This window comes from Symphalangus syndactylus, chromosome 18, assembly GCF_028878055.3.
Source record: "Symphalangus syndactylus isolate Jambi chromosome 18, NHGRI_mSymSyn1-v2.1_pri, whole genome shotgun sequence".
Lineage (NCBI taxonomy): Eukaryota > Metazoa > Chordata > Mammalia > Primates > Hylobatidae > Symphalangus > Symphalangus syndactylus.
The window spans coordinates 65,109,890-65,223,281 of record NC_072440.2 but is presented as its reverse complement, the minus strand read 5'-3'; the positions used below and the strand labels follow the sequence as shown (position 1 = coordinate 65,223,281).

The 113,392-nt window shown below is 52.2% G+C and overlaps 3 protein-coding genes across 9 annotated transcripts in view; all 3 read right to left on the bottom strand.

The window, feature by feature from the left end:
• Positions 1-34,850: 34,850 nt before the first annotated feature.
• On the bottom strand, positions 34,851-68,542 carry PPM1F (protein phosphatase, Mg2+/Mn2+ dependent 1F). 2 transcript variants are annotated; one of them, XM_055252342.2, is made up of 8 exons: positions 68,457-68,542; positions 61,598-61,863; positions 54,951-55,102; positions 49,142-49,344; positions 48,511-48,699; positions 46,282-46,425; positions 40,710-40,803; positions 34,851-38,928 (listed from the first exon to the last, which is right to left on the bottom strand). In XM_055252342.2, exons 2-8 carry the CDS (start codon positions 61,801-61,803, stop codon positions 38,567-38,569), a joined length of 1,350 nt encoding a protein of 449 aa, XP_055108317.1. In that variant the 5' UTR covers positions 61,804-61,863; positions 68,457-68,542; the 3' UTR covers positions 34,851-38,566. The 2 variants fall into 2 exon arrangements, with proteins under 2 accessions (XP_055108317.1, XP_063479657.1); XM_063623587.1 differs by lacking the exons at positions 61,598-61,863; positions 68,457-68,542 and having other exon boundaries at positions 54,907-54,993.
• A 4,134-nt stretch (positions 68,543-72,676) lies between these two features.
• On the bottom strand, positions 72,677-98,885 carry TOP3B (DNA topoisomerase III beta). Of its 6 annotated transcripts, none has more exons than XM_055252293.2 (19): positions 98,652-98,885; positions 91,946-92,151; positions 91,593-91,760; positions 90,311-90,442; positions 88,497-88,603; positions 87,759-87,833; positions 86,131-86,327; positions 84,562-84,718; positions 83,537-83,650; positions 80,907-80,997; positions 79,792-79,946; positions 79,554-79,659; positions 78,378-78,524; positions 78,060-78,233; positions 75,973-76,101; positions 75,240-75,389; positions 74,783-74,883; positions 74,148-74,349; positions 72,677-73,247 (listed from the first exon to the last, which is right to left on the bottom strand). In XM_055252293.2, exons 3-19 carry the CDS (start codon positions 91,660-91,662, stop codon positions 72,766-72,768), a joined length of 2,589 nt encoding a protein of 862 aa, XP_055108268.2. In that variant the 5' UTR covers positions 91,663-91,760; positions 91,946-92,151; positions 98,652-98,885; the 3' UTR covers positions 72,677-72,765. The 6 variants fall into 6 exon arrangements, with proteins under 6 accessions (XP_055108268.2, XP_063479613.1, XP_055108269.2 ...); XM_063623546.1 differs by having other exon boundaries at positions 73,104-73,945; positions 98,652-98,884; XM_063623543.1 differs by lacking the exon at positions 90,311-90,442.
• Positions 98,886-107,363: 8,478 nt separating this feature from the next.
• Positions 107,364-113,392, bottom strand: part of LOC129467677 (melanoma antigen preferentially expressed in tumors-like) — a 17,746-nt gene continuing 11,717 nt past the window's right edge. The window contains 4 exon segments of the mRNA XM_063622727.1: positions 107,364-107,512; positions 107,515-108,020; positions 110,397-111,020; positions 111,380-111,679. Of these exon segments, the coding sequence (XP_063478797.1) occupies positions 107,478-107,512; positions 107,515-108,020; positions 110,397-111,020; positions 111,380-111,679 (1,465 nt within the window). The 3' untranslated portion in view covers positions 107,364-107,477.

Genomic DNA, 113,392 nt, shown 5'->3' with positions numbered 1-113,392 from the left:
TTCCAGCTTCTTGGGAGGCTGAGGCAGGAGAATTGCTTGAATCCAGGAGGTGGAGGTTGCAGTGAGCCGAGATCGTACCACTGCACTCCAGTCTGGGCAATGGAGTGAGACTCCGTCTCGGGGGGATAAAAAAAGGTGGCTGGGCGAGGTGGCTCACACCTGTAATCCCAGCACTTTGGGAGGCTGAGGCGGGTGGATCACCTGAGGTCAGGAGTTCGAGACCAGCCTGGCCAACGTGGTAAAACCCTGTCTCTACTGAAAATACAAAAATTAGCCGAGCATGATGGCTGGCACCTGTAATCCTAGCTACTTGGGAGGCTAAGGCAGGAGAATCACTTGAACCCAGGAGGCATAGGTTGCAGTGAGCCGAGATTGCACCATTGCACTCCAGTCTGGGTGACAAGAACGAGACTCCATTTAAAAAAAAAAAAAAAGCTAAAAACTGGCTTTCTTCAGATTTCTCCTCTGCAACACTTAAAGACAAAGGAAAATAGAACAAGATTGCAAGATTGACAACACTTTGAAGGGGTAGATTTTGATCCTTCATAGATGATTTCATTCACTCCAGTGCCTTAATTCCTCCCAGATCTTTTTTTTTTTTTTTTTTTTTTTGGAAAATTGTATATAAAAGGAGACGGGGGCCAGGCGCGGTGGCCCACGCCTGTAATTCAGCACTTTGGCACTTTGGGAGGCCGAGGTGTGCAGATCACCTGAGGTCAGGAGTTTGAGATCAGCCTGGCCAACATGATGAAACCCTGTCTCTACTAAAAATACAGAAAAATTAATTGGGCGTGGTGGCTCATACCTGTAATCCCAGCTACTCGGGAGGCTGAGGCAGCAAAGTCTCTTGAACTCAGGAGGTGGAGGTTGCAGTGAGCAGAGATCGCACCACTGCACTCCAGCCTGAGTAACAGAGTGAGACTCCGTCTCAAAAAAAAAAAACAAAAAAAAAACAGAGACGGGGGTCTCACTTGTTGCCCAGGCTGGTTTTGAACTCCTGGCCTCAAATAATTCTCCTACTTCAGCCTGCCAAGTAACTGGGACTATTTTTTTGAGACAGAATCTCACTCTGTTGCCCAGGCTGGAGTGTGGTGGCATGATCTCGACTCACTGCAACCTCCACCTGCCAGGTTCAAGCAATTCTTCTGCCTCAGCCTCCCGAGTAGCTGGGATTACAGGCATGCACCACCACGCCCAGCTAATTTTTTTTTTGTATTTTTAGTAGAGGCAGGGTTTCACCATATTGGCCAGGCTGGTCTCAAACTCCTGACCTCATGATCTGCCCGCCTTGGCCTCCCAAGTGCTAAGAATACAGGTGTGAGCCACTGTGCCCCGCATCTCCCAGATCTTTATTGCTCAGAAGATCTCTCCTGAATTCCAGGTCAGCATGTCCACCTGCACACAGGACAACTCCATGTGACATCCCACAGGTGTTTCAGTGCCACAAATTTAAACTGCCATTGGTTAACTGCATGAGTTCTGTGCTGAGACTGTTTGAATCTTGGCTGCTCTGCTTACCAGCTGTGTGACCTTGTCCTCATTTTCCTCAGACTTAAACTGGGATCACAATAATGCCTACCTCACATAAGTCTGTTAGAGTACATAAGACAACATATGTGAAGAGCCTGACACGTATTATGTTATGTACCCACTAAATGTTATCTGTTACCTACCTCACCTAAACCTGTTGTTCATCTTGTATCTGTGGATAGCATCACCTTCACCCAGACACTTAAGTTGGAGATTTCACTATAATCTTTAACAACACATTTTACCTCAAGCCTTACCCTGTACCCCATCCAGTCAATTATGAACTATAAATTCTGTTTCTTTAATAGTTCAGAAATCTTTGCTACCTAAAGTGTGATCTCCAGGCCAGGTGTGGTAGCTCATGTGTGTAATCCCAGCACTTTGGGAGGCTGAGGCAGGAGGATTGTTTGAGCTCAGGAGTTTGAGACTGGGCAACATGGGGAGACCCCATCTCTACATAAAATTTTACAACTAGCCAGGTGTGGCCGGGCGTGGTGGCTCACATCTATAATCCCAGCACTTTGGGAGGCCGAGGTGGGGTGGATCACTTGAGGTCAGGAGTTCGGGACCAGCGTGGCCAACGTGTTGAAACCCTGCCTGTACTAAAAATACAAAAATTAGCTGGGCGTGGTGGTGCATGCCTGTAATTCCAGCTACTCAGGAGGCTGAGGCAGGAGAATCGCCTGAACCCAAGAGGCGGAGGTTGCAGTGAGCCAAGATCATGCCATTGCACCCCAGCCTGGGTGGCAAGAGCGAAACTCCGTCTCAAAAAAAAAAAAAAAATACAAATAAACCTGTAATCCCAGCACTTCGCGAGACCGAGACTGGCGGATCACGAGGTCAGGAGATCAAGACCATCCTGGCTAACACGGTGAAACCCCATCTCTACGAAAAATACAAAAAATTAGCCAGGTGTGGTGGCAGGCACCTGTAGTCCCAGCTACTAGGGAGGCTGAGGCAGGAGAATGGCGTGAACCTGGGAGGCAGAGCTTGCAGTGAGCCAAGATAGTGCCACTGCACTCCAGCCCGGGTGACAGAGTGAGACTCCTCAAAAAACAAAAAAACAAAAAAAAAAAAACAAATACAAAAATTAGCCAGGCATGGTGGCAGACCCCTGTAATCACAGCTACTTAGGAGGCTGAGGCACAAGAATTGATTGAACCCAGGAGGGGCAGAGGTTGCAGTGAGCCAAGATTGTGCCACTGCACTCCAGCTAGGCAACAGCAAAACTCCATCTCAAAAAAACAAACAAACAAAAATCTAGCCAGGTGTAGTGGCACTCACCAATGGTTCCAGCTACTCAGGAGGCTGAGATGGGAGGATCAACTTAGCTGGGAGGTTGAGGTTGCAATGAACCGTGATTGCACCACTGCATTCCAGCCTTGGTGACAGAGCAAGACATTGACAGACATCAAAAAAAAGTATGTCTCAAAAAACAAAAGTGGCCGGGCACGGTGGCTTATGCTTGTAATACCAGCACTTTGGGAGGCCGAGGCGGGCGGATCATGAGGTCAGGAGATCGAGACTATCCTGGCTAACACGGTGAAACCCCGTCTCTACTAAAAATACAAAAAAATTAGCCGGGCGTGGTGGCAGGTGCCTGTAGTCCCAGCTACTCGGAGAGGCTGAGGCAGAAGAATGGCGTGAACCCGGGAGGCGGAGCTTGCAGTGAGCCGAGATTGCACCACTGCACTCCAGCCTGGGCGACAGAGCAAGATTCTGTCTCAAAAAAAAAAAAAAAAAAAAAAAAAAAAAAACAATAAAAGTGGTATCCAGACCAGCAGCATCAGCATTATTCACAAGTTTGTTAGAAATGCAGCATCTCAGACCAAACCTGAATAAAATCAGGATTTTAATAAGATACCCAGGTGATTGATATGCATGTTAAACTTTGAAAAGCACTGTTTTTATTTATTTTACTTTTTTTTTGAGACGAAGTTCCGCTCTGTCACCCAAGCTGGAGTGCAGTGGCACAATCTCAACTCACTACAACCTTTGCTTCCCTGGTTCAAGCAATTCTCCTGCCTCAGCCTCCTGAGTAGCTAGGATTACAGGTGCCCGCCACCACACCCAGCTAATTTTTGTATTTTGGTAGAGACAGGGTTTTGCCATGTTGGCCAGGCTGATCTTGCACTCCTAACCTGAGGTGATCTGCCCACCTCGGCCTCCCAAAGTGCTGGGATTACAGGCATGAGCTACCGTGCCTGGCTGAGAAGCACTGTTTTAAATGTCACCACTTCATCCCCAGTGCCACTCTGCTGGTTCATGTGTTGTGTCAACTCTCAAACCAAGGCTACCACAATATCCTTAATTAAGTTTTCTGCTTTCACTGTGCCTCGATCCAACTGTTTCTTTCTCTCTCTCTCTTTTTTTTTTTTTTTTTTGAGACGGAGTCTCACTCTGTCGCCCAGGCTAGAGTGCAGTGGCGTGATCTTGGCTCACTACAAGCTCCGCTTCCCGGGTTCACGCCATTCTCCTGCCTCAGCCTCCTGAGTAGCTGGGACTACAGGCGCCCGCCACCACGCCCGGCTAATTTTTTGTATTTTTAGTAAAGACGGGGTTTCACTGTGTTAGCCAGGATGGTCTCCATCTCCTGACCTTGTGATCCGCCCGCCTTGGCCTCCCAAAGTGCTGGGATTACAGGCATGAACCACCGCGCCCGGCCATTTCTTTCTCCTAAACCCAGATCAATCTTTCCACAACAAATCTGACTGTCCCTCCTCCTCCTCCTCTTCTTTTTTTTTTTTTTTTAATTTTTTTAGGAGACAGGGTTTTGCTCTGTTGTCCGGGCTGAAGTGCAGTGTATATAATCATAGCTCACTGCAGCCTTGAACTCCTGGGCTGAAGCCATCCTGCTGCCATAGCCTCCCAAGTAGCCAGGACTACAGGCACGTGCCACCATGCCTGGCTAATTTTTAAATTTTTTTATAGAGACAAGATCTCACTGTGTTACCCAGGCTGGTTTCAAACTCCTAGCCTCAAATGATCCTCCCATTTTGGCCTCCCAAAGTTCTAGGCTTACAGGTATAAGCCACCATGACTGGCTGTCCCTCCCCTTCTTTTTTTTTTTTTTTTTTTTTTTTTGAGATGCAGTCTTGTTCTGTTGTCCAGGCTAGAGTGCAGGGGCACAATCTCGGCTCACTGCAACCTCTGCCTCCTAGGTTCAAGCAATTCTCCTACCTCAACCTCCCAAGTAGCTGGGACTTCAGGCGCATGCTGCCACGCTCAGCTAATTTTTTGTATTTTAGTAGAGACAGGTATTGTCCAGGCTGGTCTCGCACTCCTGAGCTCAGGCAATCCACCGCCTCAGCCTCCCAAAGTACTAGGATTACAGGCGTGAGCCACTGCACCCAGCCTGTCCCGCTCCTTCTTAAGCGGCTCCGCATCACACTCAGAGTGAGAGCTTTGCTGGCTACCTCTCCACCCTAATCTCCTCTTCTCTCCCTGACCCTTGCTTTCCACGCACCAGCCATGCTAATCTACCCTCAGTACTCTCGTGTCTTTTGGTTTTAGCATGTATCAGTCTCCCTCCCTGTAACATGTTGTCTCTCCACTATTCCAGCATTGGTGGACGTTTAAAACTACCACACTGTTACGGGATGATGCGTCTGACTGTTAATTTTCTCCAGAGAGTGCCTCTTGACTAGTTCCATGGGCACTAAGCAACCTTATGACTAGAGTTTGGGTTCACTTGTGGTTTTCTGATAGGGAAAGTTCCCTGACCATTTGGGTCCTATGGCAATGACTGTTCATTCTAAGATGGGGTTTAGTCTCATCGGTCTTTACTGAGTCAGGTTAGCATGAGCCAGGCCCAGAGGGAACAATCATCTAGCTCCACTGACAACAACAAGTTTCTGGAAACACAGTGGAGAACTAGCCTCTGGAACATGGTAAGACAGTAACTAAGCTACCATCTAAGCATAAGGCCGACTACCTGAATGTCTTTCTTACTGACTCAATACAGTAGCAATAATTCACAGATCTGCAGAATCTTAGAAAACAATGAACATTTACCCAGCATTGACTCCTCCTCCTGGTGGCAGCAACCTAGTTTGTTTGTTTGTTTGTCTGTTTGTTTTGAGACGGAGTCTTGTTCTTGTCATCCACGCTGGAGTGCAATGGCACAATCTTGGCTCACTGCAACCTCCGCCTCCCGGGTTCAAGTGATTCTCCAGCCTCAGCCTCCAGAGTAGGTGGGATTACAGGCACTCACCACCATGCCCAGCTAATTTTTGTATTTTTAGTAGAGATGGGGTTTCACCACATTGGCCAGGCTGGTCTAGAACTTCTGACCTCAGTTGATCCACCCACCTCGGCCTCCCAAAATGCTGGGATTACAGGCGTGAGCCACCATGCCCGGCCAACCCAGTTTTTATTTGGTGACCTGTCCCTTCTACACTCATGTAGTTTGAAGGGCTGGCCTCATCCCCAAGTTCAAGAGAACCATGTGACCCAGGGCTCCCTAATCAGAATCACAGACATTGGTTCAAAGGATGGGCATGTGACCTGATTCAAGCCAATGATATTCAGCTCAGACTTTTGCAGAAACTATTAGGAAAAAGGTGTTCCCTTTTTGCTGGGGTGGTGGGAAGTGAATGTGAGTCTGTGGCCAGACATGCCATGATGCAAGAAACACCCTCCGAGAGGAAGGCAGAGATGAAGACAGTTCCTTCGTGCTGCAGTTTGAGGCTGTATATAGCTAAGCCTGCACTTTAGGTTTCTGTCACTTAAAATCATAAGAGTTCTGACTAATGCACTACCCAATTAACTCATTTTTCTGCAGAAACTGCTCAGAACTGTGCAATAAATTGCTGAGACATGAATCAGAAACTCATGAATGATGAAATGAGAGAAAAGAACTGGCAATGAGCCTTGAAACTAGCTAAAGATAGATAACGGAATAAAAACACCACTCAGTAGAGACTGATACTGATAAGTTGAAATAATTACTGCTATGGTAACAAACAAAATGCAAAATAAAAAGTTGAGAATGAAGATTTTTAAAAATAGAGTTTTAAACCTGAGATTATGCAGTGGAAACCAGGGGAGAAGAAAGAGGGTAGAAAAGCCAGAGACTGTGTCTTCGTTTTATGTAACATGAGGATAAAAGTTATTTTAAAAAATATATAAGTTCATATAACTTTTCAGTGTAAAAAGCCTTATGTGTACCTTATAATTCATTACATGAGATGAAAGGAACAACGTAATTCATACAGCAAAAATCAAGAGTCTTAGAAAGTATACTAGATACTTTCCTCACATTTGTAAATTAAAAAAAGAAATGGCAAGAAATTATAAACAAGAATATCAAAACACCAGAAAATTAGAAAATTAGATGAGCAAAGGTTAGATTATGTATAACAAGCCAAATGTAAACAAGTAAAAATGTAAACTTCTAAAATTACTATTTAAAATATTAAAACTTCAGATCACATCAAAAAGCAAACTGAATATATACTGTTGTTTAAAAAGATATGCCTATTTATGTGTGTATATATATATATAGTGTGTATATGTATATATATAGTAGTATATATATATTAATAATATATATAATATAAAAAGGCTTTGTTACTGGGCATGGTGGCTCACACCTGTAATCCCAGTGCTTTGAGAGGCTGAGGTGGGAGGATTACTTGAGGCCAGGAGTTCAAGACCAGCCAGGTCAACATAGCAAGACTCTGTCTCTACAAAAATAAAAATTAAAAAATTAACTGAGTGTGGTGGTACACACTTGTAGTTCCAGCTACCCAGGAGGCTGAGGCAGGAGAATCCCTTAAGCTCAGGAGTTACAGGCGGCGGTAAGCTATGGTCACGTCACTGCACTCCAGCCTGGCCAACAGATCAAAATCCTGTCTCCAAAAAAAAAAAAAGGCATTGTGAAACTAAAGGCACCAGATAACATAACAACACAAAACAAGAAGCAGAGCCAGGTGTGGTGGCACATACCTATCGCCCCAGCTACTCAGGAGACAGAGGCTAGAGGATCACTTAAGACTATTAAGACTAGAAGTTTGAAGCTGTAGTGCCATATGATCATGCTTGTGAATACGCACTGCATTCCAGCCTGGGCAACATAGCAAGATCTTGTCTCTTAAAAAAAAAAAAAGTCTATAGGAACACAACTAATAGAAACACAGTTATAGGCCGGGCGCGGTGGCTCACGCTTGTAATCCCAGCACTTTGGGAGGCCGAGGCGGGCGGATCACGAGGTCAGGAGATCGAGACCACGGTGAAACCCCGTCTCTACTAAAAATACAAAAAATTAGCCGGGTGTGGTCGTGGGCGCCTGTAGTCCCAGCTACTCGGAGAGGCTGAGGCAGGAGAATGGCGTGAACCCGGGAGGCGGAGCTTGCAGTGAGCCGAGATTGCGCCACTGCACTCCAGCCTGGGTGACAGAGCGAGACTCCGTCTCAAAAAAAAAAAAAAAAAAAAAAAAAAAAGAAACACAGTTATAGGCTGGGCTCAGAGACTCACACCTGTAATCCCAATGCTTTGGGAGGCCAAAGCAGGAGGATTTCTTGAGGCCAGGAGTTACAGATCATCCTGGGCAATGTAGCAAAGCCCCTCTCTAAAAAAAAAAAGTTTTAAAAATTAGCCACGTGTGGTGGCATGCATCTGCGGTCCTATCTACTTGGGAGACTGACATGGAAGGATGGCTTGAGCTCAGGAGTTTGAGGCTGCAGTGAACTATAATTATAATAAAATATTATGATATACCATTATCAGACTGTGACGTATAAACAAAAATAAAGATGAGCTAAACAGCAGAATTAGTAAGGTATAAGGCCGGGCGCGGTGGCTCACGCTTGTAATCCCAGCACTTTGGGAGGCCGAGGCGGGTGGATCACGAGGTCAGGAGATCGAGACCACAGTGAAACCCCGTCTCTACCAAAAATACAAAAAATTAGCCGGGCGTGGTGGCGGGCGCCTGTAGTCCCAGCTACTCAGAGAGGCTGAGGCAGGAGAATGGCGTGAACCCGGGAGGTGGAGCTTGCAGTGAGCCGAGATTGCGCCACTGCACTCCAGCCTGGGCGACAGAGCAAGACTCCGTCTCAAAAAAAAAAAAAAAAAAAAAAAAAAAAAAGAATTAGTAAGGTATAAAAATTTACACTGTGTCCTCCACCTACATAAAATACATCACCACCACTCCCAGTATCTCTGGAACATTTACAACAATTTATCCTTTACTGGACCATAAGATTTGATTTTTGTTTTTTTTTTTTTGAGATGTAGTTTTGCTCTGTCACCCAGGCTGGAGTGCAGTGGCACGGTCTCAGCTCACTGCAACCTCCACCTCCCTGGTTCAAGCAATTCTCCTGCCTCAGCCTCCCAAGTAGCTGTGATCACAGGCGCCTGCTGTCACGCCTGGCTAAGTTTTGTATTTTTAGTAGAGACTGGGTTTCACCATGTTTGCCAGGCTGGTCTCGAACTCCAGCCCTCAGGTGATCTGCCCACCTCGGCCTCCCAAAGTGCTGGGATTACAGGCATGAGCTACCACACCTGGCCCACAAAATTTTTTAATAAATCCAAATAAGCAAAAATTGTTGAGGTCAAATCCTCTGATCACAGCACAGTTTAACAAATGAACAATCATACAAAGTTTAAAATTAACAAACATCCTACTAAGTGCTTTATTAGAACATTAGCAGACATTCTACTAAGATTTCAGTCAGATGGCCGGACGCAGTGGCTTACACCTGTAATCCCAGCACTTTGGGAGGCTGAGGAGGGCGGATCAACTGCAGTCAGGAGTTCGAGACCAGCCTGGCCAACATGGTAAAACCCTGTCTCTACTAAAAATACAAAAATTAGCTGGGCATGGTGGTGCATGCCTGTAATCCCAGCTACTTGGGAGGCTGAGCGAGGAGAATCACTGGAACCTGTGAGGCAGAGGTTGCAGTGAGCCAAAATCGCGTCATTGCACTCCAGCCTGGGCGACAAGAATGAGACTCCATTTAAAAAAAAAAAAAAAAGGTTTCAGTCTGGAAGCCAGGCGCAGTGGCTAACACCTATAATCCCGGCACTTTGGGAGGCTGAGGCAGGTGGATCACTTGAGGTCAGCAGTTCAAGACCAGCCTGGCCAACATGGTGAAACCCCATCTCTACTAAAAATACAAAAATTAGCCAGGCATGGTGGCAGGTGCCTGTAATCCCAGCTACTTGGAAGGCTGAGGCAGCAGAATCACTTGAGCCCAGGAGGCAAAGGTTGCAGTGAGCCGAGATTGGGCCGTTGCATTCCATCTTGGGCGAGTGAGACTCTGTCTCTCAAAAAAAAAAAAAAAAAAGGTTTCAACCAGAAAGGAAATAATACAGTAACAGGCCAGGAGCATGATGGCTAACACCTGCAATCTCAGCACTTTAGGAAGCAGAGGTGGGAAGATTGCCTGAGGCCAGGAGTTTGAGACCAGCCTGGGCAACATAGTGAGACCCTGTCTCTAAAAAAATTCAAAAAATAGGCTGGGCACGGTGACTCACGCCTGCAATCCCAGCACTTTGGGAGGCTGTGGTGGGCAGATCACGAGGTCAAGAGATTGAGACCATCCTGGCCAACATGGCGAAACCCCGTCTCTACTCTAAATACAAAAATTAGCTGGGCGTAGTGGCGGGTGCCTGTAGTCCCAGCTATTCGGGAGGCTGAGGCAGGAGAATTGCTTGAAGCCAGGAGGCGGAGGTTGCAGTGAGCTGAGATCATGCCACTGCACTCCAGCCTGGCAACAGAGAGAGACACTATCTCAATAAGAAAAAAAAAAGAAAAAATTTAAAAAAAATTAGCTGAGTGTGGTGGTGCATGCCTGTAGTCCCAGCTGCTCGGGAGGCTGAGGGTGGAGGATCTCTGGAGCCTGGGAGTTCCAAGTTACAGTGAGCTATGATTGAGGCTCACTGCAGCCTCAACCTCCTGGGCTCAAGCCATCCTCCTACCTCAGTCACCCAAGTAGCTGGGACTACAGGTGTGTGCCACCATGCCCAGCTCATTTTTTTATTGTTTGTAGAGACAAGGTCTTGCTATGTTGCCCAGGCTGGTCTCAAACTCCTAGGCTCAAGCAATCCTGCCTTGGTCTCCCAAAGTACTGGGATTATAGGTGTGAGTCACTGTTCCCAGCCGAGACCCTGTCTTATAAAAAGAAAAGAAAAGAAAAGAAAAAAAAATGCTGGGTGCAGTGGTTCACACCTGTAATCCCAGCACTTTGGGAGGCAGAGGCAGGCAGATCACCTGAGGTCAGGAGTTCGAGACTAGACTGGCCAACATGGTGAAACCCCATCCCTACTAAAAATACAAAAAATTAGCTGGGCGTGGTGGCGGGCACCTGTAATCCCAGCTACTTGGGAGGCTGAGGCAGGGAGAATCGCCTGAACCCGGGAGGCAGAGGTTGCAGTGAGCTGAGATCATGCCACTGCACTCCAGCCTGGGCAACAGAGCAAGACTTTAAAAAAAAAAAAAAAAGAAGAAGAAAGAAAGATAGAGAGAGAAAAAAGCAAAGAGGAAAAGAGAAGAGAAAAGAAAAAAAAGAAAAGAAAAGAGAGAGACTGGGCATGGTGGCTCACGCCAGTAACCACAGCACTTTGGGAGGCCGAGGTGGGCGGATCACAAGGTCAGGACATCAAGACCATCCTGGCTAATATGGTGAAACCTTGTCTCTACTTAAAATACAAAAACATTAGCCGGGCGTGGTGGCAGGTACCTGTAGTCCCAGCTACTTGGGAGGCTGAGGCAGGAGAATGGCATGAACCCAGGAGGCGGAGCGTGCAGTGAGCCGAGATTGTGCCACTGCACTCCAGCCTGGGTGACAGAGCAAGACTCCGTCTCAAAAGAGAGACAGAGAGGGAGGGGAGGGAGGGAGAGAGAGAGAGAGAGGGAAAAAAAAAAAGAGAGATGCAGTAACACTCTTTAGAAAATCATGAAAATAATACAACTACTACTACAAACTTGGAAGACAGTTTCTTTAATATTAGGCTGGGGTGGCCCCTGGCATTGATATTATATAACATTGCTTTGGCCCAAATAAGAGCAGCTGCCTTTTATCTCCTTTTCTGGGTTCCTCTTATCTGCCCGTTCCTTAAATTCTAGTGTGTCCTCCCCTTACCAGTTAGAATCTTTCAGCTGTAAGTCCAAAAAGCCCTAAGTCAAACACGGACAGGACCAGGGTGAGCTGAGTGAGGCACCTGGGGTGTACATTTAAGGAGATGCTCACTGTCAGGGTTGGCAAGTGTAGCATCAGCATCCGAGAGTGAGCACCTCCTTCAATATTCTGTCCTAGGTGCTCAACTAGGACATAACTTTGGTTCTGGCCAAACCCAGTTGGTACAAACAGTAAAGGCACATGCTTTCTCATCTAACACAGGTAGGGCTCTGACTCCTCTTCTCTGCTCTTTTTGAGGCACTGCCCTCCTCCCTGTGTTGGCATTATCCTCAAGCAAGCAGGGAGGTGGCTCTAGTGGATCCAGACAACACATGGCACCACACTATTCAAAGGCAGAAAGGGACAGTCCTTCTGGGAGCCTCCACCGGAGTAAGAAGCCCCCCAGCAGCAGCAGTCTTCCCCTCATACTTCACTGGCACCCCAGGTCGCATGCCCACCCTACCTAATCACCATTTCTACTTATAATATTTTCTATTTTTTTTTTTTTTTTGAGACGGAGTCCTGCACTGTCACCCAGGCTGGAGTGCAATGGCGTGATCTCGGCTCACTGCAACCTCTGCCTCCTGGGTTCAAGCAATTATCCTGCCTCAGCCTCCTGAGTAGCTGGGATTACAGGCGCCTGCCACCATGTCTGGCTAATTTTTGTACTTTTAGTAGAGTCAGGGTTTCACCATGTTGGCCAGGCTGTTCTCGAACTCCTGACCTCAGGTGATCCGCCTGCCTCAGCCTCCCAAGCATTGGGATTACAGGCGTGAGCCACCGTGCCCGGCCGAGAACTGTTTTTAATTTAAAAAAATGAATTAACTTACAGTAAAACTGACTTTTAAAATGTACATAGTAGTAGTTCTATTAGTCTTTTGGTTTTTGGTTTGTGTTTTTTTTTGAGGCAGAGTCTCACTCTGTTGCCCAGGCTGGAGTGCAGTGGCGTGATCATCGCTCACTTCAGCCTTGACGTCCTAGGCTCAAGGGATTCTCCCACCTCAGCCTCCCTAGTAGCTAGGACTACAGGCATGTAACACCAAGTCTGGCTAATTTTTGTATTTTTTTGTAGAGACCGGATTTCACCATGTTGCCCAGGCTGACCTCAAACTCCTGAGCTCAAGCGATCCACCTGCCTTGCCTTGGACTCCCAAAGTGCTGGGATTAAGTTCTGAGTCTTAACACATGTATAGAGTTAGTAACTATCCCTACAATAAAGCTATACAAGACTTCATCACCATCCCCCACCGAAAAAACTCCCTTGTGTTGTCCCTTTATAGTCATATTCTCCCCTACCCTGAAACCCTAGCAACCAACCCATTGGTCTGTTTGCTATCACTATAGTTTTGTCTTTTCAAGAATGTAATAATATATATATATATGGAATTATAAAGTGTCTTAGTTTGGGCTGCTGTCGCAAAATACTATACACTAGTGGCTGAGACAGCAAGCATTGATTTCTCATGGTTCTGGAGGCTGGGAAGTACAAGATCAAGGCACTGGATGATCTGGTATCTCTTAAGAGCCCACTTCCTGGCTTGCAGACAGCTGCCCTTTCACATATACTCACATGGTCAAGAGACAGCTGATCTCTCTTGTGTCTCCTCTTTAAGAGCACCACTCCTTTTCTTTTTTCTTTCTTTTTCTTTCTTTTTTCTTTTTTTGAGACAGAGTCTCACTCTGTCACCCAGGCTGGAGTGCAGTGGCACGATCTCGGCTGTGTAACCTCCACCTCCCAGGTTCAAGCAGTTCCCTTGCCTCAGCCTCCCGAGTAGCTGGGACTACAGGTGTGTGCCACCACATCCAGCTAATTTTTGTATTTTTTAGTAGAGACGGGGTTTCACCATGTTGGCCAGGATGGTCTTGATCTCCTGACCTCGTGATCTGCCCACCTCGGCCTCCCAAAGTGCTGGGATTACAGGCATGGACCACCACGCCGGGCCACACAATTTGTGAATCCATTCAGCAATGGAAGGACATTGGTTGTTTTCCAGTTTGGGGCGGTTATGAATAGAGCTGCTCTAAACATTTATGTATAGGTTTTTAAATGATCATAAGTTTCATTTCTCAAGAGTAAACACTCAGGAGTGAGATTGCTGGATGATATGGTAACTTTATTGAAATAAATAAATAAATAAAGGCCGGGCGCGGTGGCTCACGCCTGAAATCCCAGCACTTTGGGAGGCCAAGGAAGGTGGATCACGAGGTCAAGAGATCGAGACTATCCTGGCCAACATGGTGAAACCCGTCTCTATTAAAAATATAAAAATTAGCCAGGCGTAGTGGTGCACACCTGTAGTCTCAGCTACTTGGGAGGCTGAGGCAGAAGAATTGCTTGAACCCAGGAGGCGGAGGTTGCAGTGAGCCAAGATTGCACCACTGCACTCCAGCCTGGCAACAGAACGAAACTCTGTCTCAAAAAAAAAAAAAAAAAAAATTTACCCGCCTCGCCGACGCAGTGGCTAACCCCTGTAATCCCACCACTTTGGGAGGCTCAGGCAGGCAGATCACTTGAAGCCAAGAGTTCAAGACCAACCTGGCCAACATGGTGAAAAACCCCGTCTCTACTAAAACTACAAAAATTAGCCAGGCATGGTGACTAAGACAGGCCAGCCACGGTGGCTCACGCCTGTAATCCCAGCACTTTGGGAGGCTGAGGTGGGTGGATCACATGAGGTCAGGAGTTCGAGACCAGCCTGACCAACATGGTGAAACCCGTCTCTACTAAAAATACAAAAAATTAGCCAGGCATAGTTGCGGGTGCCTGTAATCCCAGCTACTTGGGTTTGCTGAGGCAGGATAATTGCTTGAACCCCGGAGGCAGAGGTTGCAGTGAGCAGAGATCACGCCATTGCACTCCAGCCTGGGTCACAGAGTGAGACTCTGTCTCAAAAAAAAAAAAAAAAAAAAAAAAAAAATTACCTGCCTGTTCATCAAACTTTCTCCTGGTTGATGCAAGTATTCTACTACATCACAGAATTCCAAAATATAGGTAGGTGGAAATGTAATTGCGGTAATGGCAAAAACCGCAATTACTTTCGCACCAACCTAATAGTTACTTCAGGCAGTTTCTGCCCCTCTAATTATTGTTTCCATGGGCAGAAAGATTCCCATAGATCCCTACTCTACCATGTTCCCTGATATCATCTTCTGTCCATTGATTTCTTTTACAAAGCTGCAAAGGCAATTCAATGGACCAGTCTTTTCAACATATAGTATTGGAACAATTGGATCTCCATAGGCAGAAAAATGATCCTCAATTTAAAGCCTCACATCTTATGCAAAAATTAACTCAAAATGGATCAGGGACCTATACGTAAAATGTAAAACTGTAAAACTTTCATACTAAGACATAGACTGGGCATGGTGGCACATGCCTGTAATCCTAGAACTCTGGGAGGCCAAGATTGGAGGATTGCTTGAGTCCAGGAGTTTAAGACCAGCCTGGGGAACACAGTGAGACCTCATTTCTACAAAATATACAAAAAGTAGCCAGGCATGGTGGTGTACACCTGTAGTCCCAGCTATTCAACAGACTGAGGGGGGAGGATTCCTTTGAACCCAGGAGGTCAAGGCTACAATGAGCCATGATTGTGCCACTGCACTCCAGCCTGGGTGATGGAGTGAGACCTTGTCTCAAAAAAAGAAAGAAAGAAAGAAAGAAAACATAGGAGATACCACTACACACACCTACTAGAATATCTAAAATAAAAAATATTGACAATGCCATAAGTGAGGAATATAAAATATACCATCACTCTGAAAAACAGTTTGGCAATTTTTTTTTGTTGTTGTTGTTGTTTTGAGACGGAGTTTCGCTCTTGTCATCCAAGCTCGAGTGCAATCGCACGATCTCGGCTCACTGCAACCTCCACCTCCCAGGTTCAAGTGATTCTCCTGCCTCAGCCTCCTGGGATTACAAGCAACTGCCACCATGCCCAGTTAATTTTTGTATTTTTAGTAGAGACGGGACTTCACCACGTTGGCCAGGCTGGTCTCCAACTCCTGACCTCATGATCCACCCACCTCAGCCTCCCAAAGTGCTGGGATTGCAGGCCTGAGCCACTGCACCCGGCCAAGTTTTTTGTTTTGTTTTGTTTTCAGACAGGAGTCTCGCTTTGTGGCCCAGGCTAGAGTGCAGTGGTGCGATTTTGGCTTACTGCAAGCTCCGCCTCCCAGGTTCACGCCATTCTTCTGCCTCAGCCTCCCAAGTAGCTGGGACTACAGGTGCCCGCCATCACGCCCGGCTAATTTTTTTGTGTTTTTAGTAGAGATGGGGTTTCACCATGTTAGCCAGGATGGTCTCGATCTCTTGACCTCATGATCCGCCTACCACAGCCTCCCAAAGTGCTGGGATTACAGGCCTGAGCCACCGCGCCCGGCAGAGGCAAGTAAATTTTGATTTTACTTTTTCACATAGCAGGGGCTGCCATCTCTTATCCCCCATCCCCATGACAGGCAGCTGTGGGGACTGCAGTTCCCCATTCCTGGTGCAGCTTGCTGGACCCGGGGTGAGCAATAAGGACCTTGTCTTCCAAAAGTCAGAGTTGTGGGTTCTGATTATTGATTGTTGTTTTTGATTGCTGAGAGGCCAGAACAGAAGTTGGCCATTGTTTCTATATCCACAGGCTGAAGCAACTTACCAAACATGAGGGGATTTAAAGAAACAGGACCCAGGTACTTTTTCCCTCTTGAGAGCCAGACATTGAAAGAAATCTCTCATCAGGTCACTGGCTGACCCCAGAGACAATGGAAGAAAAATTTCAGTGAAAACACACAAGGAATACTTGCTTTACACAAATAGCTTAGAAAAGTCACAAAAGGATGGTTCCAGCCATCAATAAGCAAAACCCAGCAATTCCTGAGGACTGAGAGAATTAAGACTGCAGAACTGCCATAACAGAAGGCTCAGAATGTCCAGTTCACAGTAAAAAAAACTACAGAATAGGCCGGGTGTGGTGGTCATGCCTGTAATCTCAGCACTTTGGGAGGCCAAGACGGGCAGATCACGAGGTCAGGAGATCGAGACCATTCTGGCTAACACTGTGAAACCTCATCTCTACTAAAAATACAAAAAAATTAGCCAGGCGTGGTGGCGGGCGCCTGTAGTCCCAGCTACTTGGGAGGCTGAGGCAGGAGAATGGCGTGAACGGTGAGGGGGTGGAGCTCGCAGTGAGCAGAGATCACACCATTGCACTCCAGCCTGGGCAACAGAGCAAGACTCCTTCTCAAAAAAAAACCAAGAACTACAGAATATACAAAGAAATATGAAAGTATGGCCCATTGAAAGGAAAAAAATAATTTGATGGAAACCATCCCTGAGAAAGCCTAGACATCAAAATTATTAGTGAAATACATTAAACCAATGGTCTTTAGTATGTTCAGTGAGCTAAAGGAAGACATGGAAAAGAACCAAAGTAAAAAAAATTGAACAAAATGAGAATATCAATAAAGAGATAGAAATTAGCAAAAGTAACCAAACAGAAATTGTGAAATGAAAAGTGTAAAAACTGAAGTGAAAAACTCACTGGAGAGATTTAACAGCAGATTTGAGCAGGCAGAAGAAAGAAACAGTGAATGTAAAGACATTTGAAATTATCTAATCAGAGGAACAGAAAGAAAAAAGAATTAAAAAGACTAAATAGGCCTAGGGAAATGTGGGGCATCATTAAATGGGTAAACGTATGCTTTATAAGCATCCCAGGAGGAGGAGAGACAGAGAAAAAGGGGCAGAAAAAATATTTTGGGGAAATAATGGCTAAAAACTTCCATAATTTGATGACAGACATGAAGATACACACCCAAGAAGCACAAAGATTTTCAAGCAGGCCATCTCAAGAGAAATCCACACTGAAACATTATGTTCAAATTGTGGAAACTGAAGGCCAAAGAGAGAATTTTGAAAGCAGCAAGAGAGAAGCAACTCATCATGTACAAGTGATCCTCAATAAAACGAACAGCTGATATCTTGTTAGAAGGCATGGAGGCCAGAAAGCAGGGAATGGCATAAAGTCCTGAAAAAAAAAATGTCAACCAATAATTCGATTTCCAGCAGAATTTTTTTTTTTTGAGATGGAATCTCGCCCTGTCACCCAGGCTGGAGTGCAGTGGCGCAATCGGCTCACTGCAAGCTCCGCCTCCTGGGTTTCCTCCATTCTCCTGCCTCAGCCTCCCAAGTAGCTGGGACTATAGGCGCCCACCACCAGGCCCGGCTAATTTTTTGTATTTTTGGTAGAGATGGGGTTTCACCGTGTTAGCCAGGATGGTCTTGATCTCCTGACCTTGCGATCTGCCTGCCTCAGCCTCCCAAAGTGCTGGGATTATAGGAGTGAGCCACTGCACCCGGCCCCAGCACAATTATTTTTAAGGAATGAGGGAGAAATTAAGATATTTCAAGATAAACAGAAGTTGAGGGAATTTATTACCAGTAGACCTGCCCTACAAGAAATGCTAATGGTAGTTCTTTGTGCTAAAATAAAAAGATGCTAGGCCTGGCGTGGTGGCTCACACCTGTAATCTCAGCACTTTGGGAGGCTGAGGCAGGTGGATCACTTGAGGTTAGAAGTTCAAGACCAGCCTGGCCAACACGGCAAAACCCTGTCTCTACTAAAAAAAAATACAAAAATTAGCCAGGTGTGGTGGCATGCGCCTGTAATAATCCCACTACTCAGGAGGCTGAGGCAAGAGAATCGCTTGAACCCCGGAGGTGGAGGTTGCAGTGAGCCAAGATTGTGCCACTGCACTACAACCTGGGAGACAGAGCTAGACTCTGTCTCAAAAAAAATAAATAAATAATAAATAAAAAATAACTGCTGGGCGCGGTGGCTCACGCTTGTAATCCCAGCACTTTGGGAGGCCGAGGCAGATCACAAGGTCAAGAGATGGAGACCATCCTGGCCAACACGGTGAAACCCCATCTCTACTAAAAAAATACAAAAAATTAGCCGGGCGTGATGGCGGGTGCCTGTAGTCCCAGCTACTTGGGAGGCTGAAGCAGGAGAATGGCGTGAACCCATGAGGCGGAGCTTGTAGTGAGCCAAGATCGTGCATCGTGCCACTGCACTCCAGCCTGGGTGACAGCGAGACTCTGTCTCAAAAAAAAAAAAAAAAAAAAAAAAAGAAAAAGAAAAAAAAAAGAAAAGAAATAAAAATAAATAAAAAGATGGTCAGGCGCAGTGGCTCACACCTTTAATCCCAGCACTTTGGGAGGCCGAGATGGGTGGATGATCTGGGGTCAGGAGTTTGAGACCAGCCTGGCCAACATGGTGAAACCCCATCTCTTACTAAAAATACGAAAAGTAGCCAGGCGTGGTAGTGCATGCCTGTAGTCCCAGCTACTTGGGAGGCTGAGGCAGGAGAATCACTTGAACCTGGGGGCTGGAGGTTGCAGTGAGCCGAGATCACACCACTGCACTCCAACCTGGGGGACAGAGTGAGACTCTGTCTCCAAATAAATAAATACATAAATATAAATAAAAAGATGCTAAATAGTTACTTGAAGACATAAGAAAAAAAGGACACTAGTAAAGTTAACTTCATATGCAAATACAAATGCCAATATTGGCCGGGCAAGGTGGCTCATGCCTGTAATCCCAGCACTTTGGGAGGCCGAGGCGGATCACGAGGTCAGGAGATCGAGACCATCCTGGCTAACGTGGTAAAACCCCGTCTCTACTAAAAATACAAAAAAGTAGCCAGGCGTCGTGGCAGGTGCCTGTAGTCCCAGCTACTCGGGAGGCTGAGGCAGGAGAATGGCATGAACCCGGGAGGCAGAGCTTGTAGTGAGCAGAGATCGCGCCACTGCACTCCAGGCTGGGCGACAGAGCGAGACTCTGTCTCTAAATAAATAAATAAATGCCAATATTACTGTACTTTTGGTTTGGTTTGTAACCTCTCTCTTTTTCTCATATGATTTAAAAGGTAAATGCAGGCCAGGCATGGTGTAATGCCAGCACTTTGGGAGGCCAAGGTGGGCAGACTGCTTGACCCCAGGAGTTTGAGACTAGTCTGGGCAACATGGTGAAACCTCGTCTCCGAAAAAAAAAAAAATTAGCCAAGTGTGGTGGCCCATGCCTATAGTCCCAGCTACACAGGGGGCTGAGGTGGGAGGTGGATTGCTTGACCCTGGGAGGCAGAGGTTGCAGGGAGCTGTGATCCCACCACTGCACACCAGCCTGGGTGACAGAACAAGACTTTGAGATGGAGTTTCGCTCTCGTTACCCAGGCTGGAGTGCAATGGTGCAATCTCAGCCCACTGCAACCTGAGACCTGTGTGTGGTGGGAGATTTTTTTTTTTTTTTTGAGACGGAGTCTCACTCTGTTGCTAGGCTGGAGTACAGTGGCGCGATCTCGGCTCACCACAACCTCCGACTCCCTGGTTCAAGCGATTCTCTTGCCTCAGCCTCCTGAGTAGCTGGGATTACAGGCATGTACCACCATGCCCAGCTAATTTTTGTATTTTTAGTAGAGATGGGGTTTCACCATGTTGGCCAGGATGGTCTCCATCTCCTGCCCTCGTGATCAACCCATCGCAGCCTCCCAAAGTGCTGGGATTACAGGCGTGAGCCACCGCGCCCGGCTGGGAGATTTTTTTTTTTCCTTTTCTTTTTTGAGACAGAGTCTTGCTCTTGTCACCCAGGCTGGAGTGCAGTGGTGCGATCTTGGCTCACTGCAACCTCTGCCTTCCGGGTTCAAGCGATTCTCCTGCCTCAGCCTACCAAGTAGCTGGGATTACAGGCAACTGCCACCACACCTGGCTAATTTTTGTGTTTTTAGTAGAGACGGTGTTTTACCATGTTGGCCAGACTGATCTCGAACTCCTAACCTCAAGTGATTCGCCCACCTCGGCCTCCCAAAGTGCTGAGATTACAGGCCTGAGCCACTGCCCCCAGCCATATTTTGCAATATTCTGTACCTCATCCACTCTCCACCCACCAGCCTTAGCCTCCCTAGGTCTGTAATCCTCCTGCTTGAATCAGCCTATCAGAATGATACTTACCAAGTTGTGCTTTCTCTATTTTCATCACCCCTCTCCATTCATGGGTTGGCACCGTCCTGTAAGGAAGAGCCTTCCCTTCTCTTCAATGAGCACAGACTCATGGACGCCTATATTATACAGTAGTTTGTAGTCTTTCTCTCTCTTTTTGTTTTTTGAGACAGCGTCTTGCTCTGTTGCAACCTCTATCTCCTAGGCTCAGGTGATTTTCGTGCCTCAGCCTCCTGAGTAACTGGGACTACAAGCACATGCCACCACACCCGTCTAATTTTTAAAAAAGTATTTCTTGTAGAGACAGGATCTCCCTATGTTGCCCAGGCTGGTCTTGAACTCCTGGCTCAAGCGATCCTCCTGTCTTGGCCTCCTAAAGTACTGGGAGCACAGGTGTGAGCCACTGCACCTGGCCATCTGGTCATTTTTATTTGGATGCTCCAATTGTCCCAGACTTGGTCAATGGGAGCCCCTTCAGGCTGGCTCCCACATCTTCATATACACACGTATGAAGAGTCCACACTGACCTCTCCAATGCCTCAGGACTCTTTTCAGCCTTTCCTCTTTCCATATTTGTAATTCTCATCTCCAGCAGTGAGAAACCTGGCTCCCATTATCCTCAATATATTTGCTTGATTTTTTATCCACACCAGCTGCCTCCTCGGCTTCCAGCCATGTTGCCATCTCCGAGGAAAGGGAAGGGGGAGGAAGAGAGGAGAGAAATGTGGAGGAAGAGGGTCCTTTTTTTTTTTTTTTGAGACAGTGTCTTGCTGTCTCACCCAGGCTGAAGTGCAGTGGTGCAATCTCGGCTCACTGCAACCTCCACCTCCTGGGTTCAAGCAATCTCCCTGCCTTAGCCTCCCTAGTAGCTGGGATTACAGGTGGCTGCCACCATGCCAGGTTAATTTTTTTTTTTTTGAGACAGAGTCTCACTCTGTCCCCCAGGCTGGAGGGCAGTGGTGCCATCTAGGCTCACTGCAAGCTCCATTTCCCAGGTTCACACCATTCTCCTGCCTCAGCCTCCCGAGTAGCTGGGACTACAGGCGCCCGCCACCACGCCCGGCTAATTTTTTGTACTTTTAGTAGAGACGGGGTTTCACCGTGTTAGCCAGGATGGTCTCGATCTCCTGACCTTGTGATCTGCCCGCCTTGGCCTCCCAAGGTGCTAGGATTACAGGCATGAGCCACAGCGCCCGGCCGCTAATTTTTGTATTTTTTAGTAGAGACAGGGTTTTGCCATGTTGGCCAGGCTGGTCTTGAACTCCTGACCTCAGGTGATCCGCCCACCTCGGCCTTCCAAAGTGCTGGGATTACAGGTTTGAGCCACCGTGCTGGGCGAGGAGCGTCTTAAACACTTAGCAACCCAGCCCTCCACTCTGTCCCCACTTATTCTGCCCTGACTGCTGCTCTCCTGGCCTCTCTGTGGCAAGTAGCTCTCAGCCTCTTCCTCAGCTCATTGTCTCCATCTGGTTTCCAAGAAGGTTTCTTTTCTTTCTACTTTACAATTTTTTTAACTACAAAAACATTTCATGCTCATTTTTACAAATTCAGTAATGCACATAAAGCGCATAAAGTAAGGCACATAAAGCACAGCATGAGCGCCCTCAGCCACCCTCTCCATGCCACCTCCAAGAGCCAACCAGACTTCTTCCCTGTGCACCCAAGAATGCCCCTATTGCTTGTGCCTAGGATTTGGAGGCTGCACTGAGCTAAGTGGGTGCTGCATTGCAGCCTGGGAAACAGAGAGAGATCCTGTCTCAAAAAAAAAAAAAAAAAAAAAATATGCACAAATGCTTACTTTATTTATTTATTTATTGAGACAGGGCCTCGCTCTGTCGCCCAGGCTGAAATGCAGTGGTGCGATTTTGGCTCACTGCAACCTCCGCCTCCCAGGTTCAAGTATTTCTCCCACCTCAGCCTCCCCAGCGGCTGGGACTACAGGCGTACGCCACCACGTCCAGCTAATTTTTGTATTTGTTGGTAAAAATGGGGTTTCACCATGTTGGCCAGGCTGGTCTCAAACTCCTGACCTCAGATGATCCACCTGTGATTATATAATCACCACCTGGGATTACAGGCATGAGCCTCCGCAACTGGCCCTCAAATACTTCTATAATGCTTTTTGTTTTGTTTTGAGTCACGGTCTTGTAATCATAGTTTACTGCAGCCTCAGCCTCCTGGGCTCACGTGATGCTCCTGCCTTGGCCTCCCAAAGTGCTGAGATTATGGGCAGTGAGCCACCACACCTGGCCTTATCCATGTGATTTTCAAGGGACATTGTCCAGGAGGCAGCTGGAGATGTGGTCCTCGCCCACCGAACGTCACTGGGGCTGGCAACCCCTGGCTCTTGCTTTATGAGGGTCACTCAGCAGCACAGTTGAAGTATCAAGTATCTCAGCAATGCCGTGTTAGGGCACTGGTGAGTTAGGAAAAAGGGAAGGAACATTGCAATTTCTAATCATTTGTCATGTTCGTGTCCCCGAGCTTATCACACACAGGTCTCAGATGCTCAACCTTGAAATACGATGTCGTGTAAATTGTATCTTAGTTAAAAAAAGAAAAAAAGTAGGGAAGAATATGTGGACCATCTCAGCCAGAGCTCTAGCTTGGTGGGATTTACCTTTTCTTCCTGTGACCCTCCCACCAGGCAGCTCTGTGGCCCATTGGTGGGGATTTATTGGGGGTTGCCCTGCCTTGTTGACAGAGAAAAGACCTGGGGCTCAGAGAGGCGTGACCCCCCAAGGTTGGGCCTGTGCAATGCACCTGAGAACTTCAGAGGTTAAGTGTGAGGACTAAACTCTGATTTTTTATCTTGCCCAAATTCCTGTCTAAGGGGTCTGGGGAGCCAAGCCCTACAAACCGTAAATTCTCATCAGAGGGGTTTTATTTAACCCTGTTGTATCATGACTTATTTCTAGCCTGACTCTGGCATAGGATTACGAGACAAGGAAGAAAATAAAAATATTTTACCCCAAAACATGTTTCTTTGCCATATTTTGAAATGGCCCTGCAAAGCTGTTCTTTGTGGTAGAAAATTTGCCTCTGTAAAGAATCTCTGTCCAGCGTGGTGGCTCACACCTGTAATCCCAGCACTTTGGGAGGCCGAGGCGAGTGGATCACCTGAGGTCGGGAATTCCAGACCTGCCTGACCAACATGGTGAAACCCCATCTCTACCAAAAATACAAAAATTAGACAGTCATGGTGGCGCATGCCTGTAATCCCAGCTACTCGGGAGGCTGAGGCAGGAGAATCGCTTGAACCCAGGAGGTAGAGGTTGCAGTGAGCTGAGATCGCACTATTGCACTCCAACCTGGGGAACAAGAGCGAAATTCTTTCTCAAAAACAAACAAACAAACAACAACAAAAAACTCTATTAATATAGCTAGATCTTTTTCTTCCAGACCCTCCCAATCCTAAAGAGATTAACTAAGAACTAAGATCTGAAGCTGGACGTGGTGGCTCACACCTGTAATCCCAACACTTTGGGAGGCTGAGGCGGGTGGATCACCTGAGGTCAGGAGTTTGAGACTAGCCTGGCCAACATGGTGAAACCCCGTCTCTACTTAAAATACAAAAAAATTAGCCGGGCGTGGTGGTACGCACCTGTAATCCCAGCTACTCGGGAGGCTGAGGCAGGAGAATCGCTTGAACAGGGGAGGCAGAGGTTGCAGTGAGCCGAGATCGTGCCACTGCACTCCAGTCTGGGGGACAACAGTGAGACTTCGTATCAAAAAATAAAAAAAAATAAAAAAAGAGATTAACTAAGATCTGAATAGGAAACATTTGTCATTTATTGTCTCTAAGGGCAGCCACTATAAGACTTCAAAAGAACTTTGGTCTCCACAATCTTTATCTTAACCTGAACATTCCCTTTCTATGAATCCCAGGTTTTTAGACAAACTCAACCAATTGTCAACCAGAAAATTTTTTAATTCGCCTATTGCCTGGAAGTGCCCCCCCCCACCCCCGCACCTTTGAGTTGTCTCACCTTTCTGGACCAAACCAATGTATTTCTTAAATGTATTTGATTGATATCTCATGCCTCTCTAAAATGTATGAAGCCAAGCTGCGCCCCGACCACCTTGGGCACATGTTCTCAGAACCTCCTGAGGGCTGTGTCACGGGCCAAGGTCACTCATATTTGGCTCACAATAAATCTCTTCAAATATTTTGCAGAGTTCAACTCTTTTCATCTACAAGTGGAAAGAACAGCCAGCACGTCTGCTTCTATTCGATGTCAGCATCCCCACCTGCAGTTGAGGGGAAGGTCCCTTGCCCAAGGTTGCCGAAGTTGGCAGAGCTGAGCTTTGAGCCAGGTCTTTCCTTTCTGCCCCTCTGCCTGCCCTGCCTTCCACACGGGAGCTTCCTCCCCATTCTGCCTTTGTTGATACTGACAGATCAACTTGGTGAATTACATCCTTCATTCAATAGATACAACAGAGTCATGGCCGGGTGCGGTGGCTCACACTTGTAATCCCAGCACTTTGGGAGGCCGAGGCGGGCGGATCACGAGGTCAGGAGATCGAGACCACGGTGAAACCCCGTCTCTACTAAAAATACAAAAAAATTAGCTGGGCGTGGTGGCGGGCGCCTGTAGTCCCAGCTACTCGGAGAGGCTGAGGCAGGAGAATGGCGTAAACCCAGGAGGCGGAGCTTGCAGTGAGCCGAGATTGTGCCACTGCACTCCAGCCTGGGCGACAGAGCGAGACTCCGTCTCAAAAAAAAAAAAAAAAAAAAAAAAAAAACAGAGTCATGTGGACATCATCTCTGGGACCCGGCCCTGTGCTAAAGATACCAAAGATGATGAGAACATGGCCCCTGACCTGAAGAGGTTATAATCCATTGGTAAACAGGTACATAAAGAAATAAATAAAAAAAGACCAAGGCAGGAGGATCGCCTTGGGTAACCATCCAAGGGGTTCACCTTGCCCACTGCCTAGACAGAGCTGAATCATCAAGACGGGAATTGCAATAGAGAAAGAGTAATTCAGGCAGAGCCTGCTGGGTGGGAGACCGGAGTTTTATTATAACTCAAATCAGTCTCCCTGAGCATTCAGGGAGCAGAGTTTTTAAGGATAACTTGGTGGGTGGGGGGAAGCCAATGGGCCCGGAGTGCTGATTGGTCAGAGATGAAATCACAGGGAGTCGAAGCTGTCTTTTTTTTTTTTTTTGAGATGGAGTCTTGCTGTTGCCCAGGCTGGAGTGCAGTGGCACGATCTCAGCTCACTGCAGGCTCCACCCCCTGGGGTTCACGCCATTCTCCTGCCTCAGCCTCCCGTGTAGCTGGGACTATAGGCGCCCACCACCTCGCCCGGCTAATTTTTTGTATTTTTAGTAGAGACGGGGTTTCACCGTGTTAGCCAGGATGGTCTCGATCTCCTGACCTCGTGATCCGCCCACCTTGGCCTCCCAAAGTGCTGGGATTACAGGCGTGAGCCACCGCACCCGGCCGAAGCTGTCTTCTTGTGCTGAGTCAGTTCCTGAGTGGGGTCCCCAACATCAGATTAGCCAGTTTATTGATCTGGGTGGTACCAGCTGATTCATCAAGTGCACGGTCTGCAAAATAGCTCAAGCACTGATTTTAGGGGCAGTTTAGGGAGAGTCAGAATCTTGTAATCTCCAGCTGCATGACTCCTAAACCATAATTTCTAATCTGTGGTTAATGTGAGTCCTACAAAGGTAATCTAGTCCCCAGGCAAGAAGGGGGTCTGCTTTGGGAAAGGGCTATTACTGTCTTTACCATCTTTGTTTAAACTATAAACTATAAACTTTCTCCCAAAGTTAGTTCAGCCTACACCCGGGAATGATCAAGGACAGCTTGGAGGTTAGAAGCAAGAGGGAGTCGGTTAAGTTAGATCTCTCTCACTGTCTCAGTCATAATTTTGTAAAGGCGATTTCACCAGGAATTCGAGACCAGCCTGGGCAACATGGCAAAACCCCCCATCTATTAAAAAAATACAAAAAATTAGCTGGGTGTGGTGGTGTGTGCCTGTACTCTCAGCTACCTGGGAGGTTGAGGTGGGAGGATCACTTCAACCTAAGCCCAGAAGGTCGAGGCTGCAGTGAACCATGATCGAGCCACTGCACTCCAGCCTGGGTGACAGATAACTTAAGATTAAGTTTGAGACTGTGTCTCAAAAAAAGACAAAGAAAGAAAGAGACAGAGAAAGAGACAGAGAAAGAGACAGAGAGAGAAAGAAAACGGCATTATCTCTATTGTTCAGATGAGAAAAATGAGGCCCCTGGAGGAGGGTGACCCACCCATACCCATGTGGTTTTTTAGGGGCAAGAACAGACCTAGAGACAACTCTGTTCTCTAGTCTTAAAAAATAAAAGTCAGGGCCAGGCATGGTGGCCCACACCTGTGATCCCAGCACTTCAGGGGGCCGAGGCGGGCGGATCACGAGGTCAGGAGATCAAGACCATCTTGGCTAACACGGTGAAACCCCGTCTCTACTAAAAATACAAAAAATTACCCGGGCGTGGTGGCATGTGCCTGTAATTCTAGCTACTTGGGAGGCTGAGGCAGGAGAATGGCGTGAACATGGGAGCCAGGGGTTGCAGTGAGCCGAGATCGAACCACTGCACTCCAGCCTGGGTGACAAAGCAAGACTCCGTCTCAAAAAAAAAAAAAAAAGTCAGGCTGAGGCAGGTGGTTTGCTTGACTCCAGGGGTTTAAGACCAGTCTAGACAACAGGGCGAAACCCAGTCTCTATTTAAAAATAATAAAAATATAAAAATTTTTAAAAAGGCCAGGTGTGGCAGCTCACACCTGTAATCCCAGCACTTTGGGAGGCCAAGACAGGAAGATCACTTGAGGTCAGGAGTTTAAGACCAGCCTGGCCAACATGGTGAAACCCCGTCTCTATTAAAAATACAAAAACTAGCCAGGTGAGGTGGTAGGCACCTGCAATCCCAGCTGCTTGGGAGGCCAAGGCAGGAGAATCACTTCACCTCGGGAGGCAGAGTTTGCAGTGAGCCAAGATCTTACCACTGCACTCCAGCCTAGGCAACAGAGCAAGACTCCATCTCAAGGAAGAAAAAAAAAAAAAAGTCAGCTGGGTGTGGTGGCTCACGCCTGTAATCCCAGTACTTTGGAGTCCAAGGTGAGAGGATTGCTTGAGCTCAGGAGTTTGAGGCCAGCCTGGGTAACAAATAAGACCTCATCATTTACTTAAAAAGAAAAAGAAGAAGCCACCACAGTCAACACACTCACCAACTGCTCACCCTCTTGGGTAACCAAGGAAGTGCAAATTGAAATCACAACACGATGCTATTTTACATTCATTACACTGACAAAAATTCACAAGTTGGATGGTCCCAAGTGGTGGTGAGGATGAGAAACGAGGTGGTGAGGACGAGAAACAACAGAAATGCTGTGAGCACTGACATTGGGTACAAGCTGATGCACGACCTAGAGAGGTGGGCATGAAGACTCAGTGCAGACTGGCCTTGTGGCTGCACACCTGTGTGTTCCCATGGGGCCTGGACCTGGTTTAATGCAATGCTGCTGCTGTACAGAAATCCCTGATATTTTAGCAAGGAACTCTTTTTTTTTTTTGGAGACAGAGTCTTGCTCTGTCACCCAGATGGGAGTGCCGTGGCATGATCTCGGCTCACTGCAACCTCTGCCTCCTGGGTTCAAGCAACTCTCCTGCCTCAGCCTCCTGTGTAGCTGGGACTACAGGCGCACGCTGCCACGCCCGGCTAATTTTTTGTATTTTAGAAGAGATGGGGTTTCACCGTGTTGCCCAGGCTGGTTTTGAACTCCTCAGCTCAGGCAATCCACCTTCCTCGGCTTCCCAAAGTGCTAGGATTATAGACATGAGCCATCATGCCCAGTGAGCTCATATATATATATATACACACATATATACACGTATATATATACACACATATATACACGTATATATATACACATATATATACGTATATATATACACATATATATACGTATATATATACACATATATATACACATATATATACATATACATATATATACACATATATATACATATACATATATATACACATATATATACATATACGAACATATATACGTATCTACATGTGGATACGTATCGTATCTACATGTGGATACGTATATATACATATATACGTAGATATACATATCAGTGAGCCACTGCGCCCAGCCTAAACATTTAAATTTAAAATTGTTAAAATTGGCCCGGGTGGGCCAGTTGCGGTGGCTCATGCCTGTAATCCTCCTAGGGAGGCCTAGGCGGGTAGATCACGAGGTCAGGAGTTCAAGACCAGCCTGGCCAACATAGTGAAACCCCGTCTCTACTAAAAATACAAAAAATTATCAAGGTATGGTGGTGGGCGCCTGTAATCCCAGCTACTCGGGAGGCTGAGGCAGGAGAATCGCTTGAACCTGGGAGGCGTAGCTGAGATGGCACCATTGCACTCTAGCCTGAGTAAGAGAGCGAGACTATGTCTCAAAATAAATAAATAAATACATTTTAAAAATGTTTAGGCCAGGTGCAGTGGCTCTCATGCCTGTAATCCCAACACTTTGGGAGGCTGAGGCAGGTGGATCACTTGAGGCCAGGAGTTCAAGACTATCATGGGCAACATGGTGAAACCTCATCTCTACAAAAAAGTAAAAAAATCAGCCATGCAAAGTGGTGTGCACCTGTAGTCCCAGTTACTTGGGCGGCTTAGGTGGGAGGACAGATTGAACCCAGGAGGTCGAGGCTCCAGTGAGCCAATTGGACTCCAACCTGGGCAAGAGAGTGAGATCCCACTTGTAAAACAAACAAAAAACAAACAAAAGACCAGGTGCAGTAGCTCATGCCTATAATCCCAGCACTTTGGGAGGCTGAGGCAGATGGATCACTTGAGATCAGGAGTTTGAGACCAGCCTGGCCAACGTGGTAAAATGCCATCTCTACTAAAAACAGAAAAATTAGTGGGGCATGGTGGCAGGCACCTGTAATCCCAGCTACTTGGGAGGCTGAAGCAAGAGGATCTCTTGAATCCAGGAAGCAGAGGTTGCAGTAAACTGAGAACGTGCCATCGCACTCCAGCCTGGGAGACAGAGTGAGACACCATCTCGAAAAAACAAACAAATAAAAAAACCAACAACAACAAAAAAGGAAAAATTAGAATACGAATGTAAAATTTAATTAATTTAATTTTAATGCAATTAATTTAATTTTAATTTACAAATTGCATAGCCTGCTCTGCCCAGCATTTTCACTTCTTGGTGTGTACCCTAGAGAAACTCCTGTGCATGGAAACCAGGAGACCCGACAAGAATGTTTATGGCAGCTCTGTTTCTGCAAAGAGCCAGAAACCCACACAGCATGGATGAATTCAAGAAACATATGCTAAGTGACACAAACATGAAGTATAAGAAAGCAGATAGTAAAATGTCATTTTCAGAAAGTTAAAAGACAAGCAAAACTATAGAGCAGTGTGTAGGGATACAGACATAGTGGTAAATCTATGAGGATGATTCTAACATTTAGGATACTGGTTAGAGGGCGAGTGGTGGGGGTGGCCGAGGGCAAAGTCTAGAAGGATCTTCTTATTATGGGCAAAGTTGTTTTGATGTTGGCTGGTGGGTCTGTTTCACTGTTAGGCTTTGGAGCTGATCTGTGATATCAATTCTCAAGATGTTGATGTCAAAGACTTTGTGTTTTAAAAATGAAAGAAAGCCAGGCGTGGTGGCTCACGCCTGTAACCCCAGCACTTTGGGAGGCCAAGGTGGGCGGATTGCCTGAGCTCAGGAGTTTGAGACCAGCTTAAGCAACATGGTGAAACCCCATCTCTACTAAAGTACAAAAAATTAGCCAGGTATGGTGCTCCACGCCTGTAGTCCCAGCTACTCGGGAGGCTGAGGCGAGAGAATTGCTTTTACCTGGGAGGCAAAGGTTGCAGTGAGCTGAGACCGCCCCACTGCACTCCAGCCTGGGTGACAGAGCGAGACTCTGTTTCAAAAAAAAAAAAAAAAAAAAAGGAAGAAGATTTTTGTCTTCCATTTACTGAAATAAAACAGCACCTGATGAACTGTTCATCTAGGATTCTCAGGGCTGGATATCTGTGTCCTTATAGACACATAAGGTGTAAGAAACTTCCACTATTTTTTTCTAAATGTCTGCCTACAAACTTTTCTTAGTGTGAAAATCTTTCACTTACTGAAAGAAAACAGACCATGATAAGCTGTTCGGAAAAGTCTGCCACATTGTTGGGATCAGGCCTCGAGATGGCAGGGAGGGAGTGGGCCCCAGAGGCGGGCCTTTGAGCCTCCTGGGGCTGGGCAGTGAGTGAGGAAGAAGTCCCCCGACTGTGGCCAGAGTGACTGCCTAGGACAGTGGTCCAAGGAGAGGCCTGCCTCTGATGGGGCTTTGGTGCCACCACGGCCCCCTGTGCTGCTCCTGGAGCTAACACACTTGGCCAGGACCCTCTATGGGGGTAGGACAAATCCTCAGGGCTGGCTCTCGAGGGCTTGTGCCCACTTCTTGGCTGTGGGAGGCCCAGATGTCCAGAACGCCGATGTCCAAGTCCCAGGAAGCAGATCCAAGACAGCTTTGTGTATGGAGCCCCCCAGCTGAGGTCCTGTCTTCAACTGGTTCAGAGCCTGGCTCCGCCCAAGACCAGCCACCTGTTCTCAAGACCAGGTGAGAACAGGAGGGATCTGCAGGACCAGAAGGCAGCTGGGATCCGGGGACCTTCTGAGGGAAATCTGGGGCAGGCCAGTCATCAGCCCTCCCAGCCAGGATTCTTTTTTTTTTTTTTTTTTTTTTTTTTTTTGAGACGGAGTCTTGCTCTGTCGCCCAGGCTGGAATGCAGTGGCACAATCTCGGCTCACTGCAAGCTCCGCCTCCTGGGTTCATGCCATTCTCCTGCCTCAGCCTCTCCGAGTAGCTGGGACTATAGGCGCCCGCCACCACGCCCGGCTAATTTTTTGTATTTTTAGTAGAGATGGGGTTTCACCGTGGTCTCAATCTCCTGACCTCGTGATCCACCCGCCTCGACCTCCCAAAGTGCTGGGATTACAAGCGTGAGCCACCACGCCCAGCCCCAGCCAGGATTCTTGCCTGTTTCCTTGGCTCTGCCTCACGTCACCTCTTGCCTGGGGGACCTTGGTTTTGGGCTCCCTTCCACCAGCTGAAGCCCCCACTTGGTGGGTGTGAGGCCCAGTCCTGACCCCCCAGCTCCCCACCCCTTCCCCAGGCAGACTCTGTGGCCTCAGCTGTCTGTGCTGGACTTAGCTCCAGGTTTGTCCCCCTCCTGACTGAGGGTTGGCTCACACCCCTTTCACCTCCACCCCCACCCCCACTTGCCACACTGTGGCCTGCTCCCATGGGTGAACCCCCTGTAGGTGCCAGGCAACTCCAGCCCGTCTGCCTGCCTGTGCACCCTCAGTCCCTTGGGCCTCCCCCACCCCTACCCAGCGGTCCTGAGAGAGGGTGCTCTCCGGGATCCAAGCTCTGTGAAAATGAGGGGCAGACGGAGAGCGCTGAGCCACCATCTGGCTGTGAAGACGAGTTTCAGACATATAAGCCAGTTCACCAGAGAACAGTCAAGACAGCAGATACTTAGGAAGGAAATCCTGCTGGGAGCTTCAGAGGAGCAGGGGTCGGGGGAGGAGGACATGGATGGTTGAGTAGGTGTGGTGGGCGGCCCAGGGCCGGGTCCCAGCTCTTGCATCCGGGGCTAGTTCCCCTGCTTCCCTAAGGATGCCCCCTCTGTGACACAGTGGACACAGATAAACCGTGAGCATCACACGGTTGCTCACGCCTATAATCCCAGTACTTTGGGAGGCTGAGGCAGGTGGATCACAAGGTCAAGAAATCAAGACCATCCTGGCCAACATGGTGAAACCCTATCTCTACACAAAAATTAGCTGGGCATGGTGGTGTGCACCCGTAGTCCCAGCTACTCAGGAGGCTAAGGCAGGGGAATCGCTTGAACCTGGGAGGTGGAGGTTGTAGTAAGCCAAGATCGCACCACCGCACTCCAGCCTGGAGACAGAATGAGACTTCTCTCAAAAAAAAAAAGCTGCCTTTCTGGCGCTGGTCCTGGAGAGTTGGAGGCTGCAGCCCTGGGCAGCAGGCACTGCTGGGAGCCGGGGGAGGGGACTGAGAGCTCTCCCAGGTGGCTTGGGAAGGACCAGGAGAAAATGCACAGACAAGGCTACAGACAGGAGAGAGGAGGCCTGCAGGCAAAGCGGGAGTGGGGAAGGCATTGGGTTCAGGCAGCCCTGGACCAGCCGCTCCCATGCGCCCACAAGCACGAGGGCCTCCTCATTCTACGGAGAAGTTCAGGGCAGCACTTTTGGCCGTGGCTGGGCAGTGTCTGTGGGGAGGCATTTCTGATGTTTGTGTGCCCTTGAAGCCTGAGCTCAGCCAGGAACACAAGGGCAAGTCTCCCGGCCCTTGCTTTCTCTTGATTGAGAAAGGAACCAAAGATCAAAAGGCAGTGAGGAATTGGGGACTCTGAGAAGGATGACTTTCCAAGGCTTGGACCCCTTAGCAGCTTTGCGGCCTAGGGGCACTTGACCCCTGTGTGATAAGCCGAATCCTCTTTGTCTTAGGTGGTGAATTGGTAGCTGGCTCATCCCTTCTCCCAGCACCTGCAGCAGTGTGGCAAACACTTGGCCAACATGCACTGAAGGACTGGTCCACAGAGTCCCACGACTGGCTGCTTCAATACTGACCCCCTGAGGGCACTGAGAAGGCTCTGAAGCCGTCTCCAAGAGCAGTTTCATGTGTGCTAGGAGCTGCAGTCACATGGGACTGGGCCTGTGCGTGCTGTCCTGGGGCTTCAGAGGGAACCAGCCCTCCAGCCTGCTAAGCGGCCAGCAGCAGTGCTCAGGCCAAGGCCCTGCATTTTGCTGCCAGCCGTCCTTGGATGGGTGAGGCTACAGAGGTCTGGACTGGAGGTTGTGGTTGGGGGCCACAGGTATAGCACAAAGGGAGGCAGGTGGGCGGGCCTTGTGGGGGGTTCCCTAAAGTCCATCAGGTGTGGTGGTCCTGAGGCGAATTCCTGATATCTGTCCAAGCAGCCATCAGGGGCCAGTCCCTTCCACCAGGAACAGTGAGGCTTGCCCACTACCAAGCCCTGCCCCCCACCCCCTCAGCCTCGCTCCCCCACCTAGTGCAGTCACCACCGCCATTCCTAGTTCTCTACCAGGACCCCACGGCTTAGCACTGCCTGCCCCTGCTGCTGGTGGATCTCTCCAGGTCTTCTGTTAAGGCATTTTTATTTTTTTTTCCTTAAAATTCCCATGACAGATTACACAAAAGCATTTTTAAAGCATGTTCACCGTACTAAAAAAAATTAGGATTTAGAAGAAAACCTAAAGGGGGAAGGAAAAAAAAACCCTGTAACTCTGCCCCTCGGGAAGCACCAGCAGTGAACCTGCAGTGGACTCGCTTCTGGGCCACAGCCGAGCTCCCATGTGGGACAAGTGCCATGCAGGCTTCGAGGATGGCAGAGCAGGGTGGCGGGAGCAGGGGGCAGAAGAAAGGCTCAATGCTTTGTTCTTTTTTTGAGACAGGGTCTCGCTCTGTCACCCAGGATGGAGTGCAGTGGCGCAATCCTAGCTCACTGCAGCCTCAAGCTCCTCAAACTTAAGCGATCCTCCTGCCACAGCCTCCTAAGTAGCTGGGACTACAGGCTTGTGCCATCACACTGGGGCTAATTTTTTGATTATCTGCAGAGATGGGGGTCTCCCTATGTTGCCCAGGCTGGTCTCAAACTCCTGAGCGCAAGAGATCCTCCCACCTCAGCCTCCCAAAGTGCTGGGATTACAGGTGTGCGCCACCGCACCTGGCCTCAGGAGGTGCCAGGAGGGTATAAGTGTGGGCCGCAAGAGCGTCATGTCAGAGTGTCTCCATCCTCAGGATGGAACCGCCTGGGGCACATCAGGCTCCTGGATAAAATGAGGGGTCCTCAATGCTCCTGTGGCTCCCCAATGTCATGTGAGGTCCCAGGGGCTTAATCCCTTTCCTGTCACCTTCCTGCTGCTGGTGGGGGTGGGCTCAGAGCCCCTCAGGGAGGAAAATCAGGTTGCTGGCTAGACCAGGGGGTGTAGGCCACCAGGGCTCTCCCCAGAATTTGTTCGCTTCGCAAGATTTGCAGATGGTCCCCAATATTAAAGCAGCTTCCAAACACATCCTGGACATCAAAGGGGACAAGATGCTCAGAAGTCAGGAAGAAGGCAGGACTCGGGCGACAGAGTTCAGAACTCGTGGTTTATTGACACTTCTGCATGGTGGGTCCTTGGGAGACTGCCTTTCTGGCATCTTGGGACTTGTCCCTAAGAACAGGAAAGACAGTCATCCTGTCCTGGAGCAAAGCCCCCCTTGCACAGGAGTAGAGCTCCCATGCAGGAGCAGCCACCGAGACGAACGCAGACAAACCCTCGGCGAGGCCTGCACCGCACCGCAATGGCAGAGCTCCGTGCATTTGGCAAAGCTATGGAGCCTTGGCAGAACGCACAGGACTCTGGGGGCTGCCCCCTTTGAGCTACAGAGGCAGAATCGAACCAAAAACACTGCTTCCTTTAACATAGCCCAACTAGTTTACATTTAGCTTAGGACGAGGCTAGGCCTAAGAAGGGCCAGAGCTGTGCCCCCAGCCCTGGGAACACGGCTGAGGTGGCCCGGTGCCCACGCTGGGCTCACCACCACGGGCAGGAGAGGAGGGGAGAGGGAGGGGACTGCATGCTGGCCCTGCCATCTGCACCCTGTCCCTTTCTCCACTAAACACACCCATTTCCTATCCTGGGTTCTGAGGCTGGGGCTGCCTCTGGGATTCTGAGGGACCGCCCTTCACCCCTGCAGGCCTGGGCTCAGAGTCAGCCACACCTGTAAGGCAGGCCCTGCTTCCCCAGCTTTTGTATTCCATATACGGTGCTGGCATCTGGAGCTCCATTCTTCTCCAGCCCACTTAATTTTAAGAACAGACACTAATAAGACTTAACCACCCCACCCTGCTGGCGGCAGGAGGGCCCCTGTGTGCTGGCAGCATCTCCCCAGGACATGCCTGCTCACCTGCACCCACAGCGTTCCAGGAGGTCGAGGCCTCTGCAGACTCAGTGCAACCCTGGGGCCTTACAAAAGGGACACTCAGAGGTGCACTGCGTGCTCAGCTCACACAAGGAACAAGTGGAGAGCTGGGCTGAAGAAAGGATTACAATTTACAGACCAGTGTCCCTGGCTAGGGGCCCTCATGGGACTGTGGCTGGAAGAGAAGGTCGCCCAGGAGGCTGAAGACACCTAGTGCTTCTCGGTGCAGTCCTGGTCAAGATGGAAGAGCGCTCCTCTGTGCCCAGCTGCTGTGCAGGGGTGGATGAGGGCTCCCTCGGCCCCAAGGCAAGGGCAGAGCAGCTCCCAGTGCTGGCACCAGACCTCTGCCAGGCATGGGGCATGGCCATCCTGTGGGGTCCTGGCTCAGGGGTGGGGAGCGGCAGTGCTAGGACAAGCCTGGGAAAAGGGTTTCCCATACACTGAGGCTGCAAGATCTTCCGGTGGAGCCTCAGGCTAGGTATGAATCAGACCACCGGGTGATATGAGCCAAACCTCCACAGGGTAAAACTCCACTCTCGGCAGCCAGGAACAGAATTATTAGCAAAGAAAAGAGAAAAGCAGATGCCAATCATTCTCTCCCTTCGTCAAGGTTATGCCCACAGGCAGGGTGGGCTAGTGGTGAGGGTGGAGCTGCGTCCTTGTGTCTGACTGGGCCTATGCTGAGGGCACCGGGGCTCCGGTTGTTGACCCCCAGAAGGAGACAGCAGGCCTTCAAGTTAAGCCAAGCAATACTTGGTCATTGTTGGTGGCCAACCATTCTCTGAATGTCTGAATGACAGTGACTATGTTTAAGGTATTTTTTTGTAAATAAGAGACCTTAAGCAATGCATTGACTGCATGGTCTCAACCTCATCTGTGCTGTGAGAATGAGGGATAAGGCTGGGCAAAGCTGGCTCCCTGCTCCCTGTGGGACAGAGGGCTCCCATCAGGAAGGCGGCTCTAGGTGCCTCCTTGGTGAGCTGAGAGGAGGCCAAGGTGCTTGGGGCACAGCTATGCAGGCCTTCCTGGGGCTCCCGCTGTCTGCAGGTGGACTCTGAATGCCTTCATGGGGACCACACAGCCCAGCTTCCTCCCTTTCTCCTCTCCTCCCCCTGCCCTGCTCTGACCTGCCTGGAGCAGCCCTGCCCACCTCCTGCTCAGCCCTTCCTGCGGCTTGGCCCTGCAGACGGCCTCTGAGTCCTCCCCTAGCCCCCTGCCCTCTTCCCTCTACCCGACACCCTCCCCCAGCCTTGCCACTTTCAACTTTGCATGCCCTCAGTGAGCTCCCTGAGGCACCCAGGATCGGTCGCTTGTGAGCCCCCTCTCAGGGTGCACTAGGGGACGTAGAGCTCTCATGCTTGTTCAGGGCATGGGGCAGAGCAAGGCAGTCATGCTGCCAGCCACCGCGGCAAGGTGAGGGGCTGTGGCCTGTGCCGTGGACTCCCAGCAGCATCCCCACTGCCTCCAGACTGAGCCAGAGACCCATGGGCTGCCTCTGTGCTTGCCTGAGCCTCTTAATTAAGCGTCTTTCCCAATGAGACCAATTTGATTACAAATTCACAAGATATTTGGGAATATTCCAATCACACAGCAGCAAGGTCCCTCTTCCTGGGATCCAGCCAGGCCCAAGGGGGTAGGAATGCAGGCAGACGGGCCAAGGTCACCCGGGATGCCCAGAGTCCCGCTGTCGGGCCCAGGCACCACTACATGGCAGTCGCAGCTCCTGCCAGTCACCTGGGCGGCGGGGGAAGGGGGGAACCTTGGGGGTGCTCAGCATCCCAAAGAGGTGGAAAACTCTTTCAGAAAGATCTCACCAAAATCATGCCTCCCTAACAAAACAAATCCTGCTTTTCTAAAAACCTCAATGGGCCTATCCGAGCCCACTGCAGTCCTAGTTTCTTCAAAGCTGTGTAAGGCACTTGAATGGCTTTTTAACACCACCTGGAAAAGTTCCTGTTTCAATCCTGATTTAGAAAATAAATTCAATAATACTGCAAAAAAAGGTTCCTTGAAAAATAGCTTTAAAAAAGTAAATACTTAAGTTTTCTAAAGAATAAAATAAATGCTAAGCTCTGCTTAAATTATATGACACAACAGGTCATCTTGGCACTGATAAAACAAAGAGAAAACCTGGAATACTGCTTCTGAATTGGACCTCCCTGGAAAAAAAAAAAAAAAAAACATGCCAACAAAAGACACGTGTGTTGCCGGTTCCGGGCTCAGGGAATAGAGCAGCCCAGAAGGCCCCGGTGGGCCCAAGCACATCATGGCTGCCCTGGAGCGGGGGCAGGGGGGGTGGCTGCTACAGAACAGACCCCTGGCTCTGCTGCACTCTCCTCTTTGGGACACCGGTGTGGCCGACCAGGACTGGCTGGGCATATCTGTAAATATGAACCCACCCGGCCCCCGCCGCAGAGAGGAGCAATGGGAAACCGGGGCTGGCCACCCCACTGCTGGGCCTGACCCAGGGGGTGCTTCAAGAGTTTGGCTCCCAGGTCCGCCCCAGGGTCCCACATGCACGACCGTGCTGCCCCATGCACACCGGTGTCTTTGATTTGGCTGCCGTTGGGCACCTATGACCTCTGGTCCCACCCCGGGCCCGATGGGGAGCTGGGAGCAAGAGCCAGTCCCTCTTCTCTTTGGTGAGGTCTCCTAGGCTGCCTTTCACCATCTGCCCGCCATCCAGTGCAGTTCCACAGCCACCAAGATGGGCTGCGGGGGGTGTCCCGAGTGGCTCTGGGGTGCTGGAGAAAGCACTGTGGGGCGGGCACCCTGTTCACTGCCTGCCACCTGTTGGGTCCTGAGGCTTGAGGGAGAGAAGGATAAGGATGGGAGGAAGGGGAGGGCAGGGGCTGGAAACCACCTAGCTTCTTGGTGGAGCCTAGGTCTCAGGTTCTGGAAGGCTGGAGGGCAAGTCCTGCCTCCTCCCTTCTGCCTGGGGGTCCCCTTCTCCCTGGTTCCCGCCCTCCAGCAGCTCTTGGGGGTCCCTGAGGAAGACCACCATGACCGTGATGTTGTCGTGGGAGCCCCGCTCCCGGGCCGCAGCCACCAGCTCCTCGGCGACATGCAGCCCGCTGCCCTGCTGCCCGGTCAGGTGGCTCCGGACGAGGCCAACAACTTCCTGGTGGGGTACGACATCAAAGAAGCCATCGCAGGCAAGCAGCAGGTAGTCCTCAGAGCCCGTCAGTGCCCGGGAAGCTGCATCGGCCTCCCCAGACACGTAGGGCTTCTGGAAGACATCCCCTGGACAGGCAGAGAAGAGCCCGGGTCAGAGGACCAAGGTGTCCACAGCTTCCTCCCCACCTACCCAGGCCTAGACCTCACATCCTGCAGGGACAGAGACCAACCTGCCCTCATGGGGTCTGGGGTCTGTTGTTCCCTTATGCAAACTGCCCAGTACTTTCCACTTGCCTGGGAATGGAAACCCCTGACCTTGGCCTGTGAGCTCCCCCTTTTTTTCTTTTTTGAGATGGAGTCTTCCTCTGTCGCCAGGCTGGAGTGCAGTGGCGTGATCTCAGCTCACTGCAACCTCTGCCTCCCAGGTTCAAGCGATTCCCCTGCCTCAGCCTCCCGAGTAGCTGGGATTACAGGCTTGCGCCACCATGCCCCGCTAATTTTTTTTTTTTTTTGTATTTTAGTAGAGATGGGGTTTCACCATGTTGGCCAGGATGGTCTCGATCTCCTGAACTTGTGATCTGCCCACCTCAGCCTCCCAAAGTGCTGGGATTACAGGCATGAGCCACCACACCCGGCCGAGCTCCCTCTTTCTCTGCCCTAGCCGTCCCATCCTGGCCTCACTTCCTGGAGTGTCCAGACACAAGGAAAGACACCGACTGAGGAGGGGCTGTCAAGAAGGTGCCACATCTGCCAAAAAGGACAGAATGTTTCAGAGGGGTAGGTGTCAAATCCCTGGCAATCAGCTGGGGAGGGAGAGGCTTTTTAAGTACCAGGAAGGAGCAGGTGTGGTCACGGGGCCCACAGCCTGAGACCCGGCACTGACCGCATGCTGAGACAATGAGATGCAGGCTGGACCCACTTTTCTTTTTTTATTTTTGAGATGGAGTTTTGCTCTTGTCTCCCAGGCTGGAGTGCAATGGTGCAATCTCGGCTCACTGCAACCTCCACCTTCTGGGTTCAAGTGATTCTCCTGCCTCAGCCTCCCAAGTAGCTGCGATTACAGGCAGGCGCCACCACACCTGGCTAATTTTTTTTGTATTTTTAGTAGAGATGGGGTTTCACCATGTTGGTCAGGCTGGTCTCGAACTCCTGACCTCAGGTGATCCACCCGCCTCAGCCTCCCAAAGTACTGGGATTACAGGCGTGAGCCACTGCGCCTGGCTGCCTTTTTTTTTTTTTTTTTTTTTTTTTGAGACATAGTCTGGCTCTGTTTCCCAGGCTGGAGTGCAGTGGCACGATCTCCACTCACTGTAACCTCCGCCTCCGGGTTCAAGCGCTTCTCCTGCCTCAGCCTCCCAAGTAATTGAGATTACAGGCGCGTGCCACCATACCCGGCTAACTTTGTATTTTTTGTAGAGAAGGGGTTTCACCATGTTGGCCAGGCTGGTCTTGAACTCCCGATCTCAGGTGATCCACCCGCCTTGGCCTCCCAAAGTGCTGGGATTACAGGCGTGAGCCACCGTGCCCAGCGAACCCACTTTTTTCCCAAAAGAGAAAAAAGGATTGTCAGCATGAATGCAGGAGGAGGATAAACCTCATTTCTGGAATATTGGAAGCTCTACTTCCAGCCCATAGGGTAGTGAGCCACAGGTTCCTATGAGATTTGTAGGAGCTGTTTTAGGTGAGATAATAACATACAGTGTAACTTACACTCAGACACTGGTGCTGCAGTCTCTGAATCTGCCCTGTTCCCTTCACACTACGAGGATATCACCCCAGTGCATGACAAATCCCCCTTGGCCCGTCGCACTGCCTCCCTGAACCCCTGGTGAGCCGCGGGCCACACTCCAGAGGCCTGGGCTTCCGAGAGACCTTCTCTCACTTGGGTCGGCCTCTTTGGCTCTCACCGATGGCTCTGGAGACGGCCAGGGTCCCGTTGACTCTCCAGCAGTCCATGTGAGACACAAAGCCACCCAATGCTTCAATGCGTGCCTTCTCATCCTGCAGAAACACAGCCAGAGTTGGGGGCAGGGCCGGGGGGGGGGGGAATGTGGCCTGGAGCCCCCTGCTGCTACCTGAGCAGAGGCACAGCTGCTTCTAAGACAGCAGCGTTCTAAGACAGCAGTGTTCAAAGCCACAGCACTGGAACAATGCCAGGACGCTCAGAGATGCACCCAAACGAGACTCATTAAAAACAGTAAGAAATTATACACAACCCACAAGTCCTTTAGTTGCAGGAATGGTAAAATGAACGGACCATCTGAGGCCGCCTAGCGGTGCCTGCGCCCCTGGGCAGCATTCTGGGTCAGGGAGGCACTCACGAGGCTTGCGAGCCCGACACAGACAACAGATCCCTCTGCTTCCCTGTCTCTAGCTCGGGGACACCGTCTCTGCCCTGAAAGCTGCTGGGCCAAGATAGAGCATGCGACATGAGTGGTCACACAGCAGGGAAGCCTGAGCGAGGCCCTGATGGCAGCCTGTGCCCGCCCAGTTTTTTTTTTTTTTTGAGACAGAGTCTCGCTCTGTCGCCTGGCTGAAGTGGCACGATCTTGGCTCACTGCAACCTCTGCCTCCTGGGTTCAGGTGATTCTCCTGCCTCAGCCTCCCGAGTAGCTGGGACTACAGGGGCGTGCCACCATGCCCAGCTAATTTCTTTGTGTTTTTAGTGGAGACGGGGTTTCTACAAGTTGGCCAGACTGGTCTCGATCTCCTGACCTCATGATTGATCCACCCTCCTCGGCTTCCCAAAGTGCTGGGATTACAGGTGTGAGCCACTGCGCCTGGCCTAGTTCTTGTCCCCCTCTACCCAAGCTCAGCCCAGGCACAGTCTCCACTCACCTGGGGACCACAACACCCCAGGCCTGGGTTCCTCCAGGGTCAGGACAGAGGCTTGGTCCAGCCACAAGTCCTCTAGAAACCTCTTTGGTCCTATCAGCCTCTGCCCAAAGGAGAGGCTGCCCCGATGACAGCCTGCTGCCTGAAGGCTGCACAGCAGCATCCCTGACAGAGTGACGGAGGCACCCTGGGAGTGAGGCACCTCCCAAGTCTACTGGGGAAAGAGGGCATACCTTACTCGTTTATCAGGTAAACCTCCTGACCCCACGCAGCACCAGCCCTTCTAGTCCCCAGGCACAGCACCAGCTGGGCATCAGAACTCTGATGCCCCAGGTGATGGTGTCCCCTAGACAGATTGGGGTATCAGCCAATTCCCTCCCCAGAGCAGATGGACATGCACTGCGGGAGGCCTGGGGGAGGGAGCCCTCTCCAGACGCCTGCACCAAGGACCAGGCCTCCTTGTGTGGCTCCCTTGCAGAGGACATCGTGGCGGGAATGACATGGGTTTGCAGGAGTCCTGGCCTTCCTGGGCGCTGCAGCCATGAGCCTGTGTGGCAACTGGACCAGTGCCTGGTAGGCTGGGTGCTCCTGTCCCAGCTGAGCTGGAGAATCAAGCCATGAAGGGGGCAGGAACAGGGACCTCAAGGCTCTCTCTGGGTCTAAGATCTGCCACCTCTGGGGTCTGAGCAGGGCAAGGGAAAGGCAAGGAGGACCAGGAAGGAGGGAAGAGCAGGAGAGAGCCAAGAAGAGGGCAGGAGAAAGGGCACGGGGAGAGGCAGGTGGACACACACACAATACGCATGAATGTTCACACATACATGTGCCCACACACATGCGTGAAGGCGCCTGCAGACGGCGAGGAGCTGCAGAGGAAGCAGCGCCTCCTCCCCTGTGCCTCAGAGGCGTTCCCTGGGGAGGGGCTGTGAGCGTGGGAGGCTCCAGGGAGAATCAGGAGCCTTTCTCTGCTTCTGTCGCCCACATACCCCAGCCCACTCCAGCCCCTCAAAGTCCTAGAGGCAGGCATGTGGGCAGGTGATGGAGGATGAAAGGCAATCTGCTTCCCATGCCCTCTGGAGGTGGCTCTCCCCCACAGGGGGCCATGCAGGTTGAGCTTAGAACCTTCCTACCTGAAGCCCCTCCCCACCACCAAGGATGGCTGTGGGACAGGGTGGAGCCAAAGGGCAGGAGGGCACAGGGGCCGCACTGCTCCCCTGCAGCCTGTGATGCCCTCTCCTGCCATGCCACACCCCCTGTGCTGGACAGGCTGCACCGGCTCCCCGGGCTCGCCCCTGTAACCCTGGCCCTGCACCTGGGTCCTCCTCCCCTCCAGTGGCTCCCACCTCCGTCACACACTGGCCAGGCTCAGTCTGGTCCGGGACTAACATATTCCCAGGCTAAGGGGTCTTGTCCCCTTCCACCCGAGTCTCCTACTCACTGATCCTGGGTTTTTTTTTTTTTTTTTTTGGAGACAGGGTCTTGCTCTGTTGCCAAGGCTGGAGTGCAGTGTCATGAACATAGCTCACTGCAGCCTCGACCTCTAGGGCTCAAGCCATCTCCTGCCTTCGCCTCCTGACTGCCCAGTGCCCACCCCCTCAGCAGTTCTTCCCTCTGCTCCTCAAACCTCATCCTCTCCACCTGCCTGAAACAGCTTCCCAGGTCAAAGCTGGAGCTGGTGGCCTGTGGGTTCCTGTGAACAGCCATTTCCTGCCTCCTAGGAGCTCAGTGCTCCACCCAGCCAGGCCGCAGCAGCGTCGCCTATGGCACTGCCATCCTCCTGGATGCCCAAGGCCCTCTGCGACATTTCCACCCGCAGAGCCAGGACTCCTATCTCTCCCAGGCTGCCTGCCAGGTGTGCCAGCGTGAACTGTGACCTTGAGTGACTCTCACTGCCCTCCTGGACTCACTTTTGTGACCCAGCCCTCGCCTTGTCCTCCAGTGGCCTGATCACTTCAGAAGCTTCTAGTGAGTCCTTACAGAGTTTCTCCCAGCCTGGGGCAGTCCAGCTTTTCCAGCTGAAGCAGCAGCAGGTGAGTGGTCTTCTCCCCTGCCCCGAGTCTTCTACCCACTGATTCTGGGGCTTGTTTTTGTTTTTTGGAGACAGGGTCTCACTCTGTTGCCAAGGCTGGAGTGCAGTGTCATAAACATAGCTCACTGCAGCCTCGACCTCTAGGACTCAAGCCATCTCCTGTCTCCTGAGGCTTGAGAGGTGGGAGGATCACTTGCGGCACACCTCCACACCTGGCCCTGATTCTGGCATAACCTGCCCTTTCCTCCTGGTCTCTCCCCTGGCCTGCAGGAATTGCACCTGCCTGAGATGCGGCTCCATTCCATTCATCTCTCTGCCACATCCTGCCCAGGTCCTTGCCCTCCTCCTGCTCCCCCATTAGACTTAGAGGCAGGAAGTGGGTCCTGTGTTATCTCACTGCCTCAACAAAGTATCCTGTGCAGAGTGGGCACTCAGTGTTTGGAGGCTGAACTGAGTGCAGAAGCAGGAGACTGTTCAGACAGCCGCAGAACAAGGCAGAGCACCATGCACTCCCCACGTACTCCTCGAAGCTGCTCTGGGCCACTGCTGGATCCCTGTTGAAGCTTGCCAGGTTGACGCCAGTTTCTTGCTCTTGTAACCGACATGATGCTTGTTTTTGTGGGAGAACCCTGGCCTGGATCTGTGATTAATTCTCTACGGTGGAAGGCTGTGATCAGGATCACAGCAGGAGGGGCCAAGCCTACAGAGCATGGCGGCAGGGAAGGGGAGGTGGGGGGCACTGGATCTGAACTCCTTGGCCCATGCAGGCTGCAGTCAAGAACACAGATACCTGTGTGTGCTTCTCTTGTGCAAGCTGTGATCTCTGCACTCCACATGCACTGGGACACTCAATCCTCAGCCCAAACCTCCAGGGACCCCTGTGTGATGGACTTGGAAGTGGTAGAGCCAGGACCAGGCAAGGCCATCTGTCCATGCTCTGCCACGGCGCCATACTGCAGGGCCCAGGCAGTGTTTGAACAAAGTCCCCACTGGGCTTTAAGGGGGTGCTGAATGCTAAGCCTGCAGGTGTGCAGGCAGCAGGTGGGGGTGGGCCCAGCACGAATCCCGACTTGGCCACATTTCATCTGACTGAATATCCTGGGGAGGAGAGCCCACTAGGGAGCAGGTGCCAAATTCCCCCACGGTGATGGAGTCAGGGGAGTGGCAGAAATTATCTGTGACTTCGGCGGTGTGCTCTGGGCAAGTGACTGAGCCTCAGTTTTCTCCTCTGTACAATGGGGAGAGGACATACAGGAGGCCCATCCCAGACCATAAGCCGCAGTGAAAGGCCAAGGAATGCAGCTGCCCCTGACTGTTACAATCATCAAGTCCTGGTGGTCTCTACTGTGCTTTCCAAACCCAGAAGCCACAAAAAGAAAGACCACTCAACTACAGAAAAACACAAAACTTCCATGTGGCAAAAGCCTATAAACAAAAAAAAAAAGATGCATGGAAAAATATTTGCAAATCGTCAGACAAGGAACCAACCTCCTTCACATATACAAGGAACCTATAAACTGATAAGAAAAACAGGCAAAGGAAAAAAAGTCTTTGCAGGAAAGGCTGTGTAAATGATCTTCAGCTTTTGAAAAGATGCTCAAACTCACTCTGTAACAGAAAAGCAAACTTAACAATTGCCCCAAGACAGCCTTCTTACCTGACAGGAAGAATCCTGCAGGCTGGTGGGACTGTGGGGAAATGGACCTTCTTGGGCATGTAGTGCCAGCCCAGCCTGGCATGGCCTGAGGTGGGCAGCTTGGCAAATCTACTCAGACTGTATGTGCATCAGTTCTAACCTAGCCATCCCACTTCTGGGGATGTGTCCTACAGATATAGGTACACTTGACTCTGAGCAATTAATGCTGCACAAAGTAGGTACAGATGCATTATTTTTAGCACCAAAAGACTGAAAAGATCTTCATGCTCACCCACAAGGAACTGCATAATGAATACAATGTCCGCAGCCCCAAGAAAGGATGGGTGCTCGTATGTGCTGATGTAGAATTATCCACCATGTGCATGGTTAATCAAACATAGCTGGTGGAGAACAGCACGTGGGAAAAGTGGGGTTTGAGGGATAAACAGTCATTCCATGATATCTAAATGCTTGCAATCCAACCTCAGGAGACACACGGATGAGACAGTCTTGTGAGAAGAGGTCTGAGTGGGACTGTCATCCTCATGTCCAGGTGATGACCTGAGTGCCAGGGTCCCAGGCAGCCTCTACTCAGTATAGCCCCAAGCCAGGTTCCCTCCAGCCCTGGGGCAGCATCACCTCCTTGAGGCCCTCCTCACCCACAGCCTGTGGCCTCCTTGTCCGTGTGTATGATGGGCTCTGGTCTGCACTGGGCCGTGCTGACTGCACTGGGATGCCTGTCAGTGCAGAGGGCTCTGCTCTACCCTGGAGCTCTGGGCTCCGTATAGCTGTGACCCACAGAGCTCTCAGGAAGGGCTCACGTGGGATCCTCTGGCCACTCAAATCAGGCGGGGAGCCCCCCCTCTTGAAAGGTGCCAGGATTAATACTTCCTGAAGTGCCCAGGCTGGGTGGGGTTCCCCTGTGGGCCCAGCATGATGGAGGCCGGGAATATCCTGGGCCTGGGTGCAGGGATCCCCTTACCTGCCGTTCTGGTCTGTGTGGCTCCATCAGCTTCACCACCTGTCCCTGCTGTACCAAAATGACCTGGGAGTCCCCGAGCCAGGCGACGTGCAGGGTCGCTCCTGCAATGAGCGCACACACACCTGTGGTGCCGCTCTGCAGCCGCTGCAGGGAGAGAGGGCCCATGAGAGTTGAGAGGAGGTAGGGAAGGGCAGAGGATGACACGGGGCAGGATGAAGCTTCCGGGGATGAGGAATCCACAGGTGTATATGCGTATAAGCCAAAACTTGCCAAATTGTGGACTTCAAATATGTACCACTTACTACGTGTCAATTGTATCTCAATAAAGATGTTTATTTATTTATTTATTTTGAGACAGAGTCTTGCTCTGTCACCCAGGCTGGAGTGCAATGGCACAATCTCGGCTCACTGCAACCTCCGCCTCCTGGGTTCAAGCGATTCTCCTGCCTCAGCCTCCCAAGTAGCTGAGATTACAGGCGTACAGCACCACGCCCGGCTAATTTTTTGTGTTTTTAGTAGAGACGGGGTTTTGCCATGTTTCTTTCCCAGGCTGGTCTTGAACTCCTGAGCTCAGGCAATCTGCCTGCCTTGGCCTCCCGAAGTGCTAGGATTACAGGCATGAGTCACTGCGCCTGGCTATTTATTGCTTTATTTAGAGGCAAAATCTTGCTCTGTCACCCAGGCTGGAGTGCAGTGGCACAGTCTCAGCTCACTGCAACCTCCATCTCCTGGGCTCAAGTGATTCTCATGCCTCAGCCTCCCAAGTAGCTGGGACTACAGGCGCGTGCCACCACACCAGGCTAATTTTTTTTTTTTTTTTTTTTTTTAATTTTTAGTAGAGGCAGGGTTTCACCATGTTGGCCAGGCTGGTCTCAAACTCCTGACCTCAAGTGATCTGCTCAACTCAGCCTCCCAAAGTGCTGGGATTACAGGCGTGAGCCACCACATCTGGCCAATTTTTGTATTTTTAGTAGAGACGAGGTTTCACCATGTTGGCCAGGCTGGTCTCGAATTCCTAACCTGAAGTGATCCACCGGCCTCTGCCTCCCAAAGTGCTGGGATTGCAGGCGTGAGCCACTGTGCCCAGCCTCAATAAAGTGGTTATGCCTGCTTCAGAGAATCCCTTTTCTACTCTGGGAGGCAGCCTTGAGCTCAGAGGCCTTTGTCACTTCCTGGGGCTGAGGTGAGGGGTCAGGAGTGGAGACTTGCCTGCATTTCACTGGGGTCCTTGCAGCTGCAGAAATTGCACGGTTTTCTATTGAGATGCAAAGCCCGGCTCTGCTAATTTCCATGAAGGTCTGTGCTCAGAGCGTGTGACGAAAGTGCACCTTTCCCCTGGTGGCTTCTCACTGGGGCAGGTCTTTTAAGCAATCTGAGCCTCAGTTTCCCAATGTCTAAAATGGGTACAATATTAGTATTCACCTCACAGGGCTACAAGGAGGACCTAGTGAAATTCTGCTGGTGAGGTTCAGAGTGGCTAAGTTCACAGAGGAGGGGCCTGACGCATTTGCATTCTTTCTTCTTTCAGAAACAAATGCCTCATCCCTACACGTGGCTATACCTCCCGAGGAACGAGTGTTCCCAGAGGACATCGGTAGCCTGCTGAGACCCTGCCTAGAGGAGGAAGGGGAGGCAGGCAGTAGATTAATCAGGTTTTACATATTTCCCCCTTTATGATGCTTTGACATCTTGGGGCCTTGCTGGTCCTGGAGGGGCTGCCCCTTCCCAGGCCAGCTGATTCCTTGAGACAGCAGACACCTGAGGAGGATGCAGAGAAGGCTCTGGCCCAGCTTCCCTCTCTTCTCTCTGCGCCCCCACTACCCCAGTGCTTCCCATGCATGGCCCTGTGAAGCGTGGCCCCTCCTCTCAGGAACTGTGAGTAGGAGACTCTTTGTTAAGGCCCTGGTCTGTGTCTGTCACCTTGCCATATCTCATTAAAACAAAATCCCAGGAACGCTTGACCACAGCTGCCTTCCCCGAGGCCAGCAGACCCTCTGCGCCAGGCAGGTCTGTGTGGCTGAGAGGCCCACCATACTGGGTCGGGGCAGGCTTTGTGTTGCTTCCATTCAAGTGAGAACCAAGCCCCTTTAGAAGAAATGGCAGGACCACTGGCAGTGTTTAGTGAGGACCTTCTGGCACCACCAGCCCCTTTGGCGTTTTTCCCGCTGCAGAGGCCGGGACTCCCACTGGCCTCCAAACTGCACCTGAGGCCCAGCTGCCAGTCCTCACCTCTCGCTTGGCTTTCCTGAGAAACATCTGGTCGGTGCGCCGGAAGGCTTCTCTGAGGGCTCCCGCAGGGTCTGTGGTTAGCTCTGGCTGGCGGGCAGCGGTGGTGTGCACGTGGACAGCGGCGTACCTCGCAGCATCCACGCCTCCGTGACCATCAAACACAGCAAAGTAGGCGCGGTCCACGGGGTCCTGGTGAGGATGCGGTGGGAGTCACAGACCCGCGGGACCCAGTGTGCTCCCAGGGGGGGTGTAGCGCCAGGCACTGATGGGGTAGAGTCTGGGAGAATCAGTATGGCCATCGCCCGGATTATGTGCCTATAAGCTGGGAGGTTTGTAAAAGGACAGCTCACAGGAGCCTCGGTTTCACCATCTGTTACGAGTTGCTACAAGCATAAAATGAGGGGCTGCCCCAGGTGGCTCCTGGTGCTGGAGTCAGGGGAACGTGGCATCCAGGCCTCCCTAACAGACTCACACTGTTGCCCTTCTTAGTCTCTTGCTGGGCAAGCACAGGGGCTGACGGGTGTCTCTCCTGTCTCAGCCTTGGCGGGCAGCTCTTCTCGGTACCTGGGGGGCCCCCACCCTCGCCCCGGTCCTCCGAAGCTGTCCCCAGGGTCTGGACGGGAGCACTCACAGACAAGCCGAAGAGCTGGTTGAAGGAAGGGAGGGACACATGCCGGTCCTCCATCTTGCGGCGAGTGTTCCGGATGGCGTGGATGGAGACTAGCCACTGCCGCTGTGAGGCCCGGGCAGCCAATGGCACCTGCTTCTGCCACTGGCCGGCGACTTCCCAAAGGCGGTTAAAGAAACTCCGTGCCAGGCTTTGGGCATCCAGCACTGATGGGCACAATGGAAGGATTGTCAGGGAAGTGCCAACCAAGCCAGCTGAGGCCTCGCTGGCTCTCTGACAGCTCCCACATGGGCCTGCAAAGCCCCCATCACCTCCCAGGGCATTGTGAGCACATCAACTCAATAACGCACACATGGCAGCCTGTTACCAGAATTTGAAATGTCTAGTTTGGCAACTTGCCCCTTGAAGTCTCCCATCCTACCATGGAGCAACTCTACTCACGGGAACCCACCCTAAAGAAATCGTCAGAAACACAAAAATAATTTTAAAGACAAAGTACAGAATCACTTATAATTGGATATATAGAAATACTATATATCCAATGACAAAGGAATGATACTTAAATTATGATCTAGTCTTGGCTGGGCACAGTGGCTTACGCCTGTAATTCCAGCACTTTGGGAGGCCGAGGTGGGCAGATCACCTGAGGTCAGGAGTTCGAGACCAGCCTAGCCAACATGGTGAAACCCCGTCTCTACTAAAAATACACAAATTAGCCGGGCATGGTGGCGGGCGCCTGTAATCCCAGCTACTCGGGAGGCTGAGGCAGGAAAATCGCTTGAACCTGGAAGGCGGAGGTTGCAGTGAGCCGAGATCGTGCCATTGTGCTCCAGCCTGGGCGACAGAGCAAGACTCTGTCTCAAAAAAAAAAAAAAAAAAAAAAAAAAAGATCTAGTCTCTTGATGAAGAATTAAGCTGCCACTAAATATGATTTTCATAACCAAACATGCAACCCCCATACGACCCCACCGTGGCACTCCTGCAGACTTATCCCAGAACAATGAAGACTGTTCACATAAAAGCTTGAACACAAATGTTCATAGCAGCTTTATCTGGAACAGCCAAAATCTGGAGTCAGCCTAGATGTCCTTCAATATGGAAATGGTTAAACAAACCGTGGTCGACCCATACCTTTGAATACCACTCAACAATGGCAAAGAATGAACTTCTGACGCATCAAACAACCTGGGCTAATCTCCAGAGAATTAAACCAGTCCCCTAAAGTTACACATCATATGCTTCCATTTATATGTGTTCTTGAAATGATAAAATGGTAGAAGCTGAGAAGATTAGTAGTTGCCAGTGGTTAGGGATGGGGTCCTTAGGGGTGGGGGTGTAAGGGTGGCCTTAAAAGGGTGACAGGAGGGATCCTGGTGATGGAACTGCTCTGTATTTTGACCATGTTAGGATCCTGGTGGTGACATTTTATTATAGTTTTGCAAAATGTTACCATTGGAGGAAACTGGGTAAAGTGTACAGGGAACTCTTTGTATTATTTATTACAACTGCATGTGCAGCTAGGATTATCTCAAAACAAAAAGCTTAATTAAAAAAAACTAGCCCAGGCATAGTGGCTCATGCCTGTAATCCCAGCACTTTGAGAGGCTGAGGTGGGAGGACTGCTTGAGGTCAGGAGTTCAGGACCAGCCTGGATAACATAAAGAGACCTTGTCTCTTAAAAACAAACAGGCTAGGCGTGATGGCTCATGCCTGTAGTCCCAGCACTTTGGGAGGTAAAGGCAGGCAGCTCACTTGAGGTCCAGAGTTTGAGACCACCCTGACCAACAAAGTGAAACCCCGTCTCTACTAAAAATACAAAAATTAGCTGGGCGTGTTGGCATGCACATGTAGTCCCAGCTACTCGGGAGGCTGAGGCAGGAAAAGTGCTTGAATCCAGGAGGCAGAGGTTGCAGTGAGCCAAGATTGCGCCGCTACACTCCAGCCTGGACAACAGAGCGAGACTCTGTCTCAAACAAACAACACTAAACCAAAAAAAATTAGCTGCGTGTGGTGGTATATGTAATCCCAGCTATTTGAGAGGCTGGGGCAGGAGGATCCCTTGAGCCAAGGAGGTCGAGGTTACAGTAATCTCTGATTACACCACTGAATTCCAGTCTGGGTGACAGAGGGAGACCTGGTCTCTTAAAACAGAAAACTAAAAAATGGATTTTTATAGAGTTTATAAGCATGTAAAATGCTTATGTCATGATACTAAGTGAAAAAAGGAGGAAAATTACATATGCAGTTTAACTACAAGTCCATGAAAAACCACCAGGGCCAGAAGAAAAAGGCAGGAACAGCACACAACCAAGGTGTCAGAGTGTGCCTGCACGTGGCAGTTCCATGGACAGCTTTTTCCTGAAGTACACTTTCTTTTTTTTTTTTTTTTTTTTTTTTGAGACGGAGTCTCGCTCTGTCACCCAGGCTGGAGTGCAGTGGCGCAGTCTCGGCTCACTGCAAGCTCCGCCTCCCGGGTTCACGCCATTCTCCTGCCTCAGCCTCTCCGAGTAGCTGGGACTACAGGCGCCCGCCACCACGCCCGGCTAATTTTTTTTGTATTTTTAGTAGAGACGGGGTTTCACCGTGGTCTCGATCTTCTGACCTCGTGATCCGCCCGCCTCGGCCTCCCAAAATGCTGGGATTACAAGCGTGAGCCACCGCGCCCGGCCACTTTCTTAATACTTCCCCAATTTTTCATTACAAGTGTTAGTCTCGTGTGACAGTGGCTTTAAAGCATGTCCACAAATTCTTTGACTTTCCCTTTCGCGAGGTGGAGCTCACTTCCCGCCGCTGAGTGTGGGACTTGGCTGCTTCTGATGAAGAGAGTGGCAGTGACTGCGTGTGCTTCAGGCGCTACGAAACAAAGAGGCCCTGCGCCTCCCACCTTGTGTGTTCTCACTCTCTTCCTCCCTCCCTCTCATCGCTCAATCTGAGCTGTGAGGACGCTCAAGCAGCGCCATGGAGAGTCCACATGGGACGGGACCAGGGCCTCTTGCCAATGGCCGTGTGTCGGAACCACCTTGGAAGCAGGCCCTCCAGCTCAGCCAGCAACCATGTGACCACAACCTGGTGAGAGACCCCGGACCAGAACCAGCTAAGCTGCTCCCAGATTCCAGACCCACAGAAACTGGGAGAATAAATGTCTGTTGTTTTAAGTGACTACATTTGGGGCAATTTGTTAGGTAGCAACAAATAATATAAGCCACAATACTCATTTGAAAAGGAAAAATACCCAAATCCTACCTAAGCTTGGCTTCTCAAGAAAAGATCAACCAGTAACAGGCCCAAAGGAAACCATGGGGGCTCTGGCTTCAGGGATTCATGTCACTTCAATGCACAAACTCTCCTGGAACTCCTGCCAGCCCAGGTGCATGTGGCAAGCATGGTGAATCAGGGCCAGTCAGCCGAGGGCAGGAGTTGAGTGTCACAGGCCACACCCAAAGAACATGGGGAACTGAGAGAAGGAAAGAGCTCCTGCCTAAAGGCAGAGGCTGTGGAAGAAAAGGAGAAGGGCTGAGGCCAGAGGGGGCCACCGAGGAAGAACCATGAACATCAGGGCTTATGCACGCAGGAGGTCACAGAAAGACAGGTCCTTGGGAATCCATGCGTCAAGGCAGGGGTGGGGGCACCCAGAGCCAGCTGCTGCTGCCATAGCCAACACAGGGGCCTATTCAAGCATTTGGCAAGAACTGGGGACTGGCAACGCTGTGGGTGCAGGAGGGTCCTGAGAACTCATTCGGGCAGGCCCAGCTCAGGGAAGGCAGCTCCACACAAGTTTGGCCAGTGGATCCCCTGCAAACCGCAGGAAACCCCCCTCGTCCTGCCAGTCCTTGCAGCGCTGCCTCCTCTTCTTCTCGTCTGAGGGCCATTGTGCCCAGAAAACTGCCCCTAAATGCCATGGGCTCCTCCTCACCCTCTGGAAACTGGGCTCCTGGTGCTTACCAGGCCTGAGCTCGGGCTGGGGGAGACCCCGGCTGCCGCTGCGGCTCACGGTCTCGCCCCGGGTGCTACTGTATTTCCAACAGCCGCTTAGCCTAGACTCTGCTCAGGCAAAGGCCAGCGGCTGAGGCAGTGCTGCCCGGCCCACGGACTCCCCATGCCAAGGGCTGCAGCCCTGCAACCTCGGGAATCGCTTCTGGATTCTTCTCTGATCCAGTCACCGGGGAGGGGCTGACTGGCAGCCACACAGAGGTTTCAGCCACTCGCTGCCCTTCAGTGGCAATTCTTACAATACGATCCCCACTCTGATGCAATTTTGTAAGAATGGCTTGGAGTCCAAAAACTTGACTACATTCTACTTCTGTGACAGGGAGAGCATGATCAAGGCCGCTAGGCAGGACTGCATGCGAGGCGCTCTGACAGAGAAGCAGGGGCAGGCGAGACTTCCTTCTGGCTGCGCCCTCCCTCCTTCCCAGGCCTGCAGGAGCCCCGGGCGTAGGACTGGGCTGGTGCCGGCGCGGCAACGCTCCTTCTCACCGGCAGGTGGCGCTGTCTCCCGCGTGGACGGACAGAGACCCATCAGGCGGGGCGGGGCGGGGCTGGGCGGTGGCGGCGCCCCCTTGGTGGGCCGCAGAGCGGAGAAGCAGCAGCTGCCACCGGCCAGCCGGAAGCCTGCTGGCTCGGCGGAGAACAATGGCCGCCTGTCACTGTGGACAGCTGTCTCCCAGGCTAAGGCAAGACTGCGCTCCCAGGGAATGCGGGCAGGGAGCCAGGGCGGAGGGCAGGGGACGAGAGCGAGGAGCAGAGCGCGGGCACCGACTGATGCTTGGCGGCCTCGGGTATTCGCTTTCTCTCTCTTCTCCCACCTTGTTCCTTTTCCCCGGATGCACGCATGCACTAGTAATGCCGAATTTAGAACAACAGGGAAAGGAAAGGAAATGGCAAAGGAAGGGAAAGGAAATGGCAGACAGGAAATGGCAAGGAAGGGAAAATCCACTGCGACTCTGCTGCCTGCTGGCCTGTCCAGGGACAAGTTTTCAGCTGGGTGGGACGTTGCTACCCCCTTGTGGCACCCCTGCTGCAGCCTGCGATTCTTACTCCCTGTATTTCTGCTCCAACATCAACCAACACTTTGGCGAAACATAATAAAATGAAATTACTAGGAGAATGAAAGAAAGTCACATGAAATAAAAGCCCTGCTTTTTAATGATTATATCCTCTGTGCAATGGCTCTGCAGCCCTCTCCATTTATGGGTTCCCCTGGCCAAACTATGCTTATGGCTGTCCCAGGAGCAGGCTGACAGACAAGCTTCCACCAGCATCTAACCATGGGGCTCACGGACACCATAGAGCGTCTCCACCCAACAGAATCCTGACTTGGGGGAGCTGAGGCAGGGGGCCCAAGCGTTGAGGGGACCATGCTGCTGCCCCGAGACCTGCTGGTATGCCACCTGGCCGACCCTGACTTCGCCTGCCTGGGCGCATGTTAACTGAGTTACAACACTGAGGGCACCTGAACCTGGCTGCATGACCAGAGATCGATCACCTGTGAGATCCTCTGTGAAACGGGATAAGCATCTTTAATTTCCTGGGCTGTTCTGGAACTTTAGTCAGACAGGACACAGGAGGGTATCTGCACCACCCACCCCTGCCTCGTGGGCTGACTGGGAACCATGTGACCTGTGGAGGGCTGTGACCGCCACCCTCCACCTCGCTGGGGCCCCAAGCCTTCTCTGCTCCTTGATTCTGCTGCCGTTGTGAGCGAGGGCCCCAGCACCCTTAGGGACCCCAATCAGTGGGCTTCCCACGATGTCCTCACCCTTTGTTACCTGCTAAGCAGCCCTGGGGCCACCTCAGAAGAAACAGAACTCACAGGTCACAGGGGCCTTTTCCTCCTCGTCGTCATCCTCCTCCTCCTCCTCTTCCTCCTCACTGGGCAACTTCCTGAATTCGGAAAGGTCTGTCTGTAGTAGCTGTGAAACTGCTTCATGGGCCAGAGCAGCGGCAAGTGGTGGCGGGGCCTTCCTAGGGATGAGGAGGGGGAAGTGAGGGGCAGCCCCCAGCAGGAGACCACACCTAGCACCCCTTCCCCGACCGTCAGCCCACATGCTGAGGGGTCATGGCCAGCAGGGCGGCCCCTGTCCTCAGGGAGCTGGGACAGGAAGGTCACACGACAGCAGAGGCAGACGCGCAACCATCTGGTGGGGAGCTGGACCATACCTGGGCCTGGGGCTAGTGGGGAGGGGGCTGTTGATAGGCAAGTAAACTGCCTGACATCCATGCTGATGACCGCTCCTGGCCACAGGAGGGCAGAGGAATCACCCATGCCAGCTGGGGACCGCGGGGGGTGGGGAGTGTTCTGGGTTGAATTGTGTCCCCCCCAAATTCATACACTGAGGCCCTAACCCCCAGTACCTCAGAATGGAGCTCATTTGGAAGCAGGGTCATTACAGGTGGAATTAGTTAAGATGACGTCATGCTGGAGCAGGCCCGCCCCTACTCCAGTGACTGATGTCTCTATAAAAAAGGGGAAATTTGGGCCGGTGGCTCACATCTGTAATCCCAGTACTTTGGGAGGCTAAGGTGGGTAGATCATGAGGCCAGGAGTTTGAGACCAGCCTGGCCAACATGGTAAAACCTCATCTCTACTAAAAATACAAAAATTAGCCGGGTGTGGTGGCACATGCCTGTAGTTCCAGCTACTTAGGAAGCTGAGGCAGAAGAATTGCTTGAACCCAGGAGGTGGAGGTTTCAGTGAGCCAAGATTGTGCCACTGCACTCCAGACTGGGCGACAGAGCGAGAAGCCGTCTCAAAAAAAAAAAAAAAAAAAAAAAAAAGGTTGGGGGAGGAATTTGGACACAGACACACACGCGGGGAGAATGCCATGGGAACATGAGGCAGAGACCTGGGGGATGAGCCTACAAGCCAGGGAATGCCAAGGGTTGCCCACAAACCACCAGAAGGAACCAGTTCTGTCAACATCCTGATCTCAGATGACAGCCTCCAGCACCATGAGGCACACTTCTGTTGTTTAAGCTACTGGGTCTGTGGTCATTTGTACAGCAGCTCCAGGAAGCTGATCCTCGGGTGTGGGACCCACGGGCACGCTCAGCAGAGGAAGTGGCTGTGTGTGGTCCATGAGGTTCCTGGGCAGATGGGGCCATAGGGGCTGCCGGGGTGAGGGGCTGTGGGAACAGGGCAGGCCAAGCTTTATGCTAACAGGGAAGCACGGCCATTGGTCTGTGTTTTATTTTTAGAGACAGGGTCTTGATCTGTCTCCCAGGCTGGAGTGCAGCTGTGCAATCATGGCTCGCTGCAGCCTCAAACCCCTGGGCTCAAGAGATCCTCTCACCTCAGACTCCAGCGTAGTTAGGGCTACAGGCAGTAGTTAGGGCTACAGACATCACCATGTCCAGCTATTTTGTAAATTTTTTGTAGAGGTGGGGTTTCACTATGTTGTCCAGGCTGGTCTTGAACTCCTGCCCTCAAGTGATCCTCCCATCTCAGCCTCCCAAAGCCCTGGGATAATGGCGTGAGCCACCGCACCTGGCCGCCTTTGGTCTGCTTGAAGAGGGACATGGCATGATCAGATGGGGCTTTGAGGCCTCTCTGACCCTGGTGTGGAGGGTGGGCTGGCAAGGAGGGGATGACTGTCTAGAGGAGAGTCCAAGACCTGGGCTGGGCAGGGCCATGGTGACAAACAGGAGCAGACAGTCGGGCAGTATAAATGGAGGAGCAGGGACAGTGTCGAAGTTTCTGTTCTGAGCAACTAGAAGGCTCATGGTACAGTTAATTACCCTGATGGGGATGGAACAGGGTCAGGCAGGGGATGGGCAGTGGGCTCTGTTTCCACAGCGACTTGTGTTCCACGGAGGCCAAGAGGCCTGAGGGCCTGCAAGAACATGGTCTGGGCAGGAGATGGAGCTGCAGAATGAATGAGGATAGGGGGCTGAGTCCCACAGGGCCAGAGCATGGCTAGCAAAGTGGGGATGACCCCAGGGGTGGCCTTCTGGGTGCCACGAAGGAAATGTTTTTTTTTTTTTTTTTTTTTTTTTTTTTGAGACGGAGTCTTGCTCTGTCGCCCAGGCTGGAGTGCAGTGGCGCAATCTCGGCTCACTGCAAGCTCCGCCTCCCGGGTTCACGCCATTCTCCTGCCTCAGCCTCTCCGAGTAGCTGGGACTACAGGCGCCCGCCACCACGCCCGGCTAATTTTTTGTATTTTTTTAGTGGAGACGGGGTTTCACTGTGGTCTCGATCTCCTGACCTCGTGATCCGCCCGCCTCGGCCTCCCAAAGTGCTGGGATTACAAGCGTGAGCCACCGCGCCCGGCCAAGGAAATGTTTTAAGAAGTGAGACTGGGTCACTGCTTTCAACGTCACGGAACAGAGCTGAGCAGTCAAGGAGGCATAGTGGGTAGAAAGGGAGGTCGCAGCAGGCTGAAAGCAAACCAACAGGAGGGTTAGCGTCTTTAGCAGGTAGGCAAGGCAGAAGAGAGCCACGGGACAGATCAGGGAAAGAAACACTGAAGCCACCTGTGGCTGAGAAGGAAGGCAGTGGGGAGGAGTGTCTAAAATTCTGAGCCATCCCTGGCTCTTCTGGGCAGAAGGGGTTGCTCCCTCAGTGGCCCTATGGCCTCTAACATGCATTTTGACCCCTGGAATCTGCCTTCTCACCCAGCAGGGGCCCTGGAAGCTGGGTGACACACATTCACCCCTGTGTGCCTGTCCCTGAGAGTGGGGGTCAGGGGAGAATGCCTGGGGTGGCGAGGTGATTCTGCACTGGGCCGACACTCCCGGCTTTAACTGGAAGGCGAGGACCTTCCAATAGCACAGGCTGACAGGTCTTGTTCCATGAGGGCTGGGCACCCAAGGTATCTACTGATGGTCTGAGGAATCTACCGGGATGGATTCCTGATTTTTTTTTTTTTTTTTTTCTGAGATGGAGTTTCGCTCTAGTTGCCCAGACTGGAGTGCAATGGCGTGATCTCAGCTCACCACAACCTCCACCTCTTGGGTTCAAGTGATTCTCCTGCCTCAGCCTCCCGAGTAGCTGGGATTCCAGGCGTGAGCCACCACGCTCAGCGGATTCCTGATCTTTTTAAATGAAAGCGTGACTCATGGTAGAAGCCTCTGGAACTGCCTTTGAAAAACAGGCAGCCAAGACATGAGAAATTAGTTCCTCTGCCATTTGGGGGTTTCCTGCCAACTGCTGGGTTTTCCTTTTGCAGAGCAGGGAGGAGGGACGCCTGTTTCCCTTGGTCCCAGTGAGGCCAGGCCTCAGCTTCCTGCCCACCCCCCACTGCTGCTGGGGCAGCGAGGCAGTTTCTGGCTGCGGGGACCCAGACAATGCCTGGCCAAGGGCCACCATCGTCCCCTTCCTGGACACAGCTCCTGCCTCATCCCAGGGTCTGGCCTGGGACACACCCTAGAGGCCCTCAGCCCTGAGTCACTGCACCATGCAGATCCACCCTGATTCTGGTCCCTGCAGAGCAGGCTCCTACATAAGGCAAGAAGATGCTCCAGGGACAAGCCAAGGTGTGTGCAAGGCCCAGGCGCCTGAGAAACACGTCTCACCGACCTTGGGGCAGGGGCTGTTATAAGGGGTTTATAGTCTAGTGGCAGAGATGAAAACCACACTCAAATCATTAGTGTATGGTATGCACTGCTCAGGGACTCAAATATGTGACAGGAGGCTACAAACAAGAGGGGAGACAAGGCGTAAATAGCCCCCTGTGGACCAGATGTTCTGACTCCTGGATGGCCTCCAGAGGGATGCCTTTTACGGTCTGTGAAAGAGCTCAGGGACCAAGATGCTCAAAGCCCTTCATGCCCAAGAGCCCCTCCTCAGGCTGGGACACGGGAAGCAGAGCTCGGAGGTGGAACTGGTGACTGTGTATGAGCACGTGAGTGCGTGTGTGTGTGGACAGCCAGGCTCAGTGTAGACAACGTATGAGACTCAGACCCCAAGTGCTGACTACACCTATGCACCTCCACACCTGCGTGTGAAAGATGATGCTAGAAAAGAACAAAACTAACTTAAAAAATAAATCCAATAAGATGGCCGAAACATACAACACCTTCAAATACTCCATTTTAGTCCACCATGTAAGGTGGGTTCCTGGGGGCTGAGGAGGCTCGGGAGCTCTGCGCCCCTCCTGCTCGCACCCATCACTACGTGGTCCACACAGCAGCCGCTCAACAAGTCTGGCTGCTCCCGCATCAAAACCAAAACCCATTGCCCTCCCCTGCGCCCCCAGCACTGACCCCAACTTTGGTTTGGGGCCCTCCTGGCAGGTCACCTGCACTGTCTACTCACTTCTCAGCCCTCCAGGCCCTCCCACCTTGGATCCTTCCCTGGGGCCCTGCTCTGCGCCCTTCTCCCCCTGCCCAGGAACTGAAGGCTGATGTCGTCACCCTGGTGCTGTGGCCTGTCCGTCTTCGGCACCTGTGCCCCATGCAGACCCAGCAAACCCTTGGGCTCTGTCGTTTCCCGGGATGGCTTTTCCATCTGATCCCCAGCTTGGGGCTGGCAGCGCTTGGCTTTGCCCGGTCACCTCAGGCTTGGGCCAAAGTGCACCAACTCTTCTGTCCTGGGCCTGGCTTTTCGCCTCAAGGCAGCGATGGCCCCATGCCACCTCCACGAAGACCCAGTGGCTGCAGAACTCCCTGGTCTGGACTCCCCTGCTCCCTGCAGAGTGCCACCTGCTCCTCTCAAGAAGGCAGAAAGTGAGGCCTTCCCTCACCTCCCGTGCGCAGCACCCCTGCTGGGCCCACTCTGCTCCACCACTGGGGGCTGATTCACTTTGTGCCACATCTCTAAAATATTTCCTCAAAACAAGCCAATAACACCCTTTGCACATGCCATGACCTCATGGAGCGTGGTCACTGGACATTTCCTCCTGAGCTCTAGGCAGCTGTGGGGGATGCTGGGTGGTATGGCCCTTGCATGTGGCTGACACTTAGCAACATTTGTGCCCATGCCGCACAGGGAGAGCACAAGTCACTGACTCTGCTGGGGCCTGGAGTCAAGGAAATAGGTCCTTGGTGGGTGTCAGGAACAGAGTTGATTTGCTGCAAGGGGCAAAGGAAGTGCACAGTTGGGGGATACTGAGGCAGCCACTGAGGATGGAGGCTCTGTCAGAGGGAGCTATGGCTGAGGGCCTGTCATGGCTTCAGGTAATATTTCAGGTGATTTAGGTGATGCTGGATTTGGGTGATGCTGGGACTGGGGACCATGGGCACATCCCCTCAGCAAGGGACTAGGTTCACAGAAACAGCACGTGGCCCACCAGCCCGCTCACCTCCATGAGCTGTCCCCTGTGCCACACAGACAGCCTGACTCCAAGACCCTATCTGAGCAGAGAGGGTTCGAGAAGAGACCTTGTCCTTCACCATCTTTCATGGGACAAATACTTCCCGAATGAATGAATAAATGAAGGGGAGGGCAAGGGTCTTCCAAGGAAGGGACCTCTGAGGTCAGCCTAGGAGACAGCTACGCACTGTCTGCTGGTGGACACCCAACTCTCTATCTTCCCTGAAATCTGCTAAGCTAGTTGTGCTACCTCTCTGTGCCTCAGCTTCCTCACCTGTGGAAGGGGGACGGTGCCAGCTACCTCTCAGATCGTGGTGGCCGGGGTGCCATGTGGCCCCGCCCCTCCTTGACTGTAAGGCCTCACATCAGCCTCTTCATCTACCCACCTCTGCCTCCTCGTCCATCACACGGATCGGAAACAGGACGTACTGCTCATCAGCTGCTATGCATTACATTGTGTTCCCTAAAAGGTATGTTGAAGCCCCAGCCCCCTGTGGCTCAGAATATGATCTTATTTGGAGTTAAAGTCTTTGCAAATGTAATTAGTTATGTTCATATGAGGTCACATTGGCTGGAGTGGCTCATGCCTGTAACCCTGGCATTTAGGGAGGCAAAAACGTGAGGATCCATGGAGCCCAGAAATTCGAGACCAGCCTGGGCAACATAGCGAGACCCTGTTCTCCACGAAAATAAAAATAAATAAAGATGAGGTCACACTGTAGGAGGGCAGCCCCTGGTCCAAAATGCCCATGTCCTTACGAGAGGAGGAGCCACAGACACACAGCAGGCAGGATGGGGAGGTGTGAAGGCACAGACACACACATGGGGAGATGCCGCGTGCAACAAGGCCACCTAGGAGGAATGAGTCTACAAGCCAAGGACCTCCAGGAAGTCAAGGCCAGGCACTAACAGAAAGGCCTGGAGCAGACTCTTCCCTGCGGCCTTTGAGACAGCATGGCGCAGCCACCACCTTGATCTTGGACTCTGGCCTCCGGCCCTGTGAAAGAATGAGCTTCGGCTGCGTTGAGTGCCCAGTGTGTGGTACTTTGCCACAGCAGCCATGGGAGTTCCACACGGTACTGCATAGGGATCTGGGGCTGCAGATCCCCATGTGGGGCTGGACGTGTGGGTTAGCAGCAGCCACATCCCTGGTCGGCCCTGGTGCCGTGCCCTTACTCCCCGTCCCCTTTGGGGGTGCACAGGCCTACCTGCTGCCCAGAAAGCCCATGGCCAGCTCAGCCAGCTCGCCCTCCACCTCCTCCTGGCTGAGCACCGTCCCCGGGGCCTTCCATGGCAGAGGGTCCTCTGGGTTCAGCGGGGCTGGGAAGTCTTGCAGCAGCGTGTCCAGGAAGCCCGGGGTCTCCTCAGCTCCACTGGCCATTTGGCTGCTCTTCTGTGGGGCTCCAGAGGACATGCCCAGAGCATCCCGGGGGCCTGCAGCTGGGCCAGGACAAGAGGGTCTCCAGGCTTCACCCTGGGGAGAAATGTCAGAGTCAGCAGAATCAGGGGGCCACGGCACCAGCAATGCAGGTGCCCGCCTGCAAGCACCATGTGGCAGGTGCATGGCCTCATGGTTCAGGGCCACTAGTAAGTGGAGGGACAACCCTGGCCACTGTCCTGAGTCCAGGTGGGGACTTGTGGGCATCCAGAGATCCGGTCTCAGGAGATGGTGCCAGGAACAGCAGCTGGGTGGACGTTGTCAAGAAGAAGTGACAGAGGAGGAAGACTGTTCCTGGCAGAGGATGGCCAGCGTGGCCAGAGACGAGCAGGACAGGGATGCTGAGGCCAGGCACTGAGGCAGGTGAGGGGGTTCAACCTGATCATGGGTCCCGAGCAGCCAGGAGGGCTCTGAGGTGAGGGAGTGAAGCCACCAGATCTGTGAGCCTGGACGTGGTGACCAGATGGCAGGAGGAACACCTGCTGGGGCTCTAGCGGCGTTCAGAGGAGGAAAGAGAAGGGCCAAGATGCAGGAGGCTGGCCCAGGGCTGTTTTGGAGACAGGCCAGAGTGGGAGCAGGACGGGATCCTCAGAGGCTGCTGGGGCCACCCAAGGGGTGGCCAGGAGAGAAGCAGAGGGTTAATCTGGGACAGACAGGAGGTGCTCTGGGACACCATCGGGCCTATTCAGTGCTCTCTAATAGGAGGAGGGAATTGTGAGTCTAGAACAGCTCAGGCCTGCTAAGCCCTGGCTGCAAGAGGGGCACTGTGGACAGTTCCAGGCGCTGACCCCACTGTGGGGCATGTGGGCTCTTCCTCCCTAAGTCCTTAGGAATGCCCAGAGCTGACCAGTCCTGTGAGTTGCCTCTAACACCCCAGGAGCCAGGACAAGCCCCCATTTCACAGATGAGAATCCCAAGGTTTGGAGAGGGTTACTCCCTCGCCTGAGGTGTCAGGAAGGAAGACAGGGCCAAAGAGGGATCGCGAAGCCTGTGCCTTCACTCCCTCACCTGCTCCTCTCACTGGAAAGAGGCACATGGTGCCTCACAGCCTCCTCCCAGGGTGGCTCTGGCTCCTCTTCTCTCCTAACTCAGAATCTCCACAGTCGCCTCCCCAGCCTGCCTGCCTCGCCTATACCCAAGCAGCTCTCCAGCGCCCCCCTTCCTTGTTCTTTGCATCGCCCCGGGGATTCACCTCCAGGCCCCACACCTGGGCCTCCCTGCCAGCACCCACTCAGCATGGACCCTTTCCTCTCCTGCCCCCTTCCTCTCAGGTGCCTGACCCCTCCAGACCCTCCCACAGCGGGGACTCCACCTTGGGCTTTGTCTACCACTCAGGCTGGGAAACTTTCTCCAGTGAGTCCTCCGCAGTAGCGGATGAGACTGGATCCAGAAAAAAATAAAAAAGAAATCCGACACAGTTACTAAGCCGGGGAGAAAAACTGCGTTCTTCTATGGTGACAAACGGACATGAGACTCTGAGGAACACCCCAAGTTCTAGGGTGGAGAATTTGGGGAACAGTTTCACAGCCCATCACCTTCCTGAGGACTTCCAGGTTCTGAAAACTGAATGAAGGAGGCAAGGAGAATCTTCTAGAATCATCAGTCTTAGAATAGCCACAGACTCTGCCTACAAACTTTGCTAAAAGGGCGGCTGCGGCAGGGGCCTGAGGTGCAGGATGAAGAGAATGGGAAGTAAGAGATGCAGGGAGCTCACAGCCCACAAAAGGGCTGTCCTTATCAGGAATTGCTAACTTGGAACAAGCCTTCTGGAAGTCTACAGATAAAAAACACAAAAGAGAATGGGGGTGGGCAGAGGGAAAGGTCCCAGCACCAAGTTAAATGTCTGATCAATGAGGGATTTGGAATGCAAGGGGTGAAGGGTGGTAAATTAACAAAACACAAAACCCTTCTCTTCTTTTAGAGGCAAAATCGAAAGGTAATTTATTTTAAGTAGACACGTACAAATAATGTAGGAATAGGGGTGCTTGCTACTGAAGGTTCTGGGGATAGACTAAATTCATTGCTATGGTTCACATTTACTCACAAGTAGGAGTAAATTTAATGCAGCCCAGGCTACAGAAGGCAAGCAGGTAAAAGCATAAAGAACATAAAACAACTGGCGAGGTGCTGTGGCTCAGGTGTATATCTCAGCGCTTTGGGAGGGTGAGGCAGGAGGAGTGCTTGAGGCCGGGAGTTCAAGACCAGCCTGGGCAGTGAGACCGCCACCCCCCACCCCCCATCTCTACCAAAAAAGAAAAAAAAAAAAGAACATAAAACAAATAAGGAAAAATCACCCTGAGAGCAGGAGGGACACTGACATTCAAACCACAAAGGGAAGACTGTGAGCTGGAGAAATGAGCAGAGGCTGGGAGCCCTAGTAGGTCAATGAGGAGGCGGCACGGCCTGCCAGCCATGCCCCAGCAGAGCTGTAAGGCATTTGAAGATGGCGTGAATTTCCCAGCAAGCTTGGCTGCCCTCAAGCAGTGAAAGCAGCCAAGGGCCCCTCTTCTGCCTGGGACTGCCCTGGCCCCCTGGAGCTTCTGGGAGAATGTGAACAATGCAGAGCTGCCCCCAGCAACTGCCAGTGCCTGGAGCCTCCGCCCACTCACTTGCAATTCCAAGTGATCTGGAGGCTCTACCATCTCACCACAAAATGTGCTGATGTGAATTTATGATTAGGATCCAAGTGAGAGGATAGCATGCTCCCCCCTAGAGCACACAGAGGGCCCCCCCTGGAGAAACCCCTGCCCACAGTGTAAAGCCCCACTGTCAAGGGCAGAATTCAAGACCCTTCACTTCCACCCCACTTGCTGGTGACGTTTGGGATGCAAGTGCCTCCTTCTTGCCTCCTGACCTTGGGGTACTCTTTCCTGTGCTGGGAGCCCCTCCCCACAATTGGCCTGTTCCCTCAGGAAGGGTGGCACCTCCTGTCTGCACTGCAGACCCTGATTCACTGTGGCCACCTCAATGGTGTCTGTGCCATGTGTACTAAGTGAGGTCTGGGGGTTGTGATGATGTCTGTGTGTGAAGCTCTGTCTGCATCTGTACAGGGGACAGGCTGGCTTACTCTCAGGACCTGTGCCAACTGCCTGCTCTTGTTAGAAAGGCAGGGTGCCCAGGGCCATCTTACTTGCTGGGGACCAAGCACCCTTGTTTCTGCATCACCAACCTAAGGCAAGAGGTGAGGAGAGAAACCAGGACACAACTTTCCCTCCCTGGAACCCAGAAGTCGAAAGGGACAGGAATCATTTCCTTCCTTTTCGCAATAAGCTCCTGAATCTGACGTACACCATGGCGCACCCGGCAGGAAGGAAAAATTCCTCACCCAAGGGAAACCAGAGGCAGCCCTGGGAGTGCCTGGAGGGGCAGGGGACAGTGCTGTGGTTCTTTGAGGGATCAACTGGAGGAGACAGCATCAGGAATGGCATGGAGGCCAGTGGCAAGCCGCAGGGAGGAGGCAGGGCTGGGAGAGCACCAGAGGTGATGGAGCCTGGTGCTGGGCTTTCCTGAGCAGGGCACACCAGTGAAAAACTCCAAATAAGAGGGACGTGTGCATGAGCCTGTGCAAATCACCAAGAGCCTGGGGTGGGCATGGGAGGGACATTGGACTCCTGCAGCCCAGCGCCGCTTGCCTGGACCAGTCTGACCAAATGCGACTGGTAGCTGGGTCTCCTGGATCAGGGCCCCTCTGCACACCAAATGGGTGCTCACCCTCCTAGAACCTTTAAGGTCCCACACAGGTGGGAAATGGCAAAGCGAAGTCATTGGGGGTAGCTGCAGGGGTGTGGCCGACGGTGCTGCCAGCTGCCATCTGCCTCTGCTCTGAGCACTCTTCCTGGGATGGCTTTTAGCCTCCCAACATCCTCTTGTGGTTATCCCCACTTCACACGGCAGGCTGTAGCAGAAGAGCTAAGGAACTTGCCCAGAGTCCCAGGGTGGGGTTCATGCTGGGGAACCTAACTGTGGGCCCTGTGATGACACCTGGGAAGTCATTCTTACTCCTTCTATCCCTGACCTGTCCCTCATGGCCACCAACTCTGGGCTTTGGCTCTCTCATGGCTCCTTCCATTTCTGTGTACCCCCAACCCTAGGGCAGCCCCTCCCCTCCTTGTTTTGTGGTATCCTCCTTCCATTTTGCCTCCCGAGATCTGTCGGATCCTTCCAGGCTTTGCTGAAATCTCCTCATCTTTGGATCCAGCATGCTCTCTTTCATGTCTCTATGGCACTTTTGCCCACATCTGACTTGTAAAAAGTTTTCTTTTTAAATTAAAATATTTATTTTCCTCTAGTGCATTAGTTTCGACTCCTAAGCTTAACAAATGCAGGGTTTAACAACCGCAGTTTTTTAGGGGACATAGAAAAAATACTTGAGTCTTGCTTAACTGCAGAACCAGGGTAATGGAAAAAAACCAGCAATCCTTAGAAAAGGAAACTGCATCACTATAGTGTAACAAAAGCATCATTCATGTTAACTATTTTGTTGTTGTTGTTTTTTGAGACAGAGTCTTGCTCCATCACCCAGGCTGGAGTGCAGTGGCGCAATCTCGGCTCACTGCAACCTCCGCCTCTCAGGTTCAAGTGATACTCCTGCCTAAGCCTCCCTAGTAGCTGGGATTACAGGCACCCACAACTACGCCTGGCTAATTTTCTTGTATTTTTAGTAGAGATGGGGTTTCGCCATGTTGGCCAGGCTGGTCTCGAACTCCTGACCTCAGGTGATCTGCCCGCCTCAGCCTCCCAAAGTGCTGTGATTACAGGTATGAGACACCACGCCTGGCCAACCTTTTTTTTTCTACCAAAGGAGATTCTTATTTCTTTATTCATAACTACTGATAATAGTTAGATGTAAATCCTAGATTTTTTTCCTACATATATAAATTTTTTTATTGTTGTAAAATATACATACTATGTATCCTTTTAATCATTTCTAAGTGTACAGTTCCATGGCATTAAGCACAGTCACACTGCTGTGCAACCACCACTTCTTTCTACAGGCCTGACTTTCCTGATAGACTGTAAGCTCCCTGCAGTCAGGGAGCCCACAATGGCCCTTTGTGTACAGCAGGTGGTAAGTGATGGCAGAGGGAAGAGTGACTGGCGGGTAGCGTGGGCTGAGGAAGCTACACCACTCTGAAGGGTGCAGTGGGCAGCAGCGCCAGGTCTTAAAGTTTGGTTGGCTTCAGGTGGTATCCTTCTTTTTTTTTTTTTGAGAGGGAGTTTCGCTCTTGTTGCCCAGGCTAGAGTGCAATAGTGGGATCTCAGCTCACTGCAACCTTTGCCTCCCAGGTTCAAGCAATTCTCCTGCCTCAGCCTCCTGAGTAGCTAGGATTACAGGCACCTGCCACCACGCGCGGCTAATTTTTGTATTTTTAGTAGAGATGGGGTTTTGCCATGCTGATCTGTAACTCTTGGCCTCAGGTGATATGCCTGCCTCGGCCTCCCAAAGTGCTGGGATTACAGGTATGAGCCACCGCGCCCGGCCTTCAGGCGGTATCTTAGAGGAATTCCACAAATGAACTCGTGTAGAGGTTCATAGCTTTCAGAAATGCATTCGTTTTGTTTACCTCTCACAACTACGCTGAGAAGTACATACTGTCAGGCTACACTGCAGATGAAGAAATAGGTTCTAGGAGGGCAAGCACCCATTTAAGGTCTCCCACAGGTGGAAAGGGCAAAGCGAACTCAATCAAGGTCTCCGGATGCCCGGTGCCTTTGGCACTTCCACCTCGCATGCAGGAGGAAAAGAGTGAAATTTGACAACAGAAGAGACTGGAGATGGCCTCAGAGTGCTGGCCGGCCCCACTTTCTATCCCCCGTGGTGAGAGCTCAGCTGGGCCCAGGGAACTTGTCCCGGGGAATGCCACCACGACATGTGTGACTCTGTCCCGCAGGGTGGAAGGCTTCGAAGGACCCCGCCACCTTGCAGTGGGCCTCACTGTGTGTCAAGCCCTATGCTGAAATCCCTGCAGCCGGAGCCAGTTCTTCCTGTTGCACAGACCGGTTCAGGGGCTTGCCTGACCGAACTCAGGGGCAGTGTGCCCGGCCACTGCGCCTGAGGCTCTGGCTCACAGACCTGTGGCTGAAGCAGCTGCAGCCCGAGCACTTGTGCAGCTGACGCTCGCTTCACAGACGCTTAGGAGGCCGCGGAGCCGGGGGCCATCAGGCAGACTGGGCCCCTGAAGGTGCAGGGACTGGGGGGATATGGGGCAACGTGCCGGCCCAGAGGCTCCTGGGGGGTAGGGAGAGGCCAAATCTCGGAAAATGGGGCGCGTCCCCCTCAGCACCCCATGCTGCCTCATAGCCCTCGGTTCCTACGAGGCCCTCAGCTCGGCCACACCCCCGCCGGCCCCCCAGTTCTGTCCCCTTGGCTCCCCAGCCCCCCAACTCCCAGCCTTGGGTTCCTCAGGTCCGCAGCGGCCCCTCTTGCTCCTCGGCCCCCCGCATTGCACCCCCGCACCCTTTGGGTGCACCCATGTGAGTCTCGTCTCGGCCTCCTTACCTCCCCAGCCCTCTGATTCCACCCCTCCGGTTCCTCGGTCCCATTTCACCCCTGTGCACCTTGGGCGCTCGCCTAACCCTCGTCCCAGCCCCGTCAGCCCTTTAATCCCGTCCCCCCCCGGCCTCCTCACCCCAGGTCTCCGCGGGCCTCAGCTGTCTCCTCGCGGCTCCGCGTCCCGCAAGCTGCTGCCGGTCGGCCCCGCCCACTTCCCGTCCCTGGCCGCCGCGGGCGCCGCGCAGGCGCAGTCGGGCCTCCAGGCTCGCGGGCCGGACCTCTGCTGCCCCCTGGCGGCTACGCGGACCGTGACTGCGGCCCTTTAGTGGTAGGCGAACTGCGGCTCCACCTGGGCTCCGGAGCCGCCCCAGTCAGCAGCCTCTTGCTTCTCTTCTGCAGCTTTGGGTGGAAGGCTGGATGGAGAAAGCAATCCCTAGGTCACAGCGCCCAGAAATTAAGCAACTTGTGCCGTCAGCAGCTGGTACGTGACAGAGCAGGGATGCAAACCCAGACTGCCCACGCAGGCTCATCCGTCGGGGAAGGAGGCACAGTCCCGGGCTCATTATGAGTTATTTGTTTCCACAAACGTTGAGGCTTTTGTTATCTTTCCGTTCTGGAGGTCAGAAGTCCACTTAGTCTCAGTGGGCGAAGATCCAGGGATCGCCAGAATGCGTTCCTTTCTGCGGATTCTAGGGGAGAAACTGTTCCCCTGCCTTTTCCAGCTCCTAAGGGCTCCCCGCATACCTTGGCTCGTGGCCCCTTCCTCCAGCCTCAAAGCCAGCAATGGCCAGTTGAGCCTTTCTCACACTGCCACCTCTGGTTCCGTCCTCTGCTTCCTTCTGCTACTTCTAAAGACCCTCCTGATGCCATTGGGCCCACCCAGATAATCCAGGATCATCTCTCAGTTGCTAATCAGTTGATTAGCAACCTTAACTCCCCTTTGCCCCATAATTTTTTTTTTTTTTTTGACACGGAGTCTCACCCTGTCACCCAGGCTGTACTGCAGTGGCATGACCTCGATTCACTGCAACCTCTGCCTCCCTGGTTCAAGTGATTCTCCTGCCTCAGCCTCCCGAGTAGCTGGGACTACAGGCACACACCACCATGCCTGGCTAATTTTTTTTGTATTTTTAGTAGAGACGGGGTTTCACCATGTTGGTCAGGCTGGTCTCAAACTCCTGACCTCAAATGATCTGCCTGCCTTGGCCTCCCAAAGTGCTGGGATTACAGGCATGAGCCACTATGCTGGGTCTGCCATGTAATCTAACACAGGCACAGGTATAGGACATGAACATCTCTGAAGGGCCATTTTTCTGCCAGCACAGAGGCTCATGAAAATATTCTTTTTCTCTCTTTTTAGAGACAAGCTCCTTCTCTGGTGCCCACACTGGAGTGCAGTGGCATGATCACAGCTCACTGCAACCTCAAATTCCTGGGCTCAAGTGACCCTCCCCTCCTGCTTCAGCCTTCCTAGTGTCTGGGAACACAGGCAAGCACCACCACACCCAGCTGATTAAAAAAAATTTGTAGAGACAGGGTTTCACTATGTTGCCCAGGCTGGTCTTGAACTCTTGAGCTCAAGTGATCCTCCTGCCTCAGCGTCCCCAAGTGCTGGGATTATAGGTGTGAACCATCATACCTGGCCAAAATATTTTACTTTAAAGGCAGAAGAAAGAAACCTTTATGTCAAAGAAAATGTTTTAATATATGATATTAATATATTCATCTTTATACCAATGCAGTTGTAAAGTATAATTTTTTAAATGGAGGTTGGGGCACCAGATCTTATGTGGCTCTGCCCACCTGGCCTTCAGGTCCACAGGCCTGTGTCCTTGCCAGGAATGAATGTCTCTGGGATGCTTCTCTAACAGGAGGAATCTGGAGTGAGACCAGGAACCTGGAGAACTAGCAGCTGGGTGATTGGAAAGGAAACCATCTGGGGTGGGGTTGGGTCTGCAAGGCAGGAGGTGTCTGGGCAGAGAAAGCAGGGCTGGGGCGGAGGGTCCTGCCTCATCCCATTCTCCTGCTCACTCCTTCCGAGATCCCTGTCAGGGCAGTAACCATGAGCAAGGCTTGAGGCTGCTACTTATAAACAGTGGCCCTGGGCACATTCCTTAGCTCACCTGAGCCTCAGTTTCTTGATGAGAAAAAATGGGGACAATAGCAACCAACCTATCTCAGAGGGCTGTTGTGAGACCCTGAGCCACTGTTTCTCAAACTGCCCCTGAGATCACCTACAACAGAATGGCTGTAGGGTGAAGTTTGAGAACCGCAGCACAGGTGAGGTGGTGCGTGGGGCAGGCCCTCCCACATTGTAAAGTGCAGTGTGGTGTGGTAAAAGCTGATATTCCCACAGGCATCCTCAGAGGGGGCCCAATTAGACTCTTGAGCACTGATTCCATTCGAGGTCTGCGGCTTAGAGAGGACGGTAAAGTGAGGCACCACCAGGAGCTTGTCCCTATGGGCTCCAGGCCAAGGATGTGCCTGGAGATGACTCCTGCCTTGTGGTGCTGTCACTGCCTCACTGTCCACATTCCATCACACCTCAGCTCCTGGCTTCCACCCTGCTGAAAGGAATCTTTCAATATCACCCACCCAGCCACAGACGCTTCTCTGCTTCTCTGGCAAGGCTGCACCCCTGGCTAGGTGGGCAGGGCCAGGGGCTCCTTGAGCCAGTCTGCAGCCACTGACCTCTCCAGCCTCCAGGGCGGAGGTACAGTCCCATGGAGCGTGGCTGATCTGAAGGCAGTTCTGGCCTAAAAGGGGTCTTGTCCTTTCCTTGTCCTCCTTGCCCCCAAGGCCAGGTTGGCAGCAGTAGCAGCGGGGTTGGATGCTACTGGATGGGAGGTGAATGGACTTGGAGTGCAGAATCAAGCTGCGGAAGCCAAGGGCCTTGAACGAGGGTCACGCGCAAGGGACAATTGCAGAGGAAAATAAAGGAACACTTTGTGATTAGCCCTGCCTGTGGCTGAAATCGCAGTGCAGAAGCATAGTAAGGAAGGACTGGGTGGTCTGGGTTTAAGACCTAGGAACCGTCTCCACTCCTCCAAGCCTGAATTAGCCCTATAACCTAAGGGTCCTGGAGGTCTTGAAACCTTCTGCGGAGAAGGCTCCAGGTCCACTGGGCCCTGTGGGTGGAAGAGCAGAGTCACAGCCCTGTACTGGGGATCTAACAGGTGTGGTCTTGCTAGGGCCCCAGAATGGGACCAGAGTGGGTGGGAGGGGGCAGAAGCTCTGAGAGCACCCCCTCCTTCCTGAAGCCTGTACTTCTGAGACACATCCCAGGACCCTCTATGTGGTTCCCCACGTCTGTGTATTTTCACTCAGCTTCAAGTAGCTCTCCAAACTGTGTTCCAGGGAACCCCCGTGTTAACCTGTGAGGGTCTCCAGGAAGGGGGTCCAGGTGGGGTATGCTGGGTGGGCTCCAGGTTTCCTTACAGGAGCTGTCATATACGTCCTGGTGTGGCCTGGGAATCTACTACTGAGTTGGGGGGTGGGGGCGGGTCTGAGTCCAAAACATTCCTGACGTGCCCCTCAAAGAAAGGTCCCACTGAACAGTCTGGAAAGCTGTTTTGCTGAGCTCCTGTCACTACTCAATGGGGCACGGGCAGAGTATGGAGGGAGTTTCCAACACACAGTGGATCCTACACAGGTGTCTCTCCTCGGGTGTTTGGGGAAGGGAGCACGAGAAGGCACTGAGGTCAGAGGGCGGCTGCCACCAGCACCTGGCACCACAGGGCAGTCTGGCCTACAGGGTATTTTCTAAACCTGGCATGTGAATGGGTTCCGTGGGGCACCCAGCTGCCTCTAAGACAATAAGGGCTTGTTGTGAGAATAGGAATTGCAGCAGGCCCCAGGAAGCTGCCAGACGCATACGGGCACCATGTACAGGGCTTCTCAGAGATGGGAACAGGGAGCAGGGGACGGAGAAGCGTAGGGTCAAGAGGGTGGCCCCGAGCAGGGGGCTGCAGCGAAGACCAAGAGGATTCATGAGCCAGATCCAGGGAGGGGGTTTCCCAGCCCCGCCTGCTCCACTAGACTCCTCTCCTGCTGGAGCCACAGCTGTCAAGGCCGCCTTCCTCAAGGCATCAGGGCCACTGCTTGTGCACACAGCTACCATCAGCAGCACGGATTGAGATGGTGTGTGAGTGCAAACTGGGTCTATTCCCCAGGGCTTCAGGGTTGGGGCATCCCTGCCTGTACTGCCTGGGTGTAGGGATATCAGGGAGCACTCTGGGCATGTGTGTGCAGGCTGAAGGGAGATGTATTGGGTTTTGGAGAGGGAAAGAGGGCCCCACAGGTGCCCAGGGACACGGTAACGCTCTGACATCACTGCACCAGCAAAGGGGCCCCAGCTCTGGATGAAATAAAATGCATTTTAATAGTCTGAAGTGCCATGAGGTGTCTGCATGGCACTGCAGCCTGGGTGAGGGAGGACAGGGCCATCATACGAAGTAGGCGGCCAGGGCTGACATCTTGTCCTTGGGCCGTCTAGGGTTGGGCTTCCCAGGGGGCCTCCTGGCCCGGCCCCGCCCTCGACCCTGCCTTCTCCCTGGTCCACCGCGGTGCATGGGGTGGCAGGAGGCCGCATGCTTCAGCTCCACCAGCTCCTGGAAGACGGGGTCACAAAAGACGCAGCCCATGTGCTGCGTCTCATCGCCCGGGAGTGGGGACTTGGCCTTGTTGAAGTCCACGTCAAGCAAGGCGGCCTCACAGACACTGCAGGTGTCGGCGGACACCCGCACGCGGTGGGCGTTCTCGAAGCAGTGCGCTACCACGTTGCACTTGTTGCAGGCCACCTTCCACTTGGGGCCCGAGGTGGGGTCCAGCACCAGCACCCCGCTCTCACATTCCACGCACTGGCCGATGCCCAGCATGCTCAGCGAGTGCTGGCAGGAGGGGTGCGTACACTCGTTGCAGCCCATGCCTGGCGGGAGAGGGGAGCCCTGTAAAGGCACGTCCACTGTGCCCACCTGCCCTCTGCGGCCTGCTCCCAATGCCTCAAGCTCCTGGATCCCTCGTCCCAGCAGAAGGAACTCTTCTTGGCCTTGCTCTTGGGGACGGCCTTGCTCATGCTTCGGCTTCTGGCTGCTATTACCCTTGTTTTCTGCTTATCTGAAACCTCCTCAACTTTCAAGGCCCCTCGCTGGCGCCATCCCAGTGGGTTTCAGCCGACTCCATCCCCCCTTTGCTTTGCTGTCACAGCTTGTTACTGGTAATGCCACATGACCCTCATGTCACTGGGCCACATGGGACCACCCTGTCAGCTGCTCTGGAGGCAGCAGGAGGGCGGGGATGGGGTCTCACTCCTCCGGCAGCCTGGGTGCAGACTGAGGCCTGAGGGGGCTTTCTGCAGCGCACACAGTGAATGTGGGCAGACGCCTCACTACCGCTGGTTCCTGGTCTGGCTCGGTGCTCTCTGTCCTGCCTGCCTGGACGTGCGCTCCCTCCTCCAGTAATGAGGACGAGGATGAGGATGGAGGACAGTGGTGGACGCTGACTGGGGGTGCCCGCTCACCGGGTGGGTCCCCCGACTGCTGCATCCTCTTGCTCACTCAGCTCCGGAGGGAGCATTGCACACCTGTGCTCAGGTCCTGAGGGTGGACTAGGGTTGCCTGCTCGATTCTGACACAGAGAGAGGGTGGCACCACTGGCTGAGGCCTGAGCAGTGCCCCACCTACATCCAGGGTCTCTCGTCTCAGTGCCAATGAGTGCAGGAAAGGCCAGGGTGAGAGGTCCCCTCAGAGTCCGGCCTGGTGCAAGGCAGGGGTTGGCACTGAACAGAGACTGCAGCTACCTGTGGACAAGAGGGAGCGGCTGCACTCACCTTTCTTCATGTCTCGGAAGGGTGGGTGGTTGTAGCAGTAGGGGCACAGCGGGTAGCTCTTGCCCCGAGAACCTGAAGACCACAGGACCAGCTCGAAGTCATCTAGAGGGCAGCGGAGCTCCTTGTAGAGCTTGATGGTGCCGTTCTGGGGGAGCGTGTAGGTCTCATCGCAGTGGGAGCAGTGCAGGCGGCTTGGCTTGGCCTGCGGCAATGCCAGGCAGGGGGCGTGAGGGTCACTGGGGCCACTGACTTGGCCCCCACCCCCACTCCTCTCATAATAAAAAATATGTAACCTGTCATGCAGAACCCGTGACACACTGTCAGGCAAGGCGCATGAATCTCTGGCCCTTGTTCCACGTGTGCAGAAAAGGCAGTTCTAAAATCTCTGTGCGTACATTAATGTCCATGATGGCAAGTGGCATGGTGTTAGGGAAAAATGCACCGTGTGTTTGCGTGGCCTAATGGCTGTGTGTTCTAGGGGACATGGGGACACTGGGTATTTTTTGTCAAGGCTTCTTTATGCTCATTCTTCTGTGACAGCCAGGACAAAGAACATGATTCCTGTGTGATCAACGATAAAGCTGAGGCCTACAGGGGTGAGGCAGCTTGCCTGAGTTAGTGTTCCCTGCACCTACCTGGATGTACTTCATGAAGCGGTGGCACTTCCCACAGCGTGAGAGAGGCTTGCCTGTGGCCGCCAGGGGCGAGAAAGACACCTCCATCAACTCATCCATGCCTGCGGGCAAGCAGAGTGTAGGAGTCATCTCCTTCCCAGTCCCTAGCAAAAGGCTCCGCAACACGTGGTCAAGGGTCTGAATGTGAAAGAGTCCCTATAGGCGGTGGTTTCTACTGTCCCTGGCAGAACGGCAGGGCAGCAGCCCTGTGTGTCAGAGGCGCATGTTCCTGGCCGTGTGTGGTGTTAATGCACCTGCTCTTTCAACCCAGCCAGGAGGTGTCACTGCCCTGGCCTACGGAGGACTGGAGCCCAGATCTGGAAGCTGGTCCCACGTGGGGACCTGGGTCCCCAGGTACTGGCAGCGCTGACAGAGACACCCCCCCTCTGGTGAGGGGCAGGCCAGAGGCAGACTGTACCGGCAATGGAGTCCACAAAGTAGTGGAACTTCCTCTTGAACACGTCCAGGGTGTGGCCCAGGACCTGGCGGTAGTCGGCCTTGCCCTGGGCGATCAGGTTCAGCTGCTTCTCCACTGCGCTGCGGATGGTGGGGAGCACCAGCTCTGCGTCTGCAAGTGGGCAGGGGGCAGATGTTGCCCTGAGCACTCGCACCCGGGGCCATGCCACCCCCTCCCAGGCAGGGCTACTGCCCTGTAACCTCCTGCTCTGGCCTATCTTCCTGGCCTCTGCCCTACCCACCAGTCTACAGCCTCAGATGGTACCAGGCTGGCTCTTATGACCCCAGGCCTTTCCTGATTTCCCACCTGGAAATGTCAGGCAGAGTGGCCAGGGATGTCCTGTGGCTAGAACCACATCACAGATGAGCTCCAGGACGCCTTTGGGCCAGTTTTGTGCTCCTCCCTCTCCCCTTGGCCCCTGGGGAACCTCCAGGGAACAGGGCTGAGGCACATTCACCTCCTCTTTTGGTTCCCTCACACACGTCTGTTCAGCCTTTAAACACACCGAACTCCTGCTCTGGGCAGGTCCTGGGGGTCCTGGGGCAGCGCCCCTTCAGTGGGTGTTGAGGGAGTGCGTGTGGGGCTGGGGGATCACTGCAGTGCAGGGGCTTGTCTGGAGCAGGCAGCAGAGCCAATGCCCAGGGAGAAGCCCAGGAGCCTCGGTGGGCCCTGGGGGCAGGACTGAGGAACTCACCAATCTTGTAGTAGCCGTGCACCAGGACGATGCCGAGGTTGGTGGGCTTGAGCCGGCGCCCGCTCTCCACAGTGACGTAGTTGCGCTGGCAAATGTTGTTGATATGCACAGGGATGCTGGCATCTGTGCCTGCAATGTACAAGGCCCCAGGGTTCCTGGCCTGCCTTGGACATGCCCCACTGAACCATGTGCTGTAGCACCTGTCACGGGGCCCCTGGTGCTCAGGCCCTCTCACTGCTCCTGGCCACAGGAGGGAGGGCTGTGCCCTGAGCTCCCCCTGCACTGTGCTGGGCACCAACTGCATGCATTTCATGTTCTGCCTTGAGAACACAGGGGCAGCCCTCCCTGCACGGGGTGCCTACTCCTGCTTTACGGCAAAGACGACAGGCTCAGAGGTTAAGGAACTCTCCAAGGTCACAGTGCTTATTCTGCGCCTGGAAACGTGACTTCTATGGCTTCTCCTGCTTGGGTCATGTGGCACCCACCCTGGAGCCAGAGTCCCACTCCACCAGAACACGGAGGTGCTTACAAGCTTACTGCAGAGCCGCCCTCCCCTAAACCTGTCCACTTCCTGTCTCTCACCTCCTCCCTCTCTGCAAGGCCCGTCATGATCCCCAGGGCAGGCTCCCAGTCCCCAGGATTCCACTCTCCCACCCAGAGGAGCTTTTCTGGCAGAGGGGCGCAGCGGAGGCTGAGGCGTTCTGACTATGGCAGGTGCCAGTCAGAGGGGCAGAAAGGAGGCTAGGGCTCCCTGCACACTCACCAGCATGGGCAGGTGACACACACCTTCCCAAAGTAGCTTGGAGAGAATCTCACATGGGAAGAAACTGGCCTCCAGGGGCTAAGGAGCCTGCCGAGGGCCTATGGCTCTTGGCACGAGGCCAGCTCTGCACCTAGTGTGGCAGGCTGTGGGTGGTGTGTGCCACTACCGCCCTGAGTCTGCCGGGCGCCATGATGCGTGGTATGGGCTCCTCTGTGGCGGCTCTGGTCAGGCCCTTTTTACATACTCCTGGGGGCTCAGTCACAGGGCCACCCTGACCACTCTCCTGTTCAGAAGGTAACACCAGAGCCCTCTTCACTGTCACAAACTTGTATTGGTGATTGGGTCTGGCTCACTGGCTAGCATAGGGCTGCCAGGAGCCAGTGTCCCATCAATGCGAGAGGGCAGAGGACACAGGGGAGCAGAGCCCACACTCCACAGTGGGCTGAGGGCTATTTCAGGACCCTGGCAGGTGCTCCTGAGAGGAGCAAGCCCAGAGCTCTGCTCTCCTGCCAAGGTTGCCATGGTCACCAGGACCCCAGCCTGGGAAGAGGCACTCCCTGAGAGTCCACCTATATGACCACTGCTGGAGCAGAGCCTGGACACAGTGGCTGTGACATTCCACAGGCCTCCAGAGCCTGTCAGCCAGGGGTAGTGCCCCAGGGAACAGGCAGTGCCCGGCGGTGCAAGCGCCACCTGGGGAGAAGGCTCCGGCAGTGAGGCTGGCCCCCAGCATGTGAGACATCATTCACAGTGCCAGGTCTGGGGACTTGTGAGGCCACCACTCCTGTGAGGAGTGTGCACTGGTGACTACACTTTTGCTTTGATAAACTCCCCTGGGCTGCCCGTTCTTGCTTGGAAACTTCCTAGTCACCCTTTGGGGAGCCCTGTCCCTGGGACAGGCATTTCTGTTCTCTCCCAGGGAAGCAGCTCCTGTGAGATCTCATTTCCCTGTCACCTGATTTCAGGACAGACCAGGCTGGCTGTGTGGACTCAGGGGACTGCCAATATGATTTCTATGAGTCACTTGGCATCTGGGCCAATCTTCAGCCTTGTGGGCGTTAGTCGGCGTGTGCACACCCACAGTGCACGACGGCACATCTGGGCCTTCACAGGGAAGGCCAGGTCCTGAATGGAGGCCTCGGGAGGGGATGCCCGCTGTGGCCCTGACTGGCTGGCCACACACTGGGTCACCAGTTTCCAGACGCCAGCCCGTGGAAGGGTGCTGGGCTAGGCACACAGGGGTGGTGGGGCAGCTTTGTGAGTAGACTCGAAGCCTGAGTACTGGAGGCAGAGCTGGCTCTGGGGCCTGAGCAGGTGCACCCACCAATGCCATGCTTCTCCATGAGCGTGATGAGCTCGGCCTCCGTCAGGTAGTCGGGCGGGCTCGTCTGCTTCTCCAGCATCTTCACCTCGCCCACAGGGAAGGTGTCGCCCCGCTGGCAAGTGGGCAGGCTCTCCTCCAGGGGCACGCTCTGCCAGGGCATGATCTCCGTGAAGCCTGGAGAGATACGCACCGCCACTCAGGGTCCCCAGCCTGGGTGGCCGGGGCCTCAGACCCTGGGCCTCCCATCCCCAGACACGATGTAGAATGTTTATCTGCCTGTGAAGGCACAGAGGAGGAAGGCTGGGCCCGTGGTGTGACCTGGTGAGAGGACGGTCTTCCCGGAGCAGGTGAAGAGCTCGGGCCCGATTCTGAAGGAGATGGTGCTCTGCAGGTACTTGCAGTCATGGCTGACCGTGGCAATGAAGTGTCTGGTGATGTACTCATAGAGCCGCCACGCGTCACCCCCTGCAACAGGCCAGGGCTAGTCAGTTGGGAGCCAGCTAGGGGCTCTGGCCGTGAGAAGCCCCCAGTACTCTCGCTTGAGCAGCAAGGTCCTGCTTACAGAGCCGCTGTGCAGGACACGCTGCAAATCCTGGGGAAGGAGGAAAGAAAACGCGCAGGAAGGCCGGGCGTGGTGGCTCATGCCTGTAATCCCAGCACTCTGGGAGGCAAAGGTGGATGGATCACTTGAGGTCAAGAGTTTGAGACCAGCCTGGCCAACGTGGTGAAACCCCATCTCTACTAAAAATACAAAGAAATTAGCTGGGTGTGGTGGTGGGAGCCTGTAATCCCAGCTACTCGGGGGGCTGAGTCAGGGTGAACTGCTTGAACCTGGGAGGCAGAGGTTGCAGTGAGCTGAGATCAGGCCACTGCACTCCAGCCTGGGTGACAGAGCAAGACTCCGTCTCAAAAAAAGAAAAAAAAAAAAGAAAATGCGGAGGAAGGGAACACAAGCCTCCGTGCCTCAGTGGTTCCTTTCTGGCTGCAGCTCCCACCACCCTGCACAACCTCCTGCCCCTGCTTCTGGCAGGACTGTTCTTCAGGTGTTGGCCTGTCCTTCCACTGTCTCGTGACATGACACCATCGCTTCAAATTCAGACTGTCCACAAGTGGCTCCTGTCTCTACCTGCACTGCTCTCCCTTCCTCATTTGCCTTCTCCTGGCACTCGGACCACTGGTACCACCTTAGGCCAGCTGGGAGGTAGGAGGTGTGCTGCCCCCTCCCCCACGCCACCACACTCTACCTTGGTTTCATTCATGTCCCCCGTGGCGTCTGTCCCTTGCCTCCCTGCAACAGCACCTGCTGCCACCTCTTCACTCCTGTCCTGGTCCCATAGCAATGGAGCTCATCTTCTAGGTGGCCCCCCATCCCCACAGCCAGGGCAGGCAGAGGCTGAAGGAGCCCTCACATTGCCAACAGGGCCTGTAACCTTCACCGTCGCAGCTCGCCCTTCCCTCCCTGGAAGCACGTCGGGTATGGGGTGACAGTGGTACCTAATTCGGCCTCTGTGGCAGACTTCATGGGGGTGATGGGGGGATGGTCGCCGGCATCGTGGCCTTTCCTTGGGCGGTTGATACCTTCTGCTAACAACCGCTTCACCTGAGGGAGAGAAGACAGAGCAGAGTCTGCGGCTGGGCTCGGCTGCCTGCCTGGGTTTGGCTGAAGTACCAGACCTGGTCCCAAGGCCTCAGTGACACATACACATGCTGGGGCCGGCCTGGCTCCACTCACCGTGTCAGCCCAGTAGGGGTGGTTGGCCTGCTGCCGCAGAGAGCCCTTCAGGTCAAAGTTCTCAGGGTAGTGGGTGGTCTCTGTCCGTGGGTAGCTGATGTAGCCTTGCGTGTAGAGCCGCTCGGCCGTCTGCATGGCGTGCTGCGGCCCCATGCCTGCGAGAGTCAGGAGGTTCTCAGAGGGCCAGGTACGTGGGGATGGCCAGGTGCCTGCCCTGGTCTATGCACTCAGGCTCCCCCACTGTGGCCGGCCTCTCCTGGAGGGTGAGGGTGGCTCTGAGCAGGCACAGCTGGAGTGTAGAGCTGCTGGCCGGGTGGGCACCTATGCCACACAGTCTTGTGTGAGGCTGAATCCTGCACCCGTAAGGCTGAATCCTACACCCAGGATGGGCCTGATGGGAAACACCACTAACTCTACCCCATGGTGCATCCTCATGGGGCTCATGGCCATGGGGATGAGACATGGCCTTCAGAGCACCACTCCCCATGCATTGGCCATGGAGCTATAACCACGCCTCAGGCTGGCTGATCAGCCCCATTCTGAACCTTTGGGTGTTTCTGTCCTCATGGCACTTTGGGGCCACTGAGGGGGGCTCATCCTGCTACTCCTTGACCAGCAGAGGCTGGCACTTAGCTAGCAACCACTCCCAGCATTGCTGCCCTCTGAGGACGCTGGAGCCACCACTCAGTGTCCACTGAGAGGACACTGCCCATAGTTCCGTGCGGGGTGGCACCAATACTTAGGGGCTGACAGCTGCCGGAGACCAGCTTTCCAGCCCAACTCCCTCCTTGCTACTAAGGAGAAAAAGGCTGAGGAGACGAGGCTGAGGGGTGACATTCACACCGGTTCCCTGAAGGTGACATCTGGCTGGGGCCTCTCCCCTCACCAGGGATAGCTGCTCAGGGACTCTAACATCAGGATGTCCCCTCAGGTGGTGACCAACTTTACCACCTTTACAACCTATGGATAAGTGAATTCCTCCTGAGGCTCAGATCCCCTTGAAGCCTCGGGCACCATCCTGCAACCCTGGGCGCTCGCTGCTCCAGGCTGAACCTGCCTCCACGACTCTGCCTCAGGAAGCCTTCTGGCGACTTGAGAAAAATGTCCCTACATACCCAGAGAAGAGCTGGCCACACGCAGCATCTCCACGGTGTTCAGGGCCAGGGGCCTCTGCTTGGCCTTTTCTTTCCTGCTTGTGGCCTCCACCTGGAAGACAGGACAGTCAATGATTTGGGGAAAGAGGAAGACACCACCATAGAGGGAATCAAGATGTGTGGACGAAGGGTCTGATTTCATTCATTTGGTCTCCCTGTTTCTCCAATTCATTCTTCCTAACAGTCTAAAGACTTGATTGAATATTTATTCAGGACCAGGAAAGGAAAAAGAATGAAAATTCTTTTTTAAAAAAAAATTTTGGCTGGGCACAGTGGCTCATGCCTGTAATCCCAGTACTTTGGGAGGCTGAGGCGGGTGGATCACCTGAGGTCAGGAGTTCGAGACCAGCCTGACCAAGATGGTGAAACCCCGTCTCTACTAAAAATACAAACATGGCCGGGCGCGGTGGCTCACGCCTGTAATCCCAGCACTTTGGGAGGCCGAGGCGGGCAGATCACAAGGTCAGGAGATCGAGACCACGGTGAAACCCCGTCTCTACTAAAAATACAAAAAAAAAAATTAGCCAGGCGTGGTGGTGGGCGCCTGTAGTCCCAGGTACGCGGAGAGGCTGAGGCAGGAGAATGGCGTGAACCTGGGAGGTGGAGCTTGCAGTGAGCCGAGATTGCGCCACTGCACTCCAGCCTGGGCAACAGAGCAAGACTCTGTCTCAAAAAAAAAAAAAAAAAAAAAACAAACAAACAACAACAATTAGCTGGGCATGGTGGAACGTGCCTGTAATCCAAGCTACTCGTGAGGCTGAGGCAGAATTGCTTGAACCCGGGAGGTGAAGTTTGCAGTGAGCTGAGACCACGCCATTGCAATCCAGCCTGGGTGACAGAGCAAGACTCCATCTCAAAACAAACAAACAAAAAATCAAATTTTTATTTTTTTAAGAGACAGGGTCCTGCTCTGTCGCCCAGGCTGGAGTGCAGTGGCACCATCAGAGCTTACTGTAGCCTTGAACTCCTGGGTCGAGGGATCCTCCTGCCTCAGCCTCCTGAGTAGCTGAAACCACAGGCACATATCATCAAGTCCGACCAATTTTTTTTTTTTCAATTTCTTGTACAGACAGGGTCTTGCTATGTCGTCCAGGCTAGTCTTAAATAAACTCCTGGCCTCAGGTAACCCTCTCGCCTCAGCTTCTCAAAGTGCTAGGATTACAGGCACGTGCCACCATGCCCGGCTATTTAAAAAATTTTTTTTTTTTTTTAGAGACAGGGTCTCCCTGTGTTCTCCAGGCTGGTCTCAAACTCCTGGCCTCAAGTGATTGAATATTCTTTTCTGGAGAATTTTCTAGGGAAAGAGAAAACCTGGAAGATTGAGGAGGAGTCAGAAGGGCTGCAGATGGAAATCCTACAGAAGCCAGCATCAGCCAAGCTACAGGGATGGCAAGTGGGGCCTGTCCCAGGGGAAGTGCCCCTCCTTGCTGTGGGGAGGGCTGCTGCCTGTACCTGCTGATATTGTTACCTCTTCTGATTTTTCAAGAGAAGCTGGAAGGCAGAATTTTAGTATGAAATCTCATAATTTTTAAGTGCTGGTAGCTATACTGGAATTTGTGTAAATACCATACAGGTTAGTGGAGTGCATCCGTGAGCTGTGCTTGTTTGGGGTCCTACCACTCTCTACTTCTGCTGAACACTTGTTGGAAGAGACAACTCTTTGTTTTGCCTGTGGCAAAAACAATCCAAACGACTCAACCCCGGGCCCTTGCCGTTGCCAATCCCACGTAGGCTGGTCAGGGCAGTGCCTTCTGCATTCCAGATCGACAGATGTGGGTGCTAACAGAGAGGCCAGTTGTTATGTGAAGCTGGGCTCCCCGGTGTGAGGCCTGGAGGTGGCAACAGTGTCTCTGCAGGAATGTGATCAATGCTGACAGCCTGGAACAGCTTTAGAAGTCTCAGATGCCTGAGACGATGGCATGGCGGGCAACAGGGCACTCAAGGAAGGCCAGAGAAGGACAAGGAGAAGGCGGCTAAGGTCGCCAGGCTGTGTCTCGATGGATCTCGTAGCTGTCACGCCTGTAGCATGTTTATTTCAATAGCCACAGATGTGTCCCCAGCCCGTGCAGCCATGTCACCTCACCCTTTTCCTAACAGCCAAGGAGAATGTCCTTTCAATTCATAGAAGCCCTGAGTAAGAAACATAACCCCATAAAAGCACACAAGCTGACTGAAATTGGAATCCCAAGCCTCTCCCCTGCCAGCTGTAGCCTTGGGCAAGTTCATCAATGTGCACCAAGGTCCCTCTACAGTTGTTAGCTTGAATCTCTGTGTGAAATGGAGTCCTGCCACACGGAGGTAACGCTTAGCAGGTCACGCAGAAAGGGGAGAGTGGAAGGGGTCCAAGGTCACAGGTGTGGACAGTGCCTGGTATGTAGCGGGCATGCAATACACTATGGCTATTGCATTGGGCAGAAATATCTTAGGAGTATATGGGGGAGTAACCATTCGGCTTTCCAAAAAGATGTCTGTGTTTCAGAAAGGGGGAGAAAGACACGGCCTAGGATCACAGGCTGTTCCTCCAGTGGGAGGCATCCAAGGGCCACCCTCACCCAAGGCAACTGTGATAGGTGTCGGTGGAGCAGGCACACCTGGGCTTCCTTCTCCAGCTTTGTCATGTTTAAAAACATCTGTGCGATCTCCCGGTCGAACACTCTTACTCGGTCCCAGTCCAAAAGGAGAGATCTGTCTTTGTCAGTGTTAACCTGCGGGAAAATGGATAAAAGATGAACGCACAAGAAAAAGTCTCCAGGTGAGCCCAACGCCAGGAAGAACCAGGACAGATGAAGCTGGTCCTTGTCTGGAAGCAAAACAGCCCTGGCTTTAATGGCTCACAGCTGTACCTGTTCAGGCGGGCAGATACGCAAGCTGACATCTGGCCCTCTCCACCCCATTCCCCGAAACCAGGCAGCCAGTCTCAGGAAGGTGGTCCGAAGCTGAGGTTGATGTGTCCTTAAGAAGCACCTGAGCCCCTACTTCTCACGTCACCCCTGCCTATCCTATCCCCAGTGCCTGGCCAGTGGTAGGTATGGCCACCACTGGGGTCCCAAGCCCGGTGTCAGCCAGAGCAGCTCCAAGACAGGGTCTCACTGTGTTGCTAGGCTGGAGTGCAGTGGCATGAACGTAGCTCACTGTAGCCTTGGACTCCTGACCTCAAGCAATCCTCTTGCCTCAGCCTCCCAGGCTGTTGGGATTACAGACATCAGTGACTGTGCCTAGCTGTATTAAGTCTTACAGTGAGCTTCTTTGGAGGCTTTTCTTTGAAGAAAGGGTTCTAGGAATTTTTAGAAGTTTGAAAGCTAATGGCCTCAGTCCAGTGCTTGGACTTGACCACCGCAGCCACTGATCCTGTGGGGTGACCTCACCCTGCACTGCCAGAGCTGAACTCATTCCCAGTTATCCAGACTCAGCATATACAGGCCCAGTCTCTTCCCATTGCCCCCATGAAGGCTGGAGTCCCTCAGCCCTGGGCACCACAGACCACTTCCGGGTACAGTGGTATAGCTGTCCACACTTCTGTCCTCAGCCTGGGGCCTGCTGGCCGATGATGGAAGACTCTCAGAATTCATGCCCCAAACCCAGAAAGCCCCAGCATGAATAGAGAAAGGCAAGGAACCTTGGCCTGCAGCACCCAGTAGGTCTCTGGTTTGAAAGACTGGATTTTATCATGTCTCTCCACGCAGAATCCCAGGGTTGGAGTCTGACACGGCCCAAAGGAGATGAGAGAGCTGTCTAAATCACCATATTTCCCCTGGAAATATTTAGTCTGAAACCTGGAGGGAGTGGAGAGAAAGATATTTTGGTCACTGATTCACTCAAGACACTATTATGGCCACCCATGTGAGTACAGCCTAAGGCCAGGGGTGGTGCATGAGGGAGGTCACACAAGGTGGTGTCCCCGCTTAGAAGCCAGTGGGAGCAGAGTGGGCATAGCCTTAGGGAGGATTCATGTGTGTACATGGGTGACAGAGCCAGTGAGAGAGTAGATGGAGGTTTCTACTGTCTCAGGCCAGGGAGCCTTCTATTCTATTCCATCTACTGCATACTCTCCTTAGGACCCCCAGAGCACAGACAAACACACTTTATCAAGCAGGGCATATGTGACCTCTGCCAGCTAAATAAACAACTTTCTTTAGGTCTTTTTTGTTTTTGTAGAGACAAGGTCTTGCTGTGTTGCCCAGCAGGAGTGCATTAATGAGGATTCACAGATCATTGCAGCCTTGAACTCCTGGGCTTCAGTGATCCTCTCACCTCAGCCTCCCAAGTAACTGGGACTACAGGCTCACACCACCCAGCTAATTAAAATGTTTGGACAGGCACAGTGGCTCATAACTGTAATCCCAGCATTTTGGGAAGCTGAGGCGGGCGGATCACCTGAGGTCAGGAATTCGAGACCAGCCTGGCCAACATGGTGAAACCCCGTCTCTACCAAAAATATAAAAATCAGCCGGGAGTGGTGGCAGGAGCCTGTAATCCCAGCTAGTTGGGAGGCTGAGGCATGAGAATCACTTGAACCCAGGAGGCAGAGGTCACAGTGAGCCGAGATTATGCCACTGCACTCCAGCCTGGGTGACAGAGTGAGACTCTGTCTCAAAAAACAAATAAATAAATAAATAAATTTTTTTTTAGCCTGGGCGCAGTGGCTCACATCTGTAATCCCAGCACTTTGGGAGGCCGAGGTGGGCAGATTGTTTGAGCTCAGGAGTTTGAGACCAGTCTGGGCAATACAGTGAAACCCTGTCTCTACAAAATACACAAAAATTAGCCAGGCATAGTGGTGCACACCTGTAGCACCTGTAGTAGAAGGCTCAGGTAGGAGGATCTCTTGAGCCTGGGAGGCAGAGGTTGCAGTGAGCTGAGATTGTACCACTGCATTCCAGCCTAGGCAACAGAGCAAGACTCTGTCTCAAAAAAATATATATATTTTTTTTGTAGAGATGGGGTCTTGTTATGCTGCCCAGTCTCAAACTGCCAACCTCAAGCAATCCTCCCATCCTGGTCTCCCAAAGTGCAGGGATTACAGGTGTGAGCCACTGTGCCTGGCCTTCTTCAGAGTTGGTGAAATCCCTTGTTGCTCATCCTGGCTCGAGGAGGCCTAGGGGCCCCCGAGGGGGACAAGTAGAGGCAGGTCTCTGGCTGAGGGAGAGTGAGGGTGTGCCCAGGACTCTGCGGGTGTGGCCAGCACCTGGTGAATGCACAGCCGATTCGCAGGTCCAGCTCCTGGCGAGCATCCACTGAGAGCGCCTCGTTGTGGTCAGGCTCGCCCAGGCAGGCCATGGCATTACAGATGTCTGTGTCCGTGATGGAGCTAAACCTGGCCCGGAACACGGTCTTCTCGCCACCATGGGCCTTGTTCATGACGGGCAGAACAGCATCAAGAACCTGGGGGTGGGGAGTAGCCCGCTGTAACCCACCTCCCAGATTGCTGCCACAGCTCCCCACCCCACTATGAAGCCTGGCTCCTTCCAGGAAAGAACACGTGGCTCAGCCCTCTCTCCTGCCCCTGCCAGACCCTCCTCTATCCCCCTGGCTTTCCAGAAGTCCTGGGCACTCCACAACACCCCACCACATGGCTTCCTTTACTCCCATCTAGAAACACATTCGAACACTCCCTTCTTACTTCCGCCCTCTCTCTTCTAATCCTCTGCTTTCATCCCCACCAAATCAGGAAATGCTACTGCCAAGTACACGAGGGACCTCTTAGTCCCCAAACCCATTCCACGTGACCCGATTCCCTGCCTTCTAGGAGGGAGAGTTTGGAGGGGTGGGTGGAAATTTTAAGAGGCTGAAGAAAAGACAGGGAAGGAAAAAAGAACGAAGGGGAAAGGAAATGGGCAAGAGCAGGAAGGCCATGGGTGGTCCCAGCTTGTGGTGGGGGCAGCTCGGGCTAAAGCACAGCAGGGGTCCTGGAGCCGAGACTCACTAGGAAGGCCGTGCAGTGGGACTAGGGTCGCCGCCGGAGCCTGGCCACGCAGCTTCCTTACTGGGAATAAGTGGCTTCATTTCTGAAGGGAGAAAGCCCCATGAGCTGCCCCCATTCTCCACTCCCAGATGCAAAGGCCGCCAGGGAGGAGCCGCCCTGCAGGGGAGGAGAGGGTATCTGGGAAGAGACAGAGTGTGATCACATTTGCTGAGGGTGCTGTACTGCAACTCCAGGTGCCTGAGCTCTCTGTCTCACTGACCAGCTCTTGAGCCACGGGTGAGAGCTGGGGGTACAGGAGCACAGGGGCGACCCATAGGGAACAACAGTCTGAAGGGCACCAAGTGAGATCAACAGTCATGGCCACTGTGAGGGCACCATGGCCAGGGCAAGCATGGGGCATGGGGTGTGCACAGGGAGCTGCCACCTGCTTCTCTGCAGGGCTCCCAGGGTTGGCTGGAGGCAGGAGGCATCCTGGGTGGGGCAGATTAGCAGAGTGAGACCTGCAAAAGGACCTCAGTGCTGAGGTCGGGAATCAACCAGCATCAACCCAAGGTCCCTGAGAAGTCACGCTGGGCACAAGATGCTGAACACCAAGCTGCCCCAAGACAGTCCCATTCTGAAACCTGCATCCACCCAGACAATTTGGCCCCTCCTATGTTCACTCATACCGTGAGGCCTCAGCAAGCAGAGGAACAACTGACCACCTTTAATAGAGCCTATGCAGTTAAAAGTATCTATGGAGTTTCAAAACAAAGAGAGGGGAGAGGTGTTTTTAAACCAGTACAGTTTACTCCCTCCTTTGGCCCCAGGAATGATGTGACTGCTGGTGTCAGTTTGGGGCTGGCGTCAGAAAGGCCAAAAGTGAGGACCAAAGTGAGTCTCATACTCACCTCAAAGCAGATGTTCTCCCCCTCCTTGTCGCAGTCCAGCCACAGCACGATGTAGTCGCAGCCTCTGCCCTCCACCTGCCACACAGCACAGGTTCACACACACCTGCTGCAGACCCGGTCCATGCCACCCGCCCCCAGTGCTCCCATCCAGGACAGGGCTTGGTCCCAGGCCCTGAACCTCAGTTAGGAGGACTGGTACCTGGGCTGGGTAAGGAGCTGGCTGTGTTGAGGCTGGCTCAGCCAACAGAAAAGAATTGAATTTATAATTGATGTTTTTTGGACCAGAAAAAAAAAGCATAAATGCAACATGATCTTAAGCCCCAAAACTGCCCAGAAAAAGGGTTAAAATGAAATAACCCTAAATGATAACAGCAGTTGTCTTGGGTAATAAGATTATGAATAATTTTTTTGTCTTTCTACTTATCTGCACTTTCTAATTTTCCATAATCTGTATGCATTTGTTTTAAAATTAAGGAGAAAAAACCCCCAACCAAACAAGCTATTTTAAAAGCAGAAGGCCTGCTCTCCAGGACTGAGGGTTGGCAATGGCAACTGCCTTGTGTGTGTTGGGGGTGCCTGCAGGTGCCACGTGGGCCAGCAGGGGGCACTCACAGAAAGAGCTAGCAAAGGCCCCCCTGTCCAAGGGGGATTAGGACTCAAGCAAGGGTGAGCAAGGACATTGCAGCTGTGGAGGGTGGGGAGCCCTGGTGTGCTCATGTCCAGGCCAGCCCCACGCACCTGCAGGAACTTCACCATGTTCAGCTTGGGGTTAGCTTCTTTCTTCTCCGTGGGAGCTTGGCTGAACAGTTCTGCGGGGTCCACTTTGTCCCATTTGTTGTATTTTCCTACAAACCAGTCACAGTGACATTGAGTCACACCTCACAGTTCACAGGGGGCTTGGCCTCCAAAACCGTCATAACCCCAGGAGGATGTTGGTTTCACCCACACATGAGGAGGGGAAAGCTTGGAGAACAATTTGCCCAGGGTCATCCTGATGATCAGAGGCAGAGCCAGGATGTGGGTTCAGGCCTTTGGTAACCCCCTCCCATCCAGCCTCCTTTCTGCTCGGCTGCTGGGCTGACCCACCACACCCCGGCCAACCACAGGAGCCAAGCAAGCTCTCGGGGGGCTGCCGCTGTGGCCTCACTTCTGGGACTTTCCCTGTGGCTGGGAGCACCATTCCTGGGCTGGCTCTCTTTGCCTGAGCACTGGACCCCACAATGGTGCCTTCATTCACACTTCCAACCTGAGTTTCTGGAACTCCGTCCTTCCATCCATCACTCTGTGGGGGCACACATGTGCGCAGTCACTCCCGTTAAAGGACCCATCTTTTTGAGCCTCATGCCCAGCACAATCACCTACTCATCTACAGAGACCTGGTTCTTGCATGCTCAGCTGTCTGGCTTTCTTTTAGGCCCCACTTCTTTTTTTTTCTGAGACAGGGGTCTCACTCTATCACCCAGGATGAAGTACAGTGATATGATCATGGCTAACTGCAGTCTCGACCTCCCAGCCTCAATCCATCTTCCCATCTCAGCCTCCCAAGACTACAGGTGTGCACCACCATGCTGGCTGATTTAAAAAGAATTTTTTTTTTTTTTTGTAGAGACGGGTCTCAGTATGTTGTCCAGACTGGTCTTGAACTCCTGGGCTCAAGCGATCCTCCCTAGGCCCCATTTCTTGCATCCTGGGAGGATGGGGTCAGACAGAGCCGAATTCAAATCCCGGCTCCCCACCTGCCAGTTGGAGATAAAACTTGGGGTCCAAATGCTCAGCCACACAACTCAGTCACCATCATTGTCATCGCTGTCATCAATGAGCAGCAAGAACAAGGGCTGAGGCTTTGTTGCATGCCGGGCCCTGTGCTGAGGCTTTGCTGTGTGCTGGGCCCTGTGCTGAGGCTTTGCTGTGTGCTGGGCCCTGTGCTGAGTGCTCTGCCCTTACTGTCACACTGAATCCTTAGTTTTGGGAAGCAGATGGCATTGCTGTGAGACCCATTTCACTATGAGAAGTGTAAACTCAGAGGCCGTCATTGCCCTCGTCTCCAGCCAGTGAGCCGGCAGAGCAGGGGGAAAAGCCTGGATCAGACTCTTGCCAACCACATGGCCCCATACCTACACCCAGCAGGTCACTAATACCAGTGCTTCCAAGGTAATTGATAACAGTAACAATATAGGAATGACAATGACAGCCACCAAATGACCGACAGACGATGGTCAACTCGGCAACAGCAGCAGCCTTCTCTTAAATGTCTGCATAGGTCAAGCCCTTCCTAAGATAGATGCTGCCACTTTGTCTACATAGGAAGGCGCACAGGGAATGCAGTGACTAGGGGGTGCCGCTATGATGGGGACCCAGGGCTGAGTTCCAGAGCCTGGGTTCTGGGCACTGCACCCAGGGACCCTCTAATCACTACTTCATGATCTACTGGCCTTATGACTCATGGAGTTGGGACAAACTTCCCTGCCTAGAGGCATCTCCTGGCTTCAACTGGACCCTGGCCAGTGCCATGCAGAACTCCCTTCAGTAGGATGGAGGGTAGAGGGGTTTACCCAGGAAATCCAGGGTCATCACGTGACCACAGACAGACGTCATCTTGAAGCGCACTGGCTGGCCAGCAAAGGTCCCAGTGTACTCGTGGACTGAGCAGGCCCCGTTCAGCCCTTTGTGTGAGGACAGGCTCCCTGGGGATGAGGAAGCACAAAGTGACTGGCTGCTTCAGCTGAGCTGAAGACACTGTGGAGACCCCAGCCCGGATGCCACCTCCCAGAGGCCAGACTCCTCCTTCCCCAGAGTGGTGAGTGACGGCATTCTGCAGACTGCTGTGGGTAGTTGGGCACTGAGAGATGGGACGGCGCTCAGGGAAAACAGCATCTGCCAACAACCTAGCACAGAGCACTCTCGATGCAGAGCCCCAGGCTGCTGGGAGTCAGGAGCAGGCAGGGGTGGGCTCTTTCTCTGTATTTATGTTTTCACTCTTCAATTCCATTTTTGCCTCACTTCATTGAAACGTTATTCATCGTTTACTAAAATAGACTCCAGATCTACTCTAGGTTACCAGGGACCTTCTAATTATTGAATTCTCACCCTCTCCACTGCCCATACTCAGCTGTACTTTCTCAGCTTCTGGGCACCAGGTACCACTTTTGGGGCCCCCTGTCCCCTGAGGACCATGCCTTCTCAGCTGAATGAGGGTCTCTTCCCCTTTCAACTGCTGGACCAAGGGGAGGCCAGGTAGGTGCCTGTCATTTCTGGGTACCCAGCATCTAAAACTCTTCCTATTTGGAGGGAGTTCAAAGATAGGGGGAAACAGCACCCTACCAACCACCCCAGTGGCCAGGGTTGGGGGTGAGTGGCAGACATTCCCTCTCTAGCTCCCTGGTGTCTCAGTAGTGCCTGTGGCCATAGCTCAGTCCACTGGCTAGTCTGGAGTGACGTGAAGTCCACAGGACAGTGGGAGTATCCAGGGGTGACAATGCCTGGGGCATAGCCTCATCAGACCTTGACTGGGGTGTGGTCCTGGCTGTGTCTCCTTCCTTCCAGGGCTGGTTTCTGCTACTTGTACCTAACAGCCCCATCAGGCCCAGCATGGATAATGACTGTCCTTCCATTTCATTGTAAGCTGTGCCTTGTGCCTTCTGGGAACCCCAGCTTTGGCACATTGCCAGGAGTGGAAGCAAATGCACCCCACTGTGACATACTGAGATGCTTCATTACCACCTGCTGACCTGAACCAAATCTACCCCAGCCAGGGTGGAATCACATTAGGAAAAAATGTCCTGTAACACATAAACGACTGTGCTTACAGACCAAAGCAGGGCTGGTCTCTCCTACCTCTAGAGAGGATTTTGGCAATTGACTGTGCCAAGGACGGCTTTTCAGCAACCATGAGCACAGTCTTCATCTTGTCTCGGTCCTTCACACTCCAGTTTCGGGGCACTGGCAATGAAAAAGTTTAGACTCCACTGTTCCGCAGCACAGCACTATTACCAATGCTGACTCCTAAAGAGAAGAAGGGACACTCAGGATAGCAATGCTGTCAACAGAACCTATACCACTACAAGGAAACTCACTTTAACAAAGAAAAAACAAGACCAACCTGAGGCAAGAAGAAGAAAAATCAGGGAATTAGGGAAACTTGAAGACATCTGAGATTAAACAAACAAACAAACAAACAAAAAAACTACCAGGTCAGCTGAAGTGGCTGAGATGATCCTGGGAATGTGGCTCCATTTGGGGGAAGGTGAAGTGGCCCCAATGATCTCAGGTCAATTTTATTCCTAAATCCATGCTAGGAAGATGCTGGGGCCTGGGGATCTGGAGTGATGGTCAGGCCAGGTGGATGCCTGGCCCTCCTCTCTGGACTGGCTCTTCCACCTACAGGTGGACTCACCTGTTGAGAGGAAACATCGTGGCCGAGAGCAGCACCTCCCCCTCAGCTAAGCACTTGGATGCCCCAGGACACTTTACAAAATGCAGATGCCCAGGCTGGGCTCCCCAGGTCCTTCTGATCCATGATGGGCCTGAGACCCTCTGGCTAGTTGGTCCAGCCCCAAGCAGACATCAGGGCTCTGTCACATCTATCTCCCACCTATTCCACTCCACCTTTTGCTTTGCAGGCTATGCTCTGGCCAAATTAAATCAAGTATCGTCATTTAAGCAAACACGCACTTGAAGCCTCTGTGCCTGCGCTCCCCTGCCTGAGAGAAAGCTCCGCCAGGCCTGGAGGATGCAGCCTCATGGCCCACAGGCCCAGCTCAAGTCTCCCAACACCACCAGCAGGATAAGTCAGCCCTCCTGTGCCCACAGCTCTTGGGCTAGGTCTCCATTCCAACCCACTCACATCATGCCATCATCAGTGACTACCTCACCCCCAAAATAGGACACGACGGGCTTTGTGTCTGAATCACTGTTGGTCTTTGCAACAGCTTTCTGTGCCTGACACATGACATTCAATACCTGCTAGCCAAGTAAAAGAAAACCACGTGAACCCTTTTTGTTTTTTCAATCATTATAAATGTAGCACTGATGTGTATAAACATAGCGCTGTATTAAAAAAAAAAGACTTGTATTGAGACAACTGGAAAAACTTGCTGGGAAAAAAAATAAAGTTAGACTCCTGCTTCCTAACTCCCACTAAAACCGATTCCAGATCTAGCAAAGGTTTCAGTAGAAACAATGCAACCAGAAAAATATTAGGAAAAACATGTGCTTTTAAAATAAATCTCACGAGCCGGGTGTGGTAGCACATGCCTATAGTGTCAGCCACTCAGGAGGCTGAGGCAAGAGGATCGCTTGCTTGAGGCCAGGAGTTCAAGGCTGTTGTGTGCCATGACTGCACCTGTGGATAGAACAGCCACTTCACTCCAGCCTAGGTGACAGCAAGACCCTGTCTCAAAAAAAAAAAAAAAAAAAAAGCAAAATAAAATAATCTCAGTATGAAGAAAAACTACCACCTAGATGGGCACGGTAGCTCATGCCTATAATCCCAGCACTTTGGGAGGCCGAGGTGGGCAGACCGCTTGAGATCAGGAGTTCAAGACCAGCCTGGCCAACATGGCAAAACCCGGTCTCTAATAAAAATACAAAAATTAGCTGGGTGTGGTGGTGGGTGCCTATAATCCCAGCTACTTGGGAGGCTGAGGCATCAGAATTGCTTGAACTCAGGAAGTGGAGGTTGCAGTGAGCCGAGATCATGCCATTGCACTCCAGCCTGTACAATAGAGCGAGACTCCATCTCAAAAAAGAAAAGAGAAGAAAAGAAAAACAACCACGTAAGTACTTTTGTGGTATCACATCATGTCCAACAACACTCACAGAAGAAACTCAGAACTACAGTGAGCTTGTGCTTATCACATAGGGAGAGACTCAAAAGTCGTTGCACACACAGCAGATGAGGGCGTGGGGAAGTTAAATGGGAACAACCTCTATGTGCAGCAATTCAGGGAGCCCTCTCAAAGTCCGAGTGCACATCCCAGCAATTCCACTCCTTGGGATGAACTTAATAGTCTAGTTATTTATTGAGCACCTACTGCATGCTTGGCCTAGTCCAGGATGCAGGGAATACAGCACAAAGCAACACCAGGTCCTGCCTTCCTGGAACTCATGCTGTAGTATGGGAGCGGGCAAGGGACAGGGCAGGGCTGGGTGACACCTGGGAGAAGAGTCCAGGCAGAAGGAGCAGGGAAGGTGAGGTCCTTGGGGAGGATATGGCTGGGCAGGGGGGCTCACGGGGCTGAGGGAGGGAGCAGGGGTGTAGAATATGGGTCTGCTCTAGGGGTGCTGGGAGGCAGCAGAGGGTTTGCATAGGTGTGGGATAATCTGACTTTGAGTGTTAAAGGGACCTCTCTGGCTGCCACATAGAAGAGGATGACTGGGCCCTGGGGAGCAGTGGTGGAGGCTGCGAGGGAAGTCAGAGTCTGGGCAGACCTGGGATGGCAGGACATGGGAGGGGAGGGGAAGGTGAGTCAAGAATGACCAGAGGCAGGGGCTGGGCATGGGCCCACACCTATAATCCTAGTGCTTTGGGAGGCCAAGGCAAGAGGACCACTTGAGGCCAGGAGTTTGAGAAGAGCCTGATTAACACAGTGAGACCCCGTCTTTACAAAAAAGCAAAAGGAACAACCCATGGCTTTGGCTTAGGCATGACAAGAAGGGACTGGCAGTCTGAAGTGGGACTTCAGGTGTGTTAAATGTGACCTGCCCATCGGACAGCCTGGGTGGCCTGGAGGAGGTGGCAGCAATGTGGAAGGAGCCCAGGAAGGGGTCAGGAGATGAGGAGCTAGCAGGGTGAGTCAGGAGGGGTAGGGTCCTGAAAGCCACAGGAAAGAGCACTTCAGGGCAGTCATCACCATGTGGAGGACACTGATAGGCCAGGTGAGATGGCAGCTGAGACCTGACCATAGGGTCTGGCAAACAGAGCCCTGGGTAACTCTGATGGGGCCATCTGGTGAGTGACAGGTGAAAGCTGCATGGGGTGAGCTCAACAAAACCTGGGAGATGGGAGAAGGCTGGTGCGCTGTCCTCTCTTGTTTTAGGATGGTGGCTGTGCCAGCATGTTCTCTGCTGATGGGACTGCTCCAGAGAGACGGAAAAGAGAAGCTGCATGCCGGAGGGGAAGGAACTGCTGCAGTGATGGCCTTGGGAGGGTGAGGGGCAAGAGAAGCAGCTGGTCAGCATCCAGGCGGTGCAGAGCTGCCACAAGGCTGTACTTCTCTTGGTGGAAGGGGAGGCATGGTACGGCTGTCCACTGAGGAAGGACAGGTGGTGATGCTGCGGGCAGGCCCACAGCAGAGGAAGCACTGGATTTAGTTAGATGGGAGAGTCCAGGTGAGTAGAAGGGAGAGGGAGTGGGTCAGGGTTCGAGGGGAGAGATTACAAGGACAGAACCTGACTGAGTTGGGTGAAGAGGGAGGTGAGGGTTGGGGAGGGTCCACAGAGGGTGTGCTCTGTGGGGTCCAGGAAGCGAGGCACTAGAGCAGGAAGTGGGAGTCAAAGAAGCAACTCCCAGGGGGTGGGAGGCTCAAACAGGAATTACGGAAGGGCCTGGGTGGTAGCACGCTGACCCAGGGAGGGCAAGGGCTGTGAGACAGGTAGAGAGTGAAGTCACCTGGGGAGACTCACAGGAGTCAGTGGTGGGCCCTGGCAAGACTGTCCATGTGGACTCTGAGTCCCCAGGAGGCAGGACAGGGCAGCGCTGGAGTGGCCTCAGGCTGGGCATAGTGGTGCCTGTGATGAACCACATCACTGGGGAGTTCTCTGCAGCATTATCAATCATGATAAAAGGTTAGAAACAAGCTGGTGTCTGTTAACAGGGAGATGGTTAAATAAAAGCATGGCATTCTCTGGCCGGGCGTGGTGGCTCACGCCTGTAATCTCAGCACTTTGGGAGGCCAAGGTGGGCGGATCACGAGGTCAGGAGATCAAGACCATCCTGACTAACACGGTGAAACCCCGTCTCTACTACAACTACAAAAAATTAGCCAGGTGTGGTGGCGGGCGCCTGTAGTCCCAGCTGCTTGGGAGGCTGAGGCAGAATGGCGTGAACCTGGGAGGCAGAGCTTGCAGTGAGCCGAGATTGCGCCACTGCACTCCAGCCTGGGGGACAGAGTGAGACTCCATCTCAAAAAAAAAAAAAAAAGCATGGCATTCTCTACAGTAGAGCACCTGGCAGCATTAGAAAGGGAAGCATCTGCTTGGTACATACTAACGTGGATCGGATCACAGAAATAAATCATGCTAAGAAAGCTGGGCACGTAACGGTGTGTAGAGAGCGCTGTCATTTGTGATCACATATATGTGTGCACACGTGTGCACTTGATTATGAAGAGGCGATATGTCTGGATAGAACACAAAACAAACAGTCCAAGCAGTCACCTGGAGTGGGTGTTAGGGCCTGGAGGTCAGGGCTGGAGGGGCCTCCTCACCACATTCCCTTTTGCACCTTTTACATTTAGCACCTGGACATAGGTGACTGAGGGACAAGAACTAAGACAAGGGACTTTACAATAAAACCAGAAAAATAAAGGAGGGTTGTAAAGGGCATTGTTCAGAAAGGATGCCAAAGGAACCCCTTCACTAAAGGGGCTTCTGCCGCTCATCATGCTGTGCCGGGGAAGAGGTCCAAGGTTGGCCTTGGGCTGTCAACCTTGTTCCCCACTTAAGAGATCACAGGACCACAGTGAAATCAGCAATCTTGACCAGAAAGCTGCCCCAAATAAAATGACAATTTGCTTTTTTCCTCAAAATAAGCAAGTGGATGTTCCCCTTAAATATACAACCATCCCACAGTGAAAGAGCCGAGGCCTTGTGGAATGATGGCACTGTCTGCAGATGAGCTCTCTGGCCCATGGCAGCTCCAGCTGCATCTCCCAAGGCTGTGCTGCGCACCCACCTTTCCTCCCCGTGTGCCGGCAGGCTTCGGCCTAGGCCACTTTTCCCCCTTAGTCTACTTGCTCTGACCCCTGCCCCTCCCCTCCTGAAGACTGCATCTGGCATCAGCAGTCTGTCTCTCTTACAACTGTCAGGTTCATTGCCACATTTCTGGCACCCAGCATGCACTAAATGCCTGCTGAGTGAATGAATGAACAACCAAGGTGATTGCTCTCCATTCTGGGGAAGTTTTGATTCTACCAAAATCAGAGGCCCAGAAGTGAGGTTTAAAAGAGATCTAGGGACTCCCCTTCTCTCACCCTGGGAAGCCAGAGGCCGAAAGGGAAAACTTGTAGCAGAGGGGGGATTGTTCTGTGAGGGTCTAGGTTTCCCATCTCTTCCAAAGTAGGAAGTTTTGTCCTAAAATGTTTCCTCAGATTTTCTCATGTCTATGCCACAGAGTAGTCAGCAATTATGTATGACATAATGAGGACACACCAGGGACCAGGCAGTCCTGCCAGCATCCTAGGCAGGGATGCTAATGGGTGCTGCCATTTTATTGGCCTAGACTGGGACTGTGGGGTCAGAGAGACCAGAGCTCCAGTGGCTGGACTTTGTTCTAGAACCCGTGCCCCAAGCCTGATCCTGCCCTGCCTCTGTGAGCACTCTGATGGAACAGCAGCCTGGCTTTGCTTCCTTGTAGCACTCACCACTACACTTGATACAGCCTCCATCTACTTATTCAGCTCTTGTCTTACAGCTCCTAGAAAGTAAGTAAGCAGCAGGAGAACACGGGTTTTGTTTTGTGCATTCTCATGGTAAATAGACAATGAGGAAATACTTTGGGAGGCTGAGGCAGGTGGATCACCCGAGGTCAGCAGTTCAAGACCAGCCTGGCCAACATGGTGAAGCCTGGTCTCTACTAAAAATACAAAAATTAGCTGGGCGTGGTGGCGCGTGCCTGTAATCCCAGCTACTCAGGAGGCTGAGGCAGGAGAATCACTTGAACCCAGGGGGCGGAGGTTGCAGTGAACCGAGATTGCGCCACTGCACTCCAGCCTGGGCGACAGAGTGAGACTCTGTCTGCAACAAAACAAACAAAAAAAGAAACAAGCAGACGTGGCTTGGGAGTAGACCTAGCGGTGGTCTGAATAGCATTAAAATTCCTAGGATTTACCACCTCAGTAACTACCAAATGCTTCTAGAATCAGGAAAAGAGGGAAACAAACAACCATTTCTTAAGCTCCTCCTTTGTAGTAGGCACACCATAGCTATCAACACTATTCAAGCTTGCCAACAACCCCTTAAGGCAGGTGTTGTAATTTTTTAAAACCGTGAGTAAATGGAGGTTCAGAACAATTCACACTAGTGTCAGGTGACCTTGGCAAAGGAATCCCAGGACTGGCTAGCCATCAAGCCCAAGTTAGGCTGGCCTCTCAGGTCCTGTTTCGAAAGGTGAGAAGATAAAAAGGCAAGACTAGGAACATCTTACCTTTCACTTCTGCGAGAAATTATTGCCCCTGGATTCCAGCTAATTTGTTCACAAAAGTACCCTACTTCATTTACAGATAACAGGTCAGAGAACCTGGGTGCCCTCAAAACCCAGCCAGGGCCTAGGGGGCCGCGAGTGGAAGCTGCCTGGGTGTGTACCGCACCTATCTGGGTCCCGGCGGCTGAACAGCTTCCCTGAGCCTCAGTTTCCCTGCCTGTGAGACTGGGACAGCAGACCTCACCTTAAAGAACTGTAGGAGGGTTCGAAGAAGAAAAGTATTAACCACAGCGCCTGCTCCCTGCAGGCACAGGGCGGGCCCATCTCCACCTCCCTGAACCCCCACAGCAAGCCCCGCGAGAGAGGATCACCCCTGCCAGGGAAGAGGCAACAAGAATGCAGAGCCCGGCCCGGGCCCTCTCCCGAGCTCGCGGGTCCTCCGCCGGCCAACGTTCAGGAAACAAGCCAGAAAAATGCCCGCGCTTCCCGCCTTTCTGAACCGCCCGGCGAGGGGCCCGCAGCCCGCCGCTCACCCGCAGCCGCACCGCGGATCCAGCTCCGGTCCTTGTTCCCGGGACGGCCACCGGCAACCCCTATTTCCGGGTCCAGCCGCTTCTGGCGTCCCCGCGTCCGGTGTGCCAGCGTCTGCCCTCCGGCTCTGGCGGGTGGGCATTCTTAGGTTCCGTGGCTCGCGGATTCCGGGCGCACCCCAGGGAGTGGCACTTGCACGCCGCGGACCGCAGGGATCCGCAGGCCCTGCACCCAGATTCTTCCACGCCACGGAGAGACAATCATGACAATTATCATTACAATGATTATGAAAACTGGCATGAAAACATCTATGCTGTTAATAATTAAAATAATAAAAATGTACCGGTGTGTGTATAGCAGGCTTCTTTCTTTCTTTCTTTTTTTTTTTTTTTTTTGAGACGGAGTCTCGCTGTCTCGTCTCCCAGGCTGGAGTGCAGTGGCGCGATCTCTGCTCACTGCAGGCTCCGCCCCACGGGTTCACGCCATTCTCCTGCCTCAGCCTCCCGAGCAGCTGGGACTACAGGCACCCGCCACCACGCCCGGCTATTTTTTTGTATTTTTAGTAGAGACGGGGTTTCACCGTGTTAGCTAGGATGGTCTCGATCTCCTGACCTCGTGATCCACCCGCCTCTGGCTCCCAAAGTGCTGGGATTACAGGCGTGAGCCACCGCGCCCGGCTAGCAGGCTTCTTTCGATGCTGTAAAAAATCTGTGGAATGAATGAATGATCTGTGTAAAATATATCTGGAAGATGAATTCTAAAATTAAGTTATTTATTTATTTATTTATTTATTTATTTTGAGACAGAGTTTTACTCTTGTCGCCCAGGCTGGAGTGCAGTGGTGTGATCTCGGCTCACTGAAACCTCCGCCTCCCAGGTTCAAGCAATTCGCCTGCCTCAGCCTCCTAAATTACAGGCGTGCGCCACCACGCCCTGCTAATTTATATGTATGTGTATATATGTGTATATATATATATATATATATATATTTTTTTTTTTTTTTTTTTGAGGCGGAGTCTCACTCTGTTGCCCAGGCTGAAGTGCAGTGTTGCAATCTCGGCTCACTGCAACCTCCGCCTTCTGGGTTCAAGCGATGATCTCACCTCGGCCTCCCAAGTAGCTGGGACTATAGGCGCGTGCCACCACGCAGGCTAATTTTTTGTATTTTTTTAGTAGAGACAGGGCTTCACCGTGTTAGCCAGGATGGTCTCTATCTCCTGACCTTGTGATCCGCCCGCCTTGGCCTCCCAAAGATTTTTATATTTTTGGTAGAGATGGGGTTTCACCATGTTAGCCAGGCTAGTCTTGAACTCCAGACCTTAGGTGGTCCTCCTGCCTCGGCCTCCCAAAATGCTGGGATTACAGGTGTGACCCTTCGTGCTCGGCCAACTAATTTATTTGTTAGAGCATTAGGATTATGGAACGTTTAAAATAAGTTTTATGATCTTACTTTAAATAACATACACACATTGCCCTTGTTCCTTGTGGATTTTCCCAACCTGCTTTTTTACTTTTTTTTTAAGACGGGGTTTCACTCTGTCACCCAGGCTGGAGCGCAGTAGCGAGATCACAGCTCGCTGCAGCCTCGACCTCCTGGGGTCAGGCGTTGCTCTCACCTCAGCCTCCCCAGTAGCTGGGACCACAGGTGCCAGCCACCAAGCCCAGCCAATTAATTTTTTTTTTTTTGGTAGAGATGGGGTCTAGGGGGAGGGTCTCACTATGTTGCCCGGATTGGTCTCAAACTCCTGACCTCCAGTAATCCTTCTGCCTCGGCCTCCCAAAGTGCTGGGATTACAGGGGTGAGCCATTGTCCCAGGCCCCAACCTGCCTTTATTGGAATGATCTGTGTAAAGTATATCTGGAAGATGAATTCTAAAATTAAGTTATTTATTTAATTTATTTTGATAAATAATTAGTAGCCCGGATAGAGGCTCTAGAAAAAGAAAAGTTCTATAGGGCACACCCTATGTGCCCTATAAAATCTGGCTTTACAGTTTCATAGAGGCTAGGTTTGGAAATGTCACAAATTATGAGTCATGGTGAGACTTCACTTTCAAAGCAGAACTCCTGAATCCAAACCCACACCTTGGTAGGTTCTCCGTCTCCAAAATGGCAACTCCATCTTCCCGGTTGCTCAGGCCCAGAGCCTGGGAGCATCCTGGGCCACCCACAAATCCTGCCATTGCTGTCTTTACAATACAGATGCTCCTCAACTTCAGATGGAACTGCATCCACATAAACCCATCTTAAGTTGAAAATATTGTGAATTGAAAGTATGTTTTTGACTTATGGTATTTTCAACTTACCATGGGCTTACCCAGATGTAGCCCATCATGAGTCAAGAAGCGTGCAGAATGCTTATTGGTTTTGTAGTTGAAAAATCCTGTAGGTGGAAATTGCCCTAAATCGAAGACTGTATATTGGAGGTCCCCTCGAGTCTCCCTGCCTCCCTGCCACCACCCTGATCTGAGCTCCTCCTCTCCCTCCAGGTCTCCACCTTGCTGCCCTGCAGTGTGTTCTCCACACACCAGCCAGGGCTAAGATTGGCTCTGTTGGGTGCTACCAGTTGGCTGAAAGAGAAACCCAAAGGCCCTCAGCTCATTTCATCAATCCAGTTCCAGGGTTCATTGTATGGAGCCCAAGGAAGGACCTGAGGCCTGGGCCAGCAGGAGGCGCTGAGTGGTCAGCTCTGAAGGCCAGGGTGTCAGGAAGTGTTCTTGGTCAGAGCAGAGAAACTACAGTTGCCTTGTGCTTTCTTCCCGGAGAGCCCCGCAGCTGACCCTCTGCCAGAGCTTTGGGTCAGGCTTTCTCACGGACCCTTAGGTTGACAAATGACCCAGATTCAGAGGAACCCTTCGACTTGGAGGTGTCTCCCTACTGGGACTCCCCCCAACCCCAGCTCCACTCCGACCAGGGAGGTGGTGGCCTAGGATCGACTCAGTGAGAGGGGCCTTTCTTCTTTCCCCATGGCTGGGGAGACTGACTCCCCTAAAGAGCAGCAGCAGACTTGCATGCAGAGGCCTCCTCTAAGGAGTGTGGAGAGGCCATAAGAGAAACTCGGGTGCCCAGACCCCGCCATGGGACTTCAGGAAGCAGAGCCCTGGGGTGTTTCCACCATGGTCTCGACTTTTCTCCTCTTCCTCACCCTCCTCATTTACTGGGCAGGTGCCTCGTTATGGTGGATGGGATAACTGAGGGCTCCTGGGACTCTCTTCTCTCTGGTTCGGCATAGGCTGGTCCATGATTTTGATAATACTGTTAATAGTTAACATCACGCAGTGCTTACTTTGTTCTAGGCACTGTTCTGTTACTGACACATTTAATCCTCATTACAACACTAGTAATTAGATATTATTATCCTTATTTTACACATAAAGAAGCAGGACACATAGGCCAGGTGCGGTGGCTCATGCCTGTAATCCCAGCACTTTGGGAGGCTGAGGCGAGCGGATCACCTGAGGTTGGGAGTTAGAGACCAGCCTGACCAACATGGAGAAACCCCGCCTCTACTAAAACTACAAAAAATTAGCTGGGCGTGGTGGCGCACATCTGTAGTCCTAGCTACTCGGGAGGCTGAGGCAGGAGAATTGCTTGAATCCGGGAGGCGGAGGTTGCAGTGAGCCAAGATCGTGCCATTGCATTCCAGCCTGGGCAACAAAAGCAAAACTCCATCTCAAAAAAAAAAAAAAAAAAAAAAAGAAGAAGAAGTAGGACGCAATGATGGAAGTGGCAGAGCAACCTAGTTCTGGAAGCCATTTTTTTTTTTTTTGACAGGGTCTCACTCTGTTGCCCAAAGTGCTGGAATTTATAGGCATGAGCTACCGTGCACAGCCTTAAAGATTACTTTTTTTTTTTTTTCGAGAGGAATCTTGCTCTGTAGCCAGGCTGGAGTGCAGTGACACGATCTTGGCTTGCTGCAACCTCCACCCCCCGGGTTCAAGCAATCCTCCTGCCTCAGCCTCCCAAGTAGCTGAGACTACAGGCGCACACCACCAAGCCCAGCTAATTTTTTTTTAAATTTTTATTTTTAGTAGAGACGGGTTTCACCATGTTGGCCAGGATGGTCTTGATTTCTTAACCTTGTGATCCACCTGCCTTGGCTTCCCAAAGTGCTGGGATTACAGGCGTGAGCCACTGCACCTGGCCAAGATTACTTTTTGAAGTTTGAATAAAAGGGCAATGAAACCTGTACTTAGGAACAGGAAATTGGCTGGCTGTGTGCTGAGGCCATCCTTCTCCCTTGTCTGGGAGGGGGACTTCTGTCACTCTGCTGTCCCCAGAAGTGGGTGGAGCTTAAAAAGTCACAGAAGCCTAAGTTGTTTGCAGCGTACGTGGAGAAAGAGCTCTTGGCAGCCTCTCCTGTGACCTGAACTCAACATGTCTTTTTTTTTTCTTTGAGATGGAGTCTCTCTCTGTCGCCCAGGCTGGAATGCAATGGCGCAATCTCGGCTCACTGCAACCTCTGCCTGCTGGGTTCAAGCAATTCTCCGGCCTCAGCCTCCTGAGTAGCTGGCACTACAGGCGTGCGCCACCACGCCCAGTTAATTTTTTAAATTTTTAGTAGACATGGGGTTTCACCATGTTGGCCAGGTTGGTCTTGAACTCCTGACCTCATGATCTGCCCACCTTGGCTTCCCAAAGTGCTGGGATTACAAGCATGAGCCACCACGCCAGACATCACCATGTCTTTATACTCCTTTCTTCACAAAAGAAACAACTGAAGAACAACCAGAAGGTGTCAGCATATTCTGTGAACACCAGCAAAAACCTACATAAATAAATGGTGGCAAAAGTGAATTCTTTACACAGGAGATGCTACCTCCCTGCCTCTCCTAAAATGTCGAAGGATATCATAGTGACAAATATGAAGCCGATATCCATAATAAATTTTATTTTGCCCAGTGAAATAAAAGGCAAGTCAGATTACTGTTGGATTGATGAATGGTGTTGATTTCAATTCTTTATAATATTTTCTTATTTTAAGAAGAAATACTTGTAAGTGGTAATTTTGGGATACGACTAAATGAATGTGCCTTTCATGTGGAAGAATAAACAAACAAGAATATTGGGCCAGGCATGATGGCTCATGCCTGGAATCCCAGCACTTTTGGAGGCCAAGGTGAGGGGATCACTTGAGGTCAGAAGTTTGAGACCAGCCTAACATAGTGAGACTCTGTCTAAAAAAAAAAAAAAAAAAAAAAAAAAAAAATTAGCTGGGCATGGTGGCACATGCTACTCAGGAGGCTGAAGCGAGAGGGTGGCTTGTTCCCAGGAAGTTGAGGCTGCAGTGAGCTATGATTGCACCACTGCACTCCAGCCTGGATGACAGAGTGAGACCTTGCCTTAAAAAAAAAAAAAAAAAAGTCAAGGAGGATGAGGAGAGAATCGGGAGATAAAAATGTTACCAGCTAGTACAAAGCCACAAGAGCCCAAGACAGGCCCATGAGATAAATGGAAATGAGAGAAGGAACATCTCTGAGAGTTCGCCACAATAGCCATGCTGGAAAACATCTGTCCACTCATATCTTCCTTTATTCTCACACTCATCTAGTATTTTCTGGGTACCTACTAATTGCCAGGCATTGTGGATACGATGGTGAATGAAACAGAAAAAAAGTCTGCTCTCTTGGGCCTTACTTTCTAGTGATCTGTGATAATTATCTCAGAAAATGTATATAAAACACACAGCACAGCGTATGACAGTCAACAATCAAGGGCTGGCCACCAGTACTTTGATAATCATGTTGGTTTCATGTTTGCAATGACCAAGAGTCAGGGGTTAACTGAAAGACCCAAACACGTATCCATTACTCAAATAACTTTCTCTGTGCTCCAAGCTGACTTTGCCAAATAGTACAGGCAACACCCCTAATGCTGCAGGGTGCACAGTGTCTCTATAGTGATGGCGTGAGTGGTTTCTGGGGGTGCAGGCGCCACCTGCTTCCTTGGTTGTTTCTGGGGAGCTGGTATATGCTGCCTTTGTGTGTGGAAGTGGGTGTGGTGCAGGCTGAGGTAGGAGGATGCTTTGGAAGCAGGGAATATCTGGGAAAGCAGTTGATCTGGCCCTGGCCCAGAGATCCCTACCCACCACAGTCCTGCTTCTACAGGGCAACAGCGGGCAACCCATTCTTTTCCTCTAATCCTACTGAAATGTTTGGCTTTCTCCCTCCCTCCCTTCTTTTTCCACTCTCCCTCTCCTCTTTCCTGCATTTCCTCTCTTGACTGAGGCCTGCGTGGGGCTTGCTGGTGCACTGTGCACCTACTGCTTCTTCCTAGGGATCCCCTAGAGAGGACTGTCCACTCAACACCAAGATGGGGAAGGACTTATTGAAAAAGACCCACATGACCACCACTCTCCCGAAGATTTTCCATGGATCATTTCTCTGAACGCTCCCACCAAGCCTCCCAGCCAGGTTCCTCTGACCACTCTACTTTGCTATGGGAACTCAGAAGAGTCCTTTCTTTTCCAAGAGGGTTTACTAGAGGCCAGGCACCATTCTTAGCATGTAACCCTTCTAAATAAGTAACTTACTCAACACACACATAATGGTGTGAGGTAAGGACTATGATTAACTTTGTGATTCAAAATTCTTAAATTCATAGATGAAGAAACTGAGGCACAAAATAGTGGATGCAAATCACAGTCAGCTCTCCTAACCCCGACCCAGAGGCTGACTTTTGACCCTCAGCCTGGACTGCAGGAAACCTTCAAGCAAGCTCTCAAGTGTGTGCAGCAGGAGGAAGGTCTTATGATCTTGCGGAAATTTGGTACAGATACTTCCAGGAGCAAGCATCCTCCCATATCTGACTAAAGAGCAATACTGACTCAGGCAAGGAGAAAGTGAGTGGGCAGGGTAAGGAGGAAGCGATTCTGAGGTCATGGCAGCACCTGTGCCCTGACACTGCTGGAAAGACGTGTCACCAGAAGGTACCTACAGGAAGTGATGGGATTTTATTCATGCAATCTGATCTTACGCTCTGATAGTGACATGTGGAACAGCCACAGTTACATGCCTGCATGGCTGCATCGGAGAGAGGCATGTTGTGTGGATCAGAGGCTATTAGTCAGGGTTTGGGGAGGCATCTGATTTTTTCAGCACAGCAAGGAATGGCACAGTGCATCGAGCCCCCAGTGCATTTCTCTGTATCTCGATCTTCCTCTACTTGTGCTTTTCTGTTCCTCTGCCTGGAGATTTTGCCTCCATTCTAGTCTCTGCTCTAATACAGACCTTGTGTGTACTTTATAGCAAAGTTCCCTTTCCACCCCTCAGCAGTGGGCCCCACTCCCTTTGTCTCGCCCGTTCCCAACCTGAAAATGTGTCATTTACCTGCCAGCTTGCTTATCTGCATGGAGCCCATGCTCCACTAGGGCAGGGACTTGGAGTTATTTCTGCTGCATCCTCTGCCCTTGCAAAAGTACCTGTCACCTGGGAGGCACTTAGCAAGTACTTGTTACCTAAATGGACAATGTGAAAAATCACCATGCTCCACTCACAGGCCAGGCTGCTGGAGATGACTGTATGGCCTCTGGGCTGGCCCTCTGAGCGTGACCGATACACAGAGGAAGGTGGGTGCACAAGGACTGTGCTATTCTGTAGGAATCCTATGAGGCATCTGCTGGGCACTATCACAACCTGGAGTCAGGGTAGTTCGGGAGGCACTGAGGCTGCTGCGAGATGGCTCATGAGAGCAGGCAAGCTCCCTTGCCTGGATGGAAGAAGCACTCAGCAAGCGAGGCACTGAGGACCCTTCCGCTAAGTGAGCCTTTCTTACCCATCTCTGGTTCCAGGGGTTACATGGGTGGAACCAGGATGCCTACAACAGAGCTTCAGCAAGGACAGGCAAACAAACAGAAACTGACAAGTGGGCTAGCAGAATGGACTGAAGGCTGCTCTGTAAACCTCTCCCACCCAGCAGTAATACTCTGGCTTTCTCTGGCCCTGTGTGTCAGTTTGGTCCAGGCCTTTCTATGCAGCCCCTGTACATATCTTGGTCACTCCTAAGTTCCCCTGTGTCTGCCTTCTGTCTCCATCTACATCAGCCTTGACTGTATTCCACCCACATGGTGCTGGGGGCCTGGGCCTGTGAACCTCTGACCTGTCCTCTCCTGCCAGATTCAGGCCCAGCTCTCAGCCGCTGTTGTTGCCGGGCCCCTCCCAGGGTGCCTGACTCCAGATCTCTGCCACAGATTCAGGACTGGACTCAAAGGTCTCCTCTCTGAGGTGCCTTCCCTGACCTGCTTTGGCAGCCACCCGATTCTTCTGACTTTGCCCTGTTGTAGGGACTTCCTAAACGGTTTTGACCCATGCTCTCCAAGTATGCCCGGTCTGAGGACAGCAGTGTCTGGCCCAAGCACACGCTCGATGGTGATCAGCTGACTGATGGCCGCGTGCTCTGGGTTTGGTGCCAGGCATGTGCCTCCTTCCAGTCTCCCAACAGCTCCCAGAGCTGTTCAGACCTCCAGTGCACAGCTCATGTGCAGAGGTGGGGAAGTCAGCTAAGGACCCACTTCATTCTATCCAGAAGCATAAGACAAAGAGAAGCTGAATGAGTGGCCAGAAGAGGGAGTGTTCACCGGGGAGGGCTGGACCTCTGGGGTTTCTGGTGACCTGGTGGTAGAGCCACCTGGATAACGTGTGCTGATCAAGTGAACAGGTGAAACAGGCCAGGCTTTGGACTGTGGAAGGGGAGCAAGGGGAATGAAGAAAGCACCAGACAGTTCCCATGGAAGTTTATTTTATGTTCCTTGCAAACAATATGTGGCCCCAGCTGTGATTCCAGCTGCCCTCTCTGACTTCTGTTCCCTGAGCCTGGCTCCTGCTCTTCATTCAAACTGCACCAGCTGCATAAGCAAGGGCAGCGGGGGGCTCCATTGCATGTCAGCCCGCTGCGTGGCTTGCAGCTGCTTCTGTATCTCAGCCTGCAACTGGCACAGCTTGTCCTTGTTCATGGGACCCCAGGAGAGGCCATGCAGGTACATGCAGCAGTCAACTGGGATGGGATAGACTACCTGCTTCAGCTCCATCAGCCCTGTCATGTGCTCCAGCAGGCTCAGGATGCAGGCACTGGAGACGGGGTTGTCGGAGAGGCTCAGGGAACTGAGGTGGGAGCAGCGACACAGGGTGGGCAGGAGGGCACTGAGGTGGGCATCCTTCAGCCAGCAGTGGTTCAGGTCTAGGTGTCGCAGTGTCCCTGAGACCTCCCTCAGCAGGGTCCCCAAGGGCCTAGGGACCAAGCAGGACAGGTTGTTGCCACTCAGATCCAGCTTCTTCAGGCAGGTGGTATGAGGGCTCTGGGACAAGTGGGTGATGTCAGTGTCCAGAAGCCTGCAGTAGCAGATCTCCAGGGAATGCAGTGGGACGTACAGACAGCTGAGGAGAGAAGGGTGGCTCTGTGAAGGGAGGGCCCAGGCCCCCTGCCCGGAACACCTACTTGTCCATGGAGGAGGCTAGTCCTATGGCCATCCCCTCATCAGGGAAGCCATTTACCAGCAGGGTCAGGAGCATGTCCTTTGGTGTCCCAAGGCCTGGCTCTCTCTCAACAGACCTACCAGGTCCTCCACGAACCCCTCCAACTCTAAGTTTCTCTTTGGTGAAAGGGAGACGCGCATTATCCATACCCAATATGACTGCTGAGAGGAGCCACTTGAAAGAGCTTATCTGAAGAGAAGTAACCATAGGCTGAGCCCATTATTCCTCAGGTTTGGGTTTGGGGAAGCTGCTGCTCAGGCTTCCATTTAAGCCAGGGCTGGGGGTCCTGAATGCCCTATCTTGAAATTTCTAGGAGACGTGCACAGAGTGGATACTGATTGTCCTTCGGGGCTCTGTACCCACCTGTCTGGGGCAGTATGAGCTCAGAAGAAGAGGCCTAACCTGTGCTGTCTCAGGATCTTTTCTTGGGGACCAGCATAACATTCAGCAGTGCCTGAAAATGTTTGTTGAGTAAATAAACTTATTATTAGGACAGGCGCAATGGCTCACACCTGTAACCCCAGGAATTTGGGGAGCCGCAGTGGGTGGATCACCTGAGGTCTGGAGTTCAAGACCAGTCTGGCCAACATGGTGAAACCCTGTCTCTACTAAAAATGCAAAAATTAGCCAGGAGTGGTGGCCCATGCCTGTAATCCTAGCTACTTGGGAGGCTGAGGCAGGAGAATCACTTGAACCTGGGAGGCAGAGATTGCAGTGAGCCGAGATCATGCCACTGCACTCCAGCCTGGGTGACAGAGACTCTGTCTCAAAAAAAAAAAAATTAAAAAATTAAATGAAATTCATGGAAGGCCACTGTTTTGGACTAAGCTCCTGCACTAGACCTCAAAAGACCAAAGCAAACTAGAATGCAGTCACTTGTGCTAAGTGCCAGGTAATCAAACTGAACTTTGAAACTGGTCAGTTTTCCAAAAAACAGGAGATTCACACCAACCAATTAGAAGGGGCCCAGGATGATAAGTGCCCTCTGTTTTAACCCCATAAGGAAAGTAACTGTCAACTGACCAATCTGCTTTTTGTTTTGGCTTTTTTCATCACTTTTATGCTTACAAAGCCAGTCTCTTCTGCTCAGCTCATCAGAGCTCTTATTCTATTTTATAGAATGGGAGGCTGCCCCAATTTGTGAATCACAAACCTAAGCCAATTAGAAGGCCAGGCATGGTGGCTCATGCCTGTAATCTTAGTGCTTTGGGAGGCTGAGGTGGGAGGATGGCTTGAGGCCAGGAGCTCAAGACCAGCCTGGGCAGCAAAGCAAGACCTTGTCTCTACAAAAAAGTTTTAAAAAAATTCACAAGGTGTAGTGGTGCGCATCTGCAGTCTTAGCCACTTAGGAGGCTGAGGCGGGAGGGTAGCTTGAGCACAGGAGTTTGAGACTGCAGTGAGACATAATCGTGCCACTGCACTCTAGCCTGGGTGACAAAATGACGCCCTGTCTCTAAAGAGAAAAAAAAGCCAATTAGATCTTTAAACTAAATTTGTTGTAATTTTTTTTTGAGACAGGGTCTCTCTATTGCCCATGCTGGAGTGCAGTGGTGCAATCATGGCTCACTACAGCCTCACACTCCTGGGATCAAGCAATCCTCCTGCCTCGGCCTCCTGAGTAGCTGAGATTAAAGATGCACTATGCCCAGCTAATTTTTGTTTTTGTTTTGTTTTTGAGATGGAGTCTTGCTCTCCTGCCCAAGCTGCAGTGCAGTGGTGCAATCTTGGCTCACTATAACCTCCACTTTCTGGGTTCAAGAGATTCTCCTGCCTCAGCCTCCCGAGCAGCTAGGATTACAGGCACATGTCACCATGTCCGGCTAATTTTGGTATTTTTAGTAGAGATGGGGTTTCGCCATGTTGGCCAGGCTGGTCTCAAACTCTTAACCTCAAGTGATCCGCGTGCCTCTGCCTCCCAAAGTGCTGGGATTACAGGCATGAGCCACCATGATTGGCCTTAATTTTTGTATATTTATTTGTAGAAATGGGGTCTCACTTTGTTGCCCAGGCTGGTTTCCAACTTGGCCTCAAGCAAGCTTCCCACTTAAGCCTCCCAAAGTGGATTTTATTTTTTATAGCAACATGCATTTTCTCCATCAAATATGTTTCCAAAGTAGATCCCAGCCATCAGCTGCATCTGAACCCTGGGTTCCCAGGCTGTGCCCACAATTCCATGAGCATCTAAGAATGGGCCCCATTTCCTGTCTTGTTCCCCTGTCCTGACCTCACTTGGGAGTATTCAGGGGACTCTTCGGACGCCCCTGCCTACCCATTCACCTGAGCATGTAATGTAGGTTGCCTGAGAGGTAGGAGTAAGACAGGTGCAGCTTCTGGAGGTGGCCCAGCCTGGTAAGGTGGGAGAGGAAGTAGCTGGAGGGCCGCTTGCCCCGCGAAGAGAAGGCCCAGTTGTAGTAGACGAGCTTGAGGCTGCGCAGGTTCAAGATCCTTCCCAGCTGTGTGGCAGATAGGTTTGGATCTGACAATGCCCAGAACGAGTCAAACCAGTCAAACACCTCCAGCTCCTGGATGAAATCCAGCTTGAGCGTCTTCAGGATCCCCAGAAGACTGTGGAGGGGCATCTCCTCAAAGTGCAACTTCCTACAGCAGAGATGCAGGGCCCCGTGGCTCTGTTCCACTTTCGTCAGGAGGCTGGAGAGGAACTTATCTAACTTGAAGGGGCCTCGCAGGAAAAGATCAATGTGTATTTCCACTGCTTCCCATGGCTGCTTTGGTCCTTTTTTCGTGTTCTCTGCTGGCTTGGGCCTGGCCGTGGCCTGGGGCATCTCTGACTTGACTGCTGATGGTAACCAAAATGGGAACTTGGCCAAGGCTTCAGAAGCCCCTTTACTGTGGACTTGCTCAGAGTCCAGGGTGAAATCCAATATCCTCAGTTTTGACTTCCTGCGGGGAGACGGGTGTGATGAGATGCTGGGGAGCCCAGGTAAGATGAGTGGCAGCAGCCCTGGGCTGCTCTCCAGGCCCCAGCAGCAGCCCGCCTCGCCTCTCCTCTCCAATAGGCTTTTCCTCCCTCACTCAGGCTCCTTGCCAGCCCCTATTCCTCATACAGCTTGTACCACCACCCCTAGAAGGTAAAAAGCCCTCTCCTTAAAGCCTTGTAGCTGTACCATCAACCACTTAACTCAGAAACATATAGTTTCCCCACTTGTCCCTCTAGCCAATTTAACGCTCCCCTCCCCTGGATCTCAGCTCACCCTCCCTCTGGCTCTGAACTGAGGTCTTGCTCCCAGCATCCCCCTTACCTGGGACAAGCCCTGTGGGCAGAAAAGGCCTCCAGCCCATCCACCACAGCTAGCAGGCTGTCTTGGTTGGGCCACTGCACTATCAGAGAGCCCAGACGGAGAAAGGGGAAGGGCCAGGCCTGCACCAAGGCCTTCAGAGCCTTTCTGCACCCCTTGGCAAATGCAGCAGTGAGTAGTGGCGGGAAAAGGTTCACTGTGAGCTGTTCCAACACCAGTAGAACTGAAGCCTCATTGCTCAGCAGGCTGTGGGCTGCAAGTTCCAAGAGGCTGAGGGGTGCTGGGTGGTTCACCTCCATGGACCTGGAGCAGAAGAAGGCAGAAATCCTCAGAAGACTAATGGCTCAGCATCGCTCCCAGGCCAGTGTGGGAGATGCAAGCCTTTTGCATCTGTGACAGAACCAAATGCTGGCCCCTCCCTCCATTCAAGACCAAAACCCCACAATTCAGATCTTGTAAGCCTGAGACCCTGGAGCCCTAAGGCCCTGGGGACATGGGATCCAGAACCTCAGGGGTTTAGATCTATTCCTTGCTAGGCTGTAGAGGCTTGGACTTGACCCACACTTTCCTCTTCTGCCTTCACCATTAAGATCATGAACACCTAACTAAGGACACTGTCCCAAAACTCCACATCAATTCTCCCAAAGCGTATGTAGATTCTGAGCAGTTCTCATCACTTCCAGTTTTACCAAGCCATTATCTCTTGCCCTCATTACTGCAGTGGCCTTCTAACTTGTCTCTCTGCTTCTGTCCTTGTGTGCCCTGTGGTCAAAGTCAGATCATGACATTCCTTTGCTCAAAACTCTAGTGGCTTCATTTTCACTGTGAATGCAATCCACCCTGCAGCTGCCCTCAGAGTCTAGCATCCGAGCGTCTCAGGGCCCACCTCCTGTCACTCCCCTCACTATTCACTCTGCACCAGCAACCTACACTGGACTCCATTTCTCTCCTCAAACACCAGCAACACCCTGCTTCAGGGCCTTTGCACTTCCTGTTCCCTCTGCCTAGAAGTGTCTTCTCCCAAATATCCTCATGGCTGGCCCCCTTACTTCATTCAGGTTTCTGTTAAAATTTCACCATGACAGGCCTTCCGTGACCACCCAAGTAGAATTGCACTCCCATCCCTTAATTACAGCTTTATCTTTCCTAACCTGATTTACAGCACTTCTTATATCACCACTTTTCTGTTTCTGTCTCTCTTACACACATACACAGACACACACATGCACACGCGCACATAAATGCACGCAGTCGTGTATTATCTGTCTCCCCTCTGCTAAATTATAAGCTCCATGAAAAATGGGGCTGTGTCTGCTTTCATTACTGCTGTAGTCTGAGTGATAAACATAGTTTCTGACATACACCAGACAAGCAGGATATATTTTAAATGCATTTCAAGAGCAAGTTTGCACAATAGACACCACAATCCCACTGATGGAGTTGAGGGTAATGTGGAATGGAGCGTTTTTTTTATGCTCTCACAGAGCATCAGGTTCAGGTTAGTTATGGATTCTTTCAACTGCCCAAATTCCTCCTTTTTTCTGCCCAGTGAAATGCGGGAGTGTAGCCCCATCCCATCACTTTCCACAGTCCACCAAGAGCAGGGCTTTGTGCAAGGAGGGGGATGTTCTAGACCTGCACTGTCTGATGCAGGAGCCCCAAGCCACATGTGGCTACGGAGTACTTGAAATGTGGTTAGCGTGACTAAAGAACTGAATTTTAAATTAAATTAAATTCTAATTAATTACAATCTAAATAGCTTCATGTAGCTAGATGCTACACTTCTGGACGGCAGAGTTCTAGAATCTATGCTAGTCAGAGACAAGAAACATTCATTCACAGTCTCACAAGCTATGAAATCTATTTGTATGAGGCCACTACGGCCTTGGCAACAAACTGGGCAAGGACAAAGGACAGTATAAGAAAGGACAATTGCCGGGCGCGGTGGCTCACGCCTGTAATCCCAGCACTTTGGGAGGCTGAGGCGGGTGGATCACGAGGTCAGGAGATCGAGAC

Excerpts from the sequence above, each read along its gene's own strand:
- TOP3B (XM_055252293.2), bottom strand. The coding sequence starts at position 91,662 with ATGAAGACTGTGCTCATGGTTGCTGAAAAGCCGTCCTTGGCACAGTCA. Across the intron at positions 90,443-91,592 it reads TGCCAAAATCCTCTCTAGAG|GGAGCCTGTCCTCACACAAA; the intron begins GTAGGAGAGACC and ends CCTCATCCCCAG. Across the intron at positions 83,651-84,561 it reads ACTGGGTGCTGCAGGCCAAG|GTTAACACTGACAAAGACAG; the intron begins GTTCCTTGCCTT and ends ATTTTCCCGCAG.
- PPM1F (XM_055252342.2), bottom strand. The coding sequence starts at position 61,803 with ATGTCCTCTGGAGCCCCACAGAAGAGCAGCCAAATGGCCAGTGGAGCT. Across the intron at positions 46,426-48,510 it reads TCAGGAAAGCCAAGCGAGAG|CGGCTGCAGAGCGGCACCAC; the intron begins GTGAGGACTGGC and ends CTCTCCCTGCAG. Across the intron at positions 38,929-40,709 it reads GGCCGTCTCCAGAGCCATCG|GGGATGTCTTCCAGAAGCCC; the intron begins GTGAGAGCCAAA and ends CTGCCTGTCCAG.